Source organism: Squalius cephalus (assembly GCF_949319135.1).
Source record: "Squalius cephalus genome assembly, chromosome: 23".
NCBI classification, from domain to species: Eukaryota; Metazoa; Chordata; class Actinopteri; order Cypriniformes; family Leuciscidae; genus Squalius; species Squalius cephalus.
Window position 1 is genome coordinate 18,588,402 of NC_137144.1, and position 121,896 is coordinate 18,710,297.

Consider the following 121,896-nt stretch of genomic DNA (forward strand, 5'->3'; position numbering starts at 1 on the left):
CATTTTTCAAGATGGCCGACACCTTAGTGGAGCAGTTAAGTGATATAGTGGTTTATTTGGTGATACAAGCATGAAAATTGGCATGAGCAGTCTCTGTGGGTCACTTGACAATAAGCCACCCACAGCTACTTGAAATTTCAAGATGGTGGCCATTTTTCAAGATGGCCACCACCTTAGTGGAGCAATTAGGCTTAAGAAATCATTTAGTTGGTGATACAAAATAAACCACTATATCACTTAACTGCTCCACTAAGGTGTCGGCCATCTTGAAAAATGGCCGCCATCTTGAAATTTCAAGTGGCTCGGACAATTTTCTTGTCAAGTGACCTATGGAGACTGCTCATGCCAATTTTCATGCTTGTATCATAAACTGAACGATTCTGCCAAACATAAGCACTTAGCCGCTCCACTAACACGCAGCATTATTTTTAATAGTTTTAGTTTCTTTAATGATAACAACACTGGATACCATCACTGTACCATGGTAGGCTAATACCTACAGTTTAACTGAAAAAAGCTCAACTCAGCTCCACCTCAGTAAAGCCCTAAAGGTGTCTCTAATAACACTCCAGGTGCACCGCCAACAATTTTGGGCCCTATGAAAGAATTTGAGGTTGGGCCCCCCACGCACCCATTCCATTAATAAAATCAATCTCTGGGGCCCCCAAAAGTGCGTGGGCCCTTAGAATCGTCCTAACTTTAGGATTTAGGATTAGAGCCCTATTACCGGAACCAGTAAATGAGCATAAGTAGATTTAAAGACTTGCGCGAGAATTAAGAGAAAAGGTGCATCGAGATGCGAAATGCACTGGACAGGACTGTAATCCCCACGATACCTGCGCTACTAAAGCGCCCTACCGTCTAGTGACAGATCGGCCTTGTGGAATGATCTGAGAGCACAGAGTTTGCCTCAGTTTTGCACATCATAGCGATCACGCTGTTAAATAATTCATAATGCTGGCAGTAATTAGGAAGCGGTGGGGCCCACAGAACACAGCAGTTACTGGAAACACTTCCCTCTTCACCCTTGACAGTTCCTCTACCCCTGAGTGCCAGCTCCTTGATTAGCAATGTGAGCCATTAGCACATCTTGCCGGCATAAAATTTCAGGTTGCATTAGGTAAACATTGATGGGTCTAACGGCAAGAGGTCTAACTGCGGTCAATTTACAAAACTAATGCTTCTAATAACATCCAAAACACCCTGTCGCCGATAAGAGCGAGTAATGCAACAAAACTAGAATGTTCCTGTTATGATCAACAAAGCCGGCTATAGTCTGCAAGCTGTTATTTGCAACATTTGTTTCATCTCTCTTTTTTTAACATAAGCTACACTATAGTTTAGAAAGTTCTGTGGTTATGATGTGCTCATGACTGCCCTATAGCGGTGCTTGCTATGCTAATATGCTAATATTACTTTTGCTCATACTTTATTAGGTTTAGGGGTTTGTTCAATTCCCTAACTTTATTAAACTTATATATTTTTGGGAAAATTAATCATTTTTGCTTAATTGATAAATATTTGAGCTTGAGGGCTAAAACATAATTTAATTGGTTAATGATAAAACAAATATTAATGGGAATATTTAAAATAAGAAACTATGTTTGCTTAAATGACAAATACTTGAAAGTTCAATAAATTTGGTAATATTAATATAAATATTAAAAAGAAAATGAAGTTGATTGCTTAATTGACAAATACTTAAAGGCTATATAACTTTGGTATTAGAATAAATATAAAAAAGTGTTTCCTTAATTGACATACTTGAATGCCAAATATAATTATTAATATAAATATAAAACATTAAGCTGTTTGCTTAATTGACATGCTTGAAGGCCAAAATTTCATTTGTTAATAGTCATATAAATATGAATGTAAATGTTTAACAATGAAGCTGTTTGCTTAATTGAGGCGGCCAAATATAATTTTTAATATTTATATAAATATTAATGTAACTTTTTAAAAAATAAAAGTGTGCTGTACTACCAAAAAATAATATTGAGAATTGTGAAATTTCAGTGGTATTAGTATCAATTACTGAAACTCTGATTGTGACAACCCAATTAGACCTTTTTTTAAACCTGGTGGATGATAAAAAAATCCCAAATTTACATTGTCATTTATATTGTCCACAGCCATCTGGGATCGGATATCATATTAACTTGGAGGCCCCAAGTGACAACACAGTAACAGGCATGCTGATGAGGAGAGGTAATTACCTCTTTATTAAAAATTATTAATAATTAAAAAAAAGTTTAATCTAACTACATGCATTTTAAATAAATGGCATAAATGTGTCCAATGCAGCGCTGCATTCCAGATCTTAACCTTAGATGCCTCTCATCTCTTGAATCTTCCTGACTCTACGTGTGTCTTCAGCAATCAGCTCTCACTCCCAGCTGTCAGTAATTGTGATCTCCACCTGATAACTGGCAGGAGCATCTTTTCTATCATCAGTCCTCGTCCACTGACTCCGGTAAAAAGCACAGCATGACAAGTATCATTTAAAAAGTTTAGACCCCTCGCACAGATGTGAACCCAGGTCGCTCCACACGTCAGGAAGCCTCAGTGCAGCAGGACACTGATTAAAGATCCATCAATCATCTTTTCTTGCAGATTGCAATTTTTCTCACTTTTGTCAGGGAGCTCTGTATAGGATCTCTTACCCTCGACTGATTTCAGAGTAGACGAGCATCAGTCATGTGTGGTCGGGCCCGGTGAATCTAAAAAGAGTGAGGGCAAGAAGGGGAATCATTTGAGCGAAAATTACAGCGAAAGCTTAGCCTTCATCTTTGATCTCTCTCATTGCTCTGCTCATTCAGGAAAAGAAAAAAGAAAAACAGTTTTTGCCTTTGTACATACAACAAAAAAAACCTAAAACCTTCTAAAGCAGCAGCCTGACTGAAATTTAACTTCATCTTCACAGACAGAATTATCACAAAGTACAAATAACACTCCTAAAGTGCGGTTTACATGTTAGCAAACACCGGATGTAAATGCATTTTTGAGTTCTTTTTATTGATACGTTCCAACACCAAATGAGGTTCGACACTAAACACTAAAACATCAGGTTAGTTTTATTGTAATTGTAATGATTTTTTTTTAACCCATTTTGTGTTTTTTATTGCTTTATGTATTTATTTTATATTGTCTGAATCAATTTGCAGGCTTTCTTTAAAATAAATAAAATAAAATAAAGTAGAATAAAATCAAATCAAATAAATGTGGCTACATTAAATCTTAAAATCTATTAAAATCGAAAACAGTTATTTTAAATTGTAGTAATCTTACACAATATGTTGTTACTGTATTTTTGATAGTGAGTTGAGCTTTGGTGAGCAGAAGAGACCAAACTTTTAATAAAGCTTTTTTGAAACAAAGTTATTGGCAGTATTTGCTTTTGCCAGAAATCATGACTCAAGCCTGTAATGCATTTCTTATACATTTTTATACAGTAAGTTTTTACAATAAAATACCACAAAATAGACCCCATGCACTACACTTCAAACAATATTAGTGTATTACAATGTGTTATACAGATACATAAAACATGACAATGTCAAAAATACTTGGCTCTCAACTAAAGTTTTCAACAAAAGCAGAACAATGTTCAAGGCTCGATTTAAAACCAAATACTGCTCACACACGGTCACTTCACATGCAGTGGACTTGACACTCTTCTTCTATCCAGGAATTCTTACGTCTAAGGTGTCCTGTGTGTTTACTGCATTGAGTGTGTGCACACATTTAAAGTGACCTTTAACAGAACCGAGAGATTTTTTTTTCTCCTCTCTCTCGCGGTTTCCTTTTCATTAAAGTTGTGAACTGGACTTTGCCGGGTTTCTCCAAGGCTGAAATTTCACGGCGTCCATTACGGGGAAGGAGGTGTCCTCAGGGAATTACAGGAGTCTTGGCTACCGCCGGTCGTGGTCTGAACGACCCACTGCCAGAGTGAAAAATTAAGGTTAGCTGAGGAGAACTCAAATCAGATCAGATGCTGAAAATCATATTTAAAGCTCAGACATAATACACATCGTGGGAAGAGACGGAATCCAATTCCCTGACACTGAAGGGCTGAAGCGCTGCACATATTGTCACAATGGTCCTCTTAGCGCCTTAACGGCTCATTTTTGCCTTCAAATCAATTGCGATTGTGCCACGGCTGCAAAAATCAGCTCATGATACCCTTTCATCGACCTCAGATTTCCCTAAAATGACTTTTTTTTGCCTGACGTTATGTTGTCCTCCGTCTTCCGAGATGTGATTATCGGATTTGGTTATGCCAAGGCTATATGAGATGTTTTTTGCTTCCCTTTTGTTTGATATTACGGTGACTCGGGGAGCATAACGTGGTTGAGGAGGACAGGGATTGTGAATTATTAAAGATGTGTAGTCTGGGCTCCTGAGAGGTCATAGATTTGCAAACATGATTTCAGTGCCGTAATGTGAGAAAAGCCTTAAAAGTCTTTATGGAATTCACACAAACGAGCCATTACACTGGACTTTAGCTGGGGTTTCTGCCAAAATATTATCACCCTAAATAACTTTTCACTTTTCCCCAGCCTATTTTGTGGGTTTAGTTGACTCCAATAACATCTGCGCTGCAGTTTTGCATGATGTAATAAAGGCACCATATGATGAGAAATCAAGTCTTTGTACTATGAAAAGTAAACATACTGAAACTTTAAGAGCTAAACAGTTGCTTCCCACTTCTAAAAGGAAAACAAAATCATCTACTGAACTCAAATTCTGAATGCCAAAATCTCTGAATAGTAGAAAACAGTAGAACATGGCATTAGCAAAGTCATGGGTTTGATTTTAAGGGAATGCATGGCCACATTTAATGAAGTAGACCTTCAATGCAGGTCATTTTGGATAAAAGCATCTGCCAAATGCATAAATATGAACATTAAATGTAAAAAATAACATATGACCATGATCATTTACACGCCAACACCACCAATTTGGTGTTTAGACACTTATGGCCAACCATCACAGTGAGAGAATAATGAGGAAGTAGGATGCTATTATTCCTAAACCCCAAAAGAAAAAACAATAAGATTAAAATGTGGCAAAGTGCATGTATTTTATGTAACTATGAAAAAAAAAAATACATTTAAAATGAGTGTGTAATACAAACTAGATGAGTAAAGTTTGTGCACAAACTTTGGTGTTGGCTTGAGAAAGCCTAGCCTGAAAGATTGAAGTAATTGTAAAAGCTTGAGGTGTGAAAAGCTTGAGTCTCGACAGAGAGAGAGAGAGAGAGAGAGAGAGAGAGAGAGAGAGAGAGAGAGAGAGAGAGAGAGAGAGAGAGAGAGAGAGAGAGAGAAAGAGAGACTTTAAAAGGAGTTTAAAAAGATTGAAGATCAAAGGATTTCAATTCGAAGTAGTTTTAAATTTGAATCAGTTTTCAGCTCAAAGTTTGAAGGTTTAAATTCTTTCAGAAAAATGTTTGGTATGTAATTGCTAAGTGGTTGCTAAGGTGTTTCTATGTGGCTGCTAGGATACTCTGACTGGGGTGTTGTGTGGTTTCAAGGGTACTTGGGGTGGTTGCTAGGGTGTTGCTATGCGGTTGCAAGGGTATTCTGGGTGGTTGTTAGGGTGCTGCTATGCGGTTGCTAGTACATGTCGCATTGCTAGCATGTTTCAGATAGATAGTACCCTGGTAATCCAGAGTTCTCGCGAGAGCACAAGTTGAATTTGCTCAGCGAGTTACTCTGGTGTCGAATAATGATGCTCATTAAATATGCCCCTCGATCTGAGCTGCACCAATCACATCGGGTTATCTGATATAGGCGGGGCAGAGTCGAGCTAAACAGATGACGACAGCGCTGTGACGTCGAAGTCATTAGTAAACATTGCAAGATGGCTATGGATGAATATCAGCTGTTTGAAACGACTTTGGCTGCTACAATGAACGAGTTAGACTTGGCTTTTTATCAAAAACAGGAACAGAAGACGCCGCTCGAATCGTTCCTTTGCAAGAAGGACGTTTTTGCTGTTTCGCCGACCGGATACGGTAAGAGTATAATCAGAGAATGTCTAATAAGGTTAGCTCCGCTGGTAGCTGGGGTTTATTGTTGTGATTGGTCGTAGTGTTATCCAATTACGTGCAGTGAGATTTTCAAATGCATGCCTGATGCCGCCCCTTGAGCTGGACGATTTTCATTAGTCGACGCCAGACCATTAATCTTTTAGATTAAAAAAAATGTAATTGAAGCTTACATGACTTCAAAGGGCTTAGATGGATGGATGGATGTAATGATAGATAGATAGATGGATGGATGAATGGATAGATAGAAATATAGATGGATGGATAGATAGAATGATAGATGGATGGATTGATAGAATGATAGATGGATGGATGGATGGATGGAATGATAGATAGATGGATGGATGAATGGATAGATAGAATGATAGATGGATGGATGGATGGATGGATGGATGGATGGATACAGTCCTGGTTCTAAGAGTAAATTTAAAGATTATTTGACTGATTCAGAGGAATTTCTAAATATCAGCAAATGTAATTATTAACAGGTTGTTAGTGAATCCAGGTCTCCAAACACTTCTCAAAAAACAAATGGAGCTGTTGAAATTCAAATAAAGTGATAGTCGTAACCTCAACATTACCTCAACAAGCGGATGCCAGCGGGCGATGGGTTTGCGTGGGTATGTGAGCATCTCATTCCAGTGATCGCGTCCCAAACTCTGAGCTCTGTTTCCCACATGGCACACACCAATAACCTCATTGTGACCTACGCTGTGAATGAGAAGAGTATATCCATGCTTAAAATGTGACAGCTAAACCAGGATGCCAAAAAACAATGAGTCTTTTTCCAACTTTAAAGTGCCAAATCTACCCCTTCAGCAAAAAATATGATGATTTTTGCAAAATATTTATATATCTTAAAATATTTTATATATCTTTCACTCTGTGCATCACAAAGACACATGAACTCTTAGTCTCCATCCAATACAGTCTCTGTTCTCTTATTTTTGCAGCAGCGATGAGACACTGAAATGCTGCGGTTCGTACTTCTCAAACAGGACAGTGATCTAAATCTGATATGAACCTCTCGCTGCATTGGGAATATACAGCTCAGGCTGTTCCTCAGATCACCCACCAGCACTAAGAATAAACTTCTATAGTCTCTAAGCACTGCGCTTGTCAAAAATTAAAAGCATATTTAATTTAAATGATACTCCTTTTCAGTTCAAATTTGACACTGAATGCTCACTAGCTCCCACCTCGCTGCTAGCTGTACCTTTAGATTAGCTCTGCTAAAACTGAAGGACTAACAAAAGTGTTGGGGAAGCGACTTTGACAGGACTGTTTTTGTAACCAGACCAAGCTGGTTTATGATGGTTTGAACGTTTGCTGCTTGCATATGTTGGTCTTTTCAACAGGCTGAACTACAGTAAATCTACAGTAGTACATGAAATAGTAGTACAAGATAATGACAAAAGGTATATTGAAGCTATGTAAGGGGTTAAAAAGTATATTTACAGACATACAACTACAACTGAAAACACAATGAGAAACTCGAAAACATCCTAATTTATATAAATGGGTCAAAAACAGTGATGAACTGCAGAATCAGTAAAATACTGTGCATGAACTCCAATGAATCAGTGAATCATTTCTGAATCCGTTCATATAAATGAATCGTTTGAACAGGCCAATTCACTAAAATGAATTAGACTTCCCAATGCGACACATTCTGATGTGTTACTGCTTTAGTTCGCTCTGCTGTAAATGTGACAGTGACGTAAAACAGTGATGTAATACTAGTCACTAGTTTTAAGATAATGCTAATAAGACACATTAATACCTTACCGGTCATAGTCCATGACTGCTATTAAAAGACTTATTTGGTCAATGTTCTCAGGTGGAACATCAAAAACAATGGCTTCATTGTAGACTGGATTGAGTGTGTTCCTTTTTGTTGAAGTTTTCCTTTTCTTCAGCCTCCGGCCGTCACACATAATAGAAACCTTTACGTAAGGATCTTAAAAAGACAGAAGAGAAAAAGAACATAAAAAGTTGCTCAGCACTTATTTGAATTAAAAATGCCTGTTGTTTTTTGAATTATTATTCAAATTTATTTAAATTGGGGTTCAAACAGGACTGAGGAACTGCAATTCAAATTTAGGAAAGTAAATAAAAAAAAAATTTGCACGCACACACACACAGGTAATTGCGAGTTTACATCTCATAATTCTGGCTTTTTTCTCAGAATTGCGTGATATAAAGTCAGAATTGTGATATAAACTTGCAATTGCGAGTTATAAAGTCAGAATTATGTGTTATAAACTCGCAATTGTGAGTTATAAAGTCAGAATTGTGAGACATATAAACTCTCATATATATATATATATATATTAGGGCTGTCAAACGATTAATCGCGATTAATCGCATCCAAAATAAAAGTTTGTTTACATAATATATGTGTGTGTATGGAGTATAATTATTTTCTATATATAAATACACACACATGCATATATATTTAAGAAAAATGTGTTATTTATATATAAAATATGTATATATAATATAAATTATATATAATATAAATATATATACACAGTATATACATGCAAATATTTCTTAAATATATACATGCATGTGTGTGTATTTATATATAGAAAATAATTATACACCGTACACACACATATATTATGTAAAAACAAACTTTTATTTTGGATGCGATTAATCGCGATTAATCGTTTGACAGCCCATATATATATATATATATATATATATATATATATATATATATATATAGTCAGTCTTGTAAAATGTAAAAAAAGAGAAAAAAAGTTGCAATTATCTTTTAAGTTGTTTTATTCCGTGGCGGAAACAAGCTTCCATATATAAATACATATACATACATACATACAAACATACATACATAAGTGAACACAAAAGAAATTCTGGATTTTGCCCAACCCCTCTTAGCACTACTTGTGTATGTAAAATCTCCTGCCACATTCTCAAGTGTTTAGTCGATTAAATCAATGCTCTTTTAGAGAGCCCAGGGCTTTGTTTTAACATGTCATGATGACACCAAAAAATCATTACAGCAGAGACAATAAGTCATGTAGAGGTGAGGGTGTTGAGGAGCCTACCAGACGCTCCCGTGATGTCCATGGCTTTAAGATTTCTGGCTTTAATTATCGTTATTGTCAATCGGCCGGCAGTTGGCAAGTAACAAAGAGAAAACATCAGATCTCCCAGATCCACATTATCCTAGAAGAGACACAGCAATACAGAAACAGCATACATTAACGGAAAGAATCATATGAGCTGACTTAGTGCAAATCAAATAACATTTACAAAGTCGTCTTTGAGCTATTGGTCATTGTAACTGTCATTCCATAGCAGTGTGCAGTGTTATATATAACTCTTTCTTGGACACAACTTGTACAGAAATGGCTTTTTAGACACTCTTAGGCATTATACCATGGAAAACATGTTTCTTTCCTTGCTGTTTTAAGTGCAAAACTCACTGCCATGATGCTTAGAAAAAGCAATAGCACACCTTTTCTCAACAACCAGCATGATTTGAAGTTTATTTGTGGAGTTAAGGCCCGTTAACACTAAGGACGATAACTATAACGCTAATGATAGAGATATAGTTCTAAAAATCGTTCTAAATATTAAAGAAGAGCAGAGTCCACATCACAACTATAATGATAATGGCACAGAGAAACGATATCGTATAGGAATCACTTTCAGAATACATTTTTTTTCAGCTGATGAACAATAAAAACATTAATAGCCAATCAAAATCCACCAGACTTTAAAGAGTTCAAGCTTTTAAAGCGGCAGACGTGAAACCTGCAGCGCTAGCTTACAATAAACAAGAGTGTTAACGTTCGGTGTACATGCTAATATACTTATCGTCCTTGGTGTGAACGTGCCTTTACAACTCACTTTAATATTTAGGATTGGGAGCTTCTTCAAACACAAAGCTGAAAGGCACATATTGTTTGTTGAATGTGTCAATGTAATTCATGCTTGGCAAAGACGCAGTTATTGAAGAATGAAGCAGTGCCAATCGTGTTGGACCCCACAGCAAACCTGCAAGTAAACACTGCGACTCATTACACATGCAACGACAGCCTGCTCATTTCAAAAGGTCAGAAAGAGGGTAGAAAACTGTCACATACAGCTAAATTACAACAGTTTTTGGGGCAAGAATCATTAAATGGGCATACAATCTCATTAAACTGCATACAATATAACCACTTTAAGAAATAAAACACTATTACGTTTGTCTGACATACAGTAAGGACTCAATAAATTGGTAAAATATGTATGGGAACAAAGAAGCATTTCACCTCACGGGAATCCAGTTCTTCCACTTTGCCATCCACTCATAACAGCGAGCAGAAACCTGCTGCCTAATTATCACATCTGAAAATAGACACATTTTGCACTTTTTTTTAAATTAGAGTCGTTCGTATAATGAACTAAAAATGCGATCCATAAAAACATCTCATCAAAATAAGCCTCAGTGTAGTGGGAGCCAACAGTATATATCACCAGACACTTATTATTTAAACCTTGCTAGTACCGGGTCGAACCCTCTTTTGCCTTCAGAACTGCTTTAATGGTTCGTGGCATAGCTTGAAAAAGGTGCTGAAAACAGATTTTAGTCCATATTAACATGATAGCATCACACAGTTGCTGTAGATTTGTCGGCTGCACATCCATGAAGCGAATCTTCCTTTCCACCACATGCCAAAGGTGCTCTATTGGAATGAGATCTGGTGACTGTAGAGATCATTAGAGTTTAGTAAACTCATTGTCATGTTCAAGAAACCAGTTTGAGATGATTTGATCTTTGTGACATGGCGAGTTATCCTGCTATAAGTATCCATCAGAAGATGTGCACACTGTGGTCATAAAGACATGGACATGAGCAGCAACAATACTCAGGTAGGTTGTGGTGTTTAAACGATGCTAAAATGGTACTAAGGGACCCAAAGTGTGCCAAAAAAAATCTAACACACCATTACACCACCAGCAGCTGTTTGTGCGTGAAAATCCCAGTAGATCAGCAGTTTCTGAAATACTCAGACCAGCACGTCTGGCACCAACAACCATACCACGTTCAAAGTCACTTAAATCAACTTTCTTCCCCATTCTGATGCTCAGTTTGAACTTCAGCAGATCGTCTTTACCATGTCTACATGTCTAAGTGCATCGAGCTGCTGCCATGTGATTGGCTGATTAGATATTTGCATTAACGAGCAGTTGAACAGATGTACCTAATAAAGTGGCTGATGAGTGTATATATTATATAAAAATGAATTTCATCAGAATAAACTTGTGAATGGTCAATGGAAAAAGATAGACTGCATAGACTGTACGCTAACCAGCTGCTTGGACAAGCCCTTCGGAGCAAACTAGGGTTAAATGCATTACCCCAGAGCACAATCGTGATATAACCTGTGATCTAGGTAATGTAGTTCTATGTATACATGCAGCTCTGTGGCTCATTTCAGCGCGTTAATGCAATGACACAACAGGACGGAAGAGAAGACGACGGACATGCATTAGTAATGAATCAAAGAGTGTGCAGAACCCAAATGGGCCTTTAATGCACACAGCAGCCAAGCACTGGCGGATCCCACAGCTACCAGAACTTTCACGTGCTGTCAATTATTAACTGATCTATGTTAATGGACACGCGCTGCACTGGGATCAGATGGGTGTGTAATGTTGCTGAGAGCATGTAAGAACTCTTTAACATTACTTAGTCTCTCATATCTTTCTACCCCCAAAGGATTCAAGAGAATGATCTCAAAGTTGCATGAGGCCCATCAGTGGGCATTAGAAGAGAAACTTTGTTTTGCTTAGCAATATATATATATATCGTTTCAGGTCACTACAAATTAATACTTTTTTTCAGCAAGGAAGCATTAAGTTGATCAAAAGTGACAGTAAAAGCTTTTATAATGCTACAAAATATTTATATATCAAATAAATGCTATCATTTTCAACTTTCTATTCATCAAAGAATCCTTGATCTAAATGTATAGCAGTATCCACTGTTTTCAATATTGATTATAATAATAAATGTTTTAAGCATATTAGAATGATTTCTGAAGGATCATGTGACACTTAAGTCTGAATATTCAGCTTTACAATTTAAAATGTAATTCATTCCTGTGATGGCAAATTACATACAGTTATTTTAAATGATAATATTTACCAATATTACAGTTTTTACTGTATTTTTAGGATCAAATAAATGCAGCCTTGGTGAGCATAAGAGACTTCTTTTAAAAAACATTTTAAAAATCGTAGCGACCCTATACACGTTTGAACAGTAAATTTCGATTTTATGACTTGCTTTATAGAATATATCTTTGACGTTGGCGTTTTTACTGTTTCAAAACTAATTTTAAAAATATCAAATAAAAAACAAATCAATAAAGACAGTAACAGTGGGGTAAGAGAAATAAACTTAATTCAAGAGCAATGATCTGAAATTAAGTCTTATTAATCACATGGGGAAACACTGTGATAAATAAGTTTACTTTAGACTTTGGACTCCAAATATGACACGGATTGCTCTTCAACAAGGTTTTTAAAAGTAAAGTTAAAAAAAAGAGAGAGATACTTAACTTGGACTAAATTACCCTAAACACCTGAGAATTGACTTAGACTCAACCTCAAATTCTTGAAACTTGACAGACCCTATCTAAAAGGCTTTACACTTGACTTAGACTAAACACTGGAGACTTATTTCAAGGATGTTATCCACTGATTTAGCTAATGGGTTTATGCCTAGTGCATGCTGGTCATGGACTTCCTGCCTTTCTGGAAGTGACTTTGGGCACTGTAAAGGAAACTGCATGAGTGGTCAGCACACCTCATTGGGCTTCTAAGGCTTCCTGACAAATCTAATCATCTGTGATTGTGTGTATTTGAGGAGCTCAGAGGGTCTGTTAAGATAGATCAGTCCCACTCGGAGCAGTTCACAGCCCTCGGGCTTCTCGCACAGTGGGAGGCTCCATCTAATACGGTGAAGCAGAAAGGTCATGGAGGCAGGCGGCAGAGATTGGCTCATTATCTGGCCAGGTCGCAGCACTACGTCCGGTCCTGTCGGCTACGATGAGAGTGGTGTTCATTAATGCTCTACAGGGATGAACTGGAACTGGATGGTGTTTTACTGCCTCACAGAGATCAGACTCAAGAGCAGTTCCACAGTCAAAACTACTACTCTATCACCTTTAATTGACTTTGGAACATGGATTCAAACATTGGTAAATGATCAGGTTACCGTCAGACTAGAGGTCAGTCTGTCTTTATCACCAGAAGTGGCAAGCACAACCTTTCCTAACAACGTGGGCTTATTTAAATGGACAGCTCACCCAAAGAATTTTAATTCCATTCTTATTTACTCACCCTCATGTCGTTCCAAACCTGTATGATGACTTTCTTTCTTCTGCAGAACACAAAAGAAGATTTTTAAGTTACTGGGGTCCAAAAAACATGTTTGGATCCCACCTTCATTGTATGTAAAAACAGACATTATTTTTGAACGTCTATTCTTTTGCGTTCATCAGAAGAAATAAAATCTACCATTTTAAAGTTTTGGTTCATTCATTTTATTTAGCAAAGGGCATTATATTTTGTTTTAAAGTGAGGATAACGATAATTATAATGTTACAACAAATTCTATTTCAAATAAATGCTGTTCTTTTGAACTTTCTATTGATCTGAAAAAAAAAGTGTCCAGTTTCCACAAACATATGAAGCAGAACGACTGTTTTCAACATCGATAGTAATAAGAAATGTTTCTTGCGCAGCAAATCAGAATGATTTCTGAAGGATCATGTGACACTGAAGACTGAAAATTCAGCCTTTCCATCAAAAAAATAAATGTAATTTTACAATATATTGAAATAGAAAACAGTTATTTTAAATTGTAATAATATTTCACAATATTACAGTTTTTACTGTATTTTCGATCAAATAAATGCAGCCTTGGTGAGCATAAGAGACTTCTTTCAAAAACATTTAAAAAAAAATCTTACCCCACACTTTTGAACAGTAGTGTATATATTTGGTTATACTTTATTTTAAGGTGTCATTGTTACAGTGTAATTATATATTTAAGTACTGGGTAATATTAAGCAACTACATGTACTTACTCTAGGGTTAGGGTAGGATTAGGATTTGTTTGAGGGTTAGTTGCATGTAATTATGCATAATCTACTGTTATTACTAGTACATGTAACACAAGGACACTTTAAAATAAAGTGTTAACATATATTTTATAGTCAATTAATCAGTAACTCCCACTCATTTTTTTAAAGTGTACAATTGTGCATTGTAACTGTGCTTTTTTTTTTTTTGCCAATTTTATTTAAATAAAACTGGATGATATCCCTCGTGACAGCCAAGTATGCAGAAAGATCAATAAATGTGATGGCCTGTGGGTTTGATGTAATGTAGGCAGTTTGTGTTTGTTGTTCTTTGCACATAATAATTAGTGTCTAGGAAAGGGAGTATGGGTAAGGGAGTAAGGTAATGTTTCTTCTTATTGCCTTCGTCTCATCCATTCGATGCACAGCCTTCATTAAGAGAGAGGTAAGAGAGGTTGACTCTTGTTGCAAATTAAATCCTAAATTGGATTCTCCTCATCAAGCCAAATCCTCGTTGCTTCATTATAAAGACAAATGCTTTGTCCTTTAAAGCAAGCAGCTCACAAAATTAAGACATTAAATGCTAGAGGCTTTTGTTTAAAGGATTCGTTCACTAAAAAGTCATTATCATGTTGTTCCAAACCTCTAAGACTTAGTTTCTTCCGTGAAACACAAAAGAAGACATTTTAAAGAATGTTTATGCTGCTATTTTTTCAAGATTAAACAGTGACCACACTGAAAAAAACATGAAGTAAAATTTACTTAATTTTTCTTTGGCAAGTTTTTGCACGAATATTTTTAAAGTAAATTTCACATATGGAATTAAGTAAACGCTACTTAACTAAGTTAAGTGAAAGTAACAAAGGAAATAAGTAATATTAACTTGGCTAGTAAAAGGTTGAGTAATATTTATTTAGTTGAAGTTTCCTTTGCAATACATTTCACTCACACAATATAATATTGAATTAAACCACACTTTTAAAGTATATGCTTTACTTAAAATTAATTCATGCAATAGATATTGTGTAAGACAACATATCTACAAATCAGGCGTTAAGTGTCATGTGAACGCAGAGACCTCAATACTTGGTAGACGATACACAATGACGGTAACATTTCATGGATCGTTTTTGTCTTTGAATGTGTCATTTTGAGTAGAAAATTAACTCCCAATGTCACAAAATGGCAAGTTACTAATCCTAACAACAAAAGCAATGGTAAAACAGTGTAAATAAAGCTGGGAAACAGTGAACAGTTAATTATTCAAGGCCCAGTGCATGATGGGTACACCAGTATCAGAATAGTTGAGTAATTTTACTTAATTCTATAACGTTGATATTTACGCTTTCATTTCTACACGCTTGAATTGAGTACTAACCACAAAATCATTTTTATCAGTGCAGGAGCTCCAAAATAAACAAAAAATATCATAAAAGTGATAAACTATGAAGCCATAGCTTTGTGTGACAGCCTTTATTTACAGAAAATCTTGCTCTCCAATGTAGATTTCAAATGTCATGTGTGCTTGTATTAAAAATGCTCATATTGAAATATGGTGTCAATGATGTCAAACCTGGTGTGACGCATCTTTGAACATTCATTTGTGTGAATGAGTTTTGGAGCACTACAGCGGAGATAAATGAATGACAAATTAAATGTTATTTTATACTTAGATAAACGGCATACATTTTTTTCTTGATTTTTACTGGAAAACAAGAAAAAAAATTCTAAAAATCAAGATATTAATAAATAAATAAATAAATAAATATATAAAGGACATTAAACAGTTTTTTTAAAGTGATGGTGAGTAAATAACACATTTTTCATACATATGCAGAGCCCATAGAACTGTCAATGCAATTGATTTTCTTGTAGCCAAACAGTAAAATAGCAAAATGAGATGGTTAATCTAACTGTCCCTTCTATTGTACTTAAGTTTGTAGTGTTTCTTTCCCTGACGTGTCATGGTAAAGTGGGCGGGATGTGGTGGGAAGGGGCGTGGGACAACCGGCTATTAATGCTCAGAACACACCCACTTTTTGTGTGTGAGAGACATAAGGGTTGGACCTCGTGAAACCAATTCCTCTCCGGCGAGGTAATTGAATTACGCCCTTCCATCTGTAGACTATAGGATAACAGACGCCTCTGCTCTCATAAGCACTTAAATCAAGTCAGCGGTAAAATTATGGTCACTTGCGAACTGTGAATGAAATTATAGTGCAGTTGCGAAGAGGTTGAATATGGCTTGAAGAGAGTCTATCTAGTGTGATTCTCCATCTCCAATCCCACCCACCCCCACTCATTCAAAGGCTTATTAACAAGGGCTGCTCGCCACATTACAAAGAAAGAACGTAATGAACACATTGATGAAAGTCAGGGCAAAGTGAAGAGGCTTGTTAACATTTGCTTAATCACAGATTTTCCATTTTGTGACAAGACCACATGCAGAAAGTAAATCTGTACTCCAGCACTGGCACAAAACCTTATAATTTCATATGAATTCAGCTCAGAGGGCTATTTCAAAATTCCACAAAATTCATCTTACAATTATGAATTTTACATCTAAAAATTACAATTTTGTTTCTCCTAATTCAATCTTTATATCTCAGAATTGTTCCTTTGTGTCTCAAAATGACAACTTTATTCCTCTTAATTGCAACTTTATGTCTCACAATTGTGCCTTCATATCTCAAAATTGAGGCTTCACTTCTTGTAAATCTCTATATCTTAATCTAACAGCTGCAACTCATTTTCATAATTGCGACTTTATTTCTCACAGTTGTCCCTTAATTTCATTTTTGCAACTTTATCTCACAATTACCTTTATACAGTTACATAGTGTTGTCAGCAAAGTATCTAACCTAAAAACGCACATAAATTTGTCAATTTTTCCTTATGTCTGTTACAGACATACAGTAGTCTTTCTCTTTCAACTGCCATAGAGCTTTATATTATCTGTGAATGGCTTCACTGACTTCAGCTACAGACTATTTCAAAATGTCTGCTGAAATACCCGTCTTTCATGTCTATGCAAACAAACAAGAAAACAAGGGTTTGCTTTGTTACAACTCTTTCCACCACAGTCAGATTGTTGTATTGCTTGCTGTAGAATGGTGGTATGGGATTATGATGTATACAGTTGGATTACATAGGGCTGTCGAACGATTAATCGCATCCAAAATAAAAGTTTGTGTTTACATAATATATGTGTGTGTATGGAGTATAATTATTTTCTATATATAAATACACACACATGCATATATATTTAAGAAAAATGTGTTATTTATATATAAAATATTTAATATAAATTATATATAATATAAATATATATACACAGTATATACATGCAAATATTTCTTAAATACATACATGCATGTGTGTGTATTTATATATAGAAAATAATTATACACCGTACACACACATATATTATGTAAAAACAAACTTTTATTTTGGATGCGATTAATCGCGATTAATCGTTTGACAGCCCTAGGATTACATTAACTTTAAAGGCTACTTTTCATCATAAATAAGTTTGGGGACACATTAAATTGATCAAAAGTGACAGTAAAGACATCTCTTATACAACAAAAATACATTTCTATTTGAAATAAATGCTGTTCTTTAGAACTTTCTATTCAAAGAATGCTGAAACGATATCACCGTTTCCAGAAAAATATTATGTAGCACAACTTTATTTAACAATGATAACAAGACATGATTCTTGAGCAGCAAATCAGCATATTAGAATGATTTCTGAAGGATCATGTGACACTGAAGACTGGAGTAATGATGCTGAAAACCATGTGGCATCAAGTACACTAATGTGAAACAAGCAACTATCTCGTGTCACAATCATTCCCAAGCCAAGAACTGCTTTACATTACATTTACATTTACATTTACATTTACATTTAGCTGACGCTTTTATCCAAAGCGACTTACAATTGCTATATATGTCAGAGGTCGCACGCCTCTGGAGCAACTAGGGGTTAAGTGTCTTGCTCAGGGACACATTGGTGGCTCACAGTGGATTCGAACCCGGGTCTCTCACACCAAAGGTATGTGTCTTATCCATTGCACCACACCACCCCCATTTTCATAATTGCGACTTTATTTCTCACAGTTGTCCCTTAATTTCATTTTTGCAACTTTATCTCACAATTACCTTTATACAGTTACATAGTGTTGTCAGTTGGATGTTGGATGTTGTCAAAACTGCTGGATTAAAGCCTTCGTTTCAAGTTTACCAAAGTGTAATTTCAGTCGCAATCCGAGGTAAATGTCTCATGGTTAGAGGTGAATCCTGACGGGAGATTCAATGGCACTAAATCCTGCTGATCGACCTATTTACTCTTCCGGATTAGAGATGCGTCAATCTTTCTTTCTCCAGCTGGGTGGAATGGATTGGCCTTTTCGTACATTAACTAGCTGGTGTTTTATTTATAGGCAGAGCCGAATTACACCTTGAATAGATCTGAGCAAACATAATCATTCATTCAGATTGAAATGCAAATGGCTTGCAAAAAAAAAAAAAAAAAACTGAAAGGTTAAAGTTGCTTTTTTTCAGAGGTGATATTCGGATAGTTGTATTCGCATGTCATGATCGTGTATGGTGGATTGTATTTCATTTCAATCTAAGACCGGCTGTGCTGCTGGAACTCTCATGCATTTTTAACAAGTTACTCAGAATCCCTAAAGTAATACAGAGTTAGCATGAAGGTAGAGAGCACTCTGACATCTGTGCTACACTGATCGATGCCAATTATATAGAAATTAACCTGATTCAATCAGATAGAGAGAGCAGAAAGATAAATGGTACACATTTTATACATTTTATATCTTTATTTATTTTTGCCTTTATTAATCACAGTCGGCTTTATCCAATAAGCTCAACAAGTGCTTGCGTAAACATGATTTATCTTTATAGAGTGCTGCAGAGATTAGGCCTACGTCAAAACCCGAAAGAATAATTCGCCAGAGATTTTCCTAATGGTTTTTACATTTATGAGTAAAATAAGTAAATATGAGTAAATGAGTTATGCCTATGAGTAAATACTTGGACGTTTTCAAAACATCCAAATATCGTCGATTTGTGTTTTAACCCCCATCATAAAAACCAATAGGGAAATCTTGAGGGAACTGGCGAATTAATCTTCCGGTTTTTGATGTCAGTCCTGCAGCTCTATTAGTTTGGGAAAAGACTGATTACCACTTTTAAAGTCAACTTAAAATAAAAAGATTGACCCTATTTACTTTCTCAAAACACGAACTGTGCTTATGTAATCCTCTGAATCAGGGTTGCCAGGTTTGCATAACAAAACCAGCCTGATTGCTATTTAAAACCCAGCCAATCAAGGCCAAAACTAAAAATCGTGTTCCAGAGGGTAAAAATGTAGTTTCCCGGGGGTGTTCGCTTCAACCTGCGGGCTAAACAACAACAACAGTGTAAAAATAGCCCAACATCGCGGGAAAACCGCAGACTTGGCAATGCTGCTCTGAATTGACTTAGCTATTTAGCTATTGTTTAACTAAACTATTTAGCCATTGTTTTAGCAAACTCGCATTAAAATTTGCTCCAATACTGTGATTAACACCCACTTTTCACCATTGAAACCATCCTTGGTTAAATTCCAGATTTCCATCCTACTTTTTTTCCAATTGAATATCTTGTTGCAATCAGAAATAGTCAGATTTCAGAAGCAAAATGGGCTGCAATCGTCTTAAAGTAATTGCTTTATGAATGTGTGCAAATGACGACCAAACACCAGAAAACAACTGTATAACTGTTTAAGTGGCACTAAAGCCATCAACATACAGTTATCGAACGTTATCGAAATGTATCCATAGTATTACATAAGTTATGTTAGATATACAATCAAGCCTCCAAAAATGATTCATGCATTGATGGCACGTGTGGATTGTGTTCCACCAAGAGGCGATCCCTAGAGGTATGGCCCACTTATATGCACTGAAACAGCCTGTGATGCTCTCTATCCCTTAGACACTAACCTCTAGATCTAGTGAAATTGCTGCTAGACTAAAATAAACATGTCAACAATGATGAATACTCATTTATAGCATGGATAATATTCAAATAGACAGTATGATTACCAACCATCCCATTTAATACAATCCATACCATACTTCATTTAAGGGAACAGAATTGAGATCCACATTAAATCCCTACAGAATGCAGTTTGTCCTGTATTTTAGCACAGCACCACCAAACAGCTGAGAATATTTTGGTTATTTAAAATGTAAAATTACAGGTAAGGCTTCAAAACCAATTGTGAAAGAATTTTTTTTGCGAGAGTCATCCGCCAAACGGGTTTCAAAATATTATAAGAGAGTGAACTATTCCTTTAAGTACAGTATGTCATACCGCCTGCACACAAAAACCTCAGTGTTTCTTTATTGGCTGAGGGCAATTCTCCCAGACAACTGGCACAGGTCCACTTATGAGACGGACCAATTTCACCCCATCGGACATCTATCCTGCGCTCCTTCAAATTAAAACAATAAACCTAAAACCACCGTATATTCATGTCAGAGCAAACTCTCCAGCTATTTCAAATATAGGTCACCCCTACGTGTGCCATGTGTGCTTATGAAATATTCACAATTCTCAAAGTATATTTTTATGTTGCTCCCTCTGAAGCATGAAAGTGATCGGAGGAGAGAGAAAACTATCCTCAAATATTTTCACTTGTTCTTTCAGTATGACCATTAACTGCATTTACTTCACAACGGTTACAAATGGACTAATAATACCATTTCCAGTTCCATTCATATTTCATGGTGTTAAAATGAACTGTTAACACCAATATAATCTTGCCAAAAGTACAGTAGTGTTCAAATCTGTCGGAGATTTTAGCACATTGCAACACATTTGTGTGACGCTTAATCTGATTTTATAAATAATGGATTTTTTTTACATTAATATAATCTGGAGAGAGAGAGAGAGAGAGAGAGAGAGAGAGAGAGAGAGAGAGAGAGAGAGAGAGAGAGAGAGAGAGAGAGAGAGAGAGAGAGAGAGAGAGAGAGATGATTTACTGTTTTTGAAAGAATTCTCTAATGCTCTTCAATGATGATTTTTTAATAAAACAATATAGTGAAAACATTAATATTGTTTAACAATTTGTTAACAATTCAAATTCATAAAAAGTCATTTATTCCTGTGATGCAAAGCTGAATTTTCAGCACCATTACTCTTCATGTGTCTTCAGTGTCACATTATTTTTGTGGAATATATTGTGGAAACTGTTTTTTCCCCAAGGATTCTTTGATGAAAAGAAACTTCAATAGAACAGCATTTATTCAAAAAGGAAATCTTTCATAATGTAAAAATGCATCCTTGCTGAATAAAAGTATTATTATTATTAAAAAAAAAAAATCTTACTAACTAAACTTTTATATACCGTTTTTTCCTTGATTTCACTAATTATAAGCTACAAAATATATAAATCAATAAATACAGAAAATATATACATATAGAAAATGATTATAATTACTGAAATCAAGGGAAACACACACAAACTGTTCTTGTGTTTGGTTTAATTTAAACTGACACTAACATCAATGTACAAATTCCCAGCATAGATTTCCAATAGCAGCCTCCCGTACCTGGATAAAACCTTCTTGAGTCACACACTCAAACACTACATACGCCAGCTAATTCAACCAACACCTCACACAAGCCAGGTGACGAAACAGCCTTTCTTTCCTCTCATGAATATTACTTTTCTCACTATTTAGAGATTCTGCCACAACAACATCACATGAGAGGACCGAGCACACAAAATGTTTAAGGGCAAATTCAGGAGTAATATTGACATGACTAGCATACAGTGTGGAAGACTTACCGCACTAACATAAAGGATATCCCTGCAGAGCTTGGTTTCCTGTGGAAAGTCAGGTAGATCCAGGAAGTTGTCCACCACCACTTGGCCAATGACGTCGTGACGCGAGAAACGGTCGAAGTCGTAGACGCTGAAATGGAGCTTGCGCGTTGGAAGCTCGGCGTACTCCACAGGAAACAGGAAAACCTCGTCGAAGATGGGGTTCAGAGTCTTGCGGTGGACCTTGGTTTGATGCTTGGTTTTGCGTTCTGGCAACAGGTAGATCTTCACGTACGGGTCGGACGTTCCCGTAAAGTCCTTGGCAGGTAGGTCTTGGGCCTTGTGGATCTTCACGATGAGCTGCTCCAAGTCGCAGTCGTATTTGATGATGAAGTGCAGGCGTCCGCAGCTGTCCGCTCGCCTGACGTCATCCGCATCCACTGACCTCTGCTTGTAGAGCTCAGGCTTGATGCTCCCCAAGCCCGGACCTGTTATGGACTCCTGTCTCTGGAACTGGGCCATGTTGAAATCGTGATTGGAGACGTTCATCTGTCTCCGGATGGAGTTGTGCCTGAAGTGAGAAGAAAAGGGGGGTGGATTTCTGTTGGTCACCACTATGCTAGACATCTAAATAACGAGACTGAAAAGAACTTTAATTAAAGCTGAAGGTCACAGAGGCTCACACTGTCTGACAAATGCCAACTGGGAATTGCTAAATGAATATCAATGGTGGCTGAGTGATTATGCCTGATGAAGTCAGGAACACATGACTCACCTGACAGATGAGGTCGGTTCGGTGACTTGTCGCTGTACGCGAGCTACATGGATGTGGTTGAGCTCCTTTGCCTTAGACTGGGTCTCCAGCTGGATGTCGGGGGACGTGTGGCTGATCTTCATGGCTGACTCTGGGAGCACCGTTGGGCCGATGGGATCCTTCTCAAAGTCCTCGCTGTATTCCCGCTCCATGCCCTCCACCTCGGCCAGGACCGGCTTCTGCTCGCCCTGCTGGTCCTTCAGGCCGGGCCAGAAGCGATCTCGGTACGGCACCCAAAACAACTTCCATGACACGAACAGGGAGACGGCAAACAGCGCCAGGCCACATGTGGTCACCAAAAGGGACAACAGGCTCACAGACACATCTGGAGCAAAGACCAAGAGAGAAAGTTGGTCATCCTCCACCTTGAAGATAACTATAATTATAAAGTTTTATTAATCATTCTAATTCTATGCGACTAAGGGAATTCCACACCACAACTGTAATGAAAACTTTTTTTTCCAGCTGATGAACGATAAAAACATCGACAGCCAATCAGAAGTGCTGGAGCATTTAAAGCGGCAGATGACAAAACTGCAGTGCGTTCTTATAATAAACAGAACGTGGTGTGAACGCTAATATAGTTATCATTCTTATTTTGAAGGGGCCTATAGTCTTAAGCTAATTAACATAAATTTCCTTGACAGAATCATTAAGAGAAATTAAGATAAACTTGATAACTTAGCCTATACCCTTCAACTATATGAGTTATGCAACTTTTTTGTTTGATCAAGCAATGAAATGGACTCAACTCAACAGGCGAGCTGAATTGTTTATGACGCAGCCTTAGAACAGAAAAGTGAACTTTTCACAAATAATTCAAGTATTTTTATAAAGGCTTTAAAGTTGGGTCCAAACAGACCTTCAAAATAAAAGCTGAAAACTTTACAAAACTTTTTCTGTGATCCAGATTTTGAGATATTTTGCAAAGGACATATCTAATATCTGGATTAGACTTGAACCTTAACTCTTAACTGCTGAATGCACAGTAATAGATACATATAAGATCCACTCCTAACTCCTTCCCTATCTCTTTCTTTCTTTCTCTCTCTTGAGATGGTTTCTCTGAATTAGGCCACCCAGGCAGAGATGCTTTTAGTGTGGACTGAATGAATCCCTGTCAGACCACCCACCCTCCTGCTTACTATTCTATTATACTATTCTGTCCACTCCGATCTTTTCTCCCTGTATGGGGTAAAAATATATATGTTCAGACTACTTTTGCAGGTTATCATACCTGAGACAGGAAGACTTAGGATGCACTAAAAGCTATAGTTCAGTCAAAAATGATGTAATTCAGTCATTATTTACTCACCCTCGTGTCATTCCAAACATGCATTTCGCACAAAAGGAGATGTTAGGCAGGATATTAATGGTGCTTTTGCATTAAATTAAATGATCAAGGGCTCCAAAAATGGCAAAAAAGCACAAAAAAGTACCATAAAAGCCACCATTCACTTTCATTATATGGAAAAGATCAGTGTGAACATTCTGCTAAACATCTTTTGTGTTCTGCAGAAAATCAAACAAGTTTAGACCAACATGGAGGTGTTTAAATAATGACAGAATCTTCTTTTTTGTGGAAAATATTACATTAAAACTTCAACAGCTCAAGTGTTGCATTATAAACTTTTAAAATAATATTTTTTTATTTATGATTTGAGGCTTATAAAAGTAAAGAATTTATATAATACATCTTTGGTCATTCTGTTTTTATAATAATTAGTTATACTTTCCATAAATCATGAGAATCATTTCCAGAAATCACTTGATAAAATATCAAGTACTTAGATTTGATTTTCTTGATTTGGCTGTTCTGACATTTCATGAGTGCTCATTAAAAGCGAGCACATATCATTTGACAAAACAGATCCTCCTGCAGGCTTCATACTGGGAAATCATAAATTGAATGGATTAATCATTTCTTCCTTTTGTAATGCTGTCAAGGTGTAATCAGTATTATTAGCATTCAGCACTGTTCCACAGACTTTAATAGACTCTGTGGGATTCCAATGACACAGTAAATTAACCACAGGCTTCATTTGCGTAACAGTGGACTAAACCATGTGCATGACATCCAGCACACTTCCAATACAACAATATCCCTGTCTGCATGAAACGTCACAATTAGAGGGCCATTTTGATTTGGAAACATTGTGACATTGTTACAGTGTAATTATATATTTAAGTACTGAGTAATAATAAGCAACTACATGTACTTAGGGTATAGGATTAGGGTTTGGTTGAGGGTTAGTTGCATGTAATTATGCATAATTTACTGTTATGGTAAGTACATGTAACATATGTAACACTGACACTGTAAAATAAAGTGTTACCTTTTAAAAGTTATGCGTTACAACACTGCGTTACTCCCTAAAAAATACTTTTTTATGAACAGTAATGCATTACGTTGCTTTTGCTTTTCTCACCAAGGCTGGGTTTCTGATCATATATAATTTATTCGAATTAGCCAACAATTCAGCAAAACGTAAAATACTGCAGGTTGTGAATTGCCATGAGAGCATGTTGGCTAAAATATAAAATAACATTCTCTACAGTCACCGTGTCCTTAGTTACGATATGGACACACATTATGAATAAATGATGCAACAGAGAACATGCTCTGACTAGCAGCCTCACTGGGACACATATTCAGTGCGATAACATTTCATGCATATTGTTTCAGTGTGGGACTCCAAAGGTAAGCTAAATAGGACACCAAGCATAAATCTGAACTGAAAATGAAGATCATGCCATGTAGATTTCTAAGTGTACTGTAAATATCAGAGCATGTTTCAATGCTAAATCTAAGCAAATCAGATTTATCCAAATAAACAGAAATACTGAGATGATGAAAAAGTAATGCGGTGAAAAAGTGCTGATGAAATTTACTTATAATATAATATAATTTACTTATATCATTTACAACATAAACTTTTCTGGGATGCCTCAAAGAAGTGACTCCTGTCTAATGAAGCAAATGTGAGATATTGTTACTGATTACATGTTTTTGTAGTGACCGGCATTCTGAAGATGACTAAAAATATATTTAAAGGTACACTATGTAACTTTTTTTGTTCAAAATTAACTCTTTCCCCACCAGCGTTTTTGAAAAAAGTTGCCAGCCAGCACCAACATTTTTGATCATTTTCAAAAAAGTTTCATGGATTTATGAATATCTAAACATGCAATAAATCAAAAGAAAGAACAGACCCTCCGCTTTAAAAAAAAAAAAAAAAAAAAAAACTTTGTTTTATTCCAGTTTCATGCATTCGACTAGATCGAATCCATCCTGGGTTGACATTTCATTCGGTAACATTAGGCAGTTTAGATTTATATGCTGTTTAATGTTGATGATTGTGTTATTTTACATGCTTACATGTGCTATCACTTGTTTCTGCATCTTCTTCACATGTGTTTTGATCTGAAGATTCAGTACTCTTTCAGAATATGTGTAATAGCGCCCCCTACCGTATAACAGTGAAAAGCGTTGTCTCATAAATGACGGAAATTTCCGTTAATGGCGGGAAAAGAGTTAGCAAAAATCATGTTGTTTTTTGTCTTACTCTGATTCACTATGGTAAGCTTAGTATAAGTGTTGACATTTTAGATATAGCGGGATGGTTTTTATTGAGAATATATGTCTCGTCATAACCGTAAATAGAGAAAAATTGCCCAGGTTTGCCGCATTTATGGTGTGTGAGTGGCATAGGTTAGTTGTCACAACGAGCAAGAAAGATAAACATGGAGCATGCAAAATCTCAAACCTCCTGGAATCACCCGTTTTTGAAAAAACGCAGAACAGAGGAAAGTCAAAAAGAGAATGGGATACGATAGAGCACGTAATAAAACCCGAATCAACATTGAGTTGACTTCATTACGGTTGTTTTAGTGCTGTGCTGTAATTTATTTTGAAGGAAGTACCATGTTTATTAATGGGTATAGCTACAGTAATGTCTTCAGTGAGTCAGCTAGAGATCCTTTCCATCTAAACTGGTTATATCACTTAAGCCTAGTAGTAAATGTTTTATGAGCAGTAGGATAACAATATTCATCCACACAGTCACGCAAAGACGAAGCACAACCAAAACAATGTTCTTCCACAAAATGCATGCAGTTTTGTTTTTTAACTGCTAGAGGGCCAAAGTCACATACATAAAAAGTTGGAGAAATCATAGTATTCATTCAAGATCTCAGCCGATGCCCCGACTAACAGTTAAAGCAGCCAATCACATGTTTGTTAGACAAATGAAAACAATTAGCGTTGTCAATTCATGTATGTGCATTAGCCTGACTAGCTTGAAAAATACAAGCCTTTTTATGTAATTTCAGCTAAAAAGCACAATTCATTCCTAATGTGAAATATCTGTTTAAATGTAGCAATGACAAACATTTGAATAGATTACGCTCTTTCTCCATTCAAATATGAGCTATACTTGTATAACTGTAAATTTTGTTTCCAAGATGGCCGCCGAGTGAACTGACTTGCCATAAAAGGGAGTTAGATTTAAAAAGATGAAAAACAATTGAGCTTGTTGACTCATTGTGGATGTTTCTTCATTTTAAGGCACTAACAACAAGCACTCAGAAAGAACATTGCATCTCTATGGAAACATCTTCATGTTGCATCTGTAATGGTTACAAATATGGAAACTAAAGATTGCGTCTCATGGTTTCAAAATGATTTCACAATCCCACAAGACACTAAACTCATTTCTAAGCTCTGACATCACATTATTCACTTATCCAAAACAAGATTAATGACACAGGCTTAAAGCGAATTTGTTTACCATTACTTTCCCGCTCCCCCAAAAAACAAAAAAAAAAAGAGATTGCATTTTTCGTCCTCCGAGTTTTGTGTCCTTATGAGCAAAGATGAGCCCACTTTTACATAAGAAACAGAGGAACATGAAGCCACCTGCTGAGGTAAGCACACCTGAATGTCTACAAGAAAAGGTCAGGTCACTAAGAGAAGGCAAACCATGATTTAGGGTGTCAAAATGGATTACAGCCAGATTTTCCAGACAAACTGCCTCTCAATTTGCATGTTCATTTTAATAAGCTAGACACAGTACATTCCCAGGGATCATGTTGTTATGCATCTTTTTAAGCAGGTGTCTGCTTGAGCTTTAGCAGGTGTAACATAAATCCAGACACCTTTTACATCTGTGTATTTGTTCACTTATGAACACAAAAACACTATTTAATCATTCTTTATACGCGTGATAAGCATGCTAAGGCATTTAGGTAGTTCGAAAGACCATATTCACCCAGCTCAACCTCTCACAAATGTCTATTTTTATTTCTGCTTCTGTGAATCCAGGTGGCAGAGTGCAGATGCTAGCAGCTACTAGCCAATCAGATCGAAGCTGGGAGACTGTTCGCAAATTTAATGGCAATATACAAAGTTTTTTTCTGCCCAAGGGTAGAAAAGTGTTTAGAGGTTGACCAATCGAAGACAATTTTATGACAGTCCAGATGTCAACGGTAGTAGAAACTATAGGTGAGGGTGGCTATGAATAAATATGACTCACATAATAGAATACAAACTTCAGTCAATAGCCCATCATTGTTGCATTGCTCATGGATGTGTTATAAACTTTCCCGTGTAAGAATGAGACACCTGTCAATGTGCGTCCACAACATGCCATCTGAACTGTCCATAAGTTGTCCATTACAGTGATGTGTTATTAACCTCTCAAAGTGCCAGGTTCCCTTGGGTTCTATTACAAAAGACTTCCCACCATACAGGCACTTTGCAGCGAAGCATGTGAACTCCCATCAGGCTAAGAGTATATTTACTGGGTTCCCATGTCTGAACCAAGCTGTTCCCTATCATTAAATTCTTGTACAATCCATCTTGAGGGACCAAATTACTTGTATGAATCATTCTCCCATGGGTCTGAAGGCCTCATGTTAACGGATGTCAATGCAGGGTATCACAAAGGAGAAAGTGTACAGAGTGGCAGGGTGGGGTGGAATCCTAATGACTTCCTGTCGACCGCTCTGTGTCTCTGAGGATGAGGACGAAAGGATCTGAGGAGAGCATGATCTACGAATGAAGGTTCAGTGAAGCTAATGTTTAGTTTAGCCCATATAATGAATCAAGCAGAACTCTATTTATGACATCAATGACAGGTTGTTTTGGGGATTCACAAGTTTCCTGTGAAGCCTTCCAGGAACGCTGAATACCTGTGTAAAAATGTTGTGCTTAATTTAACTTCTGAATGCAAAAAGATACAAAAAAAAAAAAAAAACGTATTAATGTTCCTGCAGGTCGTGCAGGAATATTATTGCTAAAATTACACTGCCTCTGACATACTGCTGCATTAAATCTGAATGAATGTAGGCTGCATTTCCAAATGGCAAAATACAGGACAGCTCGAAATAGGTCATTAATGCTGGACTGTGGGGATTGATGATTAGGGCTTGTTTTGTGTGTGTGTCTGTGTGTGTGTGTGTCTCTGTGTGTGTAGTTGTCTTGAAGTAAAATAGATATATTAATATAGAGAATAAAAACTAATGCAAACAAACAAAAAATAAATAAATAAGAATAATGTAAAATGTAGTCTAAATAATAAATGTATAAAAACAATCCAAATACCATTGTTAACATAAAAATGTTAGTAATTTTATCAAAGAACCTGTCAAAAATGAGCTTATGTAATTAGATAATGATGTAAATGTAACTTTACTTTAGAAAAAAACACATTTACACATTATGTTTACACACATATATACATACATACACACATAGCCTACATACATGCATAAATAATATACATACATACATATACTATATATACACACACACAGACACACATATATATATATATATATATATATATATATATATATATATATATATAAATACATACATGCATACATACATATATACATACATACATATATTATATAGGCCTATATATATATAGATAGAAATTAAATATAGTAACAAAGCATAAAAAACATTTATTCCTTGTTATAAGTTATATACATTGTCTGTTTTTAACAAACAGTGTAGACATTAAGAAAAAGAGTCTAGTAACTGAATAAACTAAACGAAGCATAAGTCAAAAATGACATAAATAACAATAATCAAATAATAATCTCAGTAAATAAGAGCATGACAACAGCAAAAGTACGCCTTTTTAATCTTAATAAATAGGCTACTGTTTGCTTTATATAGCCTAATATGTAACTAATGGGTGTGGTTACTTTAATGACAAGAAACACTTCATCAATGCTAGCTGCTAATTAGCCGAACATTTAAATAAAAAATTGCATATTTTAAACACGAAAAGTCGCCAGAAAACCTTCCTGCTAACTTTCTAGAGACAGAAAAAAATACCTGTAAGTACCATGACAGTATAAGATTCGTATGTAGTTTAAAAGCAGCTGAACGCGACTGTTTAAATGTGATTTTCGGCGTTTTGATTAGTTACGACACACGACACCTCGTCAGCACGGTAAAACAAAATGTTTCAAACAAGAATAAAACACTGTCCTTACCAGAGTCCGAATATCTCGGTCTCCCGAGATCGCGAAAATAGTAGGTGAATTCCAAGCAGTTTTCATTGTGCACCTCTCCTCTCGAGCACAGGTCAGACAGAAGCTCCAGCGCCTTTCCACAAATCTCATCCTCTCTGTCTGCAGGCATTTCCCACCAGCATCCTTCTGAATGAACACTTCTATAACGCCTATCGAGACACTGACCGCCGCTTCCAGCTTCTGACAGCGCTCTTCATACTCGCCCAGACCAATCCCATTAGGAAAGTTGAATTGAACAGTGTCCTGTTGTGTTCAGATCAAGCCCACAAGTTTGCACTCATGAGTGTGTCTATAGTTGGGTGCATAGCGCTCGGTGACACTGGTTGAATTCACACAGTCAGCTGGGCTACTCCCGAAAAAAACAGCAAGTGTCAGAGCTGAATTGAATCTTCATGAATGGAAAAACTGTTGGCTGGCTCGCATCTTCCTCAAGCCTTCTGGGATCCCTTGTCTCCTGCCAATCTAAAACTGCTCCTCCCACACCAGCTTTGCTCTTCTTCTCCACACCAGACTTAGATTACAGGATCATTTGGCTATAAATCCCACTTGTGCTCCTCAAATCCATAAGAAATCAAGTTGTTGAGAAATTGAAAAATGAGAAGGGAGAAAATTCTGCCAGAATGGTATGTCTTTTTGTTAAACAACAACATTAGCAGTTGTTAGTACAGGCATAAAATACATGTTTTTGTGCACTGATGCTGATGATACAAACTTGTTAAATTTAAAATTAAAAACATTTAGGCTAAATGTCATTGCCAAAACTTGAAAATATAGTGATGCATTACTGGCTGATAGAATAAAAATGTATTTCAAATCAAATACAAATCTTTCTTGCATAAAATAAATGAATATATATATAATTGTATATATAATTTACAGCTAAATTTATTGAATTTAAATAGTTTCTTTTAATAGGAGATATAAAATACAGTAGCCTATATATACATTATGTGCATTATAAAATTAAAGTAATATTATAATATATAAATTGTATATTTAATTTAAATATTTATATTTATTATAAACCTGTATGCATATATATATATATATATATATGACATATAAGACATATAAAGACATATAAAATTGTGACATGGTGCATTATCCTGCTGGAAGTAGCCATCAGAGGATGGGTACATGGTGGTCATAAAGGGATGGACATGGTCAGAAACAATGCTCAGGTAGGCCGTGGCATTTAAACGATGCCCAATTGGCACTAAGGGGCCTAAAGTGTGCCAAGAAAACATCCCCCACACCATTACACCACCACCACCAGCCTGCACAGTGGTAACAAGGCATGATGGATCCATGTTCTCATTCTGTTTACGCCAAATTCTGACTCTACCATCTGAATGTCTCAACAGAAATCGAGACTCATCAGACCAGGCAACATTTTTCCAGTCTTAAACTGTCCAATTTTGGTGAGCTCGTGCAAATTGTAGCCTCTTTTTCCTATTTGTAGTGGAGATGAGTGGTACCCGGTGGGGTCTTCTGCTGTTGTAGCCCATCTGCCTCAAGGTTGTGCGTGTTGTGGCTTCACAAATGCTTTGCTGCATGCCTCGGTTGTAACGAGTGGTTATTTCAGTCAAAGTTGCTCTTCTATCAGCTTGAATCAGTCAGCCCATTCTCCTCTGACCTCTAGCATCAACAAGGCATTTTCGCCCACAGGACTGCCGCACACATTCTTTGTAAACCCTAGAAATGGTTGTGCGTGAAAATCCCAGTAACTGAGCAGATTGTGAAATACTCAGACCGGCCCGTCTGGCACCAACAACCATGCCACGCTCAAAATTGCTTAAATCACCTTTCTTTCCCATTCTGACATTCAGTTTGGAGTTCAGGAGATTGTCTTGACCAGGACCACACCCCTAAATGCATTGAAGCAACTGCCATGTGATTGGTTGATTAGATAATTGCATTAATGAGAAATTGAACAGGTGTTCCTAATAATCCTTTAGGTGAGTGTATATGTATGTATGTTAACTGGAATTTGTTCAGGAATGCTGCATTAAATCAAATAAAGGTGTGTATAGCCTATGCATAGCTATGTGTATATACATATGCATACAGATTTGTAATTTAAATATATAATAAATATAAACATTTACATTTATTATATAATTTATATATTATAAAAATTATTTACATTTTTTGTCTGATATAATATAATATAATATAATATAATATAATATAATATAATATAACTAATAGACAAAGAATACCCCCCAAGCAAAGGACTGATGTACATTAACTAACAAAACAACCGGTTGAACATTAAGTAAATATAAACATAATAAAATTCATCCTTTGAGAAGGATAAATGAACTCTGAGAACCTCCAATGGAAAGCTGAATCAAATATGTATTCACTTATGTAACAGCCACCATTATTCCGCTCATACACATTCAATATGCACTTTGTGTTGTCTGCATCAACTAGACATCTGACTAGGATAATCCCAGTTTCTTGATGGATTATGTAATGCCTTTGTCAGCAGCACAGATCCATTATCCTTCCCAATACCAATAGTCCTGTAATGGCATAGTAAGACTTCTCTCACTCCAAGTAGACTCGGGCATCTAGAGCTCTATCAAATGCCAAGGCAGCCTCAGTAGACTAAAGTGGATTCTTCTCGCCCTTCCCCTTCCTCTGGAGCCGTCAGTGCATGGCAGCTATTAGACTGAAGACTCTCCTTGTGTTCCGACATCAACAATTTACCAATGTGACGAGATATACAAAGACTTGAGTCAAAGCTTAGACAAGTGCAGACTGTCCCACATCCAAGGATGAAGGCTAATGAGATGTGTAGATTCCTCACCCCTGCTTTCCTTTTACCCCTCTCTCTCTCTCTTTGCTCCTATCTATGGCGGTGTGGTGCCACATCTTGTGTTTTAATTAGCTCTCTCACACTTTGTAAGTGCCAGCCATTCTCCTCAGAGTCAACAGACAGAGCTGTTCTCTGTGATAATGCGGAAACTGTGTTTCCTGTTGGATTATTCATACGGGACTAATCTAGAGACCGGTCGAGTCTCTCTTCAGCTGTTCTGTCGCTTTGAAAGAAAGCAGTCCTCTTAGAGGCAAGGCTAAGTATGCTTGGCCTTCTTCTACCTTTGTGTATAGGCTATGAACAGTTTATGTGCTCTGTTTCGTCTTTATATAACAAAAAGAGTCGGTCTGCCGGATAGGGTTGATGTTTAAAGACGCTTTAAAATGTCTTTTGGGATGTATTTTGAGAGATACAAATTACGCTGGCAGGGCACCAGACTTTTAACATCTAGGAGTCAAATGACTTTTTGTTTTCAATAAAAAAGATTGTTCTCAAGCACTCATTGAGTGCAGTTTGCCTTTTAACATTAGTCACTGCTATGTGCTTTGATGAAAAAATGTTTTTAATAAATAGACTATGACAATTTAAGTTATATAAACACTAGAATGTTTTTCTACTGTAGTTTTTCAACTTTTTTCCAATATTAAAGCTGTCAATTCTGATCCCGTTTGTATTTGTGTCGTATCAGTCACTTTCTTTATTAAAACGTAGGTTGAAAATGTCACCCACCTTTCAGTCAGAAAAGGTTAGTTCACCCAAAAATGAAAATTCTGATTAATTACTCACCCTCATGTTGTTTCACCCGCATGCGAAATTTCATAAATGTGACAGCAGCACCTTACTCCGAAACAAAGTGTCCCTTAAAACTGATTCAACATTACAAAGAAACAATTTCTTAACCTAAAAATATATATCCGTTTTATTATTTTAACAAAATTCTGTTGTGAATATGATAAACCCCTAACTTGAATCTAAAAGATGGTTTCCGGTTCATTTTCAATCGGACATTACCGGAAAATGACTTCCGGTTCAGCAAGGGAGTCAGTTGTGAAATCTGTAAGAGCTTTGAACGATTCACTGATCAAGTGAGTCTGATTCAAACCGAGTTTGAGACTGTCTACGTCCCAATTTGCGTTCTATGCGTCCTATTCTATGCCATTTTGTATAAATATTATGAGTAGGCTAGTGTGTTCACTCTGAAAATCCCTAAATGAAAAAGTATACTTCAAATACATGGTGAAGCACTTAATGAACGAAAAACAAAGAAACATGTGGAATATTGGACACTTCATGCACTCAGCTAGCATGCAAGACCTCGATTAGCTGCTTCAGGTGTGTTTAATTTGGGCTGAAGCTTAACTTTGCGGGAGGCGGATTGGATTGGACACCCCCTGCACTATGCATTTAAAGGTTGGGTAGGTAAGAATTGTCTAAAGAACTTTTTTTCAAATTGGCTTAAACTGTCTTTATATACCAATACATAATTAAAATGTAAGTACTTTGAAAAAGAGAGTATACAAATTGAGTGACTATAGTGTATTTAATCTTCAAAAAACACAGCTTATTAATTCCTACCGGGACGAAACAAGTGATTGGCTTGCGCGACTGTCACTCTCCGTCGCCATGACTACCGCTGCTATTACTGGCTCTGCCCACGTGCGCGCAGTCGCGCACCCGTTTTTAGGTGGGAGTGAATGGAATTAATGAGCTGTGTTTATTGAAAATTAAATACACTAGAATCACTCAATTTTGTATACTCTCTATTTCAGAGTACTTGCATTTTAATTATGAATTGGTATATAAAGACAGTTTAAACAAATTTGAATAAAAGTTTTTTTTAGACAATTCTGACCTACCCTACCTTTAAGTGCATGTCATTTGGGACCCAACTTGTGAATCTTTTTGACTGACTCATTAAAAAGAACCATTGCAGATTTGTTTGCAAATCAGGCATCACGGCTATTGCTATTGTTCGTTAAGTCTAAAACCATATATTATTACGCACACATTTCCCCAACCCTTGGAGTTTTAATTAGAGCCGTAAATATTTCGCTTCTTTGCATTGCAGCCTTTTTAATCGGAGTTTGGAGCCCTGACTGATGGTGTTTTGCAGGACGGTATTAAATATGAATACATTGCTATCTGCGCTTGAGAAAGTTTGGTTGGAGAAAGACTGCCTGGAGATATGCTTAAAAGTGCTTCAAGATCAAGTCGATTTCTTTAAAACTGCATACGATACTGAACACATTTTGGTCTTAAATTATGTGTGATTTCAGGTACTTTGGCAGCAGCAGTGTATTCCTCCACAATTCCCATCAATAGTATGAAGCAATACCAACCATTGGAGGTTCAAATAAGTCTCTAATGTTGGACATGCTGATGCCAAGGGGCATCAGATATTATTTAAGTGTGTTATATGCTGGCTGAAGCAAAAAGAAGCCTCACAGCCATTGCGTATCTATCCAGTGGCCACAAGACGTTATTACTGGGGCTTGATCAGATTCGCTTTTACTGAAGAACTATCAAAAAAAGCTTTGACAGAGCACATTACGTAACATGGCATGCTCTACTTGTTTGAAGGCTATGTGGAACGTTCTGGCAACATCACCTTGACCATTATATTGATAGATCTTCTAAGCGCAGTGAAATACTGTGGCTTCCTCTTTTATCACACTCAGTGTTTTCAGCCTTGCTTGTACAGTAATGTTCGTGAAGTTAAGACAGATCATCTATTATATCACAATGGTGGTACATTTTGTTTTCAACTTATGTTTTTAAAGCACACTATGCTTGAAATTCATGTTTGAGATATGATTATGCATAATTTATGTTAGGGAACAAAATGGGAACATTTTTAAGAACATCTTTAGCAAGTATTGTTCAATACAGACCTTATTTCACTCACAAAGAGGAAACCATCATTCTAAAATTGCTAACCGATAATCAGCTCACAGATGTGTTTATTGAGCTGTTATTCTAGTATTATTTATATAGTTTATTAATATTTTGAATTAGCTTTTATTTTTATATTTACTGTTTTCATTCAAATGTTTCTGTAATTTGATGTACTTTTGTGTATTTTTCTTTAAATATTACTATTTCGGTTTAATTTCAGTTTTATATTTAGTGTAACATATGTAGACCAGTAAGAGCTGTGCATTAAACCTCATTTCCTTGGCCTCAAGAGGCGCATTATTGACTGTCTTTAGCGTCCTTGTTACCCTGATTCGAATCCCGCTCGGAGCGGGTCGAGTAGGACCGGTTACATTTGGTGCCGTGACCCGGATGGGAGTGAGGTTTAGGGGGGTGAGTGTAATAGATGTATGCCAGTAAGAGCTGTGCGCATAAACCTCACTCCCCTGATCTCAAGAGGCGCGCTAGCAACTGACGTTATAGGCTGCTGTCTTTAGCATCCTTGTTAGCGCGCCTGCTTCCCACGCCAGAGCCCTCGGTTCGAATCAGGTTCAGTTACATTAGTTCTGTTTTAGTTTTTATTTCCGGTTAGTCATTTTATTGCTTCAATTTAAGCTAGGCAACATTTCTAATTTCTATTTAGTTTATGATAGTTATATTTATTTTTTTTATTAAGAGGTTTATTTTACGATAATAACCCTGCACTGAATAGTGATCCAATCAAAATGCATGAAGTGACCAAGTGTAAACACCCAGTAAAGTTCAATCAAAGCCAGTCATTACTGCTCATTCCCACACACTCACCATCAGCAAATCCCTGTATTGGACAATGTCCTGTGAACTCCAAGATGCTACTTTCTCACACACAGAGCACTGTGGGATATATCTGATGAAGTCTTTGGTGTTTGCCATGCGCTACAATTAGGTCTACATTTCCTTTAGTATAGAATTTACTACTACATTCACTCACTGACAAACAGTGAATTGTCAATGATAAAGTACAGTTCAAGTGCAACGACAAAATCTAGAAGTGCTGAATGAAAAGTGCATGAAGGCTCATTATAAATAACCTATAGAAACATATTATGTTCAGCACTTTCAACAGCATCTGTGACAAGCTGATGATTACCACAGGAAAACAAGTACTCATATAACTCATCCCTGAGTTATAGTTATGTCATATACTCCAGTCACACTGTATCAATAGTGTACTAAATCCTCTGGATTGCTTATTTGGGGACACTTAATATTCAGCAATATTATTGATTTGACTGCACTGACACTATCAGAAGAGAACTGAGTTAGATAAATTGCTTGTGGCAAATTTATTTTATTTTTTATTAATTAATGCACTATTTATTTATTTAAATCAATTAATCATGGTTGATGTAAAAAACATTTCTGCAACTGAATATTTTGGTGCAATCTTGAAGCCACACCACTATTTGTCACTATATGAGCAAGACGACAACCATATTGTACACATTTTGTTGATTTTTATTACAGGGAGGAACTTAAAAGATTTCGCATATATGACACTGATTGAGTCGAAGCACTCTGCAGTCGTGCTCCTCTGATCTCTATGCGCTTGATCATCTTTCATAGCACAGTATGTCCAAATGTAATTTATGATGTAATTTCTACATCATTCTACATTCGATTCTAAAATCGATGTACGATTTCTTTGAGATTGCATTTGCACATCTCTCACCTCTCTCACCAGCTCCACAGGAACAAACGCAGTAGCCTTAAGAAACAATGTGTGAATTTATGGCACAGTATCCCATCAGTCCACTGCAGTAAATAATATGCTTAGTCTGTCGTATCAAGGCTCAAGTGAGCCATTGCACAACAGCTACAAGAATATCAGATCAGCTTTGTTAAACTTGATTGGATTAATAACACTTTTAAAGGGATAGTTCACTCAAAAATGATAATTCTGTCATCATGTTCCTAAACTGTATGACCTTCATTCTTAATATTTTTAATGATCTTTAATTTTAGTACTTTTTATGTGATTTTGTTAATATTTTTTTTTTAAATATTTCAATTTAGTTTTAACTACTTGCTTTATTTCTGTTTGTTTTTTATTTATTTTTTTTTTTTTTTTTAGTATATATATACATATTACAGCTTTAATGTAAAATACATTATCTATTAATAATTACATTTAGATGATATTTTAATTAAAAATAACAAAATTACACCAAGAAAGTATCTTGACTCATGAAATGGCTATTGACTATTTAAAAAAAAAAAAAAAAAAAAAGGTATTGGTAATTTTCTGACAGGACATAAAATCACGTTTACGAACATTTCCTATAAAACACAACACAGTGCAATATTAACGTAATTTAAAATATGTGTAAAACACCAGGTTTGTGTGAAAGGGTAAAGTTCACCCCAAAATGAAGATTCTGTCATTATTAACTCTATAGAATTAACTCTATTAACTCTATAGAATTTTCATAAAGAGATGAAAAACTAATCCATATGAACTGGATATGGTTTAGTCAAAAATTTCTGAAGAGACACAATCGCTTTATATGACTGAATTTGACAGAATTTTCAATTTTGGGTGAACTAACCCTTGTAGAACAGACATTTATTATGATGCTTTTGCGCTGTTATTCACTGAATATCTTGCGTGACATCTCTGGTCACCATTCACTTCCATTGTAAGGCAATACCTTCCTCTAAAAATGTCTCCTTTTGTGTTCCACAGAAAAAAGAAATTCATAAGGAAGGAATTGAGGGTGCATAAACGATAACTGAATTTTCATTTGTGGGTGAACTGTCCCCTTGAGGTTCTTCTACTGGAACTGTTATTCGATTCTAAGCAGGTCCAAATCAATCTTTATCTTGGTCAAAAGTACTTTCAAATGAACAACAGGAGCCTAACTTTTCCCAGAATGCCAGCGGGCTCCTTGTTTATCATCACTAAATCCAAGGTGCCTGACTGTCACATGATTATGGCCTTTGGCTCTTGAAACTCGCCGCACTGTTTCTCATTACAGTTGAGCCCCCTGAAGAACAAATAAAGATGGTAACACCGTGTCTGTATATTCCATCACTTGATGAATCACACATGCCAGAGCAGACGCTTTCTCAGACATCTGTCCCACTAAGAGCAAAATTCTGTCTTTCTGCTATCACTGACATCATGTCGCCGGTACTCTGACATATTACATCATGTAGGCCGCGTGTCCACTGTGATTGGTTGACCATGTTTATAACAGAATAAAAACTTAGAAAGGGCATGTCCCATATGAGGGACCATGTGACACTGCTGCACTCTGTTACTATGGCAACAGCCCCTCTGCTGAGAAAGACATTTGTGTCATCCGTAATGAGGTTAAAAAATAAATAATCACTGTTGAAGTCAGTCAGAGCAGCTGGGTTTACTCAGGTGGGAGGTTGTGTCCACTGCAATATGACATAATATGAGCTTCTGTAGGAGTCAATATGTCGATGCTTGTATTGCACATTGATTGTTTTCTAAATAAAATGCTAAAAATAATTATTTTGAGAGATACTTCAAGGAACACTTGTACATGTTCCCCCTCCTCTTGTTTTTATAGGAGAACTGTCATTGTCTCTAAAAACGGTGTAACTATTAAAAGATCTAATTATGATGTACCTATGACTACAATTCTTTATGGTATATTTCTATGGCAACTCGTTAAATATGCTCTGAACGCTTTATGACCCACAATGTTCTCTATTGGCTCATTAGCAAGAGATTCCTGCCTTGATTCATCAAAAAACAACCCCTCTTTAATTGTGCATCCTAAAATATCAAGTAAATCAATTTTTCGAACCTACTGTTACTGTACCTTTTAAATGTCACCTCAGCATCATTACTGTGGCATATGTTGGCATTTGCGAAATCGTTCAAAGAATGCATGCTATTTTTGGTTACGCTGTTATGGCTTAGTCAACAAAAATGAGTGATGATAGAATAATGTGCAAAGCTATCATTCATTTAAAAAATCAGTTGATAATGCAGTCTGAACAAAAATCGAATTTGAAAAGAAGAAAAACAGCAAGACAGACTTGGATATTTCATTTCAAATATACCCAAACAAATCTATCTTGATGTTTTTGAGGTGAGGACCAAATCACATTTTATATTAAAGTTCAACCTTGAGTTCACCTTGGAATCTCTAAATTCACTTGGAACTTCCACAAAATATCTTAAAGTGAGAGTTTTGTGACTTTTAGTCCATTTCTGTTAGCTTTGAGGTCATCTTTCTGTGTGAAGTTTGCATTTTCTCCCTGTGTCTGCATGGGTTTCTTTTGGGTGCTCCGGTTTCTCCAACAATACAAAAACATGCAGTATGGGTGAATTGAAGACCCTAAATTGTCAGTGGGTGTAAATGTGTGTGTGTGTGTGTGTGAGTCTCAGGCCATGTAATCAGAAGGGTTGGGGAAAGATTTGGCAACCTACTGTACCTTGGGAAAATCATCTGCAAGTAAATTCATGGACAGTCTCTCGCGTATGGTGAGAGTGGCGGGATCACCAAGAGTACGACTTAAATACTGTAGTTAATGAATGAATGACAAGCTAGTATGCTCATGAAAGTTGACAAAATTCAAACATTCAAGGTCTAGAGTTAAAAGTTGAACTCTCAAATAGATGAGAGACACGTGCAATGGTCAAACACGCCAGTCTAGTGCATGTTTACAGAGGAAAACAATGGAAAATCTGCACAGTGGAATGCAAAGATGCGTTCTCTTCTGGGAAAATGAACCAAAAATGTTGATGACTCATCCTGGACTAGATACCTTTTGTCCAGTCAAATGCTCTAAAATGAGAAAGTCCCTCCCCCTAAAACGACCGAACATCATGTTGCACATCATAGTTCATGGCTGTTATGTAACAAAAAGAGCAGGCCCTTCGATATGTCCGACTCCAACTCAAAACGAAAATAATTTTTGTATATGTTTATGACAAATTAACAGTAAAACTGAATCTTGAATGGAGTAGCCTGTGATGGTGATGCTAGGTGGGTTTTGATATAATGGAGTACAAAGACGCACTAGGAAAAGTCAACGCATGAATAAAAGATGCATAACTATGGTGGCATTCACAGAGAAGAGCAGCAGGAAGACTTGATTGTCCCTCGTCTCCTTTAGGACACTTGCTTATTAAACTTTAATAGAGGACAATATCATACAGTGACCTGTAAAATCACGAGGATGTGTCGATGTTAGAAATGCATGAGTACACATGCATGTTTAAACGTGGGTCTTTATATGACATAAAAATATGTAAATACATAAATGAAACTCCAGATCTTTGATTTTGTAGACTAATTAGAATAGAACCAAATAAACAGAAAAGAACAAAATAAAGTAGAATTGAACAGAACAGTACAGAACAGATTCAAATAATAGACACAAACAGAAAAGAAAACAGAACCAAACAGAAAAGAATTGAACTGTATAAATCAGAATGGAACAGAACAGTTCAGAACATATTGCAATGTAACAACAGAACCAAACAGAACTGAAGAAAGAAAGAGAAAAAGGACCAAAGAACCAAAAACAGAACCAAACAAAAAAGCAGAACAGAATTCTGTTTTCAGAACAGAACTGACCTGAACATATCAAAGAATGTTAATATTCAGAAGTATTCAATGCTCAAATATGTGTAATTGGTTGTATAGCTCCAGTGATGAAGATATAATGATGTTCTGAACTGTGTGCCTGTGATCAAGGATGCAATTGAAGCCTCTACAATATGGAAAATGACACAAGCGTAAAAATCACTGGCCATGTGGGAGACGCATTGTATGCATATGAATTTGAATAAACAGATAACACAAAGATTTGCAGTAATCTTGAAGTGAGAATATCCCTTTCTGCTTGCCTGTGCCAAAAATAAATGTTCTCCTCTGTGCTTGATTCAAAGGACAGCAGCTGGTTGAGGGAAATAAAACAGCTGAGTCGTGCACCAGCAAACATGTCTCGCCATGTCTGGACATGACATCGATTTTTCTGCATTTCTTATCAGATTTGTAAAGACTAAAGCCTTCAAGAGCTCCAGCTTGAGTTCGAAGGACAAGATAAATCATTGAAGGTTAACTGACTTATAAATCGAACAGTAGAACACAGCAGACCAGAGAATTTATACCACAAAAACCTTATTAGATGTTCACGTAGATCAGGTTCAGATCTTATTAATGAACAACTCAAGATCAAGAAAAAAAAAAAAAAATCGTATTGATTCGCTCACTCAGTCGGTGTGTGTGGTTCTTGGGTTAACGATTAGTGATGTTACGTTCCACTCGGAAACTTGTCTAAAATGTAGAGCTTCGTTTGTTTTGGGCAAAAGATTTGTTGAGTTGGCAAAACTCAATAAATTCAAAGTTTAAGTAAGCAGAACTGGCAGATTTTCATTTTGTACTCGTACATTTTAATTGCTCCCAAGTTAATTCATACATTTAACTTAAAATGATCACGTAATCTCAATTTAAATATTAGTAGTGAAACTGTAGCTACAGTATAACTAGCTAATTCAGCAAATGGTAACACAATGGTTTGATAACATTAGCATAGCATAGCAATTGCTGAACGACAATATAGAACATTTAACATGTACCTGTTCTCAAACCAAGCTCATGCTCCACTCGTCACCATGATGGAAACCCTTTAAAAAAAACACAAATCAGAAACTCTTCTAAATTAGCATAGCATTAAACACTACTAAACCTCCCACTTAACATTAATCTTACCAGATTTTCAAAATGTGAGAGAATACAAACTTGATGATAAAAAAAATCATAGATTTAAAAGTGTGTTCCTTTAGAGTGGAGTGTCGCGATGCGACCAAGAAATCACACATTCCCATTCACAAACAACCAGATTAATTACCGACTGTGAACATGGGAAATCTCAAATAATCTCTCGCGGTCAAACGTGACTTTAGAGTAAACAAACATGGAGGAAGACGGGCAAGAAGATCGCAATGGCGATACTAGTGTTTGGAGTCTTGGACTGCTTTTTAAAATTCGTGGGAAAAAAAGAAAAAAGTTGGGATTAATTTGTGTTATGCTTCCGGTGCGTCCCCGACGTTCTTCCGAGACGATTCAGTCACTCTTAACACACCTCACAGGCACCACAAGAAAATCTGATAAGATAATCTGTAGAACCATCAAGATAATCGTCGGAAGGGGGATTTGGCCCAAAATCGGCCCGATTATCTTGAAGTGAGTGTATGCCTTCACAAAGCTTCATCGTTCTTGAGTCATCAGCTTACTGACTCACTGAACATAAACTTCAATGTTCATTCAATGTTCTTCATGTTTGTTCAAGAGAAACTCCCCAACAGGGGTCAGCCCTATGTTCCCACAGCCCTATGTTCCCACATATCTAAGAATTTTTTTTTTTAGGATTTGTCTAAACCCCAGTTACGGGTAGGTTTAGGGGTGGGGTCAGGGGTAGGCCATTTGTGGGAACATAGGCATGATCCCAACCAACATAGCCTGAATTCCCCTCGCACACGATGGCAGAGCATTCAACTCTCAGCACTGTTTTACTGGCCACTTTCATCACAGGTAAAGGTGCAAACATTCAGGGACAGTTTGTGCACTACAGCATACAAAGAAAAGAATCAAGCTGAATAGGCAACATCTAACCATATAAAATCCACAATTTCCTTTCATGCTTTGGGCTGTTTGGGGCACTGAATTGTTTAAAAGCAGAATTGCATTCTGTTGTTCTCAAGAGATTGAACGGCCTTCTATTCAATGCCTGAAAGATTAACATTTCAAAATCTTTTTTTTTTTTTTTTGTCAAATGCTTTGTGACATTTGAAAACCCACAATACTAATTTTGCTATTCTCTATTCCTTGCAATTGGGCATTCACTTCACAAAAGGCTCCAGGAAACATCTTTTATGTACATATACAGATGCACAGGATGTCTTTATAAAATGTGTTTCATTAGTCACCAACATCTGAAAACCTTGAATCCTGCACAATATTCTCTGCTTCATGGTCTTCCATAGTAGGACCATTTTGTTCCCATGGTTTCCAACACAGACAGTAACATGCTCTTTAAAGTTAGGGTCACAACCTCCGGAAAACCTTCAAGCAAAAACTGAATGTAGGGGTGGTGTCTCTGAAAGAAATGAACTTCACTGAAAACCATGTAGCCTAATGAATGTGTAGCATTTAACAATGTCGGGCAAGTTGAACTGACTCACCTTATGAGACAATAGAGCAGACATTGTTCAACTGACGTCATTGTGCGTGATGTCAAAACATCTGTGAAGTCAAAGTACACTTGATTCATTAAACATGTATGCTACAAATATAGTTCCGATGTACTTCTGGTTTAGCTTCGCTGCAAGAAACAACCAAGCGAAATGTTTAATCTGTGATTCCTGAACAATTTATTCTAACGAGACGGTTGTTTAGTGAACTTGCAGTAGCCTATATATGAACAGTGGAGTTTGATTCCCGAATGAATGACTCTTGTGAGTCGGTTCGTTTGAGTTGATCTAAAGCATGCAGGGCTGGGTCACCATGATTTTGGATCTGATTTTTTAATTTTTATCAATATATATCTTTTTGATCCTGGAACATGTATTCCTAACCCTACCCATAACTTATTCCTGAAATCAGAGGTAAATGATAGGTGAATAACACTCATATAGAAGCACCTAAACCTGTAAACTTGTCCCTCAAAATCTGTTTCGAATGTTGTTCCAGGATCATCAAAGATGTTGATCCAGGAACATGTTGTACTCTGTGAAATCAGGTTCACCTACAGGGCTGCATTTCTTTAATACCATGGGCACCAATGGTCTCTATGATCAACTCAGCTCAAGATGCTTTTGGGAAACGCAGCCCTGTATAACTAGTGTGGTCCGATTCTCATGCAAATGAATCTCAAAAACAGCTTCTTTTTAGTGATTTAAAGGGTTAGTTAGTTAGGTCATTAATTAAGCTGCTCACCCTGATAAGCAGCTTAATTAATCACCTGTAAGACTTTCGTTCATCTTCAGAACACAAATGAAGATATTTTTGATAAAATCAGAGAGCTTTCTGTCCCTCAGCTGACAGCTTACACAATAAAAGAGACTTGATCGCTTTATATGATGAACAGATTTAATTTAGGCTTATTAAACATTCATCAACTCACACATCAGTTGTGGTAAACGGAAGCTCAAGCATGTACGCTTGACGTGCGAGAACCAATGAGGTTCATTCTCGTGTTACGCAGCACATTTGAGCTTCAGCAAGAACCAATGAGGTTCATTCTTGTTTGTTACGCAGCACGTTTGAGCTTCAACAAGAACCAATGAGGTTCATTCTCGTGATACGCAGCACGTTTGAGCTTCAGCAAGAACCAATGAGGTTCATTCTTGTGTTACGCAGCACTTTTGCGCTTCTGCAAGAACCAATGAGGTTCATTCTCGTGTTACGCAGCACGTTTGAGTTTCCACAAGGACCAATGAGGTTCATGCTAGTGTTAAGCAGCACGTTTGAGCTTCTGCAAGAACCAATGAGGTTCATTCTCGTATTACGCAGCACGTTTGAGCTTCTGCAAGAACCAATGAGGTTCATTCTTGTGTTACGCAGTACGTTTGAGCTTCTGCAAGAACCAATGAGGTTCATTCTCGTGTTACGCAGCACGTTTGAGCTTCCGCAAGAACCAATGAGGTTCATTCTTGTGTTACACAACACGTTTGAATTTCCGCAAGAACCAATGAGGTTCATTCTTGTGTTACACAGCACGTTTGAGCTTCCGCAAGAACCAATGAGGTTCATTCTTGTGTTACGCAGCACGTTTGAGTTTCCGCAAGAACCAATGAGGTTCATTCTCGTGTTACGCAGCACGTTTGAGCTTCCGCAAGAACCAATGAGGTTCATTCTTGTGTTACACAACACGTTTGAATTTCCGCAAGAACCAATGAGGTTCATTCTTGTGTTACGCAGCACGTTTGAGCTTCCGCAAGAACCAATGAGGTTCATTCTTGTGTTACGCAGCACGTTTGAGCTTCCGCAAGAACCAATGAGGTTCATTCTTGTGTTACACAACACGTTTGAATTTCCGCAAGAACCAATGAGGTTCATTCTTGTGTTACGCAGCACGTTTGAGCTTCCGCAAGAACCAATGAGGTTCATTCTTGTGTTACGCAGCACGTTTGAGCTTCAGCAAGAACCAATGAGGTTCATTCTTGTGTTACGCAGCATGTTTGAGCTTCCGCAAGAACCAATGAGGTTCATTCTTGTGTTACACAGCACGTTTGAGCTTCCGCAAGAACCAATGAGGTTCATTCTTGTGTTACGCAGCACGTTTGAATTTCCGCAAGAACCAATGAGGTTCATTCTTGTGTTACACAGCACGTTTGAGCTTCCGCAAGAACCAATGAGGTTCATTCTCGTGTTACGCAGCACGTTTGAGCTTCCGCAAGAACCAATGAGGTTCATTCTCGTGTTACACAGCACGTTTGAGCTTCTGCAAGAACCACTGAGGTTCATTCTTGTGTTACGCAGTACGTTTGAGCTTCTGCAAGAACCACTGAGGTTCATTCTTGTGTTACGCAGTACGTTTGAGTTTCCGCAAGAACCAATGAGGTTCATTCTTGTGTTACACAGCACGTTTGAGCTTCCGCAAGAACCAATGAGGTTCATTCTCGTGTTACGCAGCACGTTTGAGCTTCCGCAAGAACCAATGAGGTTCATTCTCGTGTTACACAGCACGTTTGAGCTTCTGCAAGAACCAATGAGGTTCATTCTTGTGTTACGCAGTACGTTTGAGTTTCCGCAAGAACCAATGAGGTTCATTCTTGTGTTACGCAGCACGTTTGAGTTTCCGCAAGAACCAATGAGGTTCATTCTCGTGTTACGCAGCACGTTTGAGCTTCCGCAAGAACCAATGAGGTTCATTCTTGTGTTACGCAGCACGTTTGAGTTTCCGCAAGAACCAATGAGGTTCATTCTTGTGTTACGCAACACGTTTGAGTTTCCGCAAGAACCAATGAGGTTCATTCTTGTGTTACGCAGCACGTTTGAGCTTCCGCAAGAACCAATGAGGTTCATTCTTGTGTTACGCAGCACTTTTGCGCTTCCGCAAGAACCAATGAGGTTCATTCTTGTGTTACGCAGCACGTTTGAGCTTCCGCAAGAACCAATGAGGTTCATTCTTGTGTTACGCAGCACGTTTGAGCTTCCGCAAGAACCAATGAGGTTCATTCTTGTGTTACGCAGCACGTTTGAGCTTCCGCAAGAACCAATGAGGTTCATTCTTGTGTTACGCAGCACTTTTGCGCTTCTGCAAGAACCAATGAGGTTCATTCTCGTGTTACGCAGTACGTTTGAGTTTCCACAAGAACCAATGAGGTTCATGCTAGTGTTACGCAGCACGTTTGAGCTTCCGCAAGAACCAATGAGGTTCATTCTTGTGTTACACAGCACGTTTGAGCTTCCGCAAGAACCAATGAGGTTCATTCTTGTGTTACGCAGCACGTTTGAATTTCCGCAAGAACCAATGAGGTTCATTCTTGTGTTACACAGCACGTTTGAGCTTCCGCAAGAACCAATGAGGTTCATTCTCGTGTTACGCAGCACGTTTGAGCTTCCGCAAGAACCAATGAGGTTCATTCTCGTGTTACACAGCACGTTTGAGCTTCTGCAAGAACCAATGAGGTTCATTCTTGTGTTACGCAGTACGTTTGAGTTTCCGCAAGAACCAATGAGGTTCATTCTTGTGTTACGCAGCACGTTTGAGTTTCCGCAAGAACCAATGAGGTTCATTCTCGTGTTACGCAGCACGTTTGAGCTTCCGCAAGAACCAATGAGGTTCATTCTTGTGTTACGCAACACGTTTGAGTTTCCGCAAGAACCAATGAGGTTCATTCTTGTGTTACGCAGCACGTTTGAGCTTCCGCAAGAACCAATGAGGTTCATTCTTGTGTTACGCAGCACTTTTGCGCTTCCGCAAGAACCAATGAGGTTCATTCTTGTGTTACGCAGCACGTTTGAGCTTCCGCAAGAACCAATGAGGTTCATTCTTGTGTTACGCAGCACGTTTGAGCTTCCGCAAGAACCAATGAGGTTCATTCTTGTGTTACGCAGCACGTTTGAGCTTCCGCAAGAACCAATGAGGTTCATTCTTGTGTTACGCAGCACTTTTGCGCTTCTGCAAGAACCAATGAGGTTCATTCTCGTGTTACGCAGTACGTTTGAGTTTCCACAAGAACCAATGAGGTTCATGCTAGTGTTACGCAGCACGTTTGAGCTTCTGCAAGAACCAATGAGGTTCATTCTCGTGTTACGCAGCACGTTTGAGCTTCCGCAAGAACCAATGAGGTTCATTCTTGGTTCATTCTTGTGTTACACAGCACGTTTGAGCTTCCGCAAGAACCAATGAGGTTCATTCTTGTGTTACACAGCACGTTTGAGCTTCTGCAAGAACCAATGAGGTTCATTCTTGTGTTACGCAGCACGTTTGAGTTTCCGCAAGAACCAATGAGGTTCATTCTTGTGTTACACAGCACGTTTGAGCTTCCGCAAGAACCAATGAGGTTCATTCTTGTGTTACGCAGCACGTTTGAGTTGAGCTTCCGCAAGGACCAATGAGGTTCATTCTCGTGTTAAGCAGCACGTTTGAGCTTCTGCAAGAACCAATGAGGTTCATTCTCGTGTTACGCAGCACGTTTGAGTTTCCGCAAGAACCAATGAGGTTCATTCTTGTGTTACACAGCACGTTTGAGTTTCCGCAAGAACCAATGAGGTTCATTCTCGTGTTACGCAGCACGTTTGAGTTTCCGCAAGAACCAATGAGGTTCATTCTCGTGTTACGCAGCACGTTTGAGCTTCCACAAGAACCAATGAGGTTCATTCTCGTGTTACGCAGCACGTTTGAGTTTCCGCAAGAACCAATGAGGTTCATTCTTGTGTTACACAGCACGTTTGAGTTTCCGCAAGAACCAATGAGGTTCATTCTCGTGTTATGCAGCACGTTTGAGCTTCCGCAAGGACCAATGAGGTTCATTCTCGTGTTACGCAGCACGTTTGAGCTTCCGCAAGAACCAATGAGGTTCATTCTCGTGTTACGCAGCACGTTTGAGCTTCCGCAAGAACCAATGAGGTTCATTCTCGTGTTACGCAGCACGTTTGAGCTTCCGCAAGAACCAATGAGGTTCATTCTCGTGTTACGCAGCACGTTGAAGATGAACGAAAGTCTTACGGGTTTGGAAAAACATGAGGGTGAGTAAATTAAGACAGAATTTTTATTTTTGGGTGAACTATCCCTTAAAAAACATACCACCGAAACCTCCTAAAATGTGGCGTGCTAGTACTTTTGACTTTGGAAATGGAAAATAGGATCTTCCAACAAGCAAGTGAAGGCAGCAAAAGCATTGTGCAATTTAATGAATCGTCTTGTCCAGACGATTCATTTAAAGAACCAAATAAAAGAGTTTATTTGCAGATGCTTGCCTATTTAGTTTATTACTACAGTATATTATTTGCAAATATCTATTATAATACTTTTACAAAAAATATAACAAAAAATGATCTGAATAGCTGTTCACAACTATATATGTTGTGTATATCTGGAGTAGCTTGCAAATCAAGCAGGTCAACTGTGAAAACGTCACACAGTCTCATTAATATTCATATGCCAAACTTTCATAGTTGGGTTCTTAAATCCACTGCCCAGTCCTTCTTTCATGTGCAAAATATAAGGCTTCAGCATGTTACCATGACTACCAAGCTGCTGTGTTTGGCCCAGTTTAATTAATTTCTGTGCTCAGTGCTAGCCGAGACATGATGCGTTCTAACAAGAAATTGCACCTATCATGTTTAGAAAGAGAGGAAAATCTCCTGTGTTTTAAGTATAGAGCCCCTGGGCCGTTTACCTCACACTTGTCAAGCTAAATAACCGTGCAAGTTTTTATAAAAGGTTTAAAAGGCGCACGATATAGGCGCCTAAATAAATGGGTCATTCCTGGTATTCAGTGCCTTTTGGCCATCATAAAATGAAGAAATCTGTTTTTAAAATACATTTTTGTGTAGTCATGATAGGGTGAGATAAAACATTTGAAAAACTATTCTTGTCAAGCTTGGGTAAATAAATTTAACCATTTATTAAACTAAGTAAATTAAATACAATTAGATACAAATGCTTAAAAGGCATTTTTGTTTACTTTTTAAAGTACTACAATATTGAATCTCTGGTAAATTTTCATTGTCTCTGAATTACTAGTGTTTTTTTGTTGTTGTTGTTGCTGATTTTATGAAATTATTGTAAAAAAAAAAAAAAAAAAAAAAAAAAAACCTTAACAGGGTGGACAAACTGATAGGCTATAACAGGGTGGACAAGTGTATAAAGAATGGATGATGATTTCCTATCGAACTTTAAATGCACTTCCAACAAACTTTGAATGCACTACTGCTTCTACTTTAAAGATAAATTACTTTCACAATCACTATGTCCACTCTAAATGTCCTCTTCAGATATAAACAGGGTGGACATGCTGATCTAAAATCAGCCAATGCACCATGTCTGAGCAGAAACAAACTAACATAGGTTGATCAAATAATGAATGGCATGGTCTTTAAAACTGTAATTTTAAAAATGTGATTTTTCTACTAACTTTTTTTCATATTTCCTTTAACAGGGTGGACATACTAAGGTTGACCACATCAAATTTAAAAGATAAAATTGGTAAAAAATAGACAGTTAAAATAATCTAGGATCTCTCACTTGCCCAAAAAGTGATGACTGCTTTATGATAAGATTTCATTTAATTTTTCTCAACTTTCATTTAAAGGGAAAGTATGGACAATAAATTGAGAGACAAGCTAAAGACCTAAATTATAATTGTTAAAATAAATGTAATAATTGTAAAAAAAAAATAAAAAAAATAATATATATATATATATATATATATAATAAAAAAAATAATATATATATATTGTTGGGAATATGAGTAATGATTCCCTCTAATGTGTGTGTATATATATATGTATATATATATATATATATATATATATATATATATATATATATATATATATATATACATACATATACGCATTAGAGGGAATCATTACTGATATTCCCAACAATATATATATAAAAAATAAAAACATAAATGGGAAAATGGGCAGTACAGGCCTGTGGACATAGAAAAAAATGGTGATATCAAAATGCTGTAAAATATTTAAAATGATCTTTTTAATCAACTTCAATATACTTAGAGTTCAATGGTGTTATTTATGACTAAGACAGGTTTAAAATTGATATTGTTAAACATTTGAATGTAGTAAGACGCCAGGAATGACCCAAATGTATACTGTATGAGACCGCCACGTGACAGCTCAGCACTTGAGTTCGACGCTTCTTAAAATCCTTTAAGCTAAGAAAAAGATATAGCATAGGCTACACAGAAATTCGTATTTGGTAGCCTATTTAAAACATATAGGCCTATATCCTGTAATATTAATGATGTTCCAAACCCAAATGACTTCGTTTCGTCTGTGAAACACAGGTGAAGAAAAAGATACAATGAAAGTGAATGGTGACCGAGACTGTCAGACCCCAAATCTGCCAAACAACATACGGATGATAAATTATGACCGAATTTTCACTTTTGGCTGACCTATTCCTCATCCTGCAGCTGAATTGGTCGAGAAACTGAAATGTAAACGCACGATGCCACTTGGTGACGAACTGATGCATTTACGACATAATTATGTAGCGAAACTTCAGTCTCTGTCTCCCCCTAGTGGTTACTAGAAAGAACTATCTGTCCTAGATCAGCAAAGAATATATAAAAAACTGTCTAAATGATTTTTTTTTCTTCCAATAAGCAATCCAAAACATGTAGTCACATAAACTTTTATTGTAAAGATTTATTCCAAAATAGCAGAATATTGCAGAGGAAGGGATGAGTGAAATGAAAGAGAGTGAGCGAGAGAGAAATGAAGAAAATCCACACTTGACTTTGGTGAGACTTTTTGAAGCTAAATATACCAAAATTCCACAATAAAAGTAAGAAAATGTCTAATTTAAATGCCTTCTGTCCCTACAAATGAGTTAATATTTCACATTAGCCTCTTATACATCTAATAATGCAATGAAAAGACACAATCTATTTTCATCTCCAAGTTAATATATCACGATTTATAAAATAAAACCAAAAAATGGTTATGCTTACCTGTGCTTTTTAGTTCAGGAATATAATGTTAAAGTATCCATAGGCCGGCCAGTGCATCTCCCTAAGCCTGTATTTACCTAGATTTTCCGAAAAAAATCCTCCGTCCTCACCAAACACTTGCTGTCCGAATCAATTGGGCATCGATTGTGGGTGACCTACCTTGATATCACTCAATAGAGGCGGCCTCGGATTAGAAACTGAAATGCTGGCGGTAAACTCCCTGATTTTCTTTACAAACCATTATGAGATTGCATCCAAAATGCTTTATTGGATGCAGAAAACCATGGCTGTGTCCGAAATCGCATTCTCTCTTGAGTAGCTCCTTATTTTGAACAAGTACACTTGTTTTGCCAGTATTGATGCCAATAAAGAACTTTTGTTTTTAATAGTGTACTTACTTTGCAACCGCTAAATAAGAATGAATGTGTGAATGTATTACATTCATCATGTTGTCACTGTCATGTATGTTCCCTTCACTGCCATTCACAAATCCTCTCCTGTGGCCTCATGGGATAGTAAAGTGTCCATTGTATGCACACTTCAGAATCTCACTGGAAGTAGTAGGTCATCCGGAGTTCTGTGAATTTGGACATACTTCTTTCGTCACATAGTGTTTTTCGCCTAGTATATAGTAGGGAAGTATGCGATTTCGGATGCAGCCCATGTTTTTTTTTTTACAGGAATGCTACATATGTTTTGACCTCTGACCTTTACCCCAAAAGAAGGTGGTTGTGCATAATGAATGAAAGGAAAATGTAATTATTGTTTAAAAAAAAGAAGTGCACACTGATGTTTTTAGTGAAGTCGGTACTGAAAAGTGTTGGTTATACATTGATACAGTATATACGCCCGCTAAGAAGGCATCTAAAACTAATCACGGATAACAGGCCTGGTCCACATGTGTGTGTTACTCTAAAATCCTACAAGCTGTAACTGGAACACACATCCCTCGCCGGTCCCGCTTCTGGAAACCCTGGGTTAAAACTACGCTGTTTCTGCCCTATTCAGCCTCTTTAAGGGCTCAGTCTGTGTGTGTTGGGGTGTGTGTGTGTGTGTGTGTGTATTACAGTGATAGAGTGTCACTTTTAGCACGGGTGCACATTGCATGCGCGAATCTCTCTCTTGTTTTTGCAGTGGTTGGGCTGTGAGGATTTGCCCTTCTTCTTTACGTTCATCACTCGTTCTTGCATCCCCCCTCCGCACGGCTTGGTACACTCCGTCCAGCTGGACCACGGGCGTATCGGACAGACTGTGTGAAGAGAGTACAAGAAAATCAAGGAGGGGTTTTGAACAAGGGCCCTTAACTGTCAACTGTCAGCATTCTGGTATCAAATATTTTAGTAATCATCATAAATTAGGTATCATTCAAAATCTTGAACACTCAAAATTCTAATTTGTTAAATTGGACATTATGTTTTAATGGAAACAGTACTTTAAGTCCTTTTAGCAAGCTCCTCCCCCTAGTGGGCAGTCTCATGTTTCAAATTTGACTAAATTTACTGCACTATTTCATAATCAAATCTTTTTTTTTCTAATCTTGACAAAACACATATTGTTGGAAAGGTATAAGACTCGAGGTTCCACCTGTTTTGTGATAGAAGTGATATTGTGACCTATATATTGTGATCCTAAAATTTTCAATGGAGTGTGGGTGTCTCCTGGTGTCGTTTTCGGTATAGTGCCTAAATAAAATGCCACAGCAACCTTAACTTTTGTGATATTAACTTTAAATTTAGAACACAACTTAGTGAGACATCTTAGATTTTAAAGCAATTGTAGAGTCCAAATTATTTTGTATAACTTCTATAACTTTTTTACACTTTCATTTTTTTGAAGTGCTTTGACTTGGGGATAGCACAGTTAAAGGTGATGTATGTGTGTGTGTTAGAAACGAGCAGCGAGACCAGAGAGACTTCCCTTGTACAATGAGCCTGGGACATTCTCTACATCACCATCTGTGGCCGTACTGAATCACTTCATCATATGATGACAATACGGTGTGTGTGTGTGTGTGTGTGTGTAAGAGATGCCCCGGCACAGAGAGAGGGGCAGAGCTTTAAAAGATGTGATGTATCGATCACTTCACGTACAGTAGGAGCAATACAGAGGAGCTTAAGAGAACAATTTGATCAATAACAAAAATATCAGCTCTGTTCCAAAACATGTAAGCATTGATGCCTACATAGGGATCTTTTTAAGATGCATCCTATTGTCACAGCACCTCATAAGTGCGTGATTTGGAATGTTATCCAAATACTGTTTTGTTTTTTTATTAATAATTTCATTTTTCAGCAATGTGTATTAAATTGATCAAAAGTGACAGTAAAGATATTTATAATGTTACAAAAGATTTCTATTTCAAATAAATGCTGTTTTTTAAAAACTCTATACATCAAAGAATCCTGAAGAAAAAAAATAGGCCTTGAGAGTGCACTTGTGATGCCTTAAAATATTAAGATTTTGTAGGCAGCTTACTAGGTTTTGGAACTTGCTACTCATTTTACTACCATAATGTAACATATTTCTGTGTAAAAATTGAAAATTCAATAAGAAAGAAAAATGACTTGATTTTATCCTTTGGGAATTGATCGAAGTGTAAAAAAAAAAAAGGCATTTCATATCATCTTGACGTATCCAAATGGTAACCTTAAAATCCCAATGAAAAATGAGAAAATGAGATGGGACAAAAACTCAAAAACTTTGGCATTCCCCTGAGAAACTTTGCATTCCTTTGCAAAATCATTGAAATATAGTTTTTCTACCCACCTCAAATCCACTATCAGCCAAGAAAAAGAGGCTGTGTAAGTTATTACATTTTGATAAAAGATTGCAAAGACAAATATGTTTTTTTCCTTTGAATTAACTTCCACTGACAAATCATGCAAAGTAAAACCAGGAACACGTAAAAAAAAAAAAAGGTCAAATTTGATTTCAGGTTGACTTTAAATTCAGATTCAGTTGCACAATCCATGTGCAATTAACATAAATCCGGCTTCCAGGAATGATCTGTTGACAGAGAGCTAAATTTGCAACAAGTAAATACTAAATAATTCTAGACCTGTGCTCTCCTCTGCCACAGACTCCCTGCTCTGTTTTCCTCTCCTCCTGTCTGGAGCTTCCTGTCTCTTTCTCTTGTCGCTGACACGGGAGCCTTTCGAGCACTTGCGGATCTTGCATTTCTTCCTCTGGACCGTCTCGGGGCAGGCCAGGCCCCCGAACTGAGGCTCTAGCTTGACCATTCGTGAGCGGATCATGTGACCCTTCCCGCAAGACTTATTGCACTCGGACCAAGCTGACCACTCCGACAGCATGCAGTCCGTGGCTGGAGGAGGAAAGGAATCAATTAAAAAGACAGCATTTTTGTGAATGTATTTAGCTATAGTACAGGGACAATTTTGTAAATGAAATTCCGTTTGGGGACATCTTTAATTGGTTAATCATATTAGGGTTAGTCTGTAGTATTTAGAATTAGCTTTACATGAAAACAAGAAGTCTTTGATATGTCCCCATTTAGATAGCAAGTAAAGGCGTGTGTGTGTGTGTGTTACTCACGGCATTCAGGAAACATGCACTTTTCAACCTGCTCGAGCTCGTCTGGGCACAGGCCGGGCTCTACTGGCGTCTTCAGCATGCGCTGACGGGAACGCATGCCCACACCGCAGGACACACTGCATTCTCCCCAGTCTGACCACGGAGACAGCATACACACCACTGCGTCTACACACACACACAGGGTTAATACAGCCTTACAAAAGTTGTTTAGATGTTTATAAATATTTTAAAGTATATTTTAGTGCATATTTGTACATTTTTACTGTATAGCCAGAAATATTGACTGCAAATAGTATTGAAACCAAAACTTTGCCATGATCCATAATGTCAAATTTAAGTAAAAACCAATCACCAGTCATATTTACTTGTCCGAAAATATATAATATTATTATTATATGTGCAGAATAAAATGAATACTATTATTTATTAATAATAATTATAAGTTGTTGTCGTGGTGGTTGTTAAATTACACAATATTATAATTAACATCAAATATTTAATCTTTAGAATTTAATAAAAATGAATGAATATCTTTTCAGTCTACTGTACAGGTATTTATTTATACCACAACTTAGATACAATTCCTGAATATTTACATATTTAAATTGACTATTTATTATATTTTATTTATTATAAAATGTATTTATTATTTATGTATCATATTGCAATGGTAAACTGAATTACTGTTCAGTCTGAAGCATCAAATGTTACAAGTTAAAACTGAAACGGACAGCCTTTAACTACTTCTATTTACAAATTTGAAGGCTGATTATTGGATAAATAAAGGTTATATAATGTGACTAAGCATTACTTTACAGAGCAAATAAAATGCCTTAAGAACAAATAGTGCAGCCAAATTAAGTAGCAACGAGTATTTACAAAGCCCCGAGTTTGAATTGACGCCTTAATTTAAATGAGACCTTATGAACGGCTGGTGCAGCCCGACCCGGGGCAAGTGACAAGCAGGTCTAATTAGAAATCGACTAGCCCCAAAGAGGAATTTTGGTAATGAATCAAGTTTGGTGAAGCAGGGCATCTTGCCTGGCCCTTGAGAGGTTGTTGGATTGAGTTGATGCTTCATACTCACTGCACTCAGGCATCATGCACTTCTCTGCCTCCGCCAGCTGCGCTCGACACGGAGAGCCATCTGAGGCTTCCATCTTCATCATGCGCTCTCTCCTCCTCATCCCCACTCCACAGCTCACACTGCAGGGCTCCCACTCACCCCACTCGGTCACCACACAGCTACTGGGTGCTACAACACACACATACAGGTGTCTAACATTACTGGTGTAGACTTTAGGATTTAGACTTTTGACACTGAATGTCCATAAAAACATGAACACAACATATAATGTGTGTCTAACTTACAACAGTCCTCGTTGACCACACACTTCTCTGTCTCCTCGGTTGGCAGTGTACAGCTGGAGCCGTCCTCTGGGAACTGCTTGACATATCTCTCTCTGGACCTCATGCCCATGCCACACGAGGCGCTGCACGGGGACCAGCTGATCCACTCTGACATCATACATGTGGACGCCTCTAGGGGACAGAACGCAGTCATATGCTAGAGAGGTACTGTATGTCCCAAAACTTTTTTAAAAGTATACTCTGAGATCTGGTTATGAATGAATGGACACATTTATCATCATCTTAAAAAGCGATTAAAAATCGTTTTAAATTCATCTCAGGATGCACCTCATGAAGTGGGCTGAGAGAATGGGGTATAAATTATATTCATATGCTAATAAACTAAATAAATTGTCAAAAATGTGTTTCATAATTATGATTATGATTATTATTACTACATTATACACAAAATATTTGATGTTACTATATTACTGTATATATACAATATAATAATTAACATCAAATGTAATACTTAATGTGTATTTAATAATGATAACTATAATAATAAACTATATTATTTGCCACAAATTTGTTTATTGTGAATAATAATACTAAAAATAATTGACAAAATATTATAATTAACAACAAATTTGATATCTAATGTGCCGAATTTATGCTTATTAAGCTTGCAATAGAGTAATGAACTATATTGTCAGAAAACTGTTTATTGCAATTATTATTATTATTAAATAATACTATTTGTTCATTGCGATATTATTAAATTACACAATATTATAATTAACAACAAATGTAATGTGTAGAATTTAAATTATAATATACTTATTAGCTTATTAAGTTTGCAATTGTTTAATGAACTATATTGTCAGATATATTTGATATATTACTTTTTTTCATTATTATTATTACAGTATACAATATTATAATTAACATAAAATTTTATATTTAATGTGTAGAATGTAATAATATTATTAATAATAATGAACTATAGTATGATTATTATTATTAGTTTACAATATTATAACCAGCATCAAAAGTAATATTTAATGTGTAGAATTTAACAATAATATTTAATATATTATTAATATACTGGTGTGTTTGACATTGCTGGTCATGCATTAACAGCCCACATCTTATTATTTTATTATAATGAAGAACAAATATGTAAGATATTCACTCTTCACTCTATACATGATGCAGTGACCTGTTCCTATAATCCTCTTTCTTTATGCATGACGGACTGTAAGATTACAATCCTCCTCCTACAGTTCATCCTTCATATCTTCCACCTTTTCTCCCCTTATAAAGTGCTGACAACTGTGATCAAATTGACCGATCCAGCCATGCTTTATCTCACCTCAGCTGTTCCAATTATCTCTATAGCAGAGCTTGTAAATAGATTTGTTATCAGACGGGATGGATGAACTTGGGGCGACTCTCCATAGATTTGTCTCTAGTGCAGAATTGCAGACCCCATTTGGGACGAGCAGCGAGCACTGCCTAATAAAGCAGAACTAAGTGAATCATTAATAAGAGCTGTAAATAAACGTGGCCCTGATGGGCCCCCCAGAGGCCCCAGTGTACGCCTGTCAACGGGATGGTGGATTATCAATCAATGCAGGCCCTTAACGGCCTATTAATTAAAAACAAAGGAGAGTCTACGTAAAGCGATGCAGGTTCTATTAATCAATAGCGAGCGATGGAGAGAAACAACAGCCTTCAGCGTCTTTGAAAGCCTCAGTCAGGGTTGACAGGATGAAGACGTGATGTGGAAAAACAGACGGATCAGAGGATGGAGAGGTACAGATGAGGTAGATGGATGGGTTGATGCAGATACATTGACAGACAAAGAAAAAAAGAGAGAAAGTCTCCAGCAAGCTAGCTGGTGAGACAGAGCGATACAAAAACATCACAGGTGCTGCACAATTTGGTCTTGTGTGGTTATTTTTGCTTAATGATATTGCGATTTGAACCGCAATGTGTTAAAAGAACAAGAATAACTCAAACAGCGGCTCTCATGCGGAACAGCAAAAACTACAAACTATGCCTTTTGTCTCAAAGTTAAAACATGTTTTGCACAACAAAAAGTTAGTCTTGAAGAACATCCATGCTTGTTCTCTTAAAATCAAATACAGACCCAAAAAATCAATGGACTTCAAAACAATCTGGTTCTCTTTGTATTGACGTTGTACTTCAAAGTGGACTCAGACCTATTTTTTGGTCCATTTCAGTTGTGAAAATTTTCATCCAGACTAATATTATTGTTGCATATTACTACTATTACTAATTAATAATTAATAGTTGTTATATTTTAAAATATTCTAAAACTACAATATTAATATCAAAACTACTATAAATATTTTTTTTATAAAAAAATACAAACATCATATTAAAGACATTGTAATATTTTGACTATATAGAACATTTTAATATATTAAAAATTAAGATATTTATATAAGATAGTATATCATATGTTATACAAATATCTTATAAAAAATAATTGAATATTTAGAATATTTTTGAATATTCAAATTTTTCAATACTGTATATAATATTATACTGAAAACATTAAACTTTTTTGAATATTTAGAACAATTGAATATATTGTAAAATTTGAATATTTTACAATATTTTAAAATTTGAATTTTTTTTACCATAAAATATATATTTGCAACACCGCAAGGAGGTTTGTTAAACCTTCAAATAGTAGCATTGGAGAATAATACCTATAGACCTTATTCACATCAACATCATCTTTGGGGAATGGGATAGACATACGTCTCTTCAGTGGGTTGAACTGCTATTTTAATATGTTTTTGGATTGAACTGCTGATGAAACACTGCAAAAATATCTTTCCAAGAAATTTCAGTAGACAAAAAACTCCAGCCAACATGAGCTGTGGAAAATAAGTGATCTAGGAGCTTTATAAAAGCTTTTCACAGCAAATACCATTGAAAAAAATGACAAGTCTATCCCTTACAGCCTTGCTTTCACACCTGTCATGGCACTGCTCTGAAGAAGGTCTATTGTAGAACATACAGTGCATGGAGACTATATTTACTTATTTAAAGTCACAGAAGGCCATACACTAATTTTGATTTTAGTTTGATTAATTGTGCAGCCGTTACACTTGTATAGATACACAGATTTAAGTAAAGACAGCCAACAACTCAAACGAGAAAACATTATTTGCAGTTGAACTTACCATTCTTTTTACACTCTGACCCAAATGGCCAACCAACCAAAGTGCAAACGTCCTATTGATTCTTTTAAACGATAAACCGCAATTTATAGTTTACGGTTATGGTTTATAGCATCTACCTCTCCAACGAGGGAATCGATACCTTGGTCTGCTCAAGCAGATTGCGAGCATAAAACTCCACAGCAGCAGTTTGAGGTCGGATAAGGTTTTCTTAACCTTGAAATCAGAGGCTTTGCATTTCTCTACAGAACTCTCCACAAGACTATCAATTAATAACATGCTCCGCTCAGAGCCGACTAAAAAAAATCAATGCTTTTCATGCATGCATTAATGCAACATTTTTATTCTTTCCGCCTCCATTTCCACCCCCCTTATTCCATGCACCTTCCCTCCCGGCACGCTCTGAGATAGCCATCTCTAAATCCGTCAGCCTCAAAGGCTTTTATATGTGCTGGAGAGCTGGAGACCGGCATTATCTTGCTCACCCTCCTCGCTGCAGCCCGGCCCCATGCAGGGCTCAAAATCTTGGGTGTGCAGGCAGGGCATGATGGGGTCCAGCTGTGCTTTTAGCATCCTCTGCCTCATCCTCCGACCCTTATCGCACGTGGAGGAGCTACAGGCCGACCACGGAGACCAGTTAGAGTAGATGCACGTCTCTGGAGTGTTGTCTCCTGCAGAAAAGTAAGTGGATAGACTCATTAGGGCAAATGGTTACGGTTCATGAAAAGCAGTGACACTTTAGTAGGGCATTTAATGGGGATAGTGGGAAAAAATGGACTTTTCTTTGTGTCTTTGTATCTTTCTGTCCTTGTCTCTTTTTTATTCCTCCCAGTGGTGCTCTCAAAACATTCCCTGACAGCCTGACAGTAACACTGGTTAAGTTTGGAGCTGGATTAATGGCTGCTAGTAGCGCAGAAATGATACTCTTTAGCTTTAAAAGAATTCTAGCACCGCTCCACATTGTTCATTCCAGGCCTCATCTCTCCATTCCTGAAACTCACGAGAAACTGGAGGGAAACCACAGGTAATTATCTGACATGGTGCATTAGCCAACAAACATAATTGAAGTGCACCATGGTAAAGCATATTGTTCTTCTTCATCTTCTTGTTGTTTGACTTAACCGTAACCGAAGGGACATTGTGAGGTTTACTCTAAGATACCTGCTGTCCGCCTTGTTCATTAAACTGTCCGTTGGCTATGTTTTTAAATGAGGTGCTACAAATTGGATAAGATAGCGTAGCCATACGCACCTTCCTCCTTCTCCTCCTGAGCAATATCAGCGACGATATCGTCTATGGTGTCGGGCACGGTATTGCACTGCTCTCCCTGCAGATTGGATGAACATGGATCAACATCACAGTGCCTGATAAGATCCACCATTTGCCATCTGATCACTATCACGCTAAGCCCGGCGAAAAAAAAAAAAAAAAAAAAGATTCTCCGGGGGCAGATGATTGTAAACTAGCTGGCTAGAGGCAATCCCACGCTTTACCCCACTCAAAAGCCTTGAGATGAGATTCTTCCCAGCTGTGAGATAGAGATGAAACATCTGGTGTGGAATATTAAGTGTTCTGGATCATGCCGATAAGTTCCAGAATGGATTATTTTAGAATCAAATCCTCCAAACACTGTCATTTGAAGGATAACAGATGTGTTATGAACATTGCTGAGTTTCCGTGCATCACGACTGCTTGCCTTGACATATTTTTGTAAGCAATTGCTTTAGTTTGTTTAGCAAATGGACTTTTATGATTCAGCAATTCAGGGTCAGTAACTATATTAAACAACACAGCTGTTTCATGGTGAATGTTTAAAAAACAGTCCCATTTTGCTAGAAAACAGGGAATAGACATTAATACATCCTTAAAAACACTCAATGTTATGACCAATAACCGACAAATATTAAAATGTTTTGTTATTTTGTCAAAAAAAAAATTAAGTTTGTAATAAAATAGATAAAACACCCAAAACTAAAATAAATCATTCTAAATAGTAAAGTGAATTTAGGAATCACAATTTAAACTATGACAAACTGATATTCATTTTGATATTTGCTAACTGCTTTCTATTTTAATATATTACAAAATGTTATTTCTTCCTGTGATGCAAAGCTGAATTTTCAGTGTCACATGATCCTTCAGAAATCATTCTAATATGTTGATTTGCTGCTCAAGAAACATTTCTTATTATTATCAATGTTGAAAACAGTTGTGCTGCTTGATATTGTGATATTGATATTTGTGCAAACCAAGATAAAAAAAATAATTCTTTGATAAATATTCCTCCAAGGCCAAATACATTAACATTGTAATTTCCATTACCATGCTAAACTGTTCCGAGAGTTGTCATGATATAACTATTATTATAAACTAAAAAGACATTAAAGTTTTAAAACAAACGTGTTAGCTTTTAAAATCACCTTTCTTGCGATTCTCTCCACTACCACTTGGGCGAGGGGTGCCATGGGGCCACCGGAAGGGTCATAAAAGGGACTCTGTGGGTGATCCAAACTGGTGAGGGGTCGAATCCGCTCCTGGGGATTGCTGGGTTTATTGGGAGACTTGGATAAAAATATGAAGTGGAGGGTGAGAGGAGAGAGGAGAGAGGAGAGAGGAGGGAGGAGGGAGGGAGGGAGGGGAGGGGAGGGGAGGGAGGGAGAGAGAAAAAGACTTTTGAATGCCATCTGCCAGGGCCTCCCACCTTTCATCTCCATATTCATCATTCATTCACTCTGTAATATTCCCTTTATGAGTGATTTATGGCCTTGTTTCCTGCCTCTGCACTTTAGGTCACCTGACAGTTACTTGCGTTCCACTCCAACGCCTTCAGAAAAACGCTGCAAAACAAAGACCAACTGCTGCTCCAACTGCTCGGTTAAGCTGAGTTCAACTTCTAGAGCTGACTTGTTATTTCTTTCAAGGATCAACTCAGGTCTGTACCAGCAGGGGGCAGCGTGTCAAGCACTGGTTCCACTTTTGGGATGTACAAAGACTTAAAGGGCCCCTATTATGGATTTTTGAAAATGACCTTTCATGTAATGTGTAACATAGCTCTAAGTGAATGAAAACATCCTGCAAAGTTTTAAATCTGAAAGTGCACCGTATATAAAGTTATTGTCTTTCAAAAGTAAGAGTCGACTCTGAGTCAATTAAATGAATTGTTTTTCAAACGAGTCATAAGCCGTTTCGTTGTGACGTCAAACGAAACATTAGCATATTGCCCGCCCACTTATTGCGCGCGCAGACACCAGGGAAAACTTGAACCTCAAACCTGCAGCTGATTCCTGTGGATACTGGATAGCATCATGTCGAAAAGACGCTGTGCTCTATAATGTGAATGTAAAGCCAGTTTTTTTTCACTGCCTAAGGACGAGCATGTGAAAAATCAGTGGTTAAAATTCATCTTTACCATTATACCACAGCAGTATAATCCTAAACTTTTGCTGTGTTCCCTTTATTTCACTGACGACAGCTTCTCAAATCTCGGAGTTCAATGTAGGATTCGCAAACCGCTAAAGTTCTGCTAGAGGAAAGATTAAGCATGGAGTGAGATTTGTTTTACCAACGTTTGTTACATCAATCATTCACGCTAGAGCTTGGCTAATGTATACATTGCATTCATGCACTGTTATTGATACATTTTCCGTGTTCACCACAATATATTATAAAAATACTCTGTAAATAAATGAGTACAGGTAAAATAATCGGTTCGTTGATGGACATGCACTTGTTAATGCTGATGGTGAGGAATTACAGTTGCAACATCTCATAATGTACCTCAAACTGAGTAGTGTATCACTGAGAAACGTCCTGTTCGAGTCGTCCTTGCGATGGAGGTTCGGGTTGAATAACTAGTTCTTCCAGTGTTTCATCATCGGACTCGCGCTCGCATTGATATGGTAAAATGGACGTCATTGTTCGTCACTGTCTTTAGTTTACGGTGTAGGAAGCCTCAGGACAGATGACGTTGTTATGACAATGGGCGCTTTTGTTTTCGACGAGCGCGCTGTACGCGGTAAACCAATCACAACAGACTGAGCTGTCTGGCCAATCAGAGCAGAGTAGCTCACGGAAAGGCGGGATTTAGAGAGATTGATTCATCTGACGAGTCGTTTGAGAATCATTGAAAATGTGGTGATGTGCAAATATATATTATAAGGAAATTAAACAGTTTTTTGACCTTTGATGCATGTAAACCTGTTGTAGGAGACTCCAAAACAACATTAGGAAACTTTAAAATAGCATAATAGGGGCCCTTTAATACTGTTTCCACTGGAGGGCTCTTGAGTAAATATTAAGATGTTATTGACACTAGAAGCAACATAGGACACAGTGAAGAAACTACTTTATTTGCACACACTTTTTTCTTCGCTATATTTAATTATTTTTCTAGTGTAGCCTTGGATTATGTATATTTATAGTCAGTAAACTAAAAATATGCGCTACAAAGTTGCTTTTGCTTATATAACAATTTCATTTCCACATTAACCTTTCAGGGCAAAACAAAATATTATTCCATTATAATAAGGCTGTCAAAGTTAATGTATTAATGCATGCGATTAAACATTTTTAACACATTTTTTAAAAATCCCATTAAAGCTTTTAGTTAATTTGACATTATAATTTTCATTCTGTTATGGGTGACTTCCAAACAACTGTTCAGAGACTTAAGAGCTGATTGGAACTAATTAGAGTGCACATTACTTTATCATATTTTATATATTTGTTTAATTTGAATTATTATTACTTTAATAATAATAATAATAATAATAATAATAAATATACATATAATAGTAATAGTTATTAGTATTATTATTTTGCAAACTATGCACACATAAACCTCAATACAAATGTGCAATAATTTAATAGTGAAATGTATTATTATATTGTTATTATCATATTATATTATTTAATTATCTGACATTTGCACTTAGGTCCGTGTTTGCATGCAGTTTGCAAAATCTGTGCAAGGCAAGAGCACTGTTGCATAAATTTATGCAGAGTGTAAATTTTAATTATCTGAACAGTTTGCAAATGTATTATTTAGTTTTTTTGGAACTGAATGCATTAACGTTAACTACAAATAATGATTAAATATTTCAAATAATAAATAATATATTAATCTATGTAAATAAGACAAACCAAGCAACTGACTTGAAGTCTTGTCATACAAATAGTAGTTAAAGACAAGATGAGATAGAAGAGATGAGATTTATCACTTTGATTATTCAACATAGCTTAAATGTTATCAATGACTCACACTGAACGACTGTACTGTATATGGTTTTCATCCTGAAAGTTCTCATAGTATTTTCTAAATGTAATGATCTAATCACTCTATGAAAGCTGACCTCATAAGTGACCCCGCTGTCAGTACCGGCGTCCCACGGCACCAGATCCTTCACCAGTCTCTGGACCCAGCCGCAATCCCTGGTGCAGAGGTCCTCCCCAGACAATCCCACGTTCCAGTCAGGGCTGGGGCCCAACATGGTCAGGAATGACATGAGATGACGGGCTCGATCCACCGAGAACTCTGCCGAGGGGGCGGAACGCCTGAGAGAAGACGAGTGAAAAGATGAAGCCAGCTGAAAATAAAGTTGTTGTTTCAAAGGAAGGACTGTACACAAACATAGAGCCACTTATAAGAAGTCTGTGTCATGTATTATTTGCTAAGGCATAATTTGTTAGAATCCATGCAGATGGCAATTAATCAAAAACTAATTGCCCTGATAACAAACCATCACCAAAGCAACTGTTGCCAATTGAGAGGAGCAGGCTGCATGTGTGAAGATGTTACTTGGATCTATTGATTAACACATATTAAATATTCATCATGAAACCAGCACCTTATGACTCTCACAGCCCACACTTGAGAGCAGAAGAGAGAGAGAGAGAGAGAGAGAGAGAGAGAGCCATGCACTCCAGGCAGATGAGAATTAAACTCATGTTTTGAAATCAAAACCAATGACTATGTCAAAAGACCAGCACAATGTCTGCAAAAATAAAATAAAATCACAGGATGAATGGGGTACAATAAGTTAAAAGGCACAAACGCAAACCATTGATACTACAATATACTACAATATAATTGGATAATGACAATTTATATACTGTAACCCCTGTAAGATTAACTTAACCCTAATATCCCTGACCAATGTTTTAAATGCAACAAGCTTCAAGGCACTTTATTTCACTGTATGTGGGAATGTCAGGAGGTGAAAAAGTGTTTAGGGTGAGGTGACCCAATGTTCTCAATTTACTTCTTCCCCAATTCCTCAAGCCCAGTATTGTGTAGTGAAGTATCAAAGCAGACAACTGTTCACTGCCTATTAAAGAAAATAAGTTGGTGAACTTATGTCCAGTACAAACCAAACGTTCTATTGTACGTCCTAAAAGGACATGGAGGTGGAACCAATGTCAAGTCACCTTTAAATATAGCGTTTATAGCGTTTTATACAATACAGATTGTTTCAAAGCAGCTTTACAGTGATCAACAGGAAAATAATGATTCAATGGTGCATAAATAATGATTCATTATATTTTATATTATATTCATATATTATAAATTTAGATTTTCCTTTCTTTTAATTTAATTAATTAATTAATTTGTTTTATTATTATTATTTTTAATACTGCCTGAGGTTTGCTGGGGGGGGGGGGGGGGTCTTTTTGTATACAAAAAGACAGGTAGGAAAGACTAAACTGCCCATTTTATACAAGCTAGGTAATTTTTGTGAGATAATAGTTTATCAAATAAAACATTTATCAAAAAAAGAAAGAAGAAAAAAGTGCCTCTAATGCTTTAAAAAAAAAGTTATGGGGCACCATATTGTGACCTATTGGTGGAAAATGCCTTATTTAATTAGCGTCTGCCATTCCATTTCCTCTTCATGGGGTAATTTGGTTGTGGTAATTGACAGTCTGATGTTAAAATAGGTCAAGAGAATGTCCTGATGTATTGGAGCTGGAGGGAGGCCATTAACCTCAATCGCAAAAGCACCGCGGGGGAAATGCTACTCTCATCAAAAAACGGAAGCCTTCGCTAAACAAAACCGCACATAAAATATTAACCGCCTCGTTAGTGAGCGGGAAAGAAACATCTACATACCCAGCAGGTGCTGAAGAGTTTTTTTTTTTTCATGAACCAGACCTTGTTGTTTTCCACTAAAAAATACTCACCCAAGAGAGAGAAGACAATGGACAGATTTGGAAACGTACACTTTTGTTTTATATTTTGTCATAATGAGCTAATTCAATGACATTCCTACATTCCTTTTTAAGTGTGGCTAAAGTGTCAAAATACTTTTTGGGGCCTCAGTATAAATGTAAAAGTACAAAAGAGATGGAAACTTACACATTAAGAGGCTGCCAGGCGGGCCACTGGGCTTTGGTTTTGATAACTGTCATAACATCATCACCCTGAGAGAGACAGACGGAGAGAAACAGACAGAAAAAGATAATTTGAATTTTTATTGCATCCTATATATAGAACGACAAGTGCGCTGAGACAAAACAGAAAGGATTTTGTGTTCTACTTTCTTCAATTTATCTGTCTTTCCACCACTACGAAAAGAAAAGTTTCTTTTCCATGCTTTATTTCTCTCCCGAAACCTCTGAAATATTATATTCATGACAATACTTCACTTCTGGTTGTGCGTTTTCTGCTATTGTTTGGAGCACTGATCCAGTTGTTGTTGTTATGTGATACCTGGCCCCAAGGGAAAAAGACACCATGCTTTAACAATACTTCACTGAGAACAAAAAGAAAAAGCTACAATAAAACCTCATTAGTAAAGAACAGTCAAAGACACAAAGAAAGCAAGAGAGCGTGATTGAGACAAAAGCAACAGACAGAGATCGAAAGGCACAGAAAAAGTAAGAAAGACAAGCCCTGTACGTGTTCATCAGGGGATGCTAGGGGCTGAAAGAAGTGTCTGACGATCTGTTCCAACATTCAGACAGGATCCTGAAGGTAGCAGTTACCGCTGACAGTTTTAGGTGCAATACTCACGCAATAATAGAGCTTGTGCCACATCGGTTCATGTGTAGACTTCTGTCTGATAATGCACTGCACACTGAGAGAGCGTTTAGTTTAAATTCAAATTTAAATTTCAATAAGTTTTCCTTTTTGTCCCAAAGCTTATCTTTGAAGGCATCGTATAACTGGTATGTTATACGTTTTTTTCTCTCCTCAAATTATTCTTCACTTCAATTGACAATCTGACGTTTGTAAGGACATTTGCAATGATGGGCCACTTTGCACCAAAAACCATTCAGCATATAGATTCAGGTTTGGTCAGGAGTGTCAAAAGCCACTGAATATGGCCTGTGAGGTGTCTCTGAGACCCCTGACTTAACCTCAATCTATAGGCAATGAGCGACCTGTCATTACAAACGTCCTCACAAAAACTCTTCCGTCAGATCAATGAAAGTGAGACTACTGAAAAATTAACATGCTGGTGGGCAAATGCTCTTTTGATGCTAGCTGAGTGAGGAAAGTATCCACACTCACAGTTTGCCGCCCAACATCAAACAGACGTACAAAGCGAGTTTGTACATTCCTAATGGCCTGCGTGAATTACATTAACGCCAAGACAAGCGATACAAAGCAGCATAAAAATCAATATTCACTTGCTTACTCAATGCTTATTGGATCGTTTCATGCAGATTTTGTTTGGGAGTTTAAAAACAGCCATCAGTTTAGGTCAAGTGCACTAAAAGTAAATTTGCTGTTACTGCATTTACTCTGAGAAATAGCACACACAGGCCACACGGGTCAACAAAGACATATTGTTGTGCATTCAACTTCTATATTTATCGATGCACTAACTGGTTCAACAATAGACCCACTTTGCAACAGAAATTGAATAACAGCTGCTACCAAACAAAGATCTCTGGAAGAAGTAATATTGTGAAGCAACTTCGTTCTGGCATTGTTGGCATTTTTGTGAGAAATACACAGCTGCCTTGAAGTAATTAAGCAATTAATCTGCTAATTGGCCAAATTGATGAATATATTTCAAAGAGGCAGATGGTGCCGCACATGCTTGAGGATGTTAAATTACGGTCCACCACTCTGGAAGTTTCTTTCGCATTGGAACCAAAAAGAAATATATGAACTGAAATGGGCCAAATGGACTTCACTTCTGCTTATTCTGAGGATTTATCAAGTGTACTTAGGTTGAGAACCTGGGAGTGAAATCTCAAAGGAAATCGCCAAACCGCTGAACCAAAAAACAAACCGGTCCAGTGCTCTGAACATGACCATCGATTGTGGTGCAAAATAATAATAATACATCTGGGCCAGAAACTAACTTTTTTACCTCCTTGAGGGTTTTAAGGAGGGATGGACCAGAGAAGCTTCAAGAAAACAGAAAGACATTTTGCTCAAGGGTGACTGGCAATTTTTCAATCTTTGAGAGAGTCAACAGCTCCCTATAGGCTGCTGTAAAGAACATGTCTATCTTCAATTCAACTTTTAATCACCTTGAGGCAAGTGCACTTTTGGTTTTGCTTTGGTGTTTTGGTCACAAACTTATTCTCAATCCTTCTGACCGCTCGCTCACATTCACATACAGGTCACACGCGTTGGGCCTGTTTGTTTTGTGGATGCAGATTTCCTGTGTATCGCTGTATGAATGCTAAAGACAGTATTCCTTTACAGGGTTTAAAGGAACAGTTCACCCAAAATTCGGGTGCCATTTACTCATCCTAATGGCATTCCAAACTTCTATGATTTTTCTTCTGTGAAACACAAAAGTAGATATTTTGAAAAACTTTTTTGTCTTTACAATGAAAGTCAATGGGGACCAAAAACAACACTGGAGTACACAAAATATCTTCTTTAATGTTCCACAGAAGAAAAAGTCATACAGGGTGAGGGTGAGTAAACAATGACAATGTAAACTATGTAAGAATTGTAATTTTCAGGTGAATTATTTCATTAACGCTAGACATTACAGGCAAAAACAAAACTATAGACCAAACTTTTCAGTTTTATTCCTATCTCTAAAGGGTTTTACAGAAAGGTTTGTTCTAGAGACGCCCCGATGTATCAGCCAACAATCGTATCGGCCGATAAAAGCAATTATTTTCTAAATTTTTTGTTTAAAAACAGCCGATGATCAGTGCCGATTATATCCTGTCAATCAAAAGGGTGCGGTAAAACATGACCGACAGCAACTCACACTGTGTGTGAAGAAAATGTCACGTGTTGAGTTGGTTAAGGCAAGTTAACCCTCTGAGGTCGACAAACGCGCCGGCGCGTTTTGCTGCATTTTCTCCACATTGTAGCACTATAAACTTAAATTTCTCCGTCATTTATGGTCATACAGAAAAAAGAAATATAAAAAAAGAATCTGTGGTATTTCTACTTTTGTATGTGTCCACTTCCAATCAAATCAAAACATTGTGCTTTTGTAAAATAAAGAAAATAAACAGGGTGTGCGTTCTGCCTCTCCGTCGCGGTGAACTTTTTTTTCTTGAGCACGTCTATAAACTGAAACAAAACTCAGCGAATACTTGTCACACATTTATGAGCCATACACCTTTATAAACATTTAAGTGTGTACTTTTAAATGATCGGATTCAAAACGAAAACAAATATTCTCTGTTTAAGTAATTTGTATAAAACCAACAAGATGTCCAGCTTCTCAAACGCTTCCTAATTATTTTTTAATTTACCACGCCCACTCGCGCAAAAGATATTCACATGCAAATCTCCACATGGAACGCGATCGCCCTCATTACCTCAACAACAAAACACTTCACTTCACTTTTCGTCGAGTTTGAAAGAGCTTAGATTGGATTTACATCAGAAGAAGAAGAACGATATTTGAAGACAAGAAAGATAAGGTAAGAAATTCTTACATATTAGTTTGCTATTGTTGCATAAATTTCACATTGCAGTTGAACTGTTGCTAGATATATGGTGAATATTATAATATTTAGACCCGTGTTTACTGTTACTGTGTTTGTGGATATCTGCTCAAACGTAGATATGTATATGGTAGGCCTAACCATAATGTTTTATATTTGAGCGCGATCGCGTTTGAATGTATCATATTTTTGATCGCGATCGCGTTTGAATGTATCATATTTTGGAAAAGCAAAACGCTCCAAACGGCTTCATGTTTTTACTATTATCTCATTTCATATCATCATAACGAATGGAAACATTTGAAGTAACATGATAATCAATATATTTTTCTCTAGCTTAGTTGTTACTGAAATCTTTTTGAAAATATATAGGCTGCTATATTGTTATTATTTTATGCAGCACTGCGCATAGCCTATACCTACAAGGCACAACAAAACTGGTGTTCATTATATAATATATTGTTGGAAACATTTGTGTGAGTGTGTGTATTCTGTGAATTTTAAAAAGCAATTTTAACAAGAAAAATCTAAAATGTATTCCCAAAATCGTGCAGGCCTTTCTCTTGATATCAGTATGTTCACTTTTTTTTTTTTTTTTTTTTTTCAGGGCCCAGATGCCACTGAGTCCTGCTGACTTCAACATTCACAGTACATGTCTCTGTACATGAACATGGTAAAGTGAAAATCAAACACCTTAGAAAATGAAAGGTATGTACAATGTTTTTAGGAATGGCACAAAGGTCTCTTTCTTCAATAAGTGCTTTTTTGTTGTGTATCTTTGGATTATGTTGTGTTGTAAATAAATCCAAACAATTTTAAAAGCCATTCTTTTTTAAATCTCCTCATTCTTTGTGCAAGGGTGGTCAGAATGATGGGCCCTGATAAGCTCCTAATAGGGCCATTAGGGAGGTTCTTTGTCTTTCTCAGGTGTGGAAAGCTTTCATATTAATGAGATGATCCGCCCCTTCGCATATTGCTTTATCACACAAAACACGTCGTAAATTTTTTAAATCAATATATTGTATTCTCTGAATGAGCAGTCAGGGTGATTCTCACATAGTTTTAGAGCAAATATTCTAGGCTACGTCATACAATTTTCAAAAGTCTTGTGAAGAAATAATCAGTAGGGGTTTCATGACCTTATTTCAGTGAGAATTTATTTTTGTATTTTCACAAACCACGCATAAATGTCATTATCTCAAAACTACAAACTTTTACATACATGCTGCTGATATATTATTGTAGCAGAGTTTGTGCTGAATACAGTGTAATTAGACTTTAGCCATGAAAATGTCACAAGTAACAGAAATAACCACAAATGTCAGAGCATGTCAGAACACCTCCAGGGCCCAGAAAACAGCTCAGACCCCAGAGGGTTAATGCGACAATAACACATTAACAGCTAAAAACCGCTACATAAAAGCAGGCTCTGTTTAACCTTATGAATCACCCAAGCCAGGGTTGCCAGATCTCCAGTTTTTCTCTATACTAAACATTATTTGTAGCGCGCCTCTCACCCAATAACCTAAATAATTCTTTGTTAAAAGAAACAAAGTGTCATCTTTCAAATTTTATTAATTTTATCACAAAATTCAGACAATAAATGCGTTTTGGCGGTCTTAAACGTGACGTGACAAATCGCCCTAGCGCCTCAGTTCAAGCAACAGCGCGAGTCTACTTTTCCACTTTAATACAAATTGTATCTAGAAAAACATGCATGAATATCATAAGGTAAGTTGAAAGATACAATCCGTATCATGTCTCATGTAATCACTCAATCAGTGTTTCAACATTGGAAAGATGTCAATAAAACTACCTTATGCAACTGAGTTATATACAAACATTTCAGCTTTTATTTGAGTGTAAATATTATATCTGGAAATAAATAGCAGTTGAATATAATAGCTCTGTTGTTAAATTTAACCTCTAATATTATAGTGTACCAAATGAGAGAGTTCTCTGTATAGTTTGCAGCATTATTTGGGAGAGATTTTTTATCCAAGAAAAAACAAACTATCGGTATCGGCATCAGCAGATATCATTCTGAATAATCGGCTATCGGTATCAGCATTAGCCGATATCATTCTGAATAATCGGCTATCGGTATCAGCATTAGCCAATATCATTTTGAATAATCAGCCAAAATGAAACAAGAATTTTGAACCTAGCTTTATCTAATGATCAGATTTTATTACATAATTGCATGTTTAAACAAAACATTTTTAAAAAAGCTTGTAATGCAAAACAATTGACTAACTGTATTTTGATTAATCAACTGGGGAAAGTATGGTGATTCAAATTCTTTACCCTATTCACCTGTAGTGTCTTGCCTTAAATTTCTCAGAACATTGAATAAGAAGGACAACTGTTGACTTTCATTTGCACACAGTGAATTTGCTTGTGGGCCCATCCGTGCTGTGCAGCAAATGAGAACTGTGTCACTCTAGGTCCCTGGCTGCTGTTTCTGAAAACGGGTTTTACACTTCACAGACCGTCGCCCCAAACTGACCCCGACCAAATTGCCGGGGGGGATGGAGCAAGACAGAAGAGGAGAGGAACAAAGGATGAGAGGTAGAGAAGTGTGACTGCTGAGAAGCCAAAGGGTCTCAGAGGGTTCTTGGAGAAATGCCTCCGGGAAGGTCATATACACCTTTCCATTTCTCCAGGCTTCAAAAGAGGCTCATATAAGCACACGGCACACCCCCGACTGACAAGGCATGCAGCTCACATATTTCCAACGGCTGCTGTTGAATGACCGTCAATGGAGAAAGATACCTTTTGCCCCTTAATGGGATGGTTATGGCATCTGAGTCAATGATAAATAAGATAAAGAAAGATAAAGAAAAGAAAAAGTTTTAGGAAAAAATGGTTTAAAATGATGTGCCAAGTTCTTAGAAATGTACTCTTTGCGCTCATGTTGGTTTCATACAGTATGAAGAGAAAAACTACAATTTTCATCAAAAGTTTATATTTATTGACTAAAAAACATTGTGGTGTAACTATTCAGTAAAAAATAAAATAAAATAAAAATTCATAAGATATACAGTCCTGTGCAAAAGTCTTAAGCATATTAGTTTTCACACCCAAAAATGGTTTTAAGCCAGTTATTTATATCTTTTGCTGTAGTGTCAGTAATAATCCAGTGAGATTTTTGTATGCATAAGGAGTCTGACAACAGCCGGTGCTCCACACAGAGATCTGATCCCACCATCATCGAGTCCATCAGTTATAACATAAAGAAACAGAAAAAAAAATGAGACAGACTAAATCAAGAAGAACTGCGGCCATGTCTCCAAGACACCTGAATAAACCTGCCTGCAAAGCAACAGTACTGTGAGAAGTTTTAGGCACTTGTGTAAAAGTGCCTAAAAGTGAGTATGCTTTTAAAAAATAATGTCATAAATAGATTTTCTTTATCAATTAATTAACCCAGTTAATTGATTTTGAGTTTTTGTCCAGGTACACTTGCACATAGTTTTTCTGGCTTTGCAGGAAGGTTTCTTCAAGCGTCTCGGAGACGTTGCCACAGTTCTTCTAGATTTAGTCTTCACTGTAATAATTTCACTGGATTATTACAATTAAGGGCAAAATGAATGTTTGTGTCACCACTGTGTTCATGGACTTTTCAGTTAGTTGTCATTTGTCACATGTTCCTTTGTTCAGTTTCCCGCCACTAGTCTGTCTCCCTGGTTACCATCATTAGTTCATCTGTATCACCTGTGTCCTATTAATTACCATCATCTGTGTTTGCTATTTAGTTCCTCCCGTTCACTCTGTCTTTGTCCGATCTCCGTTAGCTATGGTTGTGTTTATCCTGCTTGCTTGGAGAACTTTCATTAAACTAGATGTATATTGATCTGTTGTCTTCGTCTTCCTATCTAAGCCAACCGTGACAGTTTGGAAATGCAAACTGATATTTCATACTTAAAAATTACAGCAAAATAAATAAATAACTGGCTTAAAACCATTTCTTTGGGGCGAAAATACTAGTGTGCCTAAGACTTTTGCACAGTACTGTACATATATTCATTTAAATAATTAAATTAAATAATTCTTTTTCAAAGTAGATTTTTTTCATATACTGTAGTAAATATCATTACATTTATAGAGGGTTATAGCATGACATTGTGCAATCTAAACTAATCTTTCCTTCTTTTTAATATATTTATAATACTTTTTATTTAATTTATTTTTGATTGAATTTGAAATAATAATATAATTAAGGGTTTCCTTTGAAAAATATTTATTCTCTAATGAGGCTTTTTCATCATTATAATATTATAACAGTTGTATCACCCTTAAATTATCATAAATAAAATATCAAAATTAATTTGAATTCAGATATTAAAATCATGTTCATCATAGAAGATGTGTTTTTAAATTATTTTAAGTATGAATTGCATTTTTTTCAGTTGTGTCACCCTACAATTGTGACTTATGCCCCCCAAAAATATAAGAATTAATTTTAATTCAGAAATTATGTTCATCATAGAATATGTGTATTCAAGTCATATTATTCACAAATTGCATTTTTAATGTCATGTCACTGATCTACCAGCTAAACAGACCATGCTACACACACAGAGAAATGAGAGTAGATGTAGAGTGACAATGAAAAATATTGAGTTTTCTTGGAAGTGCCACTCATTTGGCAAACAGCAATTACCAGTCGTCCAGAGCTAGGCAAGCGTGTACTGAAGTTCTCCTCTGAATCACTTTTTCCAATCTACACCACTTCTTTCAGAGTCATTGCTACTTATCACCCAATAACCTCCATTCAGAATAATCCTTCAACAGTCCTAGTACATTACTGGCACTTTTGTGTTGCCTTTTAGTTCTGAATCATTGGTAATCGTAACCTTGATCGGACCATTGTGCCCTGTGCCGCCCGTGAGTGACCACAATCCCTGCAGGACGTGTCCATCAGCTGCTGCCGAAACGAGTGTGGCGTGGTGGCAGTAATTGAGTTGTGCTCAGAGAGCTGTCAGTCAGAGCTAACAACTCAGTGTCACACTTGCAAGGCTTCTGCACATTTTGTTTTCACATCTAACCGATTTCAGCCTTAAAGAGGTCTTATAAAGAGGTTCTTTAAAACACATATGATGTAAATTAATAGAAAATAAATGTCCAATCATGCTCAAAAGCTAAAGTGAAAATTTTAAGGATAATTTTTTTTTTAGCCTATTTTTGTAGATGCTCTGTATTTTGGGAATTACAGGTTCGAGTTCTAGCCTGTGTTGTACTCCAGTGGCAAAAGTTTTAAATTAATATCATAAGAAACTCACGGGCATATAAAAAACTTCAAAACTATCTGGTCAGCCCCATAAATTTTTGTAGAAACTAAAGACAAAGGCTTTATTTAATTGGAAGCTGTCTTTGGTTTACAGGTTTATATATATATATATATATCACACACTTATTTTCTATAGTTTGGCATTGTTTTTGGCGGTCTTTTTGGCACACATTATTGTTAATTGGCCCTACTCAATAAGAAGTCTCTGTAAATCCTTATGGGATATTGTTCACTAATTCACAATCTTCTGCATGGATCTGCTGAAAGGTGCTTGATTTCACACTAAAGCAAAAAGTCCACCATTATTTCAAGTCCATTACACAAAGGCTCACTTAATCAGCAACAGATCTGGAATTGTTTAAAAGAAGAGAAAAGTTTAATGAGAATGCTTTTATCTGTAACTTTGCTGGTTAATGACTTATGCGACTTTCAAAATGGAGATAAGGCTAAATCGATAGAAACTACTTGCACTGTAAGAAACACTAAAAATAAAGATGTGATAGTGAATGGTGAATAGGGCACTGTATGTATATATATATATATATATTATTACACTGAATAATATATATTGAATATTGACACAAATTGATTTAATATTGATTATTTGGGGTATGTATCAGGAGTAAATGGCAAATTTTTTCAAGGTTAAAAATATCTCTCAACTAATGCAGTAAACTACACAGGGAACAGTTTTTTCAAGGAATAACTTTTTAAATGGCATAATTATGTTTTTACTCGTTTTTTGAAATATAAACATTAAATTGTGTCTATCAAAAACATGACGGATTTATTCAAATAGGTTAAGTAAAAATACAATGAATATGAAGTATAGTGCATATATCAAAATGGTTAATTTCAGTAAGTTGTACTGTATCTCTCAACATACCTTCTGATGTTCATTCATGTATATTTTGTGTTGTAACTTGTAGTAAAGCAGAAGAGATGATCAGTTCACGTCCTCTCCGCGCTGCTCCCGCTTCGCTTGAACTGAGGCGGCTACAGTGATCTGTCACGCCAAATTAAATTAACAAATGACTCAAATAATAACTTATTTTTTTCATTCATCAACTGAAAACATCATGACTGATTTAAGAATCGATATCAGTTCATCAAAATGAGAATCGATTAAAATCGGAAAAAAAAATGTACCCACCCCTAATATATTGTTCAGTCACGAAACTCTAAAGGGTGCAGGCTGACAGGTCCTTTACATGCAATCTACAAGCAATCACATCATTACCGCATGGCACAAGCTGATTGGCCTGATGGAGAGTGCACCCAGTGAGATTGCTTGCTCAAAATTTAAATAGTCTGGTTCAATGTTTGCTGTATGCTAGTCCTACAGCGAGCTATCAGAGTTCCTCTGAAACCCTCCACCTCCCCCAGCTCCACCTGCCTAGATCTGCTACGGTATCTTTGAAATGTATAACTTCCATGTGTGACAATTAGCCCCGGTCTCCTGTAAACCCATAGTCATGCGACTGTGATGTGAAGTTCTAAATAAAATCATAATAGCACGAAAAAAATATATACAGGTGAAGACAATTAATAATTCTGACATGAAAGGGATGCCAAGCAACACACCAGCTATTCAGATCAAACGAACGAAAACAAAGCTTGATCGTCGCTTTTTATCAGGCTCAAGATTGCTACATCAAAAGAGCTCATAATTTCATCCAGGGTTGGGGGCCCTTTGTTGCTGCGTTTACAGTGGGAGAAGAGTTGACTGTGTTTATGGTAATACTGCTAAAACGCAAGAGGGAAATGAGCTAATAATAACCAACTCTTACTGGATCCCCATCCAGGCTTTAATGTAATCCTGGGAAACGCAAGACAGGAGAAAATGAGATAACATTCAGGCTCTCGCTCTCTCTTTCTCCCTCGCTCTATCTTTCTCTCACTGTATAGGGCTGTCTTATGGATTTTGTCAATCCTACAGTATTTCTAAATTAAGAAAACAAGACATTTATGTAACAAATGTATTTTCAAATTTTCTCTCTTTTTTTCCCATTTTGCCTGTAACAACATTCAATCGGACCAGAGGCGTTGTTTCAGTCGAAAGTCTCCATAAAATTCTCAGTCGTTCAGTCTGTCAGTGATGAAGGAGAGGTGAGGCCAACAGCCGGCAGGCATCGGGAAAATGTCACAACTCACTGGCATTTATAATATCTGAGCTATCCCACACAGAAACTTCTTTAACTTTGAATGTATAAGTTTAAAACAGTCTTTTAAAAATAGATACAGCAACTTGGGCTTTAGGATTCATAGGTTCTTCTGATCGGTGTATTGGTTTATGTGTTATTTAAAGTCCCAGTATGAATGTTTTCCACAGATTTAAATAATAAATGGTCTTAAATGGAGCTTAAAAAAGGTTTATAGGGTTTCAGGCTAAAAACTTGCCATTTTAAAGATTGTATAAGCAATAACTCAAAATAAAAGAGAGATTTTGCTTCAATTAAACAATACATTTTCAATCAGACTCCTCCAAGATAAAATCATCTTAGCAATGCTATCCACAATTATTTTATAGCTCTATATTCTTATTGTCTGTCAATCATTTGTTTTTGTTTGTAAGCATTTTTATGAGAAACATCTGAGACAAAGTTCACGCACATAAATGCCACAAAACTGAGAACTCCATTAAGTCTTCTGAGCTTTGAAAGAGCAACTGCAGAGCTGTAAAATCATCTTCTGAGCATTTCATTAATCAATGGTTTCGGCCATAAGTGTGCAGAGATATGACTGTCTACATTCCAGTTCTCTCTCTCCTCTGCTGGGAAACGGAAAAAAATGTTCAGAATTAAAGGTGCCATTTACACGACACCATTTTCAACGAAAAACTGAACACTTTTTATGAGTTTTGGACGTTCATTAACACGACAACAGCGTTTTAGGGGCCTGAAACTGCAAACGCAACGTTTTTGAAAACTATACCATTATCGTCTCCGTGTGCAGTCTATAGGCATGCACGTGTACTGTGTTGAGTTTATTAATGCTTCTCCAGTAAAGAATTAATCAAAATCGCCAACTACAGTAACTTTAATTCTGACCTCGCCAACTACTGGCCTGGCATGCACATTACAGTATTTTTAGTAATTTTCACAGATCCGTGTGAACAGAGACTGTTTTGACAATGTTGTCGTCTGTACGCAAAACATTTCAAAAAATGCAAAATTTCCATTTTACCATGCCTAATATCGATCTAGGTTACTGCAGTGTGCAACAAGTGTCTCATAGTAGCCGCTTAGTAGCGAACGCACAGAGTAGCATTATAACATAACTTTCAACACACTCAACTGTATCTAATATGATAAAACAGCGCTGCGTTACCCCACATACGCATGACCGAAAGAAGCGAAGCGGTCGCCTGCGGCATAAAGAAAGCTCGAGCCGTGTGTCGCGCTTGTCTCTCATTAGCAATCACTCCAGCAGCCTCGTACCGCTCCAACGGCTCTCAGCCCCAACCTGCTTCATATTACAGTAACTTTAATAAATCTTTAATACATTAGCTCATCCATGAACATGATTTCTGCCCAAGTCCCATCAGATTCTCTTCCACCAGCTGTAGAGGTCAACAACAACTCCCATGATTCTGTGAAATCACGGCGTCATCAAGCTACGCCTTTGTTTCGAATAAGTGACCTCTAGCGGAAAATTACATTTAGTGCCTTTAACTGCAGTGTGTCAAAGTTTGACACATTGCTAATCACCAAGTCTGACTTTTTGTTAAGTGGACAATCGGCCATGAATTGTTGATTGATTAAGTCAATCAGCCTTGAATTTCATATGTCGGTATAATATGTAAGGGATAATGTATAGAGAGGCGGTCGTTATAGCGAATAACAAGCCCGACAGGCTGAACGAGACCCCGACGCGAAGCGGAGGGGTCTTGACAGCCTGAAGGGCTTGTTATTCGCTATAACGACCGCCTCTCTATACATTATCCCGCTTATTACATGGCTACCTACAAAATAAATAAATCATTTGCCACGAAATATTGATTTAAAAAGGAGTTTATTGATTTTAAAACGATTGTATTGCTTCCGCCAAAGAAAATAGTCCGTTCCGCGTCCATAGCAACGCGCTGTTTTTCATGGCAACGGTCTGTTATACTTTGCAGCGGTCTGTTATCAAGAAATAACAGACCGCATTCTACATTGGAATTCAGCCCAGCCATGTAATAAATTAACATATTTCTCAGCATTGGAAATATATTTCTTTTATTGGAAGGACTTTATGTCAGAATGGTTTCTGGATGAATGTCACAGCATAAGAGTCATTTTATGGCTTTACTAGTTTGTAAACATGCTTCAATATATATATTAATTCAATAGACCCTGTTTTTTAAAGTAGAAATTAGCTTGTACTTGAAAAATGAATCTTTTTAGTTTAGTTTTCCAACTGGAAAATAATTTATAACTGAATTAAGTTATTCTGATATGTTTAGATTTTTGCATCAAAGTGTGAATAATGTGAACATTTTTTTTTTTTTTTAAATATCATTAATTTTTGAAAGTGTACATGAGGGACACAAATCGCATCTGTTCTACAGAATGGACAATAAATGCACGTTCATTTTGGATTTTATTTGTATTCAAATCGCGACAACAATCTTCAATATTTTCAGGTCACTTGAATTTAATTATAAGAGACAATCATGTTAGTTCTCTCTTGCTGTGGTTTAAATTAATTCGAACAGATGTGTAATTAAACAAAACACAGATGCTAATATGTTTATAGGTTGAATACATTTTAATTGGCTCTAAAAAGGCAGATTCATTTTAATCAGTCCTTCCAATTACACTTTATTATTCGAAGACACGTCGGCATGTATCACTTGATTTCCAGCTATTGTTCCTACACTCATTAGCACTTAGACTTAAACTCAATCCAATTAGACAAACAAAAAAATTGGAATAACTGCAGATGTTGCCATGTAGCTTAGCAACATGAGCCTTGGTTCTCATTTGTGCAAGTCCAGATGGCAAAAATTCAGAGGATTACTAATTGGGCAGCTGCCACCTTAAAATCTATAGACCTTTAAAAGTCACCAAATTCTGCATCTTGGTTGGCACATTTATGCTCAGGTCACTGTGTTACATAAAATAATTGGTCTATTAGGTTTGGAGACATATTCCAAGCTTATGTTATCATATTGTGGGTTACAGTCACCTAGGAGTGTGCAATTTGTGTGTGTGTTGGCAGAGAGAGGTATTGTATAAAGTGCAACAAGCTTTATTTGACAAATCCATTATGGCAAAAGTGTATCCGTCAATGTCCGTTGCTATACCAACACGCTGAAGTGCAACTACCAATAAGCAGGTGGAAGAAAATGAGTTGACTTTTTGTTGCCCTGTGCTCTGTAATTAGTTTCCGACCTCCTGCCAGCCCAGGGAATAGACCTACTTGGCAGGGAAATAGACCTGCTGACCTCAGCAAGCTTGAAGACTTATGACAAAGTTCCTCTGAAAGACTTGTAGGACATCTGCAATATGAGAACACACTGGAGTTCATGTTATCTTGATTTGAACATGGGTGGAGGCGAGACCCAGTCAAAGCGATGAATAATAACAAATGCACTTCCAATAAACTCTTCAGAAAATGCTGCTGTGCCAAAAAGTTTGTTTGTTCGCGAGCTTCCAAAATAAATTGATAACACAAAGAGAGAAATTTGACATCCTGTTCTGGGTACCAAAATCATCTTTAAATTTAATGGATGACTAAAATGTAGGCTACGTTAGCCTCTTTAATTTCAAAGCTTTCATTTTGTGTGTTATCTTCTTGGAATAGGTCCTCTGTGAAGATTACGTAAGCTGTAAATATCAGGATTGTTTTTCTGGTCAAAATCTGCTTTTTCAACTTGCAAGAAGCTTTTTTACACAACATGAAAAATGAGAAGAATTCAATAAAAAAATGAACAGATAAAAATCAATATCAGTGTAAAATAAAAATGTAAAAGCGTAAATAAAACATACATAAAATAAATAGATAAGATGTTTATTATTTTATATATAATATTAAATAAACTATATATTTATTATTTTATATTGTGTATACACACACACAACACACGCAGGCACACACACACAGGAGATATATATATATATATATATATATATATATATATATATATATATATATATATATATATATATATATATATATATTAGATATATACCCTCATACATTTCCAGTGCAATTACTCAGCATTAAACATTTTTTTTTACTCACTATTTGAATTCATGCAGTATCCGCTTGGGAGGTTTTTTTTAGCAAGCAAAGTTCAGCTTGCATGTCTAACTCAAGCTAAACGCATTAGCAGTACATTCAGACGTGACACTTTGTAGCTCTATGGCAGCCAGGCTCCATACAGATGCAAATAACCTTTCCTCTATGTTGTGCACTACCCAAGCCATCTCACCGTAATTATCTTGTCTTCCGCACATTACACATCCAAACGCGGCTAATAGGAAGTGACACGTGAGGTAACAGAGTCAAGCAATTAAGATGGAGGATTAATGAAAACCCCAGTGAACCCTTATGCCCCCCAAAAAATGTCATTCAGAGGATGAGGACAATGAAACCCCAATGGTGGGAGATTCCACTTTTTGAAAGCATTAGGTAAACAAAGAATGAGAGAAAACAAAACGAATGGATCAAATTTTAAGCCACACATTCATTTGTTTTCAAAAGGCTAACACTGAAAGCGAGAAAAATGGCTTTAAAGCTTTTGGACTGAAACTAGATTGATATAAATTTTCTTCGAATCTGAGCATAGTTAAGCCTAACCATCTGTCACAGGACATTATCAGAGTGACATAAATGAGACTCTCAATTTTGACTAAATTTGGTTAAACAAATTTGCGCAGCAGTACATTCAAGCTACCATTTAAAAAATGTAGCTAACTATATTAAAGCTATTTAAGGGGAAATATCTTTATTAAATACATATAAAACATCAGATAAAAATTTCAATTAGATAATTTATCTGGCAAAAACCAATTAGCTCTGCAGTATTAAAATGAACTCCAATAATTACAACTAATACAAGTACGATAGAAAATCAAACTAATTTATACAACAGAAGCAAAGAACTACCAAACAACATCAAAACAGAAGATCCAAGCTTAAAATGAATAAGTAAATCATTTATTTGATCAATGAACTGTTCATTTGAATGACCTGGATTGGACTGTCAAATGCTAGAATCAAATACATTTGAGGATCACCTCATAATAAAATATGCTAAAAACACAGCAATGCAGTGCTTTGTCTTGCTACACGTCTTGTTCGAAAAAGTAGCTTGTTACTGGCAAGTTACAACAATTTTGTTTATGCATTTAGTTACTCCAGGTATGCTGAACAGAGTCAAAGCATTACAAAGACGTCAGTTATGCCGTGCATGGACGATAAGACCGATAAGATATCACTTTCCATATGTGCTACAGTGACAATTCCAGTAAATCTGCTTTGATGTGAAGAAGCCATAACTGTCTCCATCACGCTTATAAAAGCAGACATGATAACGTACATATACCTCAGGCTAGATTAACCCAGATGGGAATACATTCTCTCGGATTCTGAGGACATTAATCCAAAGATTACAATCAAAAACAAATCATCTACTATGCACAAACCATTTGACCAAACAGGTAAACAATCTTCAGATTTCATGTCCTGAAGCCCCACAGACTTTCATTTTCTATGGGTGTTTTTGTGTCTTGTTTGTAATTAGTTTCTCTTGTATGAGAGCAGTCTGATACCTCCCACTTTAAAACCGTACGTTCAATAAAATGATTAAACAAAAATGAAAAGAAAGGCTATTGGGAGAAAAAAAAGCGATGTTTAATCATTTTGTTTTCCAAATGCAATGCCACAGAGCCCCCCGAGCGAAAAGTTCAGACGTAATTGCTAATTCATATGGCTGCCGTGATATTGATTGCATACGTGTCGGACCACAGGGCAATTCATTTGGAATTTTCTCACATCTAACAAACAACAGGTGTGTGGCGTTGGGTTTTAGTGTGCTGCTGTCATTTGGGGGTTGAGGTAAAGGTTATTAAAATAAACGTTTAACACTGGGATGCATTTTTATGAATCGCCCTCAGGGCTGTGTGATGCATATTCATTGTTTTAATCTTGTTAAGGAAGCGATCCTTCACCATGTAATGAGCATGCAGATCAGATAGCTAATCGGGCGCCGTATCGCTAGCTCCTCTTGAGGCAATTCTTCATTGTCAGGCTAGCGAAATTCCCAGATTATCTGCAGGCTAAAAAGTATGATTTCCAGGTTTGCTAAAGAAAATATGAACTCAGGACACAGAAAGGTGACATGGTCAGTAAACCATAGAAGTTTTTCAGATTTTTGCCTATATAGACCTTATGCGTCAGAGAAACAAGCGCGGCAATCTTTCGAATTTATTTGTCTTTGAACTTCTGTTTTTGCGGTAGCTCTGTATATTTCTATGGCATCGCTGTCGAAGAGTAATTAACTGGTGAAGTGGATTTACTTATTGTAGAGTTAACAAAAGTAATCATGAGCATTGTCATGTTTGAAGTGGTTGTCATAACAAATGTCAGTAGACCGGGAAGATTTAAAGGTGCATTGCGCAACATTTCATGTTAAAAATACCCGTTTTTCTAACTCATACATGCTTAAACAATTGCCTGATGGGCTGAATGAGCCCTTCTCTGATCACTGCGATTGCCTCTATAATCCTGTACAGTAAAATAAATAAGAGGGATTCGGGACGGAATTTGAGACTGGGCGTGACTACATGCGCGTTCACGCTCACCTGGCTATGTCTGGCTGGTTTGTGTATTCGCCGCCATTCTCTGAATCAGCGAAGACAACTCGAGCGACAAAAGTAGAAGATGGATTCAAAGAGACCGGCTTGTAGTCGATTCCAAACCCCAACGCAAACTCCACGTACGTAAGACAAAGACACATGCGTGTGGTCCATGAGCGTGCACACCTCTGGTTGCAGTTTCGCTTGTCGCCAGAGGGGGCATAGTTCTGCAAAAACTCAGAGACTTGCGCAATGCACCTTTAAAAACGAGCGGTTCATTCATAAATCTGTAAGATCTTACCTCCATGCAGTGAAAATACAAACCAGAAGACAGAACACAAGGGGCGTGGCGCTGAAAGGGGCGGGGCTACATAAGGTCACTAATGTGCAGCATATGAATGTTTAAGAATAAGTGGATAAAATGTATAAAAAACAACAACTGGGTTACATGGTTGCAAATAATAAGGCTGCAAATGTAGCCTAAATTAAGTAGTATTTACGCTTTGGATAAACTTATATTTCCCATAAATATAAAGAAAAATATCAGCATTATCTCTTCTCAAATATTTTTCTCACAATCTCTGACGATTTCAGTGAAACAAAACTTCTTCTGATATAATAACCAGGGAAAATAGAACTATCACAGCAAGACAGTTTGTTTGTGATTATGCAAACAATAATTTAAATGTATTAGCTTGGGACCAACAACCTTTCATCCCTGATTATTTCTACTTGCACAACTACTTCACAAACTAACACAAAGGCTTCATTTGCACTGCAATTTTTTTTCCAACAAAGGCTATGCCTGACTTGTATAGCACTGTGACTGAATCAGCACATTACCTTATTTGTATGTGGGATTTAGCCATTTAACCTTAGCTACCTGCTTTTGTAATTGCCACTTATGTAATACAAACTTTCTTTTCTCAAAGTCACTTGGGTTAGAAAACTGTTTGCCAAGAACAAACCCCTTCCTGTCCAGATAATGATACCGCTCTACAGGCTTGAGCTCAACATTTTCAGAAGCACCAATTAGCATAAATTGCTATTTAAATACCTTGATTATTCCTTGAGTAAATTAATAAGGAATGTGACGAGCCATTGTTGTTTCTCCTGCATAATTCTGCCAATTGGCCTTTTAGAGATTCCTCACTGTCACCGCCATTATCTCCAAATGATTCGTGTCATCTGGATCATTGCAGAAGCACTTATATCATGAATATGAATGATTTAAAACTTGATCTCTGACACCTATTTGAATATGCACACCAAAGACTCTGCATTAGACTCTGCAAATTACAGTTCTGTCATTTACTCAATCTGAATGTTAGTACCAAACAGTTTTGGTTAACACTGAGAAATGTTGTGTTCCACAGAAGAAAGAAAGTCATACAGGTTTGGAACAACATGAGGCTGAGTAAATAATGGAAATTTTCATTTTTGAGTGAACTGTCCCTTTAACTCTTTTCTCGCCATTGATGGAATTTTCCAGCAATCTATGTTATTCGGTGGGGGGCGCTATTACGCATCTCCTGAAATAGTACAGAACTTTCAGGTCCAAAAACAAGTGAAGAAGCAGAAACAAGCGATAGAAGCTTCTCTGACACACATCTAAGCTAACATGATCATCAAACATTCAAAAGCATAATCAAAACTGCCTAACATTACCAAATGAAATGTCGAACCCAGGAAGAGTAATGACTGTACAAGTTTTGGGAGTGTTGATGGAATCGATCTGTTTTGATTGTAGTTCTGAATTTGATCTAAACGTATTCTTTGACAAAAAGACTGCATACAATTATTATTATTCTAAGCTCTGTTCATTCTTTTGATATATTGCATATTCAGATTTTCATACAACAAAATATTCTGGGGGCCATGAAAGTTTTGTGAAAATGATCACAAATGCTGGTGCTGGCTGGCAAAATAATAATAATAATAATAATTACACTGCAAAAAATGCTTTTCTTAATTAGTATTTTTGTTTTGTTTCCAGTCCAAATATCTAAAAATTCTTAAATCAAGAAGCGTTTACTAGATAAGTAAAATGACATAAGAAATTCTATTTTGTTTTAAGATAAAAAGAAAGTAATTTAAGTAATTTTTGCTTAAAACAAGCAAAATTATCTGCCAATGGGGTAAGAAAAAAAATCTGAATTCGAATGGAAACCAAGATTATTTTTCTTACCCCATTGGCAGATAATTTTGCTTGTTTTAAGCAAAAATTACTTAAATTACTTTCTTTTTATCTTAAAACAAAATAGAATTTCTTATGTAATTTTACTTCTCTAGTAAACGCTTCTTGATTTAAGAATTTTTAGATATTTGGACTGGAAACAAAACAAAAATACTAATTAAGAAAGCATTTTTTGCAGTGTATGCTGAAGGGGAAATTGTTAATGGACAAAACCCACTGTAAAAAGTTAGAATGAACTTGTCTGCTTGAATGACACTGCATTATTAATGAAACCCGACACAAATAAATCAGCCGATGTCGGTTCACAAAACTCCTAATGAGTTCAGAGCTGAGAGAGAGATCTAGATCCACCCATGCTATGGATACTATGGATACTGACAATTTCTGTCTGATCCTTGACCACAGAGACAACCCCAGGACAACACACATGCAAACAAATACACGATCTGTCATGCCCTTAAGGTGCTGTGCAAATCAAATAAAAGAAAACATCCCAAAAAGTCACAAAATATACACAACCATTCAAAAGTTTGGGGTTGGTGAGATTTTTTAATGTTTTTTTTTTAATGTTCTCTCTAAGGCTGCATTTTATTTGATAAAAAATACAGTAAAAACTGGAAAAGGAAATCTTGTTAAGTTGTAAATGTCGCATTTCACTTTTGATCTATTTGTTTTTTATGTATTCATTTCTTTAAAAAAATCTTGCTGACCCCAAACTTTTGAATGTTAAAACCCACGGTAACTTTTTTTTTTTAATATCAATATAGTGGTATTATAATAATAATTATTTTTATAACTATATAATAATTATGCTTACTACTTACTGTTTAGATTTTGTGATTTCATGAAGCAAAATCACCTTCATAAAATCCACATTAATTTATGAAATGGAATCGGTTCACACAGGACACATTCAGATTAAAAGTAGTATTCTTACTCAACTAATTGAGATCATAGTTGTTATGTTCTAAGCACTGAAGTGAGTTTTCCATCCGAGCATCTGGTGCATCTCAAAATGATAAGACAGAACAGCACAACTAAAGTGTCATCACTACCTTAAAGACATCTGACACCTCCGGGAAAGTGTGTTTCTTTGACGTCAGGTTTTGTACCTCCTGCTTTTCGAGACAGGCTGAAAAAAGAGCTGCGATGGACCTCCTGACCCGACAGATGTGGCTCGGCACAAACCCAGCCGCCCAGTCCGCCTTGAACCTTGATTTAAATCTGAATCAAACAAGCGATCAAGTCATCTCAGGAAACATTTCAGTTTAGTTAATCGACTTAATTTGAAGATTAAAAAAAAAAAAAAAAAAATTACATTTATAATGGCACACTTGATTTAGTGTTAATGTACATTTTCACTCTCTTCTTGAAACTCAAGTGATACCAAATGCTAAAATGTCTATTTCTAATTCCCCAGTTCTGAATATTTTCACTACCCAGCCATTTGTAAGAGTTATATAATAGCTTTTCAACTCAGAAGTGTCTAGTCCCTCTTCTTGCATTACTCTCACTGAAGAATCTAGTGAAACATGTTTCAAAACTGTCCAAATGAAAGACCTTTACAATCTCCTCAGTCCACATCTTCCCCTTTCACAGAGTTGAAGTCTGTCTTCCACCTCCTGTCACTCTCCCCCTCATTCGTCTTGAAGCTCTACAGCCAATCATCTCTCAGTCTGACAGGACCGCAGTGGGGCTATTATGGGTACGGCTGTGAGTTTCTGCTAGAAGGCAAAAACTGCTGAAAGCCTGATCTGTAATGTTTGATACAGCTTGGACTAAAAACACATCCAAAAAGTACCATGTTTTTTTTTTTAAAGGGTACAATGGAAATACCATGTCTTTTTTATTTTTGGTACATGGTACATTGGACAAATACCCTGATATAATCATTCAGTATCATGGTATAATGTCAATGTACCATGGTGCAGAAATTCTGAATAAAATTATGACCAAATATTTTCAAGCCAGAATGCACAAAATTTAAATTTAAGACAATATAGATTATTATAGTTTATGTAAATTATGGCCAATAACGAAAACAAACGCGGCTGTACAAATTCTATACAATTTTGGCTAAATAAATTAAACTAAACTAAATAAAAAAACATTTTGAATGGTATTAATGTAATTAAATTGAATTAATTTTAAATGAAATAATTAGAACAACAAATGCAACTTATTTAAATTTTAATTCATTAATTAATTATAATATAACGGTACAGTAAAAATGTACATGACCAATTAAATATCCAATAATATTGACCAAGATACACACACACACACACACACAACAAATTACTGATAAAAAATCCCAATAATAATAATAAAAAAAATCTATTAACCTACTATACTTTGCATTTCTTTTTACTAAGACAAACATGGTCTTTTTTATAATGTTTGTGCACCATTAAATCATCCAAAAGGAACCGGGTTAAAAGGACACTCTTCATTTGATTATGACTCTACTATTAAATAAAACTATAAACAATTAAAAAATAATATAAGCACCTTTACAAGCCATTACATATCAAATTCTTAATGGTGAAATTGAAGTAAAATGACCATGAAGCTTAATTGTTTCAAATCTGCTCAAAATTCAGGATTGACGTCAGTGTGTAACAGGTGTGGAGACCTGCATCAATCAACAAGACAGACCATTCAAGTGGGCATCAACGCTTCAGACACACATTAGAATCGTAACAGGTTTTTTTTTTTTTTAATCGTTCGCTGTCTTCGCTGGCCTTTTGAGTATGCAGGCTTCTCAGCTGTCAGTCAGGCAGTGTGTGTGAGCTTTGGCCTTGTCAGTTTGTTTTGTGCACTGTCTGACCTCCCTCTGAATGATATGTGTTCTTTCAGGCCTCCCAGAGCGCTACCACAGAGCCACGCAAACCAAATTACGGAAGATTACTGTCAGTCGGCCCTTTGCTGCCGAGGTCTCATTTACATAGGGAAAACAAGGCAGGGAAAGGGGGCCATTATTGAAAACGGATTTATGAGGGATCCCTCATGAATTAAAGAAAGTGCATCGCATAATGTGGCTTTATTGTGTTTTGTCCAAGTGCCGGGTTATGAAGACTGTTCTGACATAGAGGGAGGACGCAGCCTCTGAATCTCAATATGGGAAAGCTAGCCATTCTTTTACATTCTTTGGATGCTGGAATGAAGAGTCTAGCTCTTGTTCCTCTGGGGAATGAACATTGTGAAACACTGAATCCTGAAATGTCCGTCTTTTTTATGCATCTTTACTCCACTGCTATGGCTCACAGCATGCTAATTTCTGCAGGAACAATGTTTCAAAAAAATGTCAATGTCATGGATAGAAAAGTGCTCTTGTCTTAAACTATCGACAACATTGCATTCTTCAAGCATTCTTCTTTTTTTCATTCAACACTTGAATGTGATGATCGAGTACATTAACAAAGCTTACACATTCTTAAATCTCATCCTGAGTCGCAATTTCATTCGGTAACATTAGGCAGTTTTGATTTATATGCTGTTTAATGTTGATGATCATGTTATTTTATATGTGCATCTGCTTACATATGCTATCGCTTGTTTCTGCTTCTTCTTCACTAGTGTTTTGATCTGTAGATTCAGTACGCTTTCAGAAAATGCATATTAGCGCCCCCTGCCGCATAACAGTGAAAACACGGAAAGCTGGAAAATTTCGCCAACGGCAGGCAAGAGTTAACTCTGTTATAGAGTTTTCACTGTTATACACAGTAGTGCATGCTGGGAACAGCGCAAATGGGACTATTTGAACCCCAAAACATGCATTAATTCACCTCACTTGCTATAGTTGTTGGTTTGACTTTAAAAAAAAGTATGTAGTAATAAAAAATTCCTTTCTTGTGTTCCAGAAAGTTGAAAACTTTGGAATAGGAACTAAACCAAAAAACTCTCAAATGATTTTCCCAAAATTATTTGCTTAATTTTTTTTTTACAGCGTGGTAAGAGCTGGAGCCATGTTTTAGATGTCTATTTTCAATTCAAGTAGTCAAAGAGAGGCTTTAGGCTTTAAAGAGTTGTATGGTAGCGAAGATTCCTTTTAAAGTCTGTTGCCTCAGAGTCGGAAAAAAAAATAAGAGCACATCCTGTAACATGTCAGATGTGAGTGCTTAGCGTTTGCTTTTCTCACTTGACAGACTTGGGAGACTTGGGGCTGAGTGGTTCGCAGCAATTTCCTCTGAAACGGGGATGTGGGGTTCAGATGAAAGTGAAAGAGGACATGGTGGGCGGCCCGGCCTCATCTCACGGGAAGAGGCCTGACAGGCTCTTAATGGATCACCCAACAACCAACTATTTGAGATATACTAAACTCAAAATCTGGCGAGGCATCTAGGCTCTTATATACGGTTGCTTGAAAAAAAAAAAAAAATCACCAAGTAAAACAGACCGCTAATATAAGTTTCTGCTGATGGATGTGCATGTGTTTCATGTGAGAGGAGCTGTCCTATCATCTGTTAGTATGTAAATGTGTTGCTGACATAACAGTTCCTCATATGTTGGTGTTTTGCAGTTCAGCATGGTAAGCGAAGGAGCTAAGCCGCTGTCTGCATCATATAAATCTCCTGTCTGGGAACATTCTGACATTAGAATGATGGTCCAAAAAAAAAAACCTTGACAAAACAGTCACTCTTTGTAAACTTAGTTCGATGCGAGTGCCGTATGCTCTAATACAGGGTTCACCAATCTCGGTCCTGGAGGGCCGCTGTCCTGCAGAGTTTAGCCCAATTAAACACACCTGAACCAGCTAATCAAGGTCTCACTAGGCATACTAGAAACTTTCAAACAGGTGTGTTGGAGCTGGTTGGAGCTAAACTCTGCAGGACAGCGGCCCTCCAGGACCAAGATTGGTGAACCCTGCTCTAATAGGACCAGTCATTTACGCTGTCATTACCTGGGTGTTGATATAACACGCGAGCACAGGTGAGACCAAAACAGCACACATTGCCTTCGGCCTTTAAACAGGCACAAAACAATAATGAAAGCGCTGGGCAGGGACAATAAGGACTGCTCGATGGCCCAGGGCCAGTGTTAAGACGCTCGGGACAGTTGACAGAACTGTGTGTCATCGTCACAAAAGTTTATCATTTGCACATGTTTTTAAGCCTTGTCAATTTAAACATTCAAGCACAGGAAGTAGTGAAAGAGAACTTGTGTCTCAGATAGTGTGTGAATACTAAACTGACTATGCTTTCAAGTCTTCTTGCGCTTGAACAGACAAATTCAGACAAAAATCATGTCAACATACCCGTCAAATATAGTCGGTTATGTCTTAAGTGAGCGTAAGCAGTCGAGAAGGACAACGCATGCGTATTAGCATTAGTAGTGAACCTGTGCATTATGTCTTAAAGGTTGTATCAGTGATTTCAGGCCCAAAAAAAAAAAGATCACATTCATCTAATCTTTCCTAACGATCCGCTAGCTGCCAGCCCCATAAGCATGCCGTCAAAAAACCGCGTCTCTGTAGGCAGCCTAGGCTCTGAGATCTGCACACAAAAACAATTGGTTTCACCAACCACTCAAAACCAAAACAAATAGTGTTCCAACCAATCAACGAAAGGGGGAGGGTGTTGTGAGGTTTTGAGCCAACTTCTTCTTCAGCTCTGACTTTGTGTGCAGCCGTGCACGAGCACAAAACCTCACAACCCCCACCCCTGTCAGTGATTGGTTGGAACACTATTTGTTTTGGTTTTGAGTGGTTGGTGAAACCAATTGTTTTTATGTGCAGATCTCAGAGCCTAGGCTGCCTACAGAGACGCGTTTTTTTGACGGCATGCTTACGGGGCGGGCAGCTAGCAGATCGTTAGGAAAGATCAGATGAATGTGATCTTTTTTTTTTGGGCCTGAAATCACTGATACAACCTTTAAAGTGACAGCCTTATATTCCTGCTGCTGTCTGTTTTTAATGTTAATCAAAAAACAAAAGACAAAAAAAAAAAAAAAAATCACTCACTGCTCTTGACTGAATAACTTTAAGTTTAATTTTAATTTAATTTATACAGTGAAGATTATATGCAGTGTTATTTTACATTTGATTTATTACATTTCACAACTAAATATGCTTACAAAATCTTTAACATTTTGCACTGTTGAAAAGGAGGCGAAACCGTAAGGCACTACTATTGCCATTAGTTCACTTGACATGTCTATCGCTTCTCATTTTATTTGAAGGTTGGACTTAATTATCACCTGGTAATAATGAACTGGATTCAGCGTCTCTATCTATATCACACAATCATCTTTCTTCCTCTCTCTTGTTCATTCTTTAATTTACACAGGAAATTAGCAAAGTCAAATTTCATCTATACATGCAGCCACCAGGAGCGGCTCAAGGGATAATCTTTTCCTGAGCCTTAGCAAGGTATCACATCGCTGTCAAAGAAAGCACAGCTCCATATCCATGTAATACACCCAATCAGCCCCGCTCCATTGACCTCTACATCCAGAGTGTGTCACTGTTAATTACATATCCAGAAACAACTCTATTAACACAAAATGCTCCAGAGGTCTCTAACTGGACAAAATAAAAGAATAAGAATTATTTGTTCATATTCTGACAAAGCAGTCTCATACGAAGTCTCATACAGTATAAATCAGTTTACTCAATGAAAAAAAAAATGTTTTAATGAGTTATAGCTAGAGTGTTAGGTCGGATTAATTTTAGTGAATCAGATGATTCTTTTGTGAATCTTTTTTTCCCAAAAATGATTCATAGATCCGAGCCCCCAAATAAAAAATAAAAAATATATATATTAATTAAATTATTTAATTATTAAAAATAACAACTAAATCATTCAAATAAAACTTTATAATACCTAGATTTTAATTATTTAATGAATACATTGTTTATTTTATATACTGTAAATACATTTTACTAAAAAAGACACAAAGCCAAAGCAAATTAATGATTGCACGTATCCAAGCAGCGCACAGTAGTGCAGTTTAGTGTCTGAAATAATCTGTGTTTTTAAACACATCAGTTGAATAAATGATTCAATGACTCACTCATGAAGACAGGCACTTGATTTGTTTCTGAAAGAATCAGCATACTCAAAACTAAAACAGTTGAATTAATAAATCAATGACTCACTCATAAAGTGAAAAATCCTCTCCACTGATGCACAGATTGCACAAACCCTTGCTGAATTGTGTCCAATAGCACTCCACTTGTGCATCGAATTTGAGGACTGCATATTTCATAAACATTTAAAATATGCCACTTCGCTGCTACTTTCCCCCAACACTGGTAGGCGTTTTCAGGGAGGTTGTTGGGAACGAGCTTTGGAGGTTCTCAGGATTAGAAGAGGAGCTTTGAAAACACCTGGGGATGCTTGTGTAACCCCTCCACTCGGGTCCTAGCTGGCCTCTGTTACACTCACTCACACTTGGAAGACTCAGTGCCAACCCTAAGCCACGACACAGAGCTTTGTATGGTGATCTTAGGCTTTGAGTCCCTGCTATCACAGCAAAGTCCATCCCAGATGTTTCACATTCCGTCATGATCCTAAGGATTACTGGAACACGTGACTTGGACACCTTTGGACCGCAGTGCTTAGGTAGGGTGCCACACACACACACACCAACGAGGAGGTGACAGAAGTTGTGTGCACAAAAGAGGGTTCATTTTGTGCTTGCACAGCCAATGTCCCAACTTAAGGCTCCAAAAACCTCAGAATACTAACTAGGGCTATAAAAACAACTGGTGTGTATCAATAGCCTACTTTATGAAAATAACGCTTTGACGTCGAACATGCCAAAATCTGAAGGACGTTTTGGAGAAATTGCAAACGATAGATAAACGTTCCAAGGAAACTGTTGTTTGGCCCCACTATACTGTGAGGACTGGGTCCCTTGAGCTGTATGTGTTCGTGAGACACATTCGTTCCCATTAGCTACTACAAACCCAATTCTTCTTTCTCAGCTAGATGCAAAAAACAACACGACAAATTGTAGTGCTACTCCTCTAGCTGATTATTACGGTCTTCTCGAGCACTAAACACACATTAAAGCACTTTTACGCTGCTCACTGAGTGGCATATCTGCTACCAAAAAGCCCTGAAACAATTTGCACAACCTCCTTGTACTTTTTTTACATCAGTAATGCCTATTGGAACCACCGCCAGAAGAAGCATTAGCTTTGTTTTTCATACGCCAATGTCTCCGTGCAGCATCCAAAGCAAAGCTGACAGGCAACCTGAAACCTGCCAGTCGGCTGAAACAAGACAATTGTTCTCAGCTTAAGCACTGAAATATCTTTCTAAACAGTGCGACCGTCTGCAGGGACAGGTCGGGCTAGAACGGACAATGGGCCCAGCAAGCAGAAGTTTTAGGACGGTGTGGAAGAATCCGATGGATTCCATCCAAAGCCCCACAAGCTCAGCCTGCGGGAATTAGGCATTAGGAATGTTGTCATCGCAGCTTGAGATGGAGACAGGCACAAAACGGAGAACCCAAGCTGACTCTTTACAATCCCTTTGGTGCTTTTCACTCTAAAGTGGTCTTCTGATGGATCTGGCAGGACGCATCCAAGAGAGAAATGAGATGTTAAATCACAGAAATAAGCAAAAATGAGTCTGTCTACCCTAAATATAGCTTCCATGGGGACTGACTTCATTGTTAATTGCTAGTTTGAACACCGCAATGGTAGAAATTTGTTGTTTTGTTGATGACTTGCAGTGCTAATGAGTAACTCTGAGGGTTTCTGTGCTAGAAACTTATCTCAGGCTAACACAATGTGCATACGTTCAAAATTCTAAATTGCTGTCTTGAACACTTTCAAAAGAATGCAAATCAGTTGCAGTTCTTTTTTGTGGAACTCAATAAGAGAAAAATATAGCGTCTTTATTAAGAATTAGCATCAAATGAATTAATTAGCTGAAGCTGAATGGTGTAATTTTTTCAGTGTTAAAATGCTCTCTCCATTCCAGCTTAATATGCACAAACAACTATGATACATATGCAATAACAATTAATGATACATAAATACATGCAATTAAACTTACATGCTCACACATTTACATACATACACACATACATACATCAATATTTCTATTCATTCACCGAGGATGTATTAACTGGATCAAATGTGACAGTAAAAGCATTTATTTAGAAAAGATTTCTATTTAAAATAAATGCTGTTCTGTTAAACTTTCTATATTCATCATAGACTCCTATATATCATGATTTTCATAAAAATATTAAGCATCATATTTTTCAAAATTGATAAAAATAATAAATGTTTCTTTAGCAGCAAATCAACATATTAGAATAATCTGTAGGATCATGTGACACTGAAGACTGGAGTAATGATGCAGAAAATAAATTACATTTTAAAATATATTACAATAGAAAACATTTTTTAAATTGTAATAATATTAGAGGCTTCATTCAAAAACATTTCATTTAAAAAATCCTACTGATCCAAAAACCTTTGAACGGTAGTATATATTATGATTAAAATCCACTTTGGTGACACTAAAGGCGCATCATTTACACAAAATGTAAAGGTTTAAATGATGTTATACTACTAAATGATCGATTCACAACTGAAATGCAGTGTTTTGGGGATATAAGTTCACAGGGATATAGACCGAAGACAAGTTCAGACTAAAGATGCTTAGCAATTAACACAAGGAAAGAGGCACATCATGTTCAGTGGGTCAGCAAAAACTAAAATTCATATAAATGCTGTAATGTTTAATTAGCACATACAGACCCTAATTAACTGAGATTGCTAAGAGGAACAAGCAAACACCCACCTAAAAAAGCACAATAAAGATTCTCAGGGCAAATTTAGCATGTAAATCGAGAGCACCCATACTGTTAGTACAAATGGAAATTTCACAGTTATATACATCGTAGTTCTCCAAAAGCATTAAGCATCCTGTCCTGCTTCATTCCAAAGCACATTTCATTCACTTTCCCATTTGCCTCACACTGTGCTTTTGATAGATTGTGGGATAAATATATCATCGCCGAGATGAGATGATAATAAGATTCATAATGACATAACAGCTAAGTTGGAACAACAAATGTTAAGAAATTGCCTCAGAACCTCCAGACTTACTGTGTTTGCTGATGTCTGAGATCTTGCATCGTCAAAAAAGCGTCTGACCTTCCTAGAGTCAGTTTTATGACACCTCTGTAATCATGACGCCTACCTCATTAACTAACTGAAGCATGTTATAATGCTATTCCAATTTTTTTTATTCCAAGTTAAAGGTGTCTGTGGAAATGTGGACCATAAGCTCAAGGTCAAAACTTACCAGGGGACTCTGGGAGAGACGAAAATTACATATTTTAATCATCATAAAAAAAAAAAAAGAGGGAAAAAGATGATTTGAATTCCACAGCCTGGCAATAAAAAAAGACTAGAAAAGATTACATCTCTGTCCATGCACTAGCTATGGGAAAGAAAATTACAGCTTTCAAAAGACCTTTTGACTTTGTGGTACTGAAGTACCTTAAGTTTTAAAAGGTACAGCCATTGAGCAAACAGTCGTAAACAAGATAATAGTATAATTTATCACTAGTCTGGCTTAATGCAAAGCTGTTTTGTTTTATCCTATTATAAGCGTTAGCTCGTTATAGGATTATTTTCCCCACATTTTAAGGTCAGGCTTTGAGATTTCAATAAAAAAAACAGAGAGAGTGTGCTAGTCCATACTTACAAAAGAAAGCTAGTGAGCTTCTCTGCAATGGTGTTGAATACGTGTGTATTACTGTGCCAGTGTCGCAATTTTGAATTCAGAAGAGACTCAGCCGCAGCAACGTGATCTACGACTGAAATATTTATCCGCACGGCTCTTTTCTGCAGAGATTGTTCTGCGATTGCATTCCCGAAAGCAATGTGCCTAATGGTGAAATGATGTCTGCCAAAAATGACAGTAAATGACTGTGATGGTTTTTGTAAAAGGCTTTGATGACTGATTTTACAGCAGGATGTTCGTAGCGCTGCAATGTTTCTGGAGGTTGCTTCCTTTAGTTGTATAGCAGGGAAGATTTACCTCTAAAAAAGTCTGAAATACCATTTTATGCTAAAAGCTTTACAATTGTCAGAAGTATACTGCAATACAAATGTAACCATTTTAAAGGAATAGTGCACCCAAAAATGAAAAATGTCTGAAATGCTCTTTTTGTTTCAATAAAAGTAAATGGTGACCAGTGGCTATCATGAAGTACCATAAAAGTATAATAAAAGAAGTTCATACAACTTTTTTTATGAGATTTTTATGGTGATTTTGTAGCTTGACAGCCTCTACTCACCATTCACTTATACATGTATGGAAAAACAGCAGCATGAACATTGTGCTAATCATCTGAATTTCACACAATTATTATTATTATGAATGATGACAGAATTTAAAGGGGGGGTGAAATGCTCATTTTCACTCAATCTCCTGTTAATCTTGAGTACCTATAGAGTAGTATAGCATCCTTCATATCTCCAAAAAGTCTTTAGTTTTATTATATTTATAAAAGAAAGATAGGCTGTACCGAGTCTTTCCGGAAAAACCCGAGCGTCTGGAGGCGGGCCGTGTGGGCGAAGCCAGAGCTGTCGATCTGGGCTTTGTTTATAAAACATTCATCGTCGAAATGCAGGGAACAAACAGTCTACACAACTACACAACAATCTGCATCCACTGTTCCTAACGCTGGGTTCTTTGGTAAGCTTTCCCTCACATCCAAAAACACACTTTGGAGACACTATGCAGCGCTGCCGATGATTTCCTGTTGAAGCGCGTTGATGTGCGCGGTCTCGCTCTCCTCTGGTCGACGTGTGCGCGGGCGAGCTTTTCCGGGAGAAATGCTCATATAAGGAGTTCCACTCTGGTCTACGTCATTAGATCCACGGTCGGAAAAAAAACAGCCGAAACTTGTACCAACCCGGTACAAGAAGTAAGATTTTCGGCACAGAAATTCTCCGTTATTCGTCCAAAATATTTTTTAAAAACTTTGGCCATGTTAAGCATGAGAATCCATATCTTTAACACTGTAAACAACTCTGAATACATGAAACACCATTGTACCCCCCCTTTAAATGTTTTTTGAGTGAACTCTCTTTAAAGTCGAACAACATAGTGCACATTAAATCTTTTGAGATTTTCCAATGATTCGCAAATATTAATTAGAAGATGAAAAACTAAGTAAAAAACAGAGTTGCAAAGCATCTCAGTTCAATAGGCCCATGTGACAGATTCACCCTCACTAGGGTTACAAAGCGTCCGCACCGTCTCAAAGATGAATGACATGTCAGGTAAAACCAACCAACAGTATCAGAATGGAGATCAAGCATGTGGAAAAAGCCCTGTAAGCACAAAAGAGCTGTAAAATAAATGGACAAGATAGAAGAAAACAAAATCAATTTTTAAATATGATAGACACTCGACAGCTTCAAGAAAAAAAAGTAGCTCTATTGGAAGGTGGCTTTGTGAACTGCACTTTTGTATTGTGTCTTTGTATTTTTCATTGCTGAACTTGTTTAAAGTACTTGTGAATTTTCTGGTTTGAGAACTGTGTAGACACGACTTTCAATGTACTTGTTTGCAATGCCAAACAAAACAAACGTTGACAGCCCGAAAGTGCCTGTAGCACGTATAAATAAATATTCGTGGGTAAATTCGTCAACCACATTCCAAGACAATCAACAAAAAACAAACACCTTCCAGATACATGTGAAAAATTAAAAACGATAAGACATCTTATGACCTAATACTGAGAAGTGAATCATTTTTCTCATTTTTATATTGCTATGATGCAGAAGTGTATTTAGAAAAATACTTGATTTAGAAAAACATCATATTGTTATACACACATATGTTTACTTAGCTATCTAAATAGGGAGATTATAATAGACTTCTATTGTTTTAATATGCACCTAATTATAAATACTATAACGTAACCCTAATCCTAACAGGAAACTTTCTGCATTTTTACAATAAAAAATAAATAAAACAAACAAACAAACAAACAAACTGTATTTACTTTATTTATATGCCATTTCTACACATTATGTCCTCAAAAGGAGGTTTTGGGAGTTTTTGTCAGGATTAGCTCATTTCGGAGTACAATTTTGCCCCCAAAATATGGTTGTATATAATACTTATTTATATAAAAGTCTGTGTATAAATAAATAATAATTAAATTTTAGTTTGTAATACTAATAATTTATTATATACCTTTATTTATAATGATTTTATCATATATATATATATATATATATATATATATATATATATATATATATATATATATATATATATATATATACACACATTCACCACTGGGCTAACCCAACGCTTAATTAGAAATAAATTTGAACATAATGTAAAAACATAATGTCTGCCGTATTTGCATGTGTGTGAAGCAAAAAAAAAATCTGTGTTCATCATTCTGAGATCCATCATTCTGAGATGTGCACTGCAAATCCCAGTGCATTGTGTAAAAGACAAATGGGAACATGTGGGGTATGAACCGTTCCCAGGTGACCTTTAAAATCCTCATGAGGAAGCCCGTCGTGTTAACACTGAATTATACTGCACACACCTTCCTACAAAGCTGCTGAATGACCTTCCGTCTCAGACTGCATGCAATTGTTAACGTGTCTTTCAAGAGGCGGAAATTAACATTACATTATAGAAATGTGAAGATTAGCTGATACTGACTAATGTGTTTAATTAAGATGCTAGGCAGAACCCTCCGTTAACTGATCAACCTTTGACATGTTATTTCCAACACCGCGAGTGCGTGTAAAACTTCAGAAACATAAAATGAGTGCCAAGCCACTTTTGATAGAGTGAAAGCAATAAGTCAGCTAATGGAATTTGATTTTGTGGGTGCTGACAAAACTTCAGATCAATTATTATAGATGAGAAAATTCAGCAAGGGCATTTTGATTCATCCCAGTGACTCAAATCTTTTGATTAAATTCACCAATAAGATTCATTACTTCTGAGGATTACATCATTAGTCTGAGACAAATGCCTTTTTGTCTATTATGAGTCACTGAATCACTGAGTCATTCATGGCCAAAACAAGTCTTATTTTGCCTTTTTAAACTTTGCATGTCATCAAATTTGTAAAAAAAAAAAAAAAAGTAAAATAATAAAAAAAAGACTTAAAAAATAGCTTTTAAGCTCAATAAGTTCTTTCTCCACAAATGGCAATACAATAGATTGATTAGTGTTTCCTCCATTTTATTGACTAGCGTTGACTTTTATCAAGCAACCAAAGCACTCATGCACTCCACATTGGAGACTTCAGTGAATAAAAAAGTGCAGTGTTAGTGGAAGTGAAAGAGAACGATTTGAAAGGTTAGTTCAAAAACACTGATTTGTTTGCTTAATTTTTTTTTTTAAATAATTAAAAACACTCATTTACTTTAAAGATTTATTCAGATTCGACTCCTTTGGCAAGTTTGACAATGTTAAAATAATCCTAAACAAACAGTGTCTTGAGAAAATGTAATGAACCTAATCCTGGCCAACAAAGAACTTTAAAAGTCAATCTAAGGTGGTTAAATGATAATAAGAAAATAAGCTGATAATCCTAAGAAAAAGACAAATCTTGGTCAGAAAATCGAGCAATTACTTCGACATTAGCTTTTAAGTCAAAGTTAATCTGACCGATCCTGATATCTCAGCTTGTTGCACTTAGCCGGAAGGCCTACCTTTTGTCGAATCTCCTCCTCCATTTTGACGGGTGATCCATATTCAGCCACCTGCTTGACTCCTTCACTGGCGAAACCTCCGTACTCCCACAACACGTAGCTTCTTGAGTGAGAAGCACCAATGAGAGCCGACCAATGATTAGCACGTCCTTTGGGGCAGAAATAACAGTGAACAAATAACTGATCTTTCGAGCTGGAGATTTATACAATGCTAAATCCAACATAGCCTGCAGTTAATTGCTCTTTTGAAGTAACTTGTTCTCTAGCGTGTATCTTAACACATCTAAGCTTCTACACTTCTCTATCTTTAAAGAGCCTACCGCATACATCAATGTCTGTTTCCACAGACCTATTAACTAGTGGCAGTGCGCTCTGTGACAACATCTGCCCGGCATCTCTTATCTCACAAAGTATCGCGGCCCAGGCAGTCGTCTCGCCGGCTTGCCAGACAGTAAATAACAGATTGGATCATTGCTGCCACACACATAGGTAACAGAACCAGCTCTCCTGCTGACTGCTATATTAGCAAACCAGCCCTGAGAGCTAAAGCTGTGGGAAAGAGATATTGCTGCCCACCTCTGCCCACTCTTTCTGCAAAGCACTTTGCACTGTAAAATCAGTGTGGCATCAAAATTAGTAAACAACAATGTTTTTTGAATATAGATAAATTACTAATTTAACCTGTAATATTGTCAAATTCCATAATGCAATACAGGTAATGTCAGTACCTGGCACAATGTACCTCACAACACTTAAAGGGCTAATAATGTTTTATGGTGATATAATATGCAGGCATGAAAACAGGTCAGGGGTAAAAAAGGTGAGAAGGATGCGACATATATACCCCCCCCACCCCCAAAATAAATAAATAAATAAATAAATAAATAAATAAATAAATGTAATGAGTGAGTAGGAACGTGTGAGAGTTAACACGAACAGATGAGACAAGTACAAAATTCTCATTTATTAATAGAATTGAACTATACTCCACAATGATGAATCCCCCCCCCCCCCCAAAACCTGCAAGCTGCATTGGCATAGTATTAGGCTACCAGTGTTTCTCACAGGATTTTTGTATCACTGTGATGAGTAGACCTCTGCCACTCTAGGGGGGTTCGGGGGCATGCTCCCTCGTAAGAAAATTTTGTGCTTTTTAATGTTAAATTCATCAATCTGGTGCAAATTAAACAAAGAAAAATTCAAAACTCTTTTAGTTACAGTGTCTGTCTACATTACTACTACAATAATAGTTATAATATTAATCCCATGATAGTAATAGCCATATATTGTAAAACAAATGCACTGAAAAATAAAGGAAACTTTCATAATTAGTTTTGTACTAATTTCTATACTTGAAAGAGTATATTTCTATACTTCACATTAAAGATGTGATTGGGCTAGCCCAGTGTGAATGGGCCGCTGATCTACGTGTTTCTTCGGGTGTCAGAGAAAAAAAACTATTTACTACTACTATTTATCACGCATTAAAAATGCCCCAAACCAGTCGTCTGTATGATAATCTGAAACAAGGACTGGTGAGCCGTTGTCCTGCTTCACTTCACAGATTCTGAGTGAAAGGAGAATTATAGAATGAAAGGATACTCATTTATGACACTTTATTCATCAGGAGAACAGCTCGTTCCGCGCGTCATACGTCGTCCTTTCGGTTTCGGTTTTCAATCGATCAAGTTTTTTCACGTTCTCTCGATAAACCACCCCTTTCAATCCGATCGAAATTATTTGTAATAGAGCTGACACTTTGAGTTTTTAACGGGTTATGTTAAAGCCCTACTTGTTAGTAATGTTTTTATGAAATATCTCTAGTGAATGCATTATCATATCACCGTATTATTTACCGCCATGCGAGCCACAAATTAAAGCTTGGCGAGCCACATGAGGCTCGCGAGCCGCGCAATGAATAACACTGCACTAACTCTTACTTGTTCCTGCTCGCTCAGCGTTCACGGCGCCCGCGCCCGCTCGCGATATTATCTCGCCCACTTCTATGTCAAAATTAAAAATAATGACATTGGCAACATCGCTGTCTGTATCTGACAGGACAGTTAACATTGTAAGCTAACTTACCTCAGGCTTGCTTTCCGACGTGCGGTTCTTTGTTCGGCAGTGTGTCCAGTTGTCAGACTCGCGGTGTAAAATACTTTGAAAACATTTCTGCCCTAACGTTACTCTGACTCGTATTGGCTGTTATGTTTCGGCATTAGGAATGATGATTGTTTTTTAAAGCTGCGAAGTTTATGGTAACTTTATAGGGGATAAATGCTGGCCTCGACCACGACCCCCCCCCCAATAAATATTTTCTCATCGGATCTGCACAAATCACGTAGGTGACCCTTTTAGGTTTTAAAACGGCGAATTTCGCCGAAAGGTGAGGAGTTTTCATGCCTGAATATGTCACAAATGGCTTGTTCTTACTTGGGTAGTCTTTGGGATGCACCTTCTCAGACCAGTTCCCATAGAAAGTGATTCTATACTTGGCTGTTCCACAAGCACAGCATTCTTGAATGGGTTTTTCAGTAGTCTCAACTGGATCTGCAAAACCATTCAGAAGAAGATAGATATATTTAACTTTCATGTCACAAAACAATGCACATGTGCATCTAACAACCATCTTAATACCCACTCAACACAAAAATTAAAAATGCACAAATTGACACGGCATGCATAAACAACCATTTACAGTGCACAGTTTATTTAGATCATCAAAAACAGATGAAAGGGGGAAAAAGATATGTTCACTGAGCATGTCAGGAGGGAAAAAACAGATTCTGTAGATGTAAAAATGTTATCATAGGGATGTGCATGAGAAACCCAGCTTTAAAATTACCTTTCTCGCATAGTCTTTTGGTAAGTGAGCCCTCATCTTGGAAGAGAATGATTCTTCGCTGCACAACACTGGCCCTGTAATGAAGACATTAAAATGTTCACCCAACTTTTGGTGCCTTTTATCTGTCTTGCAGATATAGTTCTGTGTGTTTTACATTTACTCTACCACCATTATCGCATTCAAATTTGTATCGTAGTTGGAACAGGCGATGCATCTTTTAACAAAGGCTTCAGTGCATAATGCTACATTTGCATAATGCAACTATCTGAGGGCATATTTCAATGATCTCAGTCAGCATGCTGAATGCTTTAAACAGTTCGGCTTTTAAAATGAAGCCATACAGAAACATCTACTGATGTCAATATGTTTAACAAGAGTCAGAGAAAAAGCAAATGTATTCAAGAGTACAGTCCATGTTCAGAAGGTGGGTGAAGGTTTGAGTCTCCTTTAAACCTGCTGCTGATGGAGTACCCTAGAGACCTAACCACACTCGGCTTATATCGAAATATCAATGGTGAGTCCTGGTACTGTCCCACTAGAGCCTATTGCCGTTGCTGTCAGTCAAGGACATGACATGTGGTAGAACTGTCCATAATGCTATGCCCTCCTGAGAATAATCCCACATGTTTTATGCGGGTGGTTTACAAGAAAATGTGGTGCTGGCCTTATCAAAATGTGAAGATGTCTCCAATATGATGGATTCTGGGCTCATTTGGGCTTTGCAAAGTGTTTTTTGAGAAATTGAGTAACATCCTTTTTGACAAAGAAAGATTGTTTGAATGCTGTTCCACTTCAAGGCTCTTTCACAGCAAAAGCGATGCGAAAGAAAATTAATTGCCAACAAATTTTGTTGTTAGGTTAGTAGCAAAAATAAATAAAGTAAGTGGGATCAAATCATAAAATGTATTTGCATTACTGAAGTTACATTAAATAATTATAGCTGAGTAGTGCCTTGTTTGACAAAGAAAATGTCAAACCCTTGCAAAACAAATGATGTGAAAAAAGAAAAGTGAATCACCAACAAATACTTTTTTTTTTGGGGGGGGGGGGGGGGTAGCAGCAAAAATAATGTTTTTGAAGTATAATCTAGTTTGTTAAAACTGACTTACACATTTTTAATCTTAAAAAAGAAACATTAAAAAATATAAAAATGAAATTGTGTATTATAATAATAATAATAAAAGCTTTATTTTGTTTCGCTTCTGCTATTATAAAGAGACATCCACTCTTGCATAACGTGATTGTGCATTTTGGGGACGGAGCGATTAAGAAAGCGATGGGTTTGTTTGGGTTTTGAATTCAACAATGACTCTCAGAAATCGCTTACTGGACCTTTAAATTAATGAATAAATAAATAAAATATTTTTTTTAATTGTTTTTATTTATTTAAAAGGTAATTGATAAAAAGGAACAAGATGTAAAAATGTTGCGCAAGAATGTTGATTGAGGAAGCAGATGTAGAAATACGTGCAAAATAGACACAAAACAATATTGATGGCAATAAATTGTCTCTTATAGAGAACAGGTATGGGTGGTTGTAGAATATTTATGAGACAACTTGCTAATCACAGGCTATGTCTGTATTTAAAATGGTTCATGAACTACAAACATTTTAGTTAGAGGCATTTTCAGGATTCTACTCTAATATGGGGAGTAAAAGTTTCAGTGCGTTTGCGACACCAAATACGAATATTCATGTTTGGTGCGAAAGAGTCTCAACAGTGGTCAACAAAGTGTGACTGCTCAAGACTTGATCCATTCTTCTCAAAACTTCTTAAGACGTCCTCTCTGTTGTTTATTGGTATTGATCATCTCATTTGAACACCTGAATGTCATTTATCTCCAGAGTCCCAAAGCTTGTCAACAAAACCATCACAAATGCTGCATCTTATCTGCCTTCCACAGCTTGATGGCACCAAAGAATCAAAGGAAACAAAATCCAGATCAAAACTTCCTTCCAATCCCTGGTCTGTTTGACATTTCACTAGAAAAGTGCTGGAGGGATTCCAGAAGTAATTGCACTTTTATTTGATGTTCATTTGCCGCCGTTGCCAGTTGTGCTTCGAGCCTGAGATCTGGCATTCGGCCCGGTGCTACAAGGTGCGATGTCTCCACGGTTCTGACATGCCAAAGCAAAGTGACAGCAGATCCACCACACTGGCACAGCAGATGCTTCCCAGCAAATGTTTATAAGAAAAAAAAACAGACATCCCTGCCCTAATAAGACAGATGGATAAATTAAAAGCTACAATAATATTTCCTTGAGTTAGTAAAAGGACACAAATGAGACCTTGGTAGGTGATGTGGGTTCTGAGTGAGGTGGAGGAAAGATTATTTTTAAGAAGTAAAAAAAAAAAAGGACAGGGGGAGAGAGACAGGACAAAAGGGATGAATGAGTACGTGACAGAAAGAGGAGAACGAGATAACTTCCAGGAGGACAATAGCTCATAAATACTCCCACTGAGAAGGTTTTAATTGTCTCTACATCAATTTATTTTCACAATTGCTACACAAGCTGATTAAAGTTTGCCTTACTCAAGTAAAAACACATTTTGGGGCTCACTTAAGCAGTTGCATCACCTTTGCATGCACTATTTTAAATGGAAATCGTTTTTATTCACAAAGCACCTGCAAACCAATTGAAACCAGATTTTGAGGGTATTTAAAATAAGGTCTGCCTACTCAACTGTGCTAAAACAAAGGGTTTAAAGGGTTCGTTCCACCCCAATCTCATGGAAAAATGTAACTATATTATTGGATGGCGATTTTGTATGGATTCATACGATGTGATGAAAACGAATTTTTTTTAGAAAAAGTAAGCATGATCCTGCTAAACATAACAGTGACTGATTGTATGAAAACCTACGAATGAGATTGTACAACTTCATACGAATTAGCCACCAATTCAACAAAACGTAATATAGTTACAAATTGCCTTGAGATTGTGTTGTAAGTTCACCCAAAAATGTAAAGTTATCAATTACTGACCCTCACGTCATTACAAACCCATAAGAATTTCATTCATCTTCTAAACACAAATGAAGATATTTTTCAGGAAACCTGAGTTATTTCTGTCCCTGCATTGAAAGTCCGTTCCACCAAAACTTTGAAAACTGTTCAAAAAGTTCATAAAGACATTGTAAAAGTAATCCATATGATTCGAACGGTTTAATCAAAGTCTCCTGAAGAGACACGATCACACGGCCGTAATTGCTTGACGTGCAAGAACAAACCTCCCAGGTTCTTGCGAAACCTCAAACGTGCTTGAATGACAAGCGAGAACAACATTCATCGGCTCTTGCGAAACCTCAAACCTGCTTGTATGACATGCGAGAACAAAACTCTTTGAGTTCGAGTTTCCATTTACCATATTTGAAGCCTTTTAAGGACTCATGTGATTGGCTCCGAAACTAATGTTTGACTGAGTGTCCATGACCTAATGGAAGGCTTTCTCCAGGTATTATAGACCTCACTGGTTCAGACCAGGTGTCAACAGGTCAGAGTGGCATAGAGAGACTTCTAGAAAGTCATAGTTGTTGGAAAGCTTTTTGAGGGTAGGCACCCATAATATGAAAAAATGCATAAATGCACCATTAATGCATCGCACCATGTACAGCTAAAGCAAGAGAGAGACTTTCATATGTCTTTAATGCATCAAATGCACTTAAAGTTGTTTATGACCTCAAAAGGACTGGGTGAAAGAGAGATAAAAATACAAATATGGCATGAAAACATGAGGGGGTGGAGTGGAAACACTGACACCCCAACACTGACAGATCATTCATATTTTGTTTGGTTGAAGACCATGTGTGCTTGTGTGCTTGCTGTATGCAAAGGAAACTCAAGTGGGAGGATGTTGTTTGAAAGCTCAGAATACGTACATTTTTTTAAAAGTTCTTAATTTTCATAATCGACTTTGATCCGCAGCCTACAATAGATATTGGGAACTCTCAAGGGCGATACAATAACCACCCAACATCAATCAATCATAAACACATCTTCAATCAATGGTCCTAAATTTATTTCTGTTTACTCAGCTTCAAATATGATCGAAAAAGACTTTGTTTTCCTTTTTCAATACTTTCCAAGAAGGTGACTGATAAAACACTGACTAAATGAGACAAGTGCTTAGAATCAGTATTGTTTTCCGGACACTAAACTCGGCATAAAGGCCCAGACTGTACCCTGTTTTCTCTGTTTTCATTTTCCTTTAACAATATATCAATTCAGTACTACGGACGTTCATCTATCAGCCCAATTTAATGGATTCTCACTTATTTATTGCTATCCAAGCCCAGGATAATTGTAAAAATAAAAGACAAACAATACATAATAACTCACTTGAGAGTGACACAGCCACTGCCAGAAGGTGGCGCTGTCCAGAACACCTGTATCCTTGTGCGTCTTCTGGGAATGCTCTCTGTGACAGCCGGAGGGCAGTTAGTCATGAACTGCGTGTCACTTTCATCGATTAACTGTGGAACACAGAACAATGAAACAACACATGAGAATGAGTAAATCATTTGAATTGTAGGGGGAGCTACTCATTTGGCAGCTAAGGAAATAATCAAAAACAAAAACAGCAAGAGTCTGATTGTTTTCGGGGTTTTTTAGACTAATGACGCAACAGTTTCCCAACAAGACAGCAGATCAGTACCGTAAATGAGCTCAGGGATGACTATAAGATCAAATTTCATCTGTGGGCCAAGATGACTAACTGTACATGACAGCTCTTTAAACATCTTTGAGTGCACAAGACAAATATGTAATTGATGGTTCTGTGCTACTTAACAATAGAGCTCATGTTAACCCATGAGGCAACATTCTGAATGAGAATGAGGCAACTTTTAAATGAGAAAAATGCACCACTGCAATCCATGCACATGATTTGGCTTTTCAAAATGTTGAATATATGCCCGATTATAATGCTCTTCTATGTCATTTGATCATAATTTGATGAATAACTTTTTCCATGATGACTAAAAATGTAATTTAAACATCCATTTTTAATCAAATTGTTTAATTATTTGCTTTCCCCAGGCAGTAATAGCGCAAAGTTAATTGCGGCAAGCAAATAGAGCTGAGTTTTGTGAAAAGAAGTGATATATTAAGCCTTATTTAAAAAGGAAATGGTGAATGGTTTTATGCAAAAAAATAAAATAAATAAATGACAGCAAATTTAAATACTCACAACGTCTGGTTAATTTAGATTTCGAGAGGTTAGCAAATAAGATGCAGGCTTTTGCACTGAAATACCATAAATAAAATAAATATTTAAAAAAATAAGGAAGACTTTTTTCTCCCCTCTTCAATACCTGTCACATATACTTTTGCAAATTTTTGTACCTATAAGTAAAAACACAGACACAAAAGTACATGAAAAGTCTTCCAGATCTATATTGCTCCTACTGTTTGTAAAATCACATTATCCAAGTGATGGAAAATTCCACTGGGGATGGAAAAGTACAATTTTGTTTGCATGTTTCAAAACGAAATCGCTGCCAAATGTCCATCGAAGAGTAAAATCCATGCTCGTGGTGCATTAAGTTCTTCCTCCCTCTTTCTCACTCCATCTCTCGTTCTCTCCATTTCCACTTCCCACTCTTTCACACACACTCTCATGCAAACCCCAAAGCTGCACACATTACCCTCTGGTTCTATCCTTCATTTCGGCGAAGCAAAAGCTGCGATTTTTGGCATCTCAAGCAACCTTGACGCAACCATGTTCAGACTGAAAAACTAAACAGTGAACCGGAAACTTCTGAATTGATAGGGAAACTAGGCTAAACTTTGTAAAGACATGCTTTTGCTGTAGGACTGTGCAACAGCCGCTCTCCTAGTGTTTATTTTAAAAGAGGCCATGCGGGCCAAGCAGCCGGGTGCATTGTTTCCTAGGTAAAAAAAGGGGCTTTAAGTGGCTGTCTCAGAAATGCTGCGAACCAGCTGGGGGAAAGTTGTAGGAAACAGAGGAGAGGCATTTGTTTTAATTGTGGCTCCTGGCGAGGCTGTGTGGCCCTGCTCCTGAGAGACAGTGAAAGCCGTTTTCTGTTTGCTCTTTTAAACTCTGCCTCTTTTCAGTTCGTCTCTCTCGCACGCAGTGAATAACCACGTCTCCTGAAGGAATTGAGGATGTTTCATCTTCCAGGGGGTTCCTTTGAGAGATTAAGCGAAACGGATGGCGAAATGTCGCGATGTTTATTTCAACCACGCTGGTTTGGCCCGAGAGTTGTTTGTCAATTTGTGTTTGCTTGAAAAGTGCAACAGCATTGTATATTATGAACTGTCAAGATGACTGATGAACATGAATATTTTGAAAGGCAGACATGGGTAGCAAACATCTAGGAATGAGATAACATCTAAAACACCTAAATGTTACAAATCGTAGTACAGAAAACATACAGAAACGTTTTATTCTGCAGATAATGCAGGTCATGGTCAGGGTCATTGATCAAATTACTAAAGTAGAATGAACTTCTTATAGATTTCACCCAGCAAATGTGTTTGCAATCATTTTCAATGGGCAAAAATTACATTACACAACAGCACCCTAATAAATGGGTCATGCTCCCTGCTAAACTTGGGCTCGTAAAAATAGATTCTCGTGTTATAAATGGTGTCATTATACTACAGAGGACATGTTAATGTTTTTCTCAGACATTATATCAGACAATATATTATTGTATACATAAATATTCGAAAACAGATAGGGGTCATTGAGATGAAGCTCATTTTTGATCTATCAGTTCAAAAAAGGCTATGACTGGAATACACAACTTGAATGATGAACATTTTAAATTAAAAAGTTTTTTGCTCACAAGCCACTGTGGCTTGTGGTTTTCCAAAGTCACTAATCAGCATTTTCACTGGCCACAATTTTATTGATGGGAAATTACACTTAGCTCACAAGATGATACATGATACTGTGAATGAGACAATATTTTAACACTGTTTTTAAGAAATCTTCAATAACAAAATATATGACTGGAAAAATTGTTTCATTTGACTGAAAGTAATAAAATGCAAAACAATGCAGGTGCATTTAAAAACTAATCTAAGGCTGCCACTAACGATTATTTTGGTAATCGAGTAATCGGTTGATTATTTTGACGATTAATCGAGTAATAATCTGATCTTTTTTTGTGGTAATAAAAATAGACCTAAGTGAACAACAGCCTTTAAAATTACTTAAAATACATACACACACACACACACACATATACATATACATACATATATATATATACACATACATATATATATAGATACATACATATATATATATATATATATATATATATATATATACATACATACACACACACACATATATACTATACTATACTATACTATATATATATATATATATACACACACATATATATACTATACTATACTATATATATATACACACACACACACACATATATGTACACATATATATACACATGCATACATATCTAACAATGAGGAAATAATAATTGGTTTAAATAAAGTATAAAAAGCAAGTAATTATTTGGTTTTATTGAACAACACTGTTAAAATACATAAATGTAATATACATAATATAAACACTATCAACTTATGTACATTAGCACCAAAAGGCCTGGTGATAGTTGTTGTTACACTTTAGCATTATCAAATCCTTGTTTAATACTGGACAAACAACACTGAATTCAAATGTCCACTTAATCTTTATTATTTGGTCACTTCTGTATGATATAAATTCTAAAGTCACGTTAATTACTTGGACAAGAACATGTGGACATCAAAACTCAGAGTGAGGGTTTAAACTTTTATGTTGAAATCGCGATACACAACAATTTGCATATTTAGAAACATATTGATGTGTTCTCCTGTGTTGGCAGTTGGCATTGGATTATAAATGATTTACGTCTGGTAAAATGGCACACGTTGCGTTTCCAGATGAACGTTATAAACGACCCAAACTCATAGCATATGCAGAGATGGAGTTTGTTAACTGAGCTGCTGAGACGCGCTCCATGCATGTAAATGATATCAGTGTTTCACTATGACACACAAAGCGCGTCAGACTTTATAAGCGTTCCCAAATGCATGTTACAAAAACACAAACAAACAGCACATGCAGAGACTGAGTTCATGTGGAGCAGCATTTACTGTGAATGGAGCCGCTGGAGGAAACACGTAACCTAAACGCATGTAAATAATTAAAGTGTTGTGCTTCACTATATATTTACAAAGTGTTAGTGTTATTTTGACATATTTTTAAGAGGCAATGTCAAATGGTGCAACTCTAAGAAAACTTCATGATAATCATTGATAAATGCATGATTCACAATAAATGTAAAAAATTAAAATTAAAATTAAATAACAAAAATGCCAAGAACAATGTGCTTGAAAGCAACTTTTTAGTCAATAGTAAAAATCAAATCTCAAAAATGAATTAAACCAAAAAGAATTGAAAGAACACATTTCTAAAAACTCTTTGAACTAGATTTTAAAAAGATTTCTCCTTTTCAACATCTCCAGCATCATTATATGTCATTGCTTCATAAACGGTTAGGACAAAACCACAGCTTTTTGTCATTTTGTCTTTTTGTAGTTGCCTTTATTGTGTTTTTTCGTTCATTCAATTTAGTCTGTCAAGACGAAAGACTCCCCAGTTAAAGACCTCAGCAGAGGACGTCTGCTAACATCCGCCAGGCAATTTGAGCGCTGAAAAACACAGCGGTAAGGAGTGTAGAGCGGCAACCACAGTTAATGAGATCTAGGGGGAGAGATGCCGCGCTAACAGCCTTCCTGCTTGAGTTTGGGAAGCACTACGGCTTGATGTGGAGAGTACTAAATGATAGGGGTCCTGTCTTTCAGAGAGGACACGGCTGTGAGACGGTCAGTGCGTTACCAATGAGGAGCAACATTTCTGAGTCAACTTCAGCTTTGCTCTCTGGCAAAAGATGGAAAAAAGTCCCCATGAAATCAAAAAGGACAATTCTTGTTTTTTATGGAATATTGCAGTATTTATTATAAATGATTTATCTGTGCACATCATTACGTTTTTTTTTTTAATTCATGTGTCATAATCTTTAATCGAAATAACTTCTCTCTCTTGCAGTGACTTGTCTTCTCTTCTCTAATGACGTGTTTACTGGCGAGAGGGCGGGACAACCAGTCACTCGCATGACATCACAAGCAATAGCAAACCACAACCATCCAATCAATTCTCAATGGACAAAATCAAGTCCCGCCCAACATTATTTTATTGTTTGAGAAGCTGTTTAACTCTGATATATGTTACTCACAATAGGGAAAAAAAGACTATTGCACCTTTCGTTTCATGCCGACTTTAAGTAAGGGACGATTCAACCGATAATTCCATAGGACTTTCCTCTTTATGTTAATATTTTTTATTTATGACAACAAAAAATGAAATCCTCTTTGCACTATTTATTTCAAAATACATAATTATTTGGGGAAAAGAGAAAGACTTTATTCTTGTTTTGTTATCAAATGTGTTTTTTTATGATTTAATATTTCATGCGTCAAAGGGTTAATGGTCGTTTTCTTCCTAAAACGCACCACGTCTAAATACAGACATGCAGATGCAACCCTGACATAAACTGCAAATCATTTCGCTGAGACTGCAATTAGACTGTCATCTTTGACTGCCACAGTTCAAGGCAGTTATACGGGGTCACTGCAATCCCTCACCTTGAAAGTGCCGGCGTAATCGTCAGGAGTGATGCCCTCCCTTCCTTCTTTCAGAGCAATGAGGGTAAAGCCACGAAAGTAAGATGGGCTGGAGGCATACAAACTGACTGGAGAGAGAGAACAAAATATAGGTCAGAGGTACCAGAAATGAGCTTAACAGTAGGTCAGATCTCAACAGTGTGCCAGGGCAAGTCGCAAACTGCTCTCGCATTTGGCACGTACTGTACATTTGCGTGTAAGTGTGTGTGGGATGTGCGAGTGCTTTTCACATGGAGCAGTGAATCCATATGCATGTACAAACACGCCGGGCATAAAACCCTCATAAAAAGGCATCTGCTGCTTAATGAAGGCCACTTACATGAATCCAAATGGCAGTAAATATCATGTTATGGGGCGTTTTGATGTTAAAACCAATATTAAACTTATCCTGACAGGTAAATTATTGTGGAAACATTAAAATATACACCAGGTTATACTGCAAATAGTTTTTCAAATCAGTCACAATGTTGTCTAACAGATTCTCACTTGTAGGGGAGACTGGGTAGGTTTGTAACAGTTTAGAAATGAGGCCATAGATGACCATTATCCTCCTAATGTGACAGTAAAAGTTGTAAAGTGTGTGAAAACAAAGGATTTAAAAGACAAAAACATTCTGAAAGTATAATGTCTTTCTTATAATTTGGTTAGAAATCATAATAATGGATGTTAAATGGCAGAACTGGCATAATCCGAAACAGCAGATTGTCGTACTTATTTCTGTATTTATAATAACATTTTGTTGTTTTGAATAGGAATTAAAATGTTTTAAATGAAACAGCAGTGATTTTTTTTTAACACGTGATTTCCACACTAAATTCATGCCCATAATATCATGTTTTTTTATTAGTTACAGTGTGGTGTTTGTTGTATCCACTGGACTCTTGATACTTGACACAAATTAGTTTTGTACATGTGTAACCTACTTCAATTTGTAGCAGACAAGTATGTGAATATTAAATCGAAATTTGAGACACCAAACACACACACACAAACAAAACGTGTTACTAAAATCCCATTCTCCCCTATCCAAATGTCCTCTTTGGTTTTCTTGCTGCAAAAAAACAGGTTTTCTAAACTTTTTCAATAATCACACATATCCACAACCACATAAAACACTGTTCAGTATTTTAGTGTCAGCCAAACTTGGTTTACCTGCAGAAGATGCACTAAAGACGACGCTTTACGCATCGATATTTACAAACTCCACACATGCTGTTTTTTGGACAGGCTTGCATTAAAAGCCTTTTAAGTTGGGCGTAAAAGCACATTTTGTGACTTCTAACCTCTGTAAGTGCTCCCGGGTTGGTAAGTTGCTGGGTCTCCTTCAACTCTGAGGCGAAACTCGTTGTGTCCTTCTCTCCGAGCGCCTCGCGTCTGCGTCCTCAAGATCCGACAGAAACCACCCTCGGCTCTCGACTGTCTCTCTGTGGTATCTCTTCTGAACGCATCCGTGTGGACGAAAAAGACATTTAAGAAAACTAACAGCACAACCAGTCCGTCTTTGTCCATCATTTCTCCTTCTTTGGCTGTCCAAACACAAGTTTGTAATCTAGTACCAGCAAGTAAACGCAGTCAAAGAACTGGAAAAGACGGCCAAAGCAAACAGACACATAAATCGACCAGACTTGTCTATTTTGGGGTCCATTCACGAATAAAAAAAGAGCAAAGACACCGTATCCATTCCCACTGAGGAGATTGCGGACGGTTGATCGTCCCGTGTCCGCGGTGCGCGAGATTGGCGAGCGCGGAGACAGAAGACTCAGATGTTGACTTTACTCAAAGGATATTCACACTGAGAAATACCTATATGGTCTCCTTGATAACCGAGCTCAGGCTTAAAGAGAAAAGATTCAGACTTTAAACAAAACCTAGACATAGACGGCTGACATTCTTGGTGAGACGCTGTGAGGAGAGAGAGATCGCGAATGTTTGAACAGCCGCGAGCTGCAGCAGCAGCAGGAGAAAGGAATCACAGGGAGCTGCGCACTAAGGAGACATGGAGGATGATTTTGGGAACTCCTCCGTCTGTTATGGTTGTTTATGCAAGAGAATGATTTGGGGGCACATATTTTTAATGTGAGGAATTAACTGTTTATTTCCGGTCCAACAGACTTTTTTGTTTTAATTACATAAGAAAGCAGTAGCTATCACACTGTGTTGATGTACTGAATATCTGTATGCAATCACAACCGTGCTTGTCTACAATACTAGAAAATAAAGTTAATGTACCTACAACAGTTCTATAAAAGTAAATATTATAGGGTAATTTATTTTTCAGACAAAATTGGCCAACATTCAGACTGAAAACCGGACTGGAAATACATATATGAGTGGAACGGAGTGATTTCCTCTCCCTGCTCAAAGCGCTCTGTATCGCTCTGTTCCAGCTCCATTTCGGGTTTTCCCTTTCACAATAGTGAGAGAAACCCGCTCCGAACGATCATGGGGCGAGAAAACAAACACTGATGCCTCGACTTCTAAAAGTCGGTGAACTCATTTTGAAATTATGAAAATTAAAATATGTATATTTCTGAGTTACTGTTTAAGTTACGAAAAGAAATGATCTAGCCTGCATTTATTTCTATGGAGCCTTAAAGGGACATGGTGATGCTGGATAAAATATGAGATGGGAGGAAAAAACATACAGTATTTCAATGCTTTTGCGTTCCCTTGCAGAAGCTTTGCGTTCCACTGAGAAACTTTGCATTTGCTGGCAAAACTTTTGAGTTCTTTACGAGCGAACGCAAAGTTTCTTGAGGGAACGCACAACATTTTGCAAGTGAATGCAAAGTTTCTTGGGAGAAAACAAAAGCATATTGACATAATTTTTCCTCCCATCTCATATTTTGTTTCCTTTATTTTTTCCCATGTCCCTTTAGGGGCTCTGTAGATTCCACAGTAAAAAAGTAAAATTTGGAACAATCCTTGCAATATTTTACAGTGCTGCACATTGTAATACTGAATATTGATAAATTACATTTCTAAAAATGTACAGGCCTATTTGCTTAAATAATTCTTGACAGGAAACTTACATTAGTGTTGAATGGGAGTGTAACAGTGCTGTAACAGCAGTCTAGCCTTGAAATCGCTGATGTGGACTCAGATATCATTAGCAACTTGGTGCAATTTGTAAATATATATTTTATCAACATAATTTTTGAGTTTGCACAAATTTGGTCTCAGCATATTATTTTTATACAAGGCCAAGACAGTTTTTTTCCCCTCATTTTAAATCATTTTGTCGCCCCCTTGAAAATTTGTTGAGGGCCTCCAGCAGAATCACTAATCTACAATAATTACTTTTGGACGCTGCATATCTGTCTGTTCAGAAGGAAGTTAGAGAAACACACCAGCAGATGTCATTAATGCATCCTAACTGACTGCACTGGAATTCTCCCTAATAATTAATGAAAATGATTTCCCATTCTTCAACACACCATTTAATTAGCTTACAAATGTGGTTATTTTAATATATAGAAAAGAGTCAGCTTAAAATACACTCTATTTGCATTTCTGATATCCTAATTTTTTTTTAGGTTTATTAAAAAGCCTGTATTTACCTGGATATTTCATAATAGAAAATAGAAAAAATAGTGTGCCTTGGACCTTTTTTCCCTACAAAAACCACCTTTGATTATCTCTCACTGAAGGACAAAACAGCATGATTCACCAAAAGGGCAAACCAAAGTCCTTTCTAACAATACAAAGACCAAATCTGCTCATAAATGACTATAGGAGATGACCTTCTAGGCTGAGTTGTTAGTTTGGCACCTCACACATTCACTATGTGTGTGATCTTGTCACCCGACCTATTGATCTGCCTGGGGTTGCGACAACTCAAGGGGCTGTGAAATATGGTAGAAGGTTTGTTTGGCTGTATTGGCCTAAAGCTCGGGGCTTGTGTGAGAGAAACACACCAGCAGCATTTGAGCTTGTTAATGCTTCAGTTCATCTTTGGCACAGGCTGTGAAACTCTGGAGAGAAATGAGAAAAGAAAGTTTAGAGGAGGTATACGGATGGGGAATGGCAAGCGGACTGACGTTTCTTTCCTTTTTTCCTCGTTTCGTCCTGTTTTTCGCCCACAGAGTCCAAGGACAAAGTTCAGCAATTTAAGAGTTAGTTAAATATAGAGAAGGAGGTGAAAAAATTCAGCTCAACCAGACAAATCATAGACTTTGTCTGCGGTGTGACTGCTGGCCGTTTAAATGCTAGTCATCTTAAAGGGATAGTTCACTAAAAAAATTCAATGTTTGTATTATTTAGTCTTAGTGTATACATTTTACAAAAAGGTGATATTTTGAGATATTTTACTCATTATGCTGCTCTTTTCGATGTGTATGTGTAATATACAGTAGGCTTGTTACAAAAATAACAGCATACAGGTTTAGAAAGACATAAGGGTGAAAAAAAAAAAAAAAATTTGGTGAACTATTCCTTCAAGTATGAAACTGCTTTGCGTCCAGATGTCAGTTTGGTAACACTGACTTGAGTCAAACCTATCGGTGATTAAGCCAGATGGCAATTTAATGTCTCACGGAGACAGCTTTTACTACTTAAGGAAATGGTTGAGGTTGCCAGGAAGCTCTCTTTTAAGTTCCATGACAGTCCTGATATCCAACGAGGTCATTGAGTGCATCGGCAGTCGGCACACATCATATGATGTTTTTCTTTATCCTAAGACATCACAGTGAATTGTAAAGCTGCAATTCTGACAGACTCAACTCTTTTCTGATATAAAATTTGTTTTGGCCACATGCGGCACAGAGAAATGCTGTTTAAAAGCTCAGGTGTGAAACACCTCTCATGTATATGTTAATCACATGCTGCGTCAGCAGACTTTAAGACAGCTGGAGACCAAGGCAGGAGTGGACCTGCAGAGCTAAAAGCCACACAGTGCTTTTCAAGTCAAAGTGATTTAGTCAGTTCTCAGCATTATGAATAACACATTATAAGGCTGTGATGCTTGTTTTCATGTTGAAGCCACTACTATAATCCCAAATGATGCAGACTCAGGAGAAGTTTCTGCCTATGACTGACAGCTGTCTGAAAAGTGCTAAAAAAGCTTTTAATTCAAAAGTGCAATTGTCTTGTTTCAAGATGCACACCAGTAATGTTTCTTTTAAGGCATGTTTATAAAAGCTACTTAAATGCCCTAATTGAATTTAGGCTTAATCCTGGCTTAATCTAAGCCCTGTCTGTGAAACCGGGTCAAAGTCACAAATGTGAGATACAGTCACAATTGTGAGAAATAGTCGTAATTGAGAGAAATAATCACAAATGTGAGATATAGTCGTAATTATAAGAATTAGTCATGAGATATTTAAATATAATTAAACATATTTAAATATTATTTAAATATGAGAAATAGTCGCAAATGAGAAATATACTGTGGTCACAATTGTGAGAAACAATCGCAAATGAGACATATAGTCGTAATTGTGAGAAATAGTTAAGAGACAAACACAAAAGCCAACGTGAGATAAAAATTCACAATTGTAAGAACTAGAAATGTTAGATATAGTCTTAAATGTAAGACAGACGTAATTGTGAGAAAGTCACAAATTTGAGATATAAACTCGCAATTGGTAGAAATAGTCGCAAATGTGAGATATAGATTTGCAATTGTGTGAAATAGTTGCAAATGAGAGATGGTGTCGTAATTGTGAGAAATAGTCGCAAATGTAAGATATAAATTCATAATTGTGAGAAATAGTCGCAAATGTGAGATATAAATTAGCAACTGTGAGAAATAGTTGCAAATGAGAGATATATATTAGCAATTGAGAGATAAAGTCGTAATTGTGAGAAAGTCGCAAATGTAAGATATAAATTCGCAATTGTGAGAAATAGTCGCAAATGAGAGAAATAGTTGCAAATGAGAGATAAACTGTACACTGTAAAAAGTAAATAGTTGGATCAACTTAAAAAAATTACTTCAATTGGTAACACCTAAATAAATTAAGTTTTCTCAACTTAAATTATCACGTTTTATCGTGAAAAACGTGATAATTTAAGTTGAGAAAACAATTTATTTAGGTGTTACCAATTGAAGTAATTTTTTTAAGTTGATCCAACTGTTCACTTTTTACAGTGTAGTCGTTATTGGTAGAAATAGTCACAAATGTGAGAGATAAATTTGCAGTTGTGAGAAATAATTGCAAATGAGATATGTAGTCGTAATTGTGAGAAATAGTTGCAAATGTAAAATATTAATTCGTAATTGTGAGTAAAAACACAAATGAAAGATCTAAATTTGCACTTGTGTGTCAATTTGGAAAACATCTAAATTACGAAAAATAGTCACATTTATGACAAATCGAGTCGCAATTGTGAACAAATATTACTTGATTAAATAAAATCATGATTGATAGATTTTTTTTATTTATTCTGAAGCAGAAACATGCTTCCATCTTCCTATGCGAGATAAGACAAAAATCGAAACCTAACCCAAACTTCAGGCTTTTATTGTCTTTAAAGCGTTCACTCCCTGCACTAGATGAGCACAGGGGTGGTTACGTCTACATACAACATTGTTCTTGGCCCCCAAAAGGGTAAGGACCATTATGCAGGCAAGCGCAGTGGCCTCTTGTCCTAAAGTGATAAATGTTCAAATCACTGGCAGCTAATGTACTGTGCTGGGGACTTTTTCTCTTAGTAGCATTCTAATTGACTTAGAGGCAAGTGATGCAAAGAAAGTCCATATGCCCATTTCTCCTGAAACACCCTCCATTCTGGAACCTTCCCTTGATAATTAGTAGGTGTAGCTGTAAAGAACGACCGCGAGGTCTGCGTTTTCTCTTACCTCAGTTGGCATATCATGTAGAAGCCTCCTGTCTGGGAAATGGCGCAGATGTAGCTCGGACAACTGGAACATATTTGAGCACAGATTACTGAAGGAGTTTTCAGAACCTGGAGACAAGATTTCAGTTATATAAAATGAACAGAAGAGTCTCGTCTCATATTGTAAAGACTTATTCTCCTTGACCTTTCAAAGTCTTTCAAAGCTTGTTCCTAAGCAGTCTCAGAGCAAAAGTAGCATTTCCTTTTGAAAGGATTCACTGCCTATTGTATTAAAAA

General features: G+C 36.7%; 2 protein-coding genes and 1 long non-coding RNA gene across 5 annotated transcripts; all 3 read right to left on the reverse strand.

Annotated features, from left to right (window-relative positions):
- Positions 1-2,998: 2,998 nt before the first annotated feature.
- On the reverse strand, positions 2,999-30,871 carry syt9b (synaptotagmin IXb). 2 transcript variants are annotated; one of them, XM_079859555.1, is made up of 7 exons: positions 30,330-30,871; positions 22,779-23,142; positions 22,028-22,574; positions 9,130-9,250; positions 7,841-8,012; positions 6,634-6,763; positions 2,999-3,943 (listed from the first exon to the last, which is right to left on the reverse strand). In XM_079859555.1, the coding sequence occupies exons 1-7, from the start codon at positions 30,475-30,477 to the stop codon at positions 3,872-3,874; spliced, it is 1,554 nt and encodes a 517-aa protein (XP_079715681.1). In that variant the 5' UTR covers positions 30,478-30,871; the 3' UTR covers positions 2,999-3,871. The 2 variants fall into 2 exon arrangements, with proteins under 2 accessions (XP_079715681.1, XP_079715682.1); XM_079859556.1 differs by lacking the exons at positions 2,999-3,943; positions 6,634-6,763; positions 7,841-8,012; positions 9,130-9,250 and adding exons at positions 9,952-10,084; positions 10,345-10,420; positions 13,424-13,463 and having other exon boundaries at positions 30,330-30,860.
- Positions 30,872-42,715: 11,844 nt separating this feature from the next.
- Positions 42,716-51,799, reverse strand: LOC307151570. 2 transcript variants are annotated; one of them, XR_013819903.1, is made up of 3 exons: positions 51,734-51,799; positions 44,321-44,381; positions 42,716-42,763 (listed from the first exon to the last, which is right to left on the reverse strand). It is a non-coding gene; the product is annotated as an uncharacterized lncRNA (long non-coding RNA). The 2 variants fall into 2 exon arrangements; XR_013819904.1 differs by having other exon boundaries at positions 51,723-51,791.
- A 158-nt stretch (positions 51,800-51,957) lies between these two features.
- On the reverse strand, positions 51,958-116,952 carry spon1b (spondin 1b). The gene is made up of 16 exons (XM_079860099.1): positions 116,103-116,952; positions 114,781-114,887; positions 109,435-109,568; positions 105,094-105,167; positions 104,682-104,798; positions 102,249-102,397; positions 67,769-67,833; positions 65,766-65,967; positions 62,835-62,975; positions 61,666-61,741; positions 60,900-61,085; positions 57,215-57,385; positions 56,931-57,098; positions 55,844-56,008; positions 55,350-55,613; positions 51,958-53,540 (listed from the first exon to the last, which is right to left on the reverse strand). The coding sequence occupies exons 1-16, from the start codon at positions 116,329-116,331 to the stop codon at positions 53,377-53,379; spliced, it is 2,412 nt and encodes an 803-aa protein (XP_079716225.1). The 5' UTR covers positions 116,332-116,952; the 3' UTR covers positions 51,958-53,376.
- Positions 116,953-121,896: the final 4,944 nt, after the last annotated feature.

Excerpts from the sequence above, each read along its gene's own strand:
- spon1b (XM_079860099.1), bottom strand. The coding sequence starts at position 116,331 with ATGATGGACAAAGACGGACTGGTTGTGCTGTTAGTTTTCTTAAATGTC. Across the intron at positions 61,742-62,834 it reads TGGAGAGAATCGCAAGAAAG|GGAGAGCAGTGCAATACCGT; the intron begins GTGATTTTAAAA and ends TCCAATCTGCAG. Across the intron at positions 56,009-56,930 it reads GTGCATGATGCCTGAGTGCA|ACGCAGTGGTGTGTATGCTG; the intron begins GTGAGTATGAAG and ends GTGTGTGTGTAG.
- syt9b (XM_079859555.1), bottom strand. The coding sequence starts at position 30,477 with ATGCCTGCAGACAGAGAGGATGAGATTTGTGGAAAGGCGCTGGAGCTT. Across the intron at positions 23,143-30,329 it reads ACCGAGATATTCGGACTCTG|ATGTGTCTGTGAGCCTGTTG; the intron begins GTAAGGACAGTG and ends TCTTTGCTCCAG. Across the intron at positions 22,575-22,778 it reads GAACCGACCTCATCTGTCAG|GCACAACTCCATCCGGAGAC; the intron begins GTGAGTCATGTG and ends TTCTCACTTCAG.